We start from the raw sequence: 144,179 nt of genomic DNA on the forward strand, positions 1-144,179 counted from the left end.
AATTGACACAATTGCAATAAGTTTAGAACTTTTTTTGATAATTTTCTTGGTATAGATGTGATCCTTGTGTCAATAAAGCAATGAGAATTATTTTATGCATAGAAAAGTCATCCTCCATCTTGTGATTTCTTTTCATAGATTTATGTATCTTGCTTGAAATATTTTGCATAGTATAATATGTATGCCCATCACACTAAATATTAAATTTTAGATATTTTATCTAATCTTACGATTTGATTTGCACTCTCAATTCGTGGTACATGAGTTCATTGTTTTAATTCACAATACATACATCCATTTCACAGTTATCCCTATCTCTTCCCGGCCACCATCTCCCCCGGGGGGAGCGCGCCCCACCCCCAACTCGATCTCACTCGGAGCCTCTGTCACTTCACGCGCAGTACCTGCTTGAGCTTCTGCCTCACTTCCCGCCCCTCGTCGATCTCTTGCTTGATCGCGTCCGTTCCCTCACCTGTTCGATCTAGTGCCTCAGTGACCTCATCGACTGCTTTCGTCGCCTCGAGCTCGTCCCTCTTCTTGGCGTGGATCGAGGCCTCTGTGGACTCAAGCTGGAACTGTAGCTCCGAGATGAGGTCACTCGACACCAAGGCTCTGCTCGGGCGCTCTCGATATGCCCTGTAGTTTATGGAGCTCGTCGAGGATAGGGCGAGAGTCTAGCCACAACTGCATTGCTCTGTCTCTGGCTTTCCTGATCTCATCCTTCATTCTGGTGAGTTGGGCGAGTGACATCCATGTCTCTCCGTGTTTGCGGCTTTAGCTGTGATAATCCTTTGGATATGTGTTGATTTATGTCCCGGACTGTGATAGCTCATCCTTCGATAAGTTGGGAGCTCTGACACAGATTGGGTTTTGCCTCCAGGGCTGCTACTTCATCTGGATAAGGCTTCTTACAGGAAGATAATGGAGAGATCGTGTAGCCCCGTAATATTTTGATTTAAACAATGTTCTATCAATTCTCAGCAATGTCTGTGTTCCTCGTACATCAATCACCTCCCCAGACCCTGCACTGCGGGTGGACACCCATGAACTACTAGGTGAACATGAAAGGTTGGGTCAGTTAAGGGCCCGCTTGGTAACGTGCCAAACAGTGAAAATTTCTGTTCTTTTGTTATCTGGTTATTGTTGTCCTCTTCTTTGTTCCCGCATTTTTCATCAACTTGTTTAAATTGCTGAATATCATGTTCATGCCTTGAAATCTTAATGACAGAACACTTAGCTTTAAGTCAATAACTTCGACTTGTAGCTTAAATCATCTGGTCTGACTGAATAACTCTTATTTGCCGGCATTAGCCAGCAACAACAATGTTCTAGATATGACGTGAATGGAAAGAGATGTTATTGAAGGTCGCACAGATTTGAGGATCTCAACTTTGGCAGGTCTAGATGTGGAGATGGACAGGTTCCGTATCCTTACATGTTGGAAAAAAGCTTGCAACTGAAGGCATGCACGAGTACTCGCCTTCCCTCTGTAAGTCCTCAACTCCTATGCATCTTCGAAGCCCTTCATGTTCTGTCCAAGAGCCTGGTTTGGCAAATCAATAACGGCTCTTGAATCATGTGAGAGCAACGTGTAAGGCTGGTGAGTGGTGGTGACTTGAGAAATCTTGATGACGTCCTGTTTTTGTTCGAGAGGATGAGCAAGATAAAGCCTCTGCCTTCCGCCATTAATCAACAAAGATGTTGGGATACACGTTATTTAGAACAAATGAATAAGCCAATTAAGGGGAAAAAAGATGATACACTAATTTGTTAACATCGTGTCTGAATTAGGGGTGAGCAGTTCCACGTTCCTCACAGTTTCCACCTGGAACCTAGAACCTACCATCGGGTACAGGTTCTTCATTTTTTTGAATCTGAAACCTACCCATCGGAACGTGGAACGTGGAACCTACCCTATTGCAGGTTCCACGATCGGTTCCAGATTCTCAGAGGTTCTTTTTTTTTAATTTCATTTTTAGTTAAACAAAACGAAAATAAACGCAATAATGACTTGTTATTGGAAAGCAACATTTCACTTAATAGAAAGGGGATAGAACGTACAAATAGTAATTATGTGTTCTTCATAAGTTGCAAACTACAAGAATTTCTGGGCAAGTGGGTGATCATCAAATCACAGAGACTGGTGGCACATAACATATAATCACGTGAAGAAACAACATGAAGAAACAGCTTCATTCTGCTATAGCAGTCAAGGACTTTAACTTGATCAATAGCCTCACGAGCAGTCAGCTTCTGCAGAAGCAAAACTGGAAGGTTGAGACTCAAAGCTGAACCCATGCAGACTGGAATTTATGCAGCTGCAATAGGCTAGGGACGAACTGAAATATCTTTAATTGACACACTGATGCATGCAGTGCCATCGCCACTAGTTAAGAGATGATAAATAACTTAAACAACAATTCTCACCATGAAGCTATTGAAATTCTAGCCACACACAGATGCATGCAGTGCCATCACCACTGGTTAAGAGATGATAAATAACGAAACCAACAATTCTCACCACATGAAGCTATTGACATTCTAGCCACACACAAGTCAATTTTGTCCAATCCAAGCTAGAAAGTAATTTTCGAGGAGCAAAGAACTTCTAATATGTTTTCCATATGTGGCTTCCCACAAAATATAGTTTTTTTAAACAGGGAAGCTCAATGAATGAAGAGAATTCACTGATATTCAAAGAGATGAGAGCAGAAGACATACCAGGCCTTCAAACATAACATCCCTGAGCTTTCCCGGTTTTACATTTGTAATGAGCACGACACGCCGGTTCTACAAGTAAAGAAGAGAGAAAATTGGTCTGCTTCCAAAAAGCTTATTAAATTGCTCCTTACTTTAGTGAGGCAATGAGGTAATTGCAATACCATCAACTAATCTGGACTGCAAAATTTGGCCAAGCCACTAACAACCTGCGTCAATTTAGCCTCTCCAACATCAATTTCTTCAAAAAGTAAACTGAACCACCAAACCAAGAAAGGAACTTTAGAAATCAACCTCTGCACTTTGCACTTCCGAAGAGAGACGGTGGGAGCCCGCTGGAACCTTAGCGGAGCACGAGAATGGCAAAAATGCAGAAATGCTCGCGGGTGGAAGTGAAACTGAAGGGAAAGAAAAGATCAAAATATAATTGTAATCTGTTTTAGGGATCCCGGTTTCAATTCCGCTTCGGTTCCTATAGGAACCGGGAACCGGAATCGGAACCGGAACCGGAACCGGGAACCGGACCCTCTCTTCATGGAACCGGGAACCGAACCGGACCCGCCAGTTTGGTTTTGTGGTTCCCAGTTCTACTCGGAAACCGTGCTCACCCCTAGTTTGAATTGATTTTGGTTTTACTTTATCTAAATGTTGCAGCGCAATCATTTTGATTTTTTTAAACGCGAAACACCTAAAAATTTCCGAATGTATGCGTTGACATGTAAATTAGGATATAATATATAGTTTCATTTAAAATTTGGCAATATTTGAATATTTGATGGAAAAATGCGGTACTGAAGTGTAATTTGCCCTGCAAAGCATATCTTTTTTTTTTTTTTTGGTCCAACCCTGGAAAGCATAGCTTGAGTGGTCACTTTTTTTTCTTGTCTCATATAAAAACTCGACCTTACTTACGACTTGGCTTCAAGAAGACTTTTTGAGATGTGCTAATTGTCACATCTTTCGCATAACGGATGATGAGATTGGAAAAATAGGAAGTCAAGATTTTCAAATAAGATATGTGAAATCTATACATAACTTTTTTCATCACCAATATAAGAAGATAACTAGAAGTCCACTAGACTAGATATTCGCTAGAAATGCATCCCCCTCTTTTCAACCTCGAATTTAACCGGAACAAATCATACTGCAATCGAATCTGAATGGGTTCCGATAGGTAAGTTAAAAGACAAAGAAGTTGAAAGGTCAACGTCCTCAAGACATGTCGGTGGGAGCTTAGGCAAAATTTCGAAAAATCACAAAAGCGAGGCAATTCTTGCTAAGTAAACCCAAAATGGTGTTTGTCTCGAAGGAATCCTTATAGTTGATGACTTCGTCTCAATTTCTTTCTTCTTCTTTTCCTTTGTTTTCTTGCTTCTCTTCCCTTTTTTTTTTTTTACCTTGTACATTATTTTTTTTTTTTAAAAGAAAGATATAGAGCAGAATCTTCTTTCTCATCGAACTCAAGCTGAATCCTTTCTAATGGATCAACATCCAATAGATCATTAGCGTAATCTGGAGGAGGTTTCCCATATCAAAAGGTGTAAGCCACATCTTCTTGAAATGTCGTCTGCCCCTCTTCTCCCTTCCCATCACGGTCTACGCTGTACCCCACTGAAAATTAGTCCACAAAATTCATAAGAAATTGCATGACGAAGATTTTACACAAAATAAAATTGACATTAAAAATCGGAGAGAGGAGCCAAATGCCAATGTTCCCTCAAATATGAGAGCTCACCATTAGGGATGGGCATGGGGGCAAGTCCAATCCCCAGCCCAGCAACTAGGAACCTGCGCCGTCCCTGCCCTGTTCCGCGTTCCCCATGCGGGGCGGGGCAGTTCGCCGGCAGTTCGTTGAAAGGGTGGCGGAGAGTAAGGTAGAGAGAGAGACGGTGTATTAACACAGTGCGAAAAATTTTGCGTTAATTGCAACTTGTATCCGTGTATTAACACAGAGCGGGAGGTGACATGTGTGAAACACCAGAACTTTATCAAGGCTCCCCAGCGAGCCAAACCAACAAGAACCAACGCCCAGAGCTTAACGGATATTTAGCGTAATACACTCCAGTCAACGCTCTAAAGTCAAACCTGAAACTACATACCCCGTGAAAAACTAAAGAGCCGTTTGAGGAGCTAAAGAATCGACTAATCAGGATGAGTCCAAAGAAAGTAGCCTGGTCGACTTGGACGAACTCAGCGACCCAGGCCTTGAGGTCGTCCTCGATGGTGATATCGCCGGACTTGGCCCGGACTCAAGCTTGCTTCTTGCAGTACTTGATCGACATTGAAGTACGATCGCAATCTGAGGAACCACCATCACCACTGCGAATCCACACTGACAAGAGAGGCAAGGACACAATGCGGTCGACGAGGAAGATGACCCTCGGGAGCTCGGGCGGCAAGTCATTCTAGGTCAACGAGGCTGTGGCCGTCGAGTCGCAGACGATCAAGCACATATGCTCACCCTCTTCATTCACAATAGCGGCGGATGTTTTATCCCATATGCTCGCCAATGCTGTAGGAGGGTTAGCTTCAGGGAATTAAGCTAAAAAAGGAGTGCCCTGAGCCCACCTTCTCTTTACATATGACTCCCTATTCTTTCTTGTTGCTAACCCTGTTTGAACCGCAGATGTTTGAAAAAGATTCTTGACTGTATTGCACTGCTCGGGCCAGAATCTTGCAAAAATCGAGTATATGCTTCAGTCCTAACACGGGTGCAGAGTTGAGAACGGAGGTAAGCACAGTCCAGCGAACCCTGGTAACTATTTGGGTCTATCTATTATATGGGGTAGATCTAAACGTGAAGCTCTTGGCTTTGTTAGGGATAGTGTCTTCAAAAGAATGCCTAGCTGGAAATCAAATTGTTGTCACAAGCTGGTAGGGAGATTATGGAAAAAACAGTGGCTTATGTGGTACCAACTTATTCCGTGTCTTGTTTCAAGTTTCAAAAGAAGTGGCATAGAGAATCGGATGCAGCTATTACCATTTTTTGGTGGGGTGAGCAGAATAATGAAGGGAAAGTGCATTGGAAGAATTGGGAAAGCTTGACTGAAGCAAAGTTAGAATGAGGCTTGGGTTTTAGAAGTTTATCACAGTTTAACATAACCCTCCCTGCTAAGCTTGCATGGAGAATCCGAAGCAACCCCTCAGATTTCTGGGTGCAAATACTTCAAGCGCTCTACTTTCTTCTTTGTAACTTCATGGATGTTAGAAGAGGTGGCAGAATGTCTTGGGCATGGAGTAGAGTTTTGGAAGGCGAGATCTAATTAAGGAAGGTGGGTTATGGCAAATTGCTAATGGGAAATCAATCAAAGTCCGGGAGGATAGGTTGGTGAAGGAGAGTAGAGACTTGATGCTGCATCCTCTAATCTGACTCAGGTGCAAAAGGAATCAAGAATGGAGTCTCTAATTGATGCAGATACTAGCACTTGGAAATTAACCCCCATTAAAGACAGCATGCGGCAGGAGGAGCAGCAATTGGTGTTGAGAAATCACGTAAGGTGGAGAAGTTCTGATGACCAAATGACTTGACCGTGGAACAAGAGTGGTTGTTCTTGTTCTTCAGTAAAGTACACCATTTTACCATGCAGAAAAGAAGGAAACATCTACTAAAGCCTAGACCCTCAAGCTCTCATACATTGATGGTATAGTTTGGAAGTTAGTATGGGGTGTTGTTGACTCTCCTCCCAAGATAAGACACTTCCTCTAGCAACTTTGCTCGAATGTTGTGCCCGCTGCTGCTAATCTGTGGAAAAGAAAAGAAATAAAGTTTCTCGTGCTTGTGTGTTCTGTTTTGAGATTGAATCTGTCTAACATTTGATAATCAATTGCTTAAATTTGAAAATCCAAAAAACGAAATGGTTCAGATAGTCAAACAACTCATCATTTGTTTAAATTTGAAAAAAAATATTCAAACTTTTACACGAAAGTCAGCGCAGCTGATCATTTGAGCTACAAAATTGTGTGGCTCTACAAAGTTGTCTCCAAGTAAATTTAGAGAAAGATAAATATATTTATATTAGAAGAGTGGATAATTAGCAAGATGAAAACTTTTAGGAGTTTTCACTCTTAAAGCAATAATCAGATCGTTGACGCCTCTCTCCTTCTTGGATGGGCTCGCTTTACAATTTGAAGGTGCTTGTTTTTCGCGCCAATAGATTTCATGGAGCCATAAGAGAACTTGAAACTCGTTACCAATTTCCTAACCAACGGATTGTTGATCTATCCATGAACAACTTCTCTATTTGCCTTTCATCTGAATACTTTGATCGCTATAGCGCCAACGAAAGACGCTATAGCAAATGATGCCAACTAGTATGGGAATTATGTGCCGCCTTACCGCCCATTTCCCTGAGTTTGAGGGAAAGTATGACTACTCAATGTCAAATAATCAACAAAGGTATTGTAACAGAGTGCGACAAGATACGGGATAACTCTCGAGCAACAACTTTGCAGGGGAAATTCCAAATTCTATAGGAAGTTTAACCGAACTTCATCTACTTAATTTGACTGAATTGGAAGCTCTTGATGTTTTAAGCAATAAGCTCTCGGGAAGGATCCCTCCAGAACAAACACAGCTGACTTCCCTTGCTTTTACCAATGTGTCAGACAACCATCTTTCCGGGCACATACCTCAGGCGAGGCAATTCGACACGCTTGAGGATGACTCCTATGGAAAAATCTCAAGACTGCGGAGTTGCTCCGACAAAGAAACGCGGAAATCCTGTTGAAGCGCCCTTGTGACTACCATTTGGTGCGTTCCCCTGAAGAGGACTCGGACGTGGTTCGAACAAGTTTCCTCCCCCTCATTTCTCCAATCTCGATCAAACAAGACAATGAGGAAGTTTAGTTTCCGCATTTTAATACAAAAAGATGAATTTTAATACCCAGCATCGCCGAGCATGCCGTGTCATCAATTTACTATTCACCATCCAATCATCTTAGTATGTATGGATTCAAGTAAGTACGAGGAAGTTTACTTTCCACATTTTATTTGAAAACAAGTGCAGTTGTTGTCGAGACTCATCTTTTAATGAAACCGCTGATCCTTGAACTTTTATTTAAACGTGTCGATGTCATATTTAATCGAACAATTGATTCAATTAGATCTCCAAAAATCTATCTAAAGTGTGACGTGATTCTATATCTTAATTGATTTTGTTCCAGAATTATTTTAAAATGTTCAATATTGTCTTCGTAGTTACTATAAGGATGGAATCTGTGTAATGTCACTTTCTCATCTTTTGCTCCTTAAGAACAATTGGTTGTTCTTTACTTTCTCTAAGCTTTAGCTACTAATGTTGATCTGATTCCTGACACATTTATCCTATGTGAGGAATGGTGGTTATACATAATTTGGTAGGTCACATTTCCATTTCCGACGACGAAGCTTTGGATAGTTATCTAGAGGAACAGTAGATTGGTCCATACACTAGAATGCTTTCATCCAACTCTCTTTTTCTTTTTTTCTTTTTTTGGTATGGAAAAGAAACAAAGTAATTATACAAAATCAGTATGATTAGTAACTCCTTTTATACTGAAAAAGTATCCACCTATCGGTAACTAGTAATTTTTCCATGCGATAAATAATTATGGAATAAAAAAAAAAGAAATTTTCTGCCTATCTGTTGTTGGTAAATCTCAATGTTCATAGAAATTTCTCTAGACTTTGCGATACACATCAACTAATGTTTGTTATCTTGTCGGCGAGAGTATCTAAGATTTTAAGCCGTGGACATATTACATCTGGTGTGAGTGTTAGATATGCTATGCCACTATTGAATTAGTTTGTGCCAGTTGACATCTAAATTTTCATTCAAAGACTTCTCATTCATTTAATAAGAAAATTAGAGATCGAATTCGACAGAGTTTGACTCCTAAACAAAAATATCGATCATGCAATAGTCTTGCATTTGTAGTTCTCACTGCATTTCTTTGTGTTTAGATATTAGGGACATTTAAATTGTGGGCATAAAGCATTCGCATCGAACAAAGCATGGATTCGACTATGAGTTTCTTTGGGATTGGCCCAATATGCGCTCACTTGAGGTTCTAAAACCGAGCCTGCGCAAGCCCATCCCTAAACTAATTCAAATCGGCCGACACCCATTTTCGAAGCCAATTCCAGTCTGAACACATAAAGATGGAAGAGGTCTTGTTCAGCTGCACGCGTCGAAATTGGAAAAAAAGGCAAAGGAGAATCAAAGAAGGAAAGGGGCGTGCAGTTTCCATCTTGACAAGGGAGCAATCTCGGCATTCATGGACCAAAAGAAAACAAGAAAATCTGGGGCATACAAAAACCGAGGATTCTCGGTCAAGTAGGGCGGGAGATTTTTCTGCATATAATCATTGCCAAAGAGAGCGCTCGAAAAAGAAAAAGCATGGGAGCTTTTCTTCACGGCCAAGAAAGAGAAATACAGACAGAGGGTTATGGTCGGCAAAAAGAGAGAAAACTTTAATAAACAAATAAAAGAAAACAGAGAAGTTTGTCAGCAAAAGAAAGAGAAAGCAAAAGAAAAACAGAGGACGCAGATTCACGTGGAGGACGCGAAAAGATAAAAGAGAGAGAAAGATATGTCGGGGTGCGCGTGAGGAAGTAATAGAGAGCAAAAGATGTGATTTCACCGTAAATCTGTTTAATTTACTTTCGTAGCATCTACATTTCCTCAAAGTTACACTTTTCTTTTGCACTTTGATGTCCAAGAATTTTACTTCTTAGAGCTTAATTTCTCCATCATTTCATTTCAAAGCACCTTGCGCCCGGAAAAAGCCAAATACGAAGTCAAGTTTAGCACTGCTTTGAAGTTGAACATCTTTCGCTCATTTTATCTTAAGAAAAGAGCGTGTAAAAGTGACTTGCAGTGGGGACTTCACAAAGGTCATTATTGACGGTGACGGATTATTCTCACGGGTCACTCTCTTTGGAGGAAACTCACTTTTCAACTGGCGTGATACTCCCACATATGATAGACAAGAATCACTCGCCATATAACTGTCATTTCCAGAATTAGTATCTACTCGTAAACAGCATTCTACTTTATGGTGTATGACATATGGACAAGAATTTCCTGAACAATTTCGTAATCGCTTGTCATTGTTTATTCGACTCTTCTTTGTCTCCACACTTAACCATCAAATCCAAGTACCTAGCAATACTGTGGAAGACGATGATCATATTTTCTCATTTTCACACATACAACAACCAAAGTTATTTACCATCTCATTTTCTTGCTACGAATCAAATTAAAACACCATCTTTGAATTTCCCTCTCTTAGTTTTAAAAACTTGAGATGTTTGAATCAAACCTGATTTCAAACTCTGAAAAGTTGAAAAAGAGAAAGCCTAAAGTTAGAGTAAAGAGACATTAATTTATCTGACAAAATTACAAGCCCAAAACCTCCCTTCAAATTAACACATGATATCTGTTTTATGTCCTTTTGACTTATGACCTTCTAACAGTAAATGCACATCATCCACAAATTACCAAATCTTTCACACATGCAAAATACCGCGTGTACATTGTATATGATCAGATTATGTCTAGAATCATGATATCGTGTATCTACTCTATATTAGTTTTTTTTGGTCGAAAACTCACTATTAGTTGAGGTTCTATATAAATGATCGCAATTACTTGTGTTAATGCATTGCGGTGATGAACAAAAGGCCTTCGGTTTATTTGTCTCTCGCCAACATAATCGTTCAATCGAAACTTACCACTACCCACTCATATGGTCTCCGCCATGATCCACTTTGAAAGACTTTGAATCCTAGAATCATTTTGTTAAATCAACGCCAATTGTGACTCAACTCTGCCATGAACAAAAACCTCACGTGACGGACGAGACAACTCATCGAAATTCTTTGCCTTCATAGCCCACCGCCCTTCGGTGCTTATTACTCAGCAAACCACCCATCAAACAAATACTGTCCTCCGGTTGAACTGTGGAAACGACGACTTGAATCCCCGCCACATGCGGTGGGTCAGACCACAAATTTTGACCTAGTTCATGTGTTACTAGTCTTTTTGGATCCGTGCCAGCTTCGTGCCATTGTCTGGCCTTGCTTCATCCTCAGGAAGACAACGTCAGCATCAAGTAACCACCATATTATTAGTGCCACTCACTCCTCCACATCATCGCAACATCCTCGCTATTAGAGCTGGCAATTTATGTTCACGTGTTATAATTGGGTTTTGTAATTGTGTCAAGCAATTTTCCAAACATGGATCTGTCAAAGAACTAATTGGGTTTTGGTTTACCGGTCAACGGGTTGAACCATCCAATTGAACTTCTAGGTCGACGAAGTTGGCAAATCTACGAAGGAATTTATGATATATGTTAAGTACGCCAATTAGTACCAAAAGGAGCGCTCATGTGTTTAGATGCATGTTGATTGTAAATGATATGTAGGGAAGTTCCGTAAATTTCTTTCTATTTTTCTTCACTTTTGGAAGGAAATAAAAAAAGTTCCTGCTTAAGCGTGGTATGTCTCCCCTGTTTAAAATCATTTCCATCCCCTTCCTTTCCAATTTAGACGGCCAAATAAGGGAAAAGTTTCCGTAGGTTATTATTTCTACCCATAACCTTTCACTTGCCTCGGTCCAAACACATTCCACGTGAATCGAATCTGTTACTTCGTTGAAGACTGTTGACCTTGTAAATACCTATTTTTTTTTTAGTGAGGTTCGACAAGATATTGATCGAAAGTTAACCTTATTAAGATTATGATCAAAGGGTACAATTGGATCGTGCATTGCACGAGCTTTCCAATGACACCTTTTTTGTCCAAATCAGACAATCGGATTGCTGGATTTATTGCCGCAAGGGATGCTTGATCCTTTGGATGTTCACTTGTTTGATTTCCCCGATATTGTTCTTAAAGGAATTGAGATGCAACAACCATTCGAAGTATGATTGAAGATAGAAAATTTTAGTGATCTGATCTAGAAGGCAGTAGAGCCTTCAATAATTTTGTTTGACATATATGATAAATGGCTGAAGAGTATGTCATGGTACACTTCTTTCTCTCATTTCATTATAATTCTCGGTACTTTTTATGTGAACAATGAAGGTTGAAATGTCACAATTGCCTCATAAGACGGTTGTCGCCGAATCTCATGATATCGGGCTGTCTCTCATAGATGATTAGTGGATGAAGGTAACGTGATCCTTTGAAATTTTGAATTTCTTCGTTAGCTTACAACTCTCCAATTTGATGATACCACGCTCTTCATGATATGGTGGCAAATTTTGCCAAATGAGATTGTTATTTTAATGTAAGATGTTGCAATCGTATGACTACAGTTTTTTTTTTATATTATTGAAGACAATTTTTCACCTCTTTCTGTTAAATGGCACGCATACCATTTTCCGGATGTTATATGCTCGTGATGAATAATCGGTTTTGTAAATGTTTTCTTATGGATTTCTTCCCTGAATTGCTGTTGACCTTGCAATCTTTTGGCTTGTAAAAATAAACAATCTTCTTTATTCTCTTCATGTGCTTGATCAGTTGATCGTTTGCCTTTGTTTATTGCTCAGCAGACCCAAGATTTTCAACCTCGTTTCAAAGTCTTAAATTCGGTGGTACTAAGATGATGGGTGTGAATGAATTTGTTACCTTTTTTTCTTCTCCATTTTGGGCCACTGATGTCTCATCTCAGTCAACGGATCAAAGAGGGAAGAGTCAAAGATCCAATGGTATTCCATTTATCTTACTATTGCTCTGCAAGACACTTAGAGAGCACCAAGATACTTTTGATTCGTGCGGTTTATAAACAACAGAAGCCAGCAAAATCAGATTTTTCAGATCAATCTAACGGTCCATTATATGTCAAACCAGAAAATGACAAGGTTGATCCTCAGCAGAAGGCAAAAATCTTACTAGTTTTCCTGTTACTTCCTCTTTTTTGGGGGTGGGGTGTTATTTCCTTGTTACTTCTTTTAATAGCACTCCCGTAATACGGGCAGAATTATTCCATAAATCTAATATATGTGGGGAATTCAATTTGGACTATAAAAATAATGGATATAATGTAAACCTCAAAAAACTCATGATCAACATAAGCAGAGCAAGTAGGGGAGAAGAAAACGCATTTTATGACTTGGGATAAATAAGAAAATTTGACGGCCAATCTGGGCTATGCTGATGTATATTCCAAGCTACATATCTTTCCACATATCAATTTCAACTAGCCTCAAACCTTTGATGAGACTAGCGTTAGGATTACATACATCTCGTATTCGTGTGTTCACATTTATGGATAGTGACCTGTATCGGCTCACTGTTTTAAATTTAAAGGAAAGAAAGTATAATTAAAGAAAAATGACATTACCACATAGGCTATCGGATCAATATGAGTCATTTAGAGTCAATAGACAATTTGATGTATACCAAATTTATGTAGCATTGTCGAACAGTTAGATTTCTTAAAATACCTAAGAGAAATTTTGCGGACCCCATACTCAGTCCCACCGTAAAACACAAGTTTCAATACGATTATTATACTGAAATTGATTTTTTCCATCGCATGACTTATAATTTAAGTTTACACAATTTTTTCACGCTAAACGACGGTCTCTCGTCTCGCTCTGTAACTAAGCAAGCATGTGATGGAGGACTTTGACTTGCTTTCCCTCCCCAATCTTTTCTTCTTTTTTTTCCTATCTTTTGAGTAGGTTATGTCGGCTTTTGCCTTATTCCTTTCTCTGCAAGCAACTAGCAAGCAAGATGATAGAAGACTTTTTGATTTGCTTTCCCTCGTCAATCTTTTTTTTTTTTTTCCTGAGTAGGTTTTGTAGGCTTTTGCCTCATCCCTTTCTTTGGTTGGAGGAAACAAATTGGAAAATGCAGCGAAGCAAGCAAGATGGTGGAAGACTTTGACTTCCTTTGCATTGCGAGTTGTGTGCTTACTAGACAACTAACCAACTAGAATTGATTTAAATTTGAGTATTCATGACTTCCTATCATTGCCTTCCTTTAAAATTTTAATTCAGAATTTAAGATAAGCAAGTTGCAATTTTAAAAATTTGAAATAAAATATCTCAAGCTGCTCACGGTTAGATCACAATTAAATATAATAGTTTCTATTGAGAATTTTGCAAATCAATTCACTATTGGGAGTTAGTGGGGGTGAAATTCGAAAACTATTTGTTAAACTATTTGAAGAGAGTTCTACATAATAGGTAGAATCTCATCCATCCATAGAGTTACAATTAGATATTTGACACTTTTATTATTTGTCTTTTGTTTGGAGGAAATTATAAAGCACAACAACAATATGTACGCAAGTCTAAACAAATTTAGCTAATATATCTTATGTAGCAGGAGCTTTAATCACCTATACACTCAACAAGTTATAAAGACGTAATAATGCAACCAAAGAATTCTTTTTAGTTAAGTTTAACCGTTTCATCAAATTATTGGCACATGTCATCTGAATGATAGTCTAAATTATCAACATTTACGTGCTTCCAAAAATTGAGGCGAATATGTAAATGTCATCCAAACCACATATGCTTCTAAACTGTGCAGAAAGAGATGATCTTTGGCCCTAGAATTGGACACTTTAAAAAGTAAGGTGAATGATATGAAACTCGACTTACTAAAAACAAGGAAAGAGAAAAAAGAGCCATTTATCATTATTGAAATATTTAAATATTAAATCATGTCTTTATCTAATAACTTAAACTTTTAGAATAATTAGCAGTAATTCCTGAAAATCTCACATGATATCAGAGCAGGAGGTCATGAGTTCAAATCTTTCATCCCCCCTATTTGCCTTCTCAAATAAATATTTTCACACTTTTGGCTCAGGCCAAAGTTCAACATATGCGTAAGAGGAACAATTTAAGTTTTGGAATAGTTAGCGATGGGTCTCACAAAATCTCATAAACATAGAAGAAACATTTTCGTTGAGTCCAAACCTAACATGCAGAACATAACTTACATGTGTTTGGTTATATGTTGTTCTCCCTCGTTGCAAAATGTAGGTACTAGCATGAGCATGATGCTTAAGGATAACTATCCCACGAACTCAATTTCGCGTTGCACTTCGCTGCTATAACAACATATTTGTTGTTGACTTTATGAGTCCTTGAGAATTGTAGGACAATAATATTACCACATACGCTATCAAATCAATATGAGTTATTTAGACAAGAGTTTGATATATATTGAGTTTAGACAGCATTATCGAACATCAAGATTTCTTAGAACACGTAAATAAAGCTGTGCATATCCCATACTGAGTTTCACTGCAAAACACAAATTTAGATACAATTATTATATTGTGATTGATTTTTTCAGTCACATCACTTATAAATTAAGTATTTATAATATTTTCACGATATATAACGGTGCCTGTCTCGCAATGCAACTAAGGATGCGCATGGCAATGATTCTGTGCCCGGGAACTGATTCTGCTCAGAAATGATTCTTTTTTATTCAGTACTCGAGAACTGATTCTGAGCATTTGAAGGTGTTTAATAACGACCCAAAATTTCCATTTCTGGAATAAAAAAGAACAGAAATACGTTTGGTAACGACACATAATTTCTTTTTATTAATAATATTTTAATATTTCTTTTTTTTCTTTTCGTTTTTTCTTCTCCTCCTTCTTGGCCATGGCCGGTAAAATATTTTTATTAAAAATATTTTTTTCTTCTTTTTGGCCATTGCCGGTAAAATATTTTTTTATTAATAATATTTTTTTTTGTTCATGGCCCGGTCTTTGGCCATGACCGATAATATATATTTTCAGTAATAATATTTTTTATTTATTAAAATATTTTAACCTCGCCACATCCAGCGAGGCCGGCCCTCGCCTGTGTTGCCGGTCACCGATGGCCGGCCAAACAAAAAGAATTGAAGAAGAAGAAAAACAATAAAGAACGGGAAAGAAGAAGAAGGAAAAAAAATAATTTCTTTTCCAATTCTAATTCTTTTTCCCAGAATCAAGAAGCTTGTTTTTTTTGCTTCTTGATTCTATTCCAAAATTGATTATGGGAATAATTTTTTGTAAATTTGTGCCCAGGAACAAAAAGTTTACTAAACGGATTTCTGTTTCAAAACTGATTCTGAAAATAAAAAAATAGAAATTTTCACTATTTAGCAAGTTGCCAGACAAAGCCTAAGCCAGCAAGATTGTGGAAGACTTTGACTTGCTTTTCCTCCCCGCTATTTTCTTCTTTTTCCCCCCTTTCCTTTTGAGTAGGTCTTGTCGGCTTTTGCTTTATCACTTTCTTTGCAATTTAGCTAGGAAGATGGTGGAAGAATTTTTTGGACTCGCTTTCTCTCGTTATTGAGCGGTCCCCATATGCCTTTTCTTCTCGTCCTCTTTTCTGGGCCCCGCTGATTGTGTGACGAGGTTTGACTTGGAGGCAGGTATTCGGATCGGAGGGCTGAGGATGAGTCAAATTTCCATCAGGAGCGGGAGAAATTAGAGTGGGCCATCGGCGAGATTAAGGCCCGTATCGAGGCATGCCTAGACGCTAACACGTGTAATGATTAACACTTGTAATAATATTTTTTTGGTGTGCAATGCTGAGATCGTGTCAATGATAAGTCAATTGGTCATATAAAACAAATAGTTAATACTATGAAAAATTATGAACTGATATATTTGTAATAAATTTATTCTAAATTAATATTATGACTATAAAAAAATCTCAAACTGATACACCTGTGATAAATTTACCCCAAAATAATTTTTTGATCACCAAAAACCCAAAATTGATAAATTTGTGACAATTTACCCTCTATTAATTTTCGTTAAATTGGATTAATAATACAAAAAATTACAAACAGGTATACCTGTGACAAACGAAATGTAAAACTCCAAATTGGTACGCCCGACAATTGCCACGTGTAATTTAACTTAGTAATTTTATGATAAAATTCAGCGAAAACTAACTAAGGGTAAATTTGTTATAGGTGTACAAGTTTGGGGGCTTTGGTGGTCAAAAAATTAGTTTTGGGTAAATTTATTACAGGTGTAGCAGTTTGAGATTTTTCGCGGTATTAACCCTAAGATAAAAGCAGTATGATTTTATGGTGTAGTAGAATGACTTGAGGAGCAATTGCTTGGGCATTTCACAAAAAAAAGAGGGTCTTGCGTGCTCTCCTGGTAATTAATCAATCGGGATTAATTTAAATTTGAGTATTCATTGCCTCCTCTCATTAGCTTCTTTTAAAATTTTAATTAAAAATTCGAGTTAAGCGAGTTTGAATTTTAAATTTTGGAATATAATATATCAAGCTGCTCTTGCGGTTAGAGCACAATTAAATAAAGTCACAATCAAGTATTTGACACTTTTATGATTTGTTCTTTTGTTTGGAGGCAATTATAAAATACGACAACAAGATGAACCTAAGTCTAAACAATTTAGCTACTATATTGGCAATCTTGTTACATGATGTAGCAGGAACTTTAATCATCCACACACTCAACATGTAATAAAGACGTATTAATCTACAAATGACTCTTGCTAGTCAACTTTAACCGTTTTCTCAAATTATTAGCACATTTCATCTTAACGTTGGAATCAGCATTTACGTGCTTCTCAAAATTGGGGTAAATACGTAAATGTGATCCAAACCACACATGCTTCTAGACTGTGTAGAAAGAGATGGTCTCTAGCCCTACCAATGGAACCCTTTTAAAGGTAAAGGTGAATGAGGAAAATGTACCAAAAAAATCATAAACCTATTGTAATTGTGCTAAATCAGTCTTAAACCTTTCAATTGTGCCAATTTAGTCTTAAATCTTTTCACTTTTTGCCAATTGAGTCAATCCGATCAATTTTGTCAGGACTTTGCTAACGTGGATGTCGACCATCTTACGTGGCACGGTAAGCACCAACATAGACATTATTTTTTGAATATTTATATATTTTTCTTTTCTTAGGTTTTTTTCTTTTTGTTTTTTTCCTTTTTTCCTTTCATTTTGGCCGGCGAGGACTACCAAGCCCTTGTAGGCGAATGGCGAGGCGGCGACCCTCACCGGTAAAAATGAAAGGAAAAGAAAAAGAAAAAAAGAAAATATTCAATTTTTTTAATTGTAAATATTGTCCATGTTAGCGCAGGCTATGCTCGTAAAACGACTGGCGTCCACATTGACACTTTTCAGAAAAAAAAAAAATTGGCCAAAAGGACTCAATAAGGTTTAGAACTAAATTGTCACGGTTTAAAAGTTTATAATTAAATTGGTAAAAGTGTAATAGATTTATGATTTTTTTTTTTTGTTCTTTTCTTGTGAATGAAATGAAACTTGACTTACTAAAAGAAGATAATAGGCCTGACAAAAAAAGAAAAGAGAGAAGATAATAGGAAATAGAGTCATCCATCATTTGAGTTCGAACCTGACATGCACAACGTGACTCGCATGTTTTAGCTACGTTCTTCTCCCTCCCCTGCTTTTCCTTGGGTTCATCATGATCGATGTCATCATTTTCGTTCTGCAAAAAGCAGATACTGTCATGAGCATCCCACATGAAGGAGAAATTTCCCATCGATCTCAATTTGGTGTCGTGCTCAACCACTGCAATAACCTTATGAACGCAAAGAAAAAGAGGAGCGAATCGCACTAGATCTACATGACAGAAGGTTGGATTCAGGAGACTTGTTAAATATTATGCGGTCAACAAAAAAAACAATTGACCATCAGCACGGAGCCGCATATTTGACCTTTGACATTCAATTGATTTTTGTTGCGCTTCCCCAACTATTGACGTGACGTAAAATAGTTAATATATTATAATCAGCTTATAATTTATTGATTTAAATTTTGAAGTGAATGTGAGTCTAATTACATATGTTGATGGATTCGGATTTGGGCTCTTTCTTAACAATTTCCTTAGTAAAGGGATTAGGGGTATAAAAAATATTCAGACCCGAACCAAACCGAATCGAAATTTTCGGATCTTTTTAGGTTGGTTTCGTTCCGGTTCGAGTAATAAATAATAAAGAAAACGAGTACATAAACATTTTGTCTTCCTCCTAAGGAACGCCCTCCAAGAAAAACTCCTTCAACGTGTCTTTTGCACCTTGAACCGAACCGAACTACATTTTATGGTTTAGGTGCTTTACAGTTCGGGCCGCAAACGCACTTGTAGCAAACAAGTTCGGGTAAGTTAAGTATCCCAGAAATCTGAGCCGTTGACACCCCTAATATCGATCTTCTGCTGCAATCCCCAACAAATAGATTGAACGAATTAAATATCGATACTGGTTTTTTTCTCCATCTCTCTAATTCATGCCAACGCGTCTTTTATTCTTCTATTGCGCTCTACAGGTCTAAAACATAACCATATTAACTTTTAATTCTTACGATTACTTATGCCACAAGCTGGTAATTCACATTTTCCCATCAAGAAAATTCAAGTGTTGCCTTGAATTACATTAAATTTGGACAAGTGTGGTCAATCCTCAACCGTGTTTTTTCCTCACATCAACGGCGGATGACAGAACAGGATGGTTGAAAATGTCTCAACCATGTCATGTGATGTCTCTCTTTTGAAAAGAGGCGACTTACAGCTCGAGAGATACATCCAGCTTGTTCAGAATTGGACTTTTGCCGATGCTTGAGAAGAAAAAGGAATCCATCAAATTGAAAGCTTGCTGAAAGTTGTTCTCTTGTGAGAAATAATTTCTAGTTGTTTACGTCTAAAAGGAAAAAAAATTCAATATGATAAAGTGGAAAACCATTCGATAAAAAAAAAAAGTGGAAAACCAGGTTAATTTTAATTGAATCAATAGCACAAAAACCCAAAACTGGTACACATGTGACAAATTTACCCTTCGTTAGTTTCTGTTAAATTTTATAGTTAAATTGTTAAGTTAGATAATACGTGGCAGTTGACAGGTGTATCAATATGGGGTTTTACCCTCCGTTTGTCTCGGATATACTAGTTTGTGATTTTTCGTTGTATTAATTCAATTTAACGGAGGGTATATTTGTCACAAGTTACCAATTTGGAGTTTTTTATAACCACAAAATTAGTTTGAGGTAAATTTATCACAAGTATACCAATTTAGGATTTTTGGTGATTAAAGAATTAGTTTGGGATAAATTTATCACAAATATATCAGTTTGAGGTCTTTCGTGGTATTAATCCATTTTAATTTTATGAATTCTATTACCTTTATGTTCCAAAGCCACCTTCGGTCAAATGTGAATGTCTAGTTTGTCAAGAGATTCTTGTTCATGGCACCCATTTGAGTCCCATCAATGACTATTCAATTTGACTAACTAGTGGATTATAAATTTTGATCAGTACAACTTTTCTCCTAACCAATTTGAAAAAATCGTCCACTGAGATGCGAGGAAGGGTTTTGAGGACCATTATTATTTTACTAGCAATTTTATCCAATTTAGTGGCAACTCGACGTTTAGCAAAAGAAGAAAAGAAAATAATAGAAAACGTATAACAACACAAAACATAAAATCCGGCAAAATTACGCCAACAGTGCTCATATTCGAATCTGTCCCTCTTTTCTCTTTTTCTTTTTGATTTAGAGTATTTGAATCTCTCTAGAATACATATATTAAGTCAACTTTGAATCTAAGTAAGTAAAAAAAATATATATATATTAAAATCATATCATCAAAATTTTCATGAACTCGGCGTATTAAACAGATTACAGTAATATCCACTACAAAAAAACATAAATTTTGCCACGGAAATTTGCGACGGAGAATTTTTCGTCTCTAATTTGTGACGAAATTTGCGATCGATTTTTTTTTCCGTCGCAAATTAGCGATGAATAATTTTCGTTGCTAATTTGTAACGGAATTTGCCACGAAATAAAAATTTACGACGGATTTTTTTGTCCGTCGCAAATTTGCGACGCAGTCCGTACGCTCTCCCGCCCTCATCCCAGTTTCTCTCTCTCTCTCTCTGCTATTCCTTATAAACCCCCCCTTCGCCAATCACCTCTCCGTCGCTCCATCCTCCCCTCCGCCAGCCATGATGGCCACCCTCACCTCCGTCGCCATACGCCCGTTCTGCGCCCACCAGCCCTCCCTCGCCTCGCCCCAGATCTGGGCGAGGTTGAGCGGCCTCGCCCGTGGCCGCCGCTCGACCTCGCCCATGGCTGCTCGACCTCGCCGTCGCCCAGTGGGCGACGGCGGGGGACTGGTTGATTGCGTGGTGGTCGGGGGCAGGATCGGCGGGCTCTGCATCGCCGCGCGGAGCCCGTTCTTCGGGACCGCGTTCGCGAAGAGCGAGAGCGGGGCGAGGCTCGAATCGGCGTGACTTCTTTCTTGGGTGTTCTTCCCCTTTTTTTTTTCTGGGGAAAAGGAAGAAAATGGAGAGGAGCACGCCGGTGAGGAAGCCTCACACTTCGACTTCAGATCTGCTCACGTGGTCGGAGACTCCGCCTCCCCACGATTCGGTCGCGCCGGGTTCGGCTTCCTCTCGCTCCAATGCTCGCTCTCACCAGGTGCGGCGTTCGCTATCACCTTCTGCCTTTTTTCTTTTTTTTTTATCTTCTTGGGCTTTCCCTTTTTAACGGGTTGTTCTGGGGGGATGATGCTATTAGCCTTCGGATGGGATCAGCAAGGTGGTGTTTGGAGGTCAAGTGACTGCAGAGAAATCTGAGAATTTGAACAAAAGATTAGATCTGCTCTTCTTGGTTTTTTTCCCCTCTCCCTGTTTGTAAATGCAATGTTTCATTTGGCGGAATGGGTCGCCACCGTTTTACCTATTTGTCCGCATTCTCTCCATGTTCTCCAATGCTTTGGATTTTCTTTCTTTCGAAATTGTGGTTGGATTGTGTAATATAGGTTCAATGTGGATGTGCAGTGATCGATCTGCGAGGAATGAGGGCAGAAACTTTGAATCCAACATGATAATCTTTACCACCTTCATTTAAATTACAAAAGAAGGGAAATCTTTTTGGGGGTGGCTGTTGATGGAGTAATCTTGGTCAATTGGGTGGATCTTAGAACTTCAGATGCCTTGGTAGGTCGAGCTTGCTCATCTTCCTTGGCTTTAGAAGTCTGGTTGGCCTCTTGAGCTTGATTCTATTGCAAGCCCTCATGTCTAATTGAGATAGCCCAGTCATTCCCCTTCCATTCAATGGCTCTTCAATTAATAGTAATTAGATGGACAGCGTAAGTTCCTTAGATGTCCAGATTCGAGAAGTAAACATTTCTTTGGCGACTATCATATGGGGCTCCTTCAATGTCTGCTGAACTTCTGCGGTCATGAAAATGCCGATTTGATCATCCCATTGACAATCTACCGAACTCTGATGTAGATACAATTGTAATAGGTGCTTAGCTGATGTGAACTTATTTTTGATGTCTTTTCAATTTGCGTATGTGAAATATGTTATTGACATGTGAAAGCTCTAGTCCATGTAAGAGTAGGTTGTTCTTAGTCCATTCATGGAAAGGAGATGGCATTTTGCTGAGGATTGGTAAGTCACAAATAGTGCATCGTCAACATCCTTCTAAAAAGTGCTGCAATAGAAACAATTGTTTGTTGCTAGATTAGGAAAAGGTTTAATCCATGGATAACATGTACATACAGAAAAGTATGTACATACAGAAAAGTCATTACATATACAATTACAAATACATGCACTCACAAACATGTCCATCTAAAAAGCCAGTTACTTGGCTATCTATCTATCTTTTTTCGTACACATATAGAATGGGGATGAATATTTGGCAGAAATGCACATGCACCCACACAAAGGCGCACAAGCATGCATGTTTGGTTGTGGGCACGCTCTCATACACACGCTCTCATACACGTGACCTTTTTATATCCTCCTTGTCAAGAGAGTTACATAAGCTTTCATAATGCCTTTGCACTTGGACTCGGCTTATTGTGGCTTTTTCCTCGTCTTCTTCTTCATAGAATAGTGCTTTTGTAATCTTCTAGGAAGTCTTGTTCTGCCTACAAGTTGAAAGAAATCACCGGAAGCACCGCGACAGGGCCCCCGATGTGGTCGTCACGGAGGCCAGGGACCGCGTCAAAGAGTTTTATATGTTTGAGATTATAGGTATAGACGGAGGAGCATCAAAGAGTTGCAGAAGATGCTTCACAGATGCAACGAGCAGCTCCGACAATTTAATCATGTAAACAAGAAAGCACTTAATCAGTACATGAACTTCACAGAGCAAAGGAAGTGAGCATCTCACATGGATCGTGTCTTTAGTTTTGTTCAGTATTTATATGATGGAGATTGTCGCTAAAAGCCGGATATTCTTTTTTGATTCATTTCTGTCGTCATTGTTTATTGTGCAAGATTATTTATTATCTCATTATGTGTACTATAAAGAAAAATATTTATGTCATTCTTGTGGAAAATGTAGATGAATGTATTTCATTTTCATATTATTATAATATTTTGATGTTATTAAGTGCTTATTCAATGTTAAATATAAATTTCAGAAATTAATTTTGCTTTTAATTAAGTTTAAAATCAAAAAATAAAATAAATGATTATATCGTACGATCACAAATTATAAAAGTTCGTTACAAAAATAAAATTTCGTCGCTAATTTCGTCCCTAAATGATATTCGTCGCAGGGTTCGTCGTTAAAGAATTAATAAAAAATCGTTGCTAAATTTGTTCATGAATAATGTTCATGGCAAAAGTCAAAATTTTTCGTGACAAATTTGCGACGAATTTTGTCACGAGTAAGTTCGTCGCAAATTACAAACAAAAAAAAATTCGTGCCAAATTAGCGATGAATTTTACGACGGAAAAATAAATCCGTCGCAATTTTTGTAACGGAAAATTTTTGCGACGAATTATTTGCGACGAATTTTGCGACGGATAAAATTCGTGGCTAATTTGCGACGAATTTTGCGACGAATAAAGTTCGTGGCTAATTTGCAACGAATTTTACGATGAATTTTTTTCCGTCGCAAAAATTTGCGACGACCTATTAGCGACGGAATTTTTTCCGTCGCTAATTTCATCGCAAATTCGATTTGCGACAGATTTTGCCAAATTTTTCGTCGCAAAATTCGTCGCTAATCCCTTGTTTTTTTGTAGTGATCATTTAGTAGGGGTTACGTGGTTAAAAGGCATTTCACGATCATGAGTGCCTATTGATGAAGAGTTAACTATTTCAGATAAATTTTCTCATCACAAAAAAGAAATGCAAGATATTCCTTTTAGTAGGAATTTATATGAAACAGATAACATCCGAAACAAATTTCGAAGTACAATTTCCAAGTCAAACTGATTATCGAAAAATATACCGAAAGTAGGAAATCATTCCGCATGTGGGAGCAATGCAGAGGAAGCTAAACCAGAGGATTGTATAGAAGAGGTAGTGAATGTAGACGCTTAGGCGCTGCTGGTCATGGTGTTATGGGAGGAAACAATTGATGCTACAGAGAATGAAGATAGAGGCTCCAGATATGTAGGGACTGGCAACTTCAATGGGAGAATAGGCAGCGGGGCGTTAAAGTTGAGAACGTTTATAGATTCTCTTATGGAAGGACGGGCAGTGTGGTCTGGATGAGCGCACCACAGCCCTACAACCATCAGGCACTCCAATTGCTTTTCAACGAAATCGGTACCGAGTTTCGAGTCTGCTGCATCAAGAAGCCTTCCAGTCCCATAAAGCTCCCAAACCCAATCCACCAGCCGAACTTGGCCTTCATTGGCCCTTGACTCAATAACTTTTCTTCCACATGCTATTTCTATTAGGACGATGCCAAAGCTATAAACATCTGATTCCTTACTCGCCTTGCCCGTGTAAATGCATTCAGGAGCCATATAGCCCATGGTTCCGGCCAACACCGTCGTTTGTAACCCTTTGGCATGGTCAACTAGCCTAGCCAAACCAAAGTCTCCTAATTTAGCATTGAAATCAGAATCGAGCATGATATTACTACACTTTATATCCCGGTGCACGACACATTGTTCCCATTCTTCGTGGAGGTAAAGCAACGCCGAGGCTATGCCTTGCGTGATTTTGAACCGCTTCTCCCAAGGCAAGAAGGTCTGTTCTTTGAATAGATGAGAATCGAGACTACCATTAGACATGAACTCATAGATAAGGAGGAGTTGCTTTTTCTCGTGACACCATCCGATGAGTTGCACTAAGTTTCTGTGCCGGAGCCGGCTTATGGTCTTCACTTCGGTGGCGTACTCCTTCATCCCTTGTCTTGACTCTGGACTAATCTTCTTGATTGCGACATTAGCATTCAAACTAGTCAAGTAACCTTCGTACACTCTCCCAAAGCCCCCTTCCCCAAGCAATCGTTCGATTGTGAAATTATCAGTTGCTGTAACCAAGTCCTTGTAGGAGAATTTCTTGGGCCCCGACACTTGCTCGAATTCTTCTTCGATCGCTGCATCATCTTCTTCTCCACTTGTGTGAGTTCTCTTTCTCTTCGAACGGTGACGAAACCAAATGAAAGCTAGCGCAAGAATGAGCAAAATTAAAGAACCGGAGCCTAAGATAGACCATAGCCATAGCTTGCTCTTTTTAGCATCACCATTTGTTGGAGTCGGAGATGGAATTGGAATATCTGGTTCAGCCACTTGCACAGTATATCTGAATTCCCATGCCTCAATAGTGTGCAACTCGACAGACCAACCCGTGGCAGCCGAGAAACCAAAAGTCACCCACTCCGGCAAATAGTCAATCAAGTTGACTCTGTAATCGATAGTGGAGGAATTTATGTCGGTACCCGTGGCATCGGCGTCTATCATGAGAACACTCAAGTATTGTGTGCTAGAATTGTACGTTATCGTTGCGTTGATCTGCTCACCGCTCATGATTTTATCCCTGAACCAATCGACGCAGTTAAACTTCACGGAATTGAGATCATTCAAGTCTATACCGATATGCGTAGCTTGTGGACAATTCGGGTCCACGACCTTGCCAAAGCTGCTGCTGATGAAAGTGTCAAACTCGACGGCTACAAACGAAGTAGAAGAGTTGGAAGGATCGCGGTTCAGATCTACAAGACCAAGTTGTCTTCCCGACGAGTTGGCCGGGAGTTCATACCCTGCGGGCACAAGAAAGAAGGTCATTCCATCGCCGAAATCTGTGTTTCCTTGAGAATTGATGACGAAGGTGAATTGGGTGGTGAAATCCGCCACGTTCCCCGTCGCCTTATCCCAAAGGCGCATCGGCTGGTAGTACGTGGCCCACCCCACGCCTTGACGGAGGTCCTGGCCTAGATTGGTGTTCGTAAGTTGGATGAAGCCGCTCGAGTTATATATCGCATCGCCTTGGCGTCGAATGAAACTATCGTTGAAAGGCGGGAAGCTGAAGTTCATCCCCTGTGACGATGCCGAAGCCGTTAAGGCAATGGCCAGAGAGAGAACCGAGACTAGTAACAGGGATCGAAGCGCTCTGGTCTTGAAACTCATGATATCTGCTAAGCCGTGAAGTTTCATTCTCGTTGAGGTTTCTACGCTTCCCTTGAAATCTGGGACTGAGCACAGCTCTTTGGTGTCCGTAGCGTGTTCCAATGGACTTTTCTTTCGTGGAAGAAATTGCAAATTCCTTCAACCACCATAGTCCAGACGCGCTTCCACGACGACTAGTCTCTTGACTTGAGAAAAAGAAAAAAAAAGAAAAGAAAAGGAAAACAATTGAAATGATGGTCCGCTGCCGGCATAGACGAGGAAATATTAAAGTGCCGTGCGTCAGTCCCACTCCACGCATTGCTTCGTTACTCTCTCTCTCTGTCTCCTCTCACCGCCCCTTCGTTTTCTTCGTTACTCCAGACGTAGAATAAATGAACTGATTTGACGTGATTTTGCAATTCTTTTTATTAAAATTTTCTTACCCTTTTCTTTTCCGTTTCTTTTCTTTCCCACACCACTATTCATCTCCTTCCTTATGTCTCATCTCCTTCTTCCACTTCATTGCCAAGAAGACATCACTGTTCATCTTCGTTTTTTTATGTGGCCACAGGTCGCGGCCCTCGCCCATACCTGCAATCTCTGTCTCTCCTCTCTAATCGGTTCCATTTCTCCGCAAGCAAAGTAATAAAATCTCGCTCGTCTCACATCGTCGAATCGCAGATAAAATTGCCGCAACAATCTGCAGAGAACAATCCGATTCTTCTGCCAACCCCTCGAATCATGCAGCTTCACTGATACTCCTTCACTTCAATCGTCACGATTCGTACACGTTAGAGAAGCTGAACAGAGAGATGACCCCTTCCCACTTCCTCACTCCTCGGTGACAAGAAACGGTCTCCAAAAACGGAGTTCGAAGAAGCCATAATGAAGCTGACCACCCAAAGAAGAGGTGGCCCCAAGCTCAACAGGTGGCACTATCATCTCCTTTCGCAGGTCGCCCAAACCCAACTAGCCGAAAACCGACCATCACAGTCGAGAAGCCATGCCCGATGAGTTCCTGTGCCCTGTTTCGTGGTCTCTCATGGCCAACCCACATCTGGGCAACGGTCACCGGCCGTCACCGAAATTCCGGTGAAGCCCCACCGATCGTCTCCGGCGATGATGGGGCGGCATAAAAATGGAGCAGTAAGGAAAATGAATAAAAGAAAAAACATCAAAACAACAAAAGTTTGAAAAAAAAGGAACGAAGATCGAGATCATTAACAGTAAAAATAAAAAATTCAAGGTTAATATCACGAAAAACTCTAAATCGGTACATTTACGATCAATTTGCCCCAAATTAATTTTTTTACCATCAGAAACCCAAAATTGATATATATGTGATAAATTTACCATAAATTATTTTTTTGACCATCAAAAACCCCAAATTGGTACATTTGTGACGAATTTACCTTCCGTTAGCTTCCGTCGAATTTTACCGTTAAATGGACGTGGCAAGTCCACGTGGAAATCCATAGGGTAAATACCATGAAAAACCTCAAACTGGTACACCTGTGACAAATTGACTGTATTAGTTTGGGGTTTTTCGTGATATTAGCCCTATGGATTTTCACGTTGACTTGCCACGTCACCATACTACGTCACCATGTGTCATCCACATTAGCAAATTTAACGGTAAAATTTGACGGAGAGTAAATTTATCACATGTGTACCAATTTGGGATTTTTGGTAGTCAAAAAATTATTTTGGAGTAAATTTGTCACAGGTATACTAATTTTAGATTTTTCGTGGTCAAAAAAATAGTTTGGGGTAAATTTATCATAAGTGTATCAGTTTGAATTTTTCATGATATTAACCCAAAAATCAAACAACTTATAGAAGATCGTTCTCTTTATTCTCAAAATGACGTGGTTTTAAGAAATTCTATAAGTTCTTACAAAAATTAGAGAAATATCAGTTTAGGTTTTTGGTAAGACAAAAATTAATTTGAAAAAAATGTATTTTTGAGATGTCAGTTTGGAATTTTTAGTGGTATTAGCATGATCTTAACAATGACGGAATAACAAATGTTTACCGAATTGATTGAATCTGAATGCAATCACGAAATTAACCCTAAAATTTGTTTCGAAATTGCATATAAAAGATATACGAAAAATGATGGTTGTTTTCAGCTATGAGAGAGAGCAATTCAACCCTAAACCATAACTTCTTAGACTTTTCTCCTTTTTTTCACCTAAAAGCTTTTATAGGCGAACATTTGACAACTCAAAGTCGCTATTAATTTCATGATCTTCATAAAATTCACCGTGTACATCGCATCTTTTGTCTCCCAAAGTTCATAAATTATCTCACAGTGTCAATTATTCTCATCCACCCTTATGAAGTATATCGCTCGCATTCCTGAGCCTAGCTAGCCCAAGGCATTCTTCACATTGCCACCAACTCTTCACGTTCATCAAGCATTGAGTAGTTACTAAGATTGTTCAATCATAACCATATGGTATTCATCGATTTCGAGTCTCGAGGCCAAGCATCGAATGCGTCTTAATAGCCAAAATGGCTATATTAGGTGCAAGTAGATGCGGCCAATGCTCGATGTATAGCATTATCATGAAACCGAGCAGATCTAAACGTTCCAACCAAATCAAGTCATGTCAATGATGACAATTAGACGACTATTGTCGAGAAATGTTTGTACTCGCCTCAGGCGTCTCTTTTCTTCATAAAGGAAGAGGTCAACTCGAATCTTTGATCGATGTATATGGATGGAAAACAAATGGGGAGACACTTAACCTGTCTTTTTTCTTTCTTACCTCTCGTGTGAGCCTTCCGCTTTTTTGGCGATTACGATCTAATTAATCTGTTATTCTGTACTAGATTTAGCTCTAATAGATTCCGGTCTTGAGCTATTAGTGCTTTGTCAATTTGCCCGAGGATGAGAAACCGTTTGATACAATATCCCGTAACAACTTCATCACAACTGTAGAATCTTTAAAGTCGCAGCAGCTTCTAATAACTTTTTAGGAAACTACCTCACTCAAATTAGAGATGCTGACCCACCCATGGGTAGCTTAGTTGGTTAGGGCGTACTTAGGATTGTGTGGTTAGGCGCACTGGTCCCAGGTTCGATTCCCCAACTGAGCACTTGTGATTTAAGTGGGGGGCCATGGTGGTGGGTTGCTGTGCTAGTCTCCCCCGAGGAATAGTCGAGGTACGCGCAAGCTGGCCCGGACACCTCGGTTACCAAAAAAAAAAAAAAAATTAGAGATGCTGTAACTTTAAAAGATGCACTACAAAACATAAAAATTGTAACGCTTCAATGCACAATTATAATTTAGCTACAATTATACGAAACAGGCTTGAAGTCATTGTTCGTTCCAATGAAGCTCCAAGGGTTCCAAACTAAATTTCTTTTTCTGCCGGCCTGGATGATCCAAATAATTGGATTTAGTCATATTATGTGTTGCAACTAGTTTTAATCATTAATGGACAAAAGGATTGGTCTAAATTGGAACCAACATTGGATCTTTGGCACGGGTTCTGTTCGTACACAGATCCTGCCAATGTTTTGACTCCTCAAGTCACGAAAAAAAATTTCAGATTGACAGAGTATATACATGAAAGGCCAATCTATCACCTTTCAAATCCACCTGACAAAATATTTCATGTGTACTTATGGTTGGCCGTTTCGTATTGACTTGTTCTGAGTCTAACCTTTCAGGATGAGGAGAAAAATATTTTTCTCTCATTAACAAACTTAGTAATATGTTTTTCTCAAGTCTCTTTGACCAACTTAGCAGTCTATTGTTTCATCATAGTTAAGTAGATTCCGATAATGATCTCATTAAGTATCAGGGCTTATAATCTTGTGTTACTATATAAAACTTCAATTTACATCGATTCAATACACGTTTGTCGTTCTTGACGTGGGTCTATGTACCAACTTTTCCATGTTAGTCCATGGTAGTGCACCTTGGCGCTTACAAATTACATACCATGTAGGCAATGTCTAATACAAGTATTAAGGTATAAAATCTAAAAAGAATTATACTCATAATCTAACTCTACGAGAATATAAATGTAGACATTTTAATTTGATATTGGAATTAGAGGCATCAAGTTTGATTTCTGAAGTCTCATTTACTCAATTTACGGGTTTCCCTTTCATTACACGCAAAGGGACTTCAACAAGTGTCATATTCTCCTTCATCAGTGATTAGAGAAAAATTTTCTCCTCCCGACATTGTATAAGTGGACTCTCTCTGTCTCTCTCTTCATATTATATAGCATTGTGCATGAATTATTAAGATGTGAATGATAATCACAAATCTGTCCCGTGTGTCGAAAATCTTCGTCTCTAATGAAGTTGACCTGACAAAGAAAAAGCAAGACCAAATTTAAAAGGGAAAAAATCACTAAAAATCCCAAACTTTGCCATCTGTGACACATTTACCCCGAACTTTTTTTTGTGACACCAAAAATCCCGAACTTTGCTTTTTGTGACACATTTACTCCAATGTATTTAGTTCATGGGCATTTTCGTCTTTTTGCTTTTTCTTTTTCTTTTTCTATTTTTTCCTTTCCGTGAGGTGCGCCATCGCCGGATCCGGCGAGGGGCCCTCGCCGGCGTCGAGCGAGGCGGCCCTCGCCGGATCCGGCGAGGCGGCCCTCGCCGGCGTCGAGCGAGGTTCGCCTCGCCGGGCGAGTGAGCGGCCCTCGCCCGGCTCGGGCGAGGTCGACCCTCGCCGGCGTCGGGTGAAGGTCGACCTCGCTGAGTCGGGCGAGGGCCGCCCTCGCTCACCCGGGCGAGGCGACCCTCGCCGGCGCCGGCGAGGTCCGCCCTCGCACAGGCGAGCGAGGCGGCCCTCGCCCGATCCGGCGAGGTCGACCCTCGCTGCGTCGAGCGAGGGCGGCCCTCGCCGGATCCGGCGAGGGCCGCCCTCGCCCGGCGTCGGGCGAGGGTCGCCCTCGCTGGGCGAGCGAGGGCGGCCCTCCTTCGACGCCGGCGAGGGCGGCCCTCGCTAGATCGGGCGAGGGCGACCCTCGCTCGACGCCGACGAGGGTCGCCCTCGCCGTCTGGCGAGGGCCGCCTCGCCGGCGTCGGGCGAGGGTCGCCCTCGCCGTCGTCAGCGAGGACCGCCCTCGCTCGCCCAGCGAGGGCGACCCTCGCCCGACGCCGGCGAGGGTCGACCTCGCCAGATCGGGCGAGGCCGCCCTCGCTCGCCCGAGCGAGGCGGACCTCGCCCGACGCCGGCGAGGGTCGCCTCGCCGGGCGAGCGAGGGCGGCCCTCGCCAGCTCAGCGGAGTCGACCCTCGCCCGACGCCGGCGAGGGTCGACCTCGCCTGAGTCGGGCGAGGGCCGCCCTCGCCGGAAAGGAAAAAAAAAAGAAAAAAAAAGAAAAAGCAAAAAAGACGAAAATGCCCATGGACTAAATACATTGGGGTAAATGTGTCACAAAAAGCAAAGTTCGGGGTTTTTGGTGTCACAAAAAAAAGTTTGGGGTAAATGTGTCACAAATGGCAAAGTTTGGGGTTTTTGGTGGTTTTTTCCCAATTTAAAAAGAAAAAGTGAGCTAACACGTTTTACATGGAGCACTAATGCTATCCTGTGTGCCTCGGTCCGACATTTCCCAATCTTACGAAGGTTTGGAACATAACTCAATGACATCGAGAGAAGCACGAGAGATGCGAAATGAAAGATGCAACTAAATTGTTAAGGTGGTGTTAGAAAGTTTATGTTAGGAATCTACTTATAAAAGGAATACGGGCATTGGCCATTCATATAGAATCTAGGGGAGAGATGGTGACGATTAGGGAATGCAAGGCAGCAAAAGAATAGCCGCAACCTGATTAAGTGGGGAAGAATGTCACAGACTGACATTTCCTAATTCCATGAATGCATGGAGCTGAACTTTGTAATACTAGGAGAAGCATGCGAGATGCAATACGAACGATTCAATTGGATCGTGAGAGTGGCGTCGGAGAGTTTGCACTAGGAATCTACTGAAGAAAGAAATATCATGTGAAAGATGTCTAGAGGCGAGGTTGAACACTTGTGTATAAACTGGTCGGGAGCTAATGTCGTTTCTTAAATAATGGCTACGACATGGCGAAACCAGTTGTTATGTTGTATCGAGACGCATGCTCCGCTCGAGATGATAAGATGCCCAAGTTGATGTGAGAGATGGAACAATCGGTCATGATGAGGCATTGTACGATGCAAGCCATGGAACTGATCCTTAGAAAGGAAGCCTGGCTAGGTGCCACACGGTGATCGAGGCCAATTGGCCCCGACCGTGACACCATGTGACCATTGTGGTAATTCCTTCACATGAAAGATAATTGTGTAATCATTTTAACATAAACGATAAATTAGTGACACATCTAAAATGATGTTATTCGACCACTTGCGATTGCGATCAATCTCGGAACGGTTCAATGTAAAGGGAAATGAGAAATCAATACCCAAAAAAAAAAAAAGGAAATGAGAAAGTCCACAGGAGCTTCCACCACTAGTCTCTAGACTCGAAAAAAAATAAAAAAGGACAAAGGAAAAAAGAAAAGAAGACGGTGTATAAAAAGAGAAAGAATCATCGCAAGAGTTAATATAATCTAAGGGGTCATATTATTATATGTCGAGGAGGCACTTCATAACTAATTAATTATAAAGTTGGTTTTCAAGAGTGATATGCCAAACTATTATCAATTCTGGAATATAAGTCACTTGTGTGACAAGACCAATGCTTGTTGTAGCTGTACATCGTTTTCCAACGAATGGGTCCTTTCGTGAACCATTTGTTTTGTAATTGGCGATATATTGCAAGATAAATCATTCTCCTGTTTCAGTCAGTTTAGCGTGGACCTTTGGGAATAATGAGTAAGTGGTAAAGAATGATGAGACTCGATGTTAGTTATTTTGGTATCAAGACAGGCTTGCTTAACTTACTTTTCCGAGTCTTCATTGAAATTGACATGTCAAGCAAATAGGTGGAAAATGGTGGATTTGAGTGTCGGTATTCGTGAATCACTAGTTATTCAGGTCGATTTGTGAGTCCTCCCATCTTGCTCAGGTTTTTTAGTCGACGCGAGCCCATTTATGAAGTTTTATAGATGGACTTTCGTTCCAAGTAATTTGATCCGTGAAATTGGATTCTCTTTCAATTATTTGAGAAGTAATAAATTTCAGATTTTTATAAGAATTTTCAAAATTCCTCATCGATCCATTGGCTTGTTCGAACTGTGGCTATCACCATCTGGCTTTCAGATGGTGATGGGGCAAAAAATTCTTTGGCTTCACTTTTTCTGCCGGCTTTGTAAAGAAATCTTCAATTTGACAGTAGTTAAAATCAAGTGAAGAGACCCGAACCCTTTCCGAAATAGGTCCCGGCTTGCAGATCATTTCTATTCAGTTGCTTTTTTTGAGAGACGGTAAAAACCAATCCCATTCGACTTCCTTCGTTGCTCATTAAACATGTGCTCTTGAGGATAGTCTCTAATTACATGAAAATGCCAGACTTTATAAAATCTGATTTATAAAATCGATTTACAAGAGCGATGTGTCAAGTTGCTATTGATGCCCGAATATAACTCACTCATGTAAAGAGCCATCCGATGTTCGAAACATCACGTAATAAATTAATTTAGTAAACTAGTTTTAAAAAGGCAAGCATTGAGCGACGTTTTTCCTTTTTCGTTTTCCTTCTTCGTGTTTTTTGGGTCCGAAGGGTTTAGGAGACTTTGTCAATATTGGGCTTCTAATATTCTGTCAGAAATGACAATTGACTATCAGCGACCGAGCCATATATTTGACCATTACCGTCAATAGATTTTTTATTGCCATGTAATCAGGGAATAGATTGGACGAATTAAGTATCAATCGATCATTTTGCCTCACCGCTTCCTTGTATAATACTGATTCCCCCCGCCCGCCCACCCACCCACCCATTTCTTTAATACATGCAGTCCACTGAGAGCCGAATACATATATTTTATATTTCTATTGTGTTCTACAGTTCTAAAGCATAATCATATTATTTTTCAATTTTTACAATTAGTTATGCCAAATGCTGGTAATTTAAATTTTCTCATTAAGGAAATTCAAGTATCGAAGCAAATAGAAAATCTCCACTGCTCTCCAGTTGCCTCCAATTCCCTCCAGTAAATTTGGTAAAGGATGAAATGAATATTCTCCTAGTAGCAGAAATGACTCTAGGGGAAGTGAAAGATGCACTATTCCAGGTTGGTGCTTCTAAAGCCTTTGGGCCATATGGTTTAAGTGGACTTTTCCATCAACACCGTTGGGATGATATAAAATCTGATGTGTTCAAAGTGGTGAGAGATTTCTTTATGTCTGGGATCCTGAAGCTTGATTCTAACAGAACTCGCATCTCCCTAATTCCTAAAATCCCCAACCTCGAGAAACTGGAGCTTTTTTGCTCTATTAGTCTATGCAATTTTGTGTCCAAAATCATATCTAAGGTTATGGCCAATAGGCTTAAACCATGGTTACCTAATCTAATTACAGTGGAGCAAAGTGCTTTGTGAGTGTGATCAAGACAACATCTTAGTGGTGCAAGAGGTGCTACACCAGCACAGAATTAGAAGAACAAGGAAAAAATTACATGCAATATCAAATCTCGAAATGCAAAATGCCTATGACCGAGTTGAGTGTGATTTCTTGGAGGCTTATTTGAAAAAAAAAAATGGGCCTTCACGAAAGATGGGTGGAATGAGTAATACAATGTGTCACGACTATTTTGTTCAGCATGAAATTCCATGGGGAATCTCTACGGTATTTTAAACCGTCTAGGGGTATCAGACAGGGAAATCTTTTATCCCAATACTTGTTCATTCTGGTGGCAAATATTCTCTCCTCCCTTACCAAGAATGCAATGGATAATGGCAGCATCAAATCCATTAAATTAAACAGGTGGTGTCCTACTTTGTCTAATTTATTTTTTAGATAATATAATCTTCTTTTTAAATGGGAAGTTACAGAAATGTCAGACTTTGGCTATAATTTTGAATCAAACTTGTGTAGCTTCGGTACAAGCCATAAACTTGAATAAGTGAGGAATCTATTTCAATAGAGATTGTCCTTAGAACTTAAAGAAAAATATGGCTAGAGAATTTTGGGTCCTGCAATTGAAAAATTCGGTAAATATCTGGGAATTCCATTAGATTAGGGAATATCCAAGAAAGAGATGTTTGCTTGGATTTTGGGCAGAGTGAATGCTAAACTAGAGTAGTTTAAGGAAAAATTGATATCTAAAGCTGGGAAAGAAATTCTAATAAAGGTGGTAGTGCAAGTCTTACCACAATATGCTATGTCCATTAAATTGGGAGAAGAATAGCAGAAGTGCCAAAAATTGTGTACGGAGCTCACTTTGGTGCCAAAAGTTTCATTTGGATCATTTAAGTGCCAAAATTTTTGAAAAACGATCATTTAAATGCCAACTCCGGTCAGTTTGGCCAGAAATCCGACGTGGCATTTTTTTATTAATTTCTGAAGCCGATGTGGCTCGCCGGAGATACAGTCAGCACGTACAGTCGGCATTTTTTATTTTAAATAAATTTTTTTCTTTTTTCTTTTTTTTCTTTTCTTTCTTTTTTCCTTCTTTTCTTTTTTTCTTTTCGGGCCTCGCCTGTGGCGGGCGGCGGAGGCCTCGTCCGGGCGAGGCCAGGCGGCCGGTGGCCGGCCTCCGGTCACCGGCAGTGACCAAAGGGAGAAGAAAGAAAAGAAAAAAAGAAAAAAAATTCAGAAAAGTATTTAAAAAATCGAAATATAGACGTGGAAATGCCACGTCGACTAATTTTTTTTTAAAAAAATCCAACTAAGATTAAAAATTTAATTATAAATACCACGTATTAATTTGGCGGGAATCTCTCGCCGTTGGCACCAAAGTGATCATTTTTCCTCCGATTTGGCACTTAAGTGATCCAAATGGAACTTTTGGCACCAAAGTGAGCTCCGTACATAACTTTTGGCACTTCTGCTGTTCTTTCCCCCCATTAAATTATATCCTTCTGGTGGAAGACTAGTGAAAAGAAACCTGGGTTGCACGGGAAGAGATAGAAAATCCTAAATACCAGGAACGATATGGAAGGATTAGGCTTTAGGGATTTGATTGCCTTTAATAAGGCAATGCTGGAAAAGTAAGCTTGGAGACTCACCCAGAATCCATCATCACTGTGGAGCAAACTGTTAAAAGGAATTCATTTTCCTCGAAGAGACATGTAGACAGAGGGACCCGCCCTTCTTGGGGTTGGCAGAGCCTGTTAATGGGGAGAAATCTACTTCTCACCGAGTATGATGGTCAATAGGAGACGGGGAACAAACTGGAATCAGAGAAGACAAATGGCTGAAATGAGGAGTACTAAGAGGCCTTGCTCTAAGAGATGAACCACGATTTATAGCTGACTTAATCCTCAGGGAGGACAATGCATGGAATTACAATCTTTAAAGTAAAAATTTCGATGAGCAAATTGTCAAAGAAATCCTTTCACTCCCAATAACGCCTCAAGCAACAAAAGATCGGTTAGTCTGGACAGGTACTCAATCAGACAAATACTCGGTCAAAAGTGGCTACAACTATATTAAAGAGGCAGAGTATACACCCAGCCAATATCAGGCATCATCATCATTTTCAAACCCCTCGAAGGTTAAGGATGGAGATTTGGAATATCCAAACGGTCCCAAAAGTCAACCTCTTTATGTGAAATTTTTGCTAGAATACGTTACCAACGAACGAGAACTTATACATATGAAGAATCAAACCTGACCCGAGATGCTCTTTATGCAAGACAGCAGAGCACATATTCAATGTGCTGTTGGTAAATATTCAGTGTGGTCCTTCATTTTGCTCAAAAGACAAATCAGACATTATTTAATGACATAGATTATTTTATGCAAAGTTCAATGTTTAAAAATGATGAGTGAATATGTCAATCTTTCTATTCACCTACTTTAGAAAAGGAAAAATAAAATTAGGACGCTAACATTTTCATTGTTATTTGATGACATACATTATTATATTCTTATTTGAGATGAATATTTTATGTGGATCGTTCAAACTTAATGGATTGAAAGCCACATCTGCAAATTTCGTTGACTTTAATTACCGAAATGACGACATTGAATATTTTCATATAGTTTATGGACTAGATTAAATATTTTTGAATACTTCAAGAACCACATTAAACAAATTGAAAGTCTAGAGACGACATTACACACCGGACCAAAGTTTGTCGATCATTTGTATCATTTTTCCTAAATGAAAATGTCATTTAAAGAATATGACGCTGTGGAAATATATCCATATATTGTAAAATAAAATAAAATTTGAATTTGTGAAAAGCGAATAGTATTCAAACTCTTCTTTTCTATTCAAATATATGTCATCTGGCCATAATTATATGTCTATTTTAGCTCAATTTTAGGTTTAAACTTGCAGGTTGTATCTTGTAAGTCCGATTGACAAATGTTCTTACTTACAACTCCAAATAACATACATACAAAACCATCGACAGTGATTAAAAAAAAAAAAGGAGAATAAACACGCGTGAAAATAAGTTTGTCAATATATGCTGGCCACGTAACTAGTTGCTCTTGGCTACGAAGGAATATGATAAGCACAAATTCTCATTTTGTTCTTAGTTGCAATGGATTCCAAACCTTGTTATGTTAATGCTTATTTAATCAAGAGAAGAAGAATCACTATAAGTCGGATTTGGCAACCAGTTGACCGGAAAAAACGAACAGAAGAGGTAGCTCTTGCCAACCACACAATTGTAACCCCACACTCTCCTTTTCCATCAGTAACTTGAATCGCGAGCGAATCGATTAATTCACTAGCAGATGAACAATTCGACACATATCTATCTTTTCAACCGATTCATAATTTCTTGCATGTTTATTTCCCATCAAATGATGTAACTTCTGTCGTATTTTTCCACTTGATTCTATATTTTGGAAGTTACGGAAGGAACAAATGTAAATTTTTATTCTTTGCAATATACTTATAAATGAAACAACAAATAAAGAATTATTTCTTTAGATATAGATGAGGAAAATTATCATAAAGTCCTAAAACTATTGCAATTGTGCCAATTTAGTCATAAACTTTTTTTTACCAATTAAATCCTAAACCTTTTACAATTGTGCCAATTGAATCCGTCCGGCCAAATTGGCCGGAAATCATTAACGTGGACGCCGGCCGTCTTACGTGGCACGGCAGATTGAAACTGACGTGAAAAATTTTTACAATATTTTAATATTTTTTAAAATTTATTATTTTTCTTGTCTTTTCCTTCTTTACTTTTTTCTTTTTATCTTTTTTTCCCCTTCTCTTCTTTTCTTTTTTTTCTTTTTCCCTTTTTCCCTCCGCCAGCCATCATCGGGCCTCATTGATTCTGCTAGCCTCAGGTGAGGGCTGCCCGATCTAGCCCTCGCTGGCCCCTGGCATGGGTGACCCTCGCCTTAGGTCGATGGAGGGAAAAAAAAATTAAAAAAAAGAAAGAAAACAAGAGAAATAGAAAAAGTAAGGGAAAAAGCCACAAAAAATTTCGAACTATACCCATTGTGACACATTTACCCCAAACTTTTTTTGTGATACCAAAAACCCTAAAATATGCCCATTGTGACACATTACCCCAAACTTTCTTTTATGACACCAAAAACTCTAAACTATGCTCAATGTGACATGTCGGAGCCTCGTCATATTTTAACGATGATTTTTAACGGAACCCATACGGAGGGTAAAATTGTCACATTGAGCATAGTTTAGGGTTTTTTGTGTCACAAAAAAAGTTTTGCGTAAATATGTCTCATTGCGCATAGTTTGGGATTTTTGGTATCACAAAAAGAAGTTTGGGGTAAATGTATCACAATGGGCATAGTTCAGGATTTTTGGTGGCTTTTTCCCAAAAAGTAAATAAGAAAAAGAGAAAAAAATGAAAAAATAACGGAAACATAAAAAAATCAATTAAAATTCAAAAAAAAATATTAAAATATTATTTAAAATTGTTCACGTTAGCACCGGCCGCACCACGTAAAACGGCTAGCGTCCACGCCAGCAATTTTTTATCAAAATGGCCCAAATTGACTCAATTGGCACAAATGCAAGGTTTAGCACTCAATTGACAAAAAAAAATGTTTATGACTGAATTGACACAATTGCAATAGGTTTAGAACTTTTTTGGTAATTTTCTTGATATAGATGTGATCCTTGTGTCGACAAAGCAATGAGAATTATTTTATGCATAGAAAAGCCATCCTCGATTTTGTGATTTCTTTTCATAGATTATGGATCTTGCTTAAAATATTTGGCATAGTATAATATATATGCCCATCACACAAAAAATTAATTTTAGATATTTTATCGAATCTTACTATATGATTTGCACTCTCGATTCATGAATCCATGAGTTCATTATTTTAAGGGTTAATACCACGAAAAACCCTAAACTGGTACACTTGTGACACATTTACCCCAAACTATTTTTTTGACCACAAAAAACCCCAAACTGGTACACCTGTGACAATTTTACCCCGAACTTACAACAAAAAGCCCCAAACTGATACACACGTGACAATTTTACCCCGAACTAATTTTTAATATTTTTTTGAATTTTTTCTTTTTTTTTTTCTTCATCTTCAACCTCTGGCCGGTCGCCAAACCGGCGACCGGCTAGAGGCTGATGCCGGCAAGGTTGGCCTCGCCGTCCGCTGGTGAGGCTCGACCTTGCCGGCCGCTGGCGAGGCTCGACCTCGCCGGCCGCTGGCGAGGCTCGACCTTGCCGGCGTGGGCGAGGACAGCCCTCGCCTGCCCAGGCGAGGGCTGTCCTCGTCCGACGCCGGTGAGGGCAGCCCTTGCCCAACGTAGGCGAGGGTCGCCCAACGCAGGCGAGGGTCACGCTCGCCAGATCCGATGAGGGCAGCCCTCGCCCGATGCCGGCGAGGCTCGACCTTGCCGGCGTGGGCGAGGGCTGACCTCGCTCGACTCAGGCGAGGGTTGCCCTCGCCCGCCCAAGCGAGGGCTGTTCTCGTCCGACGCTGGCGAGGGTAGCCCTCCCCCGACGCAGGCAAGGGTCGCCCTCGCTAGATCCGGCGAGGGCTGACCTCGCCTGATCTGGCGAGGGTGACCCTTGCCTACGTCGGGCGAGAGCTACCCTCGCCGGCGTCGGGCGAGGACAGCCCTCGCTCGACTCAGGCGAGGGTTGCCCTCGCCCGCCCAGGCGAGGGCTGTCCTCGCCCGCCCAGGCGAGGGCTGCCTCGCCCGACGCCGGCGAGGGCGGCCCTCGCCAGCGGCCGGCGGGGCCGACATCGCCGGCTTCCGCCTCTGGCCGGTCGCCGGTCCGGCTACCGGCCAGAGGTTGAAGATGAAGAAAAAAAAGAAAAAAATTAATAAAAATTCGAAAAAATAAAATAAAATATTAAAAATTTAATTCAGGGTAAAATTGTCACATATGTACCAGTTTGGGGTTTTCTGTGGTAAGTTCAGGGTAAAATTGTCACAGGTGTACCAGTTTGGGGTTTTTGATGGTCAAAAAAATAGTTTGGGGTAAAATTGTCACAGGTGTACCAGTTTGGGGTTTTTTGTGATCAAAAAAATAGTTTGGGGTAAATGTGTCACAAGTGTACCAGTTTAGGGTTTTTCGTGGTATTAACCCTTATTTTAATTCACAATACATATATCCATTTGCGGATGTGTAATTGGTAGTGCTGTCAAAATGGGTCTATGAATTTTCCACGCCAAATTCATATGTTCGTTCTAGTGCCTCAGTGAGCTCGTCTATGGCCTTCGTCGCCTCAAGCTCGTCCCTCTTATGGGTCTGGATCGAGGCCTCTGTGGACTCAAGCTGGAACTGTAGCTCCGAGACGAGGTCACTCAACACCGAGGCTCTGCTCCGGGCGCTCTCGATATGCCCTGTAGTTTCTCGAGCTCGTCGAGGATAGGGCGAGAGTCTAGCCACGACTGCATTGCTCTGTCTCTGGCTTTCCTGATCTCATCCTTCATTCTGGTAAGTTGGGTGAGTGACATCCATGTCTCTTCGTGTTTGCGACTTAGCTGTGATAATCCTTTGGATATGTGTCGGTTAATGTCCCGGATTGTGATAGCTCATCCTTCGATAAGTTGGGACCTCTGACACAGATTGGGTTTTGTCTCCCGGGCTGCTACTTCATCTGGATAAGGCTTCTTACAGGAAGATAGATAATGGAGAGATCGTATAGCCCCGTAGTATTTTGATTTAAACAATGTTCTATCAATTCTGAGTAATGTCTTTGTTCCTCGTACATCGAACACCTCCCTGTGCGGGGGACACCCATGAACCACTAGGTGAACATGAAAGGCTGGGTCAGTTGAATATCTGGTTATTATTGTCCTCTTCTTTCTTCCTTCAACTTGTTTAAATTGCTTAATATCCTGTTCATTTCTTGAAATCTTGAAGACAGAGCACTTGGCTTTAAGTCATTAACTGCAACTTCTAGCTCAAATCATCTGGCCTGACTGAATATGACGTGACTGGAAAGAGATGTTATTGAAGGTCGCACAGATTTGAGGATCTCAACTTTGGCAGGTCAAGATATGGAGATGGACAGGTTCCGTATCCCTACATGTTGGAAAAAAGCTTGCAGCTGAAGGCATGCACGAGTGCTCGCCTTCCCTCTGTAAGTCCTCAACTCCTATGCATCTGCGAAGCCCTTGATGTTCTGTCCAAGAGTCTGGTTTGGCAAATCAATAACGGCTCTCGAATCATGTGAGAGCAACGTGCAAGGCTGGTGAGTGGGTGACCTGAAACAACGATGCAGTTTGGTGTTGACACTAGTTTTCGGGTTTGGAGAGTTGGTTATCCTAGTTTTATCTAGGAAACTCTAACTAGCAAATGATAACAAATAATAAACCATCAAAGAAGATACATACTACCTTACTTAATCATGGAGATCAAATGGAAGTCTAAACATGAAGGGTTAATTCCGAGGTACATATGAAGAAATTTATATGAAGTGGATAATACCCAAAATCAAATCTCAAATTACGATCTACAATTTACAATTCAAACTGATTATTGAATAAAGTGGACTATATTGTATTTGGGAGCAATGCTGAGGAATCTGAATGAGAGGATTGTATAGAAGAGGTTGTAAATGTGGATACTTCGGTGCCGCTGGTCGAGGTGGCATGGGACGAAACAATTGATGCTTGAGAGAATGGAACTGGCAATTTCGATGGGAGAACGGGCGGTGGAGCATTATAGTTGAGAACGCTAAATGCTTCTTTTATGGAAGGACGGGCAATGTGGTCTGGATGAGCACACCACAACCCTACAACCATCAAGTATTCCAGTTGCTTTTCATCGAAATCAGTACCAAGTTTCGACTCTGCCGCATCAAGTATCCTCCCAGTTCCATACAGCTCCCAAACCCAATCTACTAGCCGAACTTGGCCTTCCTCGGCCCTTGGTTCGATAACTTTTCTTCCACAAGCTATTTCCAAGAGGACAACTCCAAAGCTATAGACATCTGATTCCCTACTTGCCTTGCCCGTATAAACGCATTTAGGAGCTATATAGCCCATGGTTCCGGCCAACACCGTCGTTTGTAACCCTTTGGCATGATCAACTAGCCTAGCCAAACCGAAGTCCCCTAATTTAGCATTGAAATCGGAATCGAGCATGATATTGCTAGACTTTATATCCCGGTGCACGACGCATTGTTCCCATTCTTCATGGAGGTAGAGTAATGCCGAGGCTATGCCTTGCGCGATTTTGTACTGCTTCTCCCATGGCAAGAAGGTTCGTTCTTTGAATAGATGAGAATCGAGACTACTATTAGACATGAACTCATAGATAAGGAGGAGTTCTTTTTTCTCATGACACCATCCGATGAGTTGAACTAAATTTCTATGTCGGAGCCGGCTTATGGTCTTCACTTCGGTGGCGTACTCTTTTATCCCTTGTCTTGACCCTGAGCTAATCTTCTTGATTGCAACACTAGCATTCATGCTGGTCAAGTAACCTTCGTACACTCTCCCAAAGCCACCTTCCCCAAGCAATCGCTCGATTGCGAAGTTATCGGTTGCAGCGACCAAGTCCTTGTAGGAGAATTTCTTGGGCCCCGACACTTGCTCGAATTCTTCTTCGATCGCCGGATCATCTTCTTCTCCACTCGTGTAAGTTCTCTTTCTCTTCGAACGGTGACGAAACCAAATAAAGGCTACAATGAGAATGAGCAAAATGAAAGAACCTAAGCCTAAGACAGCCCATAGCCATAACTTGCTCTTTTTTCCAGCCACTTGCACATTAGAGCTGAATTCCCATGCGGCAAGAGTGTGCAACTCGAAAAGTGTACCCGTTGTAGCCGAGAAACCAAAAGTCACCCACTCCGGCAAATACTTTGTCATGTCAACTATATCATAAATAACGGAGGAATTTATGTCGGCACCCATAGCATCAGCATCTATCATGAGAACACTCAAATTTTGCGTGCTAGAATTGTATGTTATCGTAGCGTTGATCCGCCCACCACTCATGATTTTATCCCTGAACCAGTCGACGCAGCAGGAGACCGTGGAAGTTAGATTATTCAAGTCTATACCAACATGTGAACAATTCGGGTCCATAACACCATCGGAGTTGTTGATGTGAGGGTCGAACTCGACGGCTACAAACGAAGTAGAAGAGTTGGCAGGGCTGCAGTTCGGACTTACAAGAGCAAGGTAGAGTCCCGACGAGTTAACTGGGAGTTGAGCTCCTTCGGGGACAAGAAAGAAGGTCATTCCGTCAGCAAATATTGACTTTCCTAACGAATCGATGACGAAGGTGAATTGGGTGCTGAAATCCGCCACGTTCCCGGTGGCTTTATCCCAAAGGCGCATCGGCTTGTGGTATGTGGCCCATCCCTCGCTCCAGTCGTGGTTCTCTCCTAGATTGGCTACCGTCAGTTGGATGGCGCCATTCCGATTGGGCGTCGCATCACCTTGGCGTCGAATGACACTATCGTCGAAAGTCTGGAAGCTGAAATCGATGCCCTGAGACGATGCTGAAGCCGTGAAGGAAATGGCTAGGGAGAGAACCAAGACTAAGAGTGATCGAAGCTCTCTGGTCATGAAACTTTTGATATCTGAGTTGCGAAGTTCCATCCTCGTTGAAGATTCAAGATTGCTCTTGATATCAGGAACTTAGCACAGATTTTTGGTGCTTTGACATTGTTACATGCACATACATATATGTACGTGGCGTGGCTCCCCTATAGACTTAGCCTTTCGGTTCTCGAACAACTTGCGATCGATCTTGGAACGGTTCAACGGAAGCCCAAAATGAGAGTGCATCACATGAGCTTCCACGACGACTAGTCTCTAAGGCTTTGAAAAAATAAAACAAAAATAGAACACGTCGTGTCAGAAGAAAAAGGATCGTCGCAAGGAAAATACAATGGAACTTTCTCGACTTCCGTATGAACGCAAAGAAAAAGAGGAGTGAATCGCACTAGATCTAGGTGACAGAAGGTTCGGTTAAGGAGACTTTGTCAATATTATGCGGTCAACAAAAAACAACTGACCATCAGCACGGAGCCGCATATTTGACCTTTACATTCAATTGATTTTTATTGCCCTTCCCATATCTGATAATTGATGTGAAACAAAATAATTAATATATTTTAATTAACTTACAATTTATTAATTTAAGCTTTTAAATAAATATGAGTCTAACACAACATATATTGATAGGTTTAGATTTGGGCTCCCTCTTAACGATTTCCTTAATAAAGGTATTAGGGGTATCAAAAATATTCGGATCCAAACCAAACCGGAACGAAATTTTCGGATCTTTTTAGGTTGGTTTCCTTCCGGTTCTGTTATTAAATATTAAAGAGAACAGGTACATAAACATTTGGTCTTCCTCCTAAAGAAAGCCCTCCAAGAAAAACTCCTTCAAGGTGTCTTTTGCACCTTGAACCGACCCGAACTGCATTTATGGTTCAGGTCCTCTACAATACGGGCTGCAAACACACATGTGGCAAACACATTCGAGTCAGTTAAGTATCATAGAAATCCAAACCGTTGACACCCCTAATATCGATCTTCTGTTGCAAATCCCCAACAAATAGAGTGAACGAATTAAATATTGATACTGGTTTTTTCTCCCCATTTCTTTAATTCATTCAGTTCATAAACAGCTGAACGCTTATCTTTTATTCTTCTATTACGCCCTACAGGTCTAAAACACAAACACTATTAACTTTTAATTCTTACGATTAGTTATGCCACAAGCTGGTAATTCACATTTTCCCATCAAGTAAATTCAAGTTCCTAAGCGAAAGAGAAAATCTCTCCTGCCTTCCGGTTGCCTTGAATTCCATTAAATTTGGACAAGTGTGGTCAATCCTCAACCGTGTTTTTTTAACTCAAATCCACGTCGGATGACAGCACACGATGGTTGAAAAGTCTCAACCATGTCATGTGATGTCTCTCTCTTTTGAAAAGAGGCGACTTCCAGCTAGAGAGACACGTCCAGCTTGTTCAGAATTGGACTTTTGCCGATGCTTGAGAAGAAAAAAAATCCATCAAATTGGAAGCTTGCTGGAAGTTGTTCTCTTGTGAGAAATAATTTCCAGTAGTTTACGTCTATACGGAAAAAAATTAATCAATATTATAAAGTGGAAAACCAAGTTAATTTTAATTGGGTTAATACTCTGAAAAATCTTAAACCGGTACACCTGTGACAAATTTACCCACAATTAGTTTCCGTTAAATTTTATGGTCAAATTGCTAAGTTGAATGACATGTGGCAATTGACAGATGTACCAATTTGGGGTTTTACTCTCCGTTTGTCTCAGATATACTAGTTTATGATTTTTCGTGGTATTAATTCAATTTAACAGATAGTATATTCGTCACAAGTGTACCAATTTAGAGTTTTTGGTGGTCAAAAAAATAGTTCAGGATAAATTAATCACAGGTGTATCAATTTAGGGTTTTTAGTGATGAAAGAATTAGTTTTGAGTAAATTTGTAATAATTATACCAGCTTGATATTAACCTATTTTAATTTCATGAATTCTATTACCTTTATGTTCCAAACCACCTTCCGTCAAATGCGAATGTCTAGTTTGTCAAGAGATTCATGGTCATGGCACCCATTTGAGTCACATCAATGACTATTCAATTTTGACTTACTAGTGGATTATAAATTTTGATTAGCACAACATTTTTCCCTACCAATTTAAAAAAGCGCCCACTGAGATGCTAGGTAGGGTTTTGGGGACCATTTTGTTTATCATATTATTTTTCGAGCAATTTTATCCAATTTAGTGCCAACTCGACGTTTAGCAAAAAAAAGAAAAGAAAAGAGAAAAATTCGTATAACAAAACAAAACATAAAATCCGGCACAATTACTCCAACAGTGTTCATATTCGAATCTGTCCCTTTTTTCTTTTTTTTTTCTTTTTTATTTAGAGCATTTGAATCTCTCTATGATCCGTACATTAAGTCAACTTTGAATCTAAGTAAGTAAAAAAAAAAACATTAGAATCATATCATCAAAATTTTCATGAACTTCGCGTATTAAACAGATTACGGCAATATCAGTTAGTAGGTTACGTGGTTAAAAAGCATTTCGCGACAGTGAGTGCCTATTAACGGAGAATTAACCATTTGAGATAAATTTTCTCATCACAAAAAATAAATGCCAGACATTCGTTTTAGTAGGAATTTAAATAAAACAGATAATATCCAAAACAAATTTTGAAGTCGAATTTCCAAGTCGAATTGATTATCGATAAATGTACAGAAAGTAGGAAATCATCCGGTATTTGGGAGCAATGCAGAGGAAGCTGAACAAGAGGATTGCATAGAAGAGGTAGTGAATGTGGACACTTCGGTGCTGCTGGTAGCGGTGTTATGGGAGGAAACAATGGATGCTGTAGAGAATGTGGATAGAGGCGCCAGATATGTAGGGATTGGCAACTTCAATGGGAGAATAGGCAGCGGAGCGTTAAAGTTGAGAACATTTAACACTTCTCTTATGGAAGGACGGGCAGTGGGGTCCGGATGACTACACCAGAGCCCTACAGCCATCAAGCACTCCAGTTGCTTTTCAACGAAATCGATACCAAGTTTTGAGTCTACCGCATCAAGTAGCCTCCCGGTCCCATAAAGCTCCCAAACCCAATCCACCAGCCGGACTTGGCCTTCATTGGCTCTTGGCTCGATAACTTTTCTTCCACAAGCTATTTCTAATAGGACGACTCCAAAGCTATAAACATCTGATTCCTTACTCACTTGACCCGTGTAAACGCATTCAGGAGCCATATAGCCCATGGTTCCGGCCAACACCGTCGTTTGTAACCCTTTATCATGGTCAACTAGCCTAGCCAAACCAAAGTCTCCTAATTTAGCATTGAAATCGGAATCAAGCATGATATTGCTAGCCTTTATATCCCGGTGCAAGACGCATTGTTCCCATTCTTCATGAAGGTAAAGCAATGCCGAGGCTATGCCTTGCGCGATTATGTACCGCTTCTCCCATGGCAAGAAGGTTCGTTCTTTGAATAGATGAGAGTCAAGGCTACCATTAAACATGAACTCATAGATAAGGAGGAGCTCCTTTTTCTCATGACACCACCCGATGAGTTGGACTAAGTTTCTGTGCCGGAGCCGGCTTATGGTCTTCACTTCGGTGGCGTACTCCTTTATCCCTTGTCTAGACCATGGGCTAATCTTCTTGATTGTAACATTAGCATTCATGCTTGTCAAGTAACCTTCGTACACTCTCCCAAAGCCCCCTTCCCCAAGCAACCGTTCAATTGCGAAATTATTAGTCGCCGTGACCAAGTCCTTGTAGAAGAATTTCTTGGGCCCCGACACTTGCTCGAATTCTTCTTCAATCGCTAGATCATCTTCTTCTCCACTCATGTAAGTTCTCTTTCTCTTCGAATGGTGCCGAAACCAAATAAACGCTAGAACAAGAATGAGAAAAATGAAAGAACCTGAGCCTAAGATGGACCATAGCCATAGCTTGCTCTTTTTTCCAGCCACTTGCACATTAGAGCTGAATTCCCATGCCTCAATAGTGTGCAACTCAAAAAGCAAACCAGTGGTAGCCGAGAAACCAAAAGTCACCCACTCCGGCAAATACTTTGTCAGGTTGACTATATCATAGATGGCAGAGGAACTTATGTTGGTACCCGTGGCATCGCCGTTTGTCGTGAGAACACTCAAGTTCTGTGTGCTAGAATTGTATGCTATCGTAACGTTGATACGCCCACCAGTCATGATTTTATTCTTGAACCAATCGATGCAGCTATGGACTGTGGAAGTGAGATTATTCAAGTCTATACCGACATGTGCAACTTGTGAACAATTCGGGTCCACGACATTGAGATTGGGAGCGTTATTGCGGAACGTGTCGAACTCGACGGCTACAAATGAAGTAGAAGAATTGGAAGGATTGCGGTTCGGATCTACAAGAGCAAGGTAGCGTCCCGACGAGTTGGCCGGGAGTTGAGACCCTTCGGGGACAAGAAAGAAGGTCAATCCATCGGCGAAACTCGACTCTCCTAGAGAATTGATGACGAAGGTGAATTGGGTGGTGAAATCCGCCACGTTCCCGGTCGCCTTATCCCAAAGGCGCATCGGCTTGTGGTACGTGGCCCAGCCCACGCTCGAAGAGAGGATCTTGTCTCGATTGGCCTCTGTAATTTGGATGAAGCTGCTCGTATCATACGTCGCATCGCCTTGACGTTGAATGATACTATCGTTGAAAGTCTGGAAGCTGAAATCGATGCCCTGCGAGGACGCCGAAGCAGTGAAGGCAATGGCTAGAGAGACAACCAAGACTAAGAGTGATCGAAGCTCTCTGGCCTTGAAACTCTGGATATCTGATTTGCGAAGTTCCATACTCGTTGAAGTTTCAAGATTGCTCTTGAAATCAGGGACTCAGCAGTAAAAACAGCCTTTTTGTGTTTTGACCGAGGTTTTTGGTTCTTGAACAACTTGCGATCAATCTCGGAACGGTTTAATGTTAACGAAACGGAGAGAGTCTGCGCCAGCACGGTCTTCCAAGACGACTAGCCCCTAGACTTGAAATACAAAAAAGGAACACTGTGTATCAAGAGAAACAATCATCGCGAGTATTAATATAATCTAAAAGAGTCATGTCAACAAATGTGGAGGTGGCCTTTCATAATTAATGAATTAGGAAAACTTTCGATTGCGAAGCAATGACGACACCAACGAGAAAAACCAATCCCATTGAAAATTGTCGATTTCCTTTGTTGGTCATTAAACATGAATTCTCGAGCATGTGTTGAGCTACTTTTCATTCTTGAATATGATTGAATTGTGTAAAGAGCCGCTCATAATCAGACGCATCATTTATAAGTTCATTTCGTGAACCATATTCAAGAAGTCTAGCACTGCTCTAATATCAAACAGTCATTGATTATGCATGTGTTAAACATAAGATGATTGAGAATTTCGGAAAGGGGGATCGAAAACTGCTTGTTACCGTTCATATTATGTGATGCAAGGAAAAACACGAGTTCATTGTACCGGGACAACATGACAAAAGGTTAGGTTGAGGAGATTTCTCAGTTTTTTGTTATTCGGTCAAAAACAACGGCCCTTGCAAGACCGCTAATGTCAAAAACAACATGACTTACATTTGATGCAACAAGTCGGTAGATCGTGTTCCTCCATTTTTTAAGGGAAGATGTGGAAATTTTGGCAAAAGAAAGAAAACCTCATTTACGTAGAAGACAAAAGGCCGCAAACATGATTTTCAATGAAAATCTCGAAGAGAAACCCCCCACGGAAATGCCTCTTTCCTTCTCTCAAAAGAAATGAATCTTCAACAAGAATCGTATGATAGCAAAGAAAAAGTGATGCACCTAGGGGATCGGCAGACCCGTTATGCGACTGGACGAACCGGCGGGCTTGAAGTCAATAATGTCGGATTGAGCTCAGATTTGGTCGGCTGAAGCGAAACGGTGTGCTGATCAATACACGTAGCCTATGGCTACGATTAACGATGGATTTTCACGATTCAGGGTCGTTTAGATGGTTTTTTTTAATTATTTTAGTAATTTTCGAATTAAGGGTATTTTTGTATTTTTTGCGTTTTTTTTGTCATTAGGGTTAACACCCTTTATAAACTCGTTTTTAGGGTTTTGAGAGGCAGTAGTTTTTGGATGTTTTGAAAACTTATCGATTGTTAATCGATTGAGAGAACAGTTTGTTTCTCGTTATCATTTCGATTCTTCTGTTTAGCCTAATTTTTATCGCGCTTCGGCATCAATTGGTATCAGAGCACAGGTTGCTTGAATCAATGGCTGAATAGAATCGCAGTCGTGGACGGCGGGCTCGTGGTGGCCGGGGGCGTGGAGGCGTTCCTGAAGCAGACGACCAACCGCGTCTAAGAGATCTGCGAGACGTAGAAATTGAAGAACAGAGAAGACGAATCCAGGATTTGGAGCGACAACTTGCGGAGGCGAGGTTGGGCGTTCAATCCGAAGAAGAAGCAGAATCTGAGGATCCATCCGATGATGAAGAGGAGGACGTAAACCCTTTCGGGGTTCTGAACCAGGGGCGGAATCGAGGAGTACGACCTGAAAATCAGCGTTCTTCGCAAATTTTCGGGATGAAGATCGAGATTCCCTAGTTTAATGGTAAGGCTCATCCTGATGAGTTTATTGATTGGTTGCATACGGTATAACGGATTTTTGATCTTAAAGACCTAACTGAGGGGCAAAAAGTGAAGTTAGTGGCTATTAGGCTACGAAAACATGCTTCGATTTGGTGGGAACACGTGAAAAAGCAACGCGCTAGAGAGGGGAAGCCGAAGGTGGATCGCTGGGAGAAGATGAAAAAGTTATTGCAGAAAAATTTTTTGCCTACCCATTATAGGCAAGAGGCATTTATCGAGTATCATAACGTCAAGCAAGGTGATAAAATAGTTGAAGAATTTACAGAAGAATTTGATCGCTTGCGGATACGTTGTGATGTGGTGGAGGAAGACGAGCAGACGATTGCACGATATCTTACAGGGCTGCGATATGAGATCTCTGATGTTGTCCAATTACAGCAGTATTGGACATATGAGGATGTGTGCAGACTAGCCCTAAAGGTGGAGGGGCAGTTTAAAAGAAAGAGCAGTAATTCTAAGTGGTCAGGCAGCAGTTCCAAGTGGTCAGATAAAGAATCCCAAGGAAAAGCGGGAACATCTGCAGTAAATTCGACACCGGTCACAGTTAAGGATGTGAGTTCTAAACCTGCATCCAACGAGGGGCAGAATAGTGCCGGAACTAGCAGGGGAGGAACTGCAGCCAAGCAGTGTTTCAAATGTCAGGAATTCAGGCATTTTGCTGCTGATTGTCCGAACCAACAGATTGTGACGCTTGTTGATAATCCAGTTTTTTATGAAGGCCCAGTTTATGATGAATCTGAAGGCGAAGAAGAGGATGCGGATGCGGATGCGGATGCGGAACAGGAAGAGATTATCTATGTTGATTCTGGTGAGTCCCTAGTCGTTAGAAGAATATTAAATGTTGCTGTAGCGGATGATGAATCATGGCTTAAACATAATATTTTTCATACTAAGTGCACTAGTAGAGGAAAAGTATGCAGCATGATAATAGATGGTGGGAGTTGCGAGAATGTGGTGTCCACGACTTTGGTGGAAAAGTTGGGGTTGAAAATAGAAAATCATCCTCAACCATACAAGCTGTCGTGGCTTAGAAAAGGGAACGAGGTGAAGGTGAGCAAAAGGTGTCTTGTGCAATTTTCGATTGGAAAAAATTACATCAATGAGGTGTGGTGTGATGTAATCCCAATGGATGCTTGCCATATTTTATTAGGGAGGCCGTGGCAGTTTGACAAAAAGACACAGCATGATGGTTTCAGAAATACCTATACCTTCAAGAAGGATGGCCGAACCATTACCCTAGGTCCTTCAGATTTGAGAAAGGAAGTGAAGAATAATCTGCTGTCCAGGTCAGAATTTCAAGAAGAGGCAGTGAACGCACCTGAGCTTTTTGCCATTGTGGTGATGGAGCAGAATTCTGACAGTCCCGAAATTCCTACCCAAGTTCTGCCCTTGCTTGAGGAGTCTGCTGATGTCGTACCGGAAGAGTTACCACCTGGGTTGCCGGGTGAGCACAATGTTTCTGGAACTTTTAATGTAGCAGATTTGTCACCTTACTACACTGAAGAGGAAGAAGACCCTAAAGAGATTGATGACAATGAAGACGAAGCAGATTCAAGGACGAATCTTTCTCTAGCAGGGGAGGATGATGCACCTAGGGGACCGGCAGACCCGTTATGCGACTGGACGAACCGGCGGGCTTGAAGTCAATGATGTCGGATTGAGCTCAGATTTGGTCGGCTGAAGCAAAACGGCGTGCTGATCAATACTCATAGCCTATGGCTATGACTAACGATGGATTTTCACGATTCGGGGTCGTTTAGATGGTTTTTTTAATTATTTTAGTAATTTTCGAAATAAGGGTATTTTTGTATTTTTTGCGTTTTTTTTTGTCATTAGGGTTAACACCCTTTATAAACTCGTTTTTAGGGTTTTGAGAGGCAGTAGTTTTTGGATGTTTTGAAAACTTATCGATTGTTAATCGATTGAGAGAAGAGTTTGTTCCTCGTTATCATTTCGATTCTTCTGTTTAGCCTAATTTCTATCGCGCTTCGACATCAAAAAGGCTTTTCTATAACTATGACTACCGTTCAACATTTTCATACCTTACATCAAGAAGACAAGTCCTCCCGAAAGAAAATGAAACCAAGAAATTATAATAATTGAAAGTGATCGAAAAGAGAAGTTGCATACCTTATAGATCCAACACCAATCTAAATCATTAATTATGATAGTCTCGTCGTAAGGTTCACATGATCAATTATCTATCGGTTTTTATCAACATAAGTCCATAGATCATCAAACATCTTTTCGAAAAGGTGGCCAAAGGAGACAAATTGCACATGAAAGGCAGGGCCATAGTCTTCAGTGTTTTATTTTTTTTTTGATAATCGAGGTGTCCGCGCGGCTGGCGAGCTAGGGCTTAAACCAGCGGTGATGCCCGACCAGTCCTCGAGGGGGGCTAGCGCAGCATCCCACCCCCACGACCCCCCCACTTAAATCACCGATGGGCGAGTTTTGAACCCAGGACCTCTCGTGAAAGGAACTGAGCGCAAACCAACGCGGCCATCGATGGGTGGGTAGTCTTCAGTGTTTTATTGCACTACCCTAAAGTAAAAAAAAGAATAGCTCCCCACAAACCAGCCCAATAAATTCAAGAAATCTATCAGGTGATCTTTTTCATCTGCTTAGGGTTGAACGAAAAAAGGGAGCTTTGTGTCCTAGCAGATTAAATTCTTTGGTAAGTAACAAATTGCATGAAAAATGGGTAAAAGTAAGGGAGTTTACCAAGATGTTAAATTTACCAATTCTTTTTATAAATTGTAAAGGAAAAATTGTCCAAAAAGTCATAAACCTATTGTACAGCGACCAATTCAGTCCTAAACCTTTCAATTTTGCCAATTCAGTCCTAAACCTTTTAAAAAGTTACCAATTCAGTCATAAACCTTTCAATCGTGCCAATTTAATCCTAAACCTATTAACTATTTATCAATTTAGTCATAAACCTTTTAATGAATTGCTAATTTTGTCATTCCGACTAATTTTGTCCGGAAATCGCTGACGTGGTGGTCCAGTCGGCGCTGGTCGTCCTACGTGGCGCTGACATGAATAACTTTATATATTTTTTTTTAAAAAATAGAATCTTTTATTGATTTTTATTGATTATTTTTTTTTATTCTTTTCTTTTCTTTTTTATTTTTCCTTTCTTCTTCGTTGAGCCAACAAGTCGCCGACCGAGGGCTGGCGGAGGTGGCCGGCCACTGGGCGAGGGCCGGCGACCCCCGTCGGCTCGTGGACGAGAGCGTCGCGACCCTTGCCCAGGCCCTTGCGAGCGCCAGATCTGGCGAAGGTGTCACGGCCCTCGCCCAGGCCGTCGCCGGATTTGGTGAGGGCTCGCGAGTCCTTGCTACTACTAGCAAAAGCGTCGCGAGCCGTCGCCCGCCCTCGTTGTGGCCGGCGAGGGCGGGCAAGGGCAGCGATGCCCTCGCCCACGGCCGGCGAGGGCTTCGCGACCCTCGCCCCCGGGCCGATGGGGGTTGCCGGCTCAACGAAGAAGAAGAAAGGAAAAAAAAAAAGAAGAAAGAAATAAAAGAAAAGAAAAGAATAACTGTAAAATAATCAATAAAAATCAATAAAAAAATTTGAAATTTTCTTTTAAAAATAGAAAATTATCCACGTCAGCGTCACGTAGGACGGTCGACACCGACTGGATTACCACGTCAGTGATTTCCGGCCAAAATTAGCCGAAAGGACTAAATTGGTAATTCGTTACAAGGTTTAGGACTAAATTGACACGATTGAAAGATTTAAGACTGAATTGGCAACTTTTTAAAGGATTTAGGACTGAATTGGCAACATTGAAAGATTTAGGACTAAATTTGCCGCCGTACAATAGGTTTAGGACTTTTTGGACAATTTTCCCAATTGTAAATCATAATCAGACTGATTATCGACTAATTTTGCGTTACTAACTTTTATTTGAGTTAGTTATCAACATTTATCGAGAGATTTTTACATTAATAACTTCTCCTATCTCCAACAAGAAAAATATCTTATCTTTCACCAACTTTTCTTTACCTTTCTTACCAACTTATTAAATTCACTAACTATTATAGGGCATAATAAACTTTTCTCTAATCAAGTTTCTAACTAATTTTAGGTTACCACAGCTCATTTGAATTACTTATCAACGTTTATTTTTTTTAATTTACCAACTTTTTTAATCCTCTATGACCTTTGATTTATCTTGTTTACCAACACATTAATTTACTAGCTCTCTTCTACGTTACCATCCTTAATTAAGTGATTACCAACAATTCTCCTATATAGTTATTCACTAGCCTTGCATTACCAATTTTTATTTGAGTTAGTTAACAACATTTATTTAATTTTTAAACTTATCAACTTCTCTTATCTCTGAAATGAAAACTTCCATAATCTTTTGTCGACTTTTATTTGCCTTCTCGTTCTTACCAACACCATAAATTTATTGACTTTTAATGAATTTACCAATCTTTATTTGAGTGACTTAGCAACTTTTTAAATTACCAATACTTAATTTGAATTATTTACATTAAATTTATCTGAATTCTTTTAGCTTAGAATTTTTTTATCATTTACCAACTTTATTTGTCTTACTTACCGACCCATTAAATTTACAGCTCTTTTTAGAAATTATTAATCTTAATTAGAGTGATTACCTCCCGCTGATTAAGTTACCATGCACTACTAACTCTAATTTGAGTTAATTACCAACGTTTGTTTGGTTTTTTTCTTAAAGTTTACGCATTTCTCTAGTCTTTGGCAAAAAATAAGCTACTCTAATCTATTACTAAATTTTATTTACCTTTCTCACTAAGCCTTATATTTACCAACTATCATATAAAATTACAAAGATTTATTTGAGGGACTCATCGACTTTTCTCTAATTAAGTTACGTGCCAATCTTAATTTACCAACTTTGATTTAAGTTATGTATCAATATTTATACAAATTTTCTCTAAATGTACCCACTACTCTCATCATCTTCCAACTTTTATTTGACTTGCTTACCAACCCGCTAAATTTACCAACTTTTTAGTAATTATCAATCTTAATTAGAAAAATTTACCACTTTTCACCAATACCAATTAGTTTTTCATTATTGACTCTTATTTGAGTTAGTTACCAACATTTATTTGGTTTTTCCTAAATTACCAACTTCTCTTATTTCTATTAAAAAAAACCATCTTTTATCTTTTACGAACTTTTATTTTACATTTCCTATTCATGCTCAAAATTTACCAATTATTATATGAAACTACAGACCTTTATTTAAAGACTTATCATCTTTTTTTAATTAAGTTACCAACTAATTTTGGATGTTTCTTTAAACAACAACTTTTCTTATCTTTAACCAACGTTTATATGTCTTTCTTAGGAATGTCTTAACTATACCAACTATTATAAGGAATTACCAACTTTTATTGAAGTGGCTTACAAACTTTTTACTCGATGAATTCACCAACTAGTTGTGGATGGTGGCTCTCGTTTGAGTTATCTACTGAGGCTTATTCGATTTTTTTGTTTAATAATTTACTTATGTCTTACCAAGTTTTTATGCCTTCCTAATCAACGCCACCTTAAAATTACGAACTCCTGTATGAACTTACCATCATTTATTTGTTTAAAACCTATCAGCTTTTCTCCATGTAGGTTACCAATTAGTTTTGGTTTACCAATTTTAACGTTCTTTTTTGTAATCTAATAAATTGAAATTATTAGTAATCTACCCACAGTACTACGTTATTACTATGTCTCTTACTTGGACACAACTACTGTGGTTATAATCTCATCTAAGATTAACTTCAACATGAAAGCAAGTTACAATAAAACTCGGTGACTTGTTTACAAAAGCTTAATATTTGCAACAATCAATTGGAATTAAAGGTGATTAGGGAGGGGAAAGGCTGGGCCGGGCCTTGAGGTCGGGCCTAAAAATTTTGCCCAAGCCTGCCCATCATAAAATTTTGCGGTATACAAATCTTTGGGGAGGGCTGGGTTTTTTCACTAGATTTTCTTGCCCAAGCCCCCCTAAAAAGTCTCATGGCCCTTTTTGGTCGGGTCAGGCTTGGGCAAGTCCGTGATTCGCCAAACCCACGATCATGTATTGGTTACTAAATCGCTTCACTTTGCTAACCTAAAACTAGTTGGATCCTTCAAACAACAAATTTTGGTAAGTCATCCAAATTAAAATCGGTAACCTGTTGTGGGTATATAAGTTTGTAAGTCATGATAAAAAAACATGTGACCAGTTTTAATTCGGTCAAAGTTGGTTCATGACTCAAATATTGATTGATAATTTCAAGAGAAGTCAATGAAAGTATATTCTAAATGTCAAAAAGAGAAAATCATTTTCCCCATTTTTGTTGGTGTTTTTTCTATTGACGGAAAATTTTTTCCTTCACTCAGTTAGTATCCATGAACCAAACGCTGAAAAATCCGGATGGAAGTTGTTTTCCACGAAATGAACGGAGCATTAAATTATCAAACCGCCTAACTTCATTATGAAAATCAATTTCAAAACATTCGTGCCTTTCTGTGCTTTTGAACAAAATTAGTTTTCTTGGTCAGCTTCTGAAATACAACCTTTTTTGGGTAAATTTCACAGCAGCCCCAACACGGCGAAGGAAAGTCAGATGAAAGCGGTGCCAATGGAAGGGAAAAGGTCCATTAATCTACCCTGCGGAAAGTGGAGGCGGCATGCGACACCGGCGGCGATGGAGGCACAAAATGGCCAGCGGCAGTAGAACAGAGGAGGAGGAGAGATGAGAATTATGTTATGATATTTGTTTTGGATTGGGTCTTAGATTGAAACGGAGAGAAAATCCGCCGACGTATTAGACGATAACGGAAAAAGTATATAATAAACTGACAAAATGGATAGAATGATACATAAAAGAATAAGAAGATTTTAATTTTTTTCCAAATCTGAAGATTTTATAAAAGAAAATTAAGAATATAAAAATGATATATAATAACTTTTTGCCTTGTTGTTAGTATTTTTTTATCAATTTTTTTCGTAAATGAAATGTTAACTAACCAACACGAAATTAGTTTCTCCAAAATTCAATGACATACACTATTATTAATTAGTTGGGGCAGTCATTGAAATGTCTATTCTAAATCCAAAATAGGAATTGGTAACAGCTCATGTCGATGGAACTTCACGGCTCAAAGCACATGATTTTTCAAACATGGAGAGCTTATGGCATTCCTATTATTAGAAATAATTAGGATATTTCACTCGATTGTTCATAACATCTCTCAAGATCATGCATTAATCTCCTTTTGACCGTGCATATTCTTGATTGATCCGAATTGATATATCTACCTTAGATAGTCATTAATAAAGCCTATAAGTAGACTCGTACCCATAGAGAAATATACAGAAATTACCGAAAAAACAAAAACATCAGGATATACAGAAATATCCTAATTATCTCTAACATCTATTGTTCTTCGTTATCTTGTCTCAAGCCATTCCTCTCACTGCTTTGGCGTCTTCTGAAGGAATCTCGCTCATTTTACAGACTTTAGATGACAGACGACGTATTCCTATTGGCTTCCTGTGTCCAACTCACCAAAAGTGATAGAGATTCATTACTAGCGCCAGCAAAGTCATGTACTACCAACCCTTGCAACTAGGGGGTAAGGCCACTGAAAATCCTAAAACTTGCATAACAAATGCAATGGGGGCAAAGCAAGTCTTTCGATTTGTAATGAGGGAACAATAATTTTACAAAAGTTCGATTAAGACCCATGAGTTCAGGCAATGAGCGGGCACAATCTCTAAGTAGCAATTGATTTCAGATACTAAACCATCTAAGAACCTTACTTATTCCTGGAGATCAAATGGAAGTTTAAACATGAAGAGTTAATACTGAGGTACACATGAAATTATATGAAACAGATAATTATTCGAAATCAAATTTCGAAGTATGATTTATAAGTCAAACTGATTATTGAAAAATATACCGAAAGTAGGAATTCATCCTACATTTGGGAGCAATGCAGCAGAAGCTGAATATTGTACCGAAGAGGTAGTAAATGTGGACATTTCAGTGCCGCTGGTTGAGGTGGCATGGATTGAAACCGACGATGATGTAGCGAATGCGGATAGAGGCACCAGGTGTGCAAGGACCGGAAATTCCGATGGAAGAACAGGTAGCGGATTGATGAAGTTAAGAACGTTTAATGCTTCCCTCATGGAAGGACGGGCGGTATGATCTGGATGAGCACACCACAACCCTACAACCAGCAAGCACTCCAGTTGCTTTTTATCATAATTGGTACCAAGTTTCGAGTCTACTGCGTCAAGTAGCCTCCCAGTCCCATACAGCTCCCAAACCCAGTTCACCAGTCGAACTTGACCTTCCTCAGCCCTTGGCTCAATAGCTTTTCTTCCACAAGCTATTTCTGATAAGACGACTCCGAAACTATAGACATCTGATTTCTTACTCGCCTTACTATTGTAAACATATTCAGGAGCCAAATAGCCCATGGTTCCGGCCAACACCGTCGTTTGTAACTCTTTGTCATGATCAACAAGCCTAGCCAGACCAAAATCCCCTAATTTAGCATTGAAATTGTAATCGAGCATGATATTGCTAGACTTTATATCCCGGTGCACGACACATTGTTCCCATTCTTCATGGAGGTAAAGCAATGCCGAGGCTATGCCTTGTGCGATTTTGTACCGCATCTCCCACGGCAAGAAGGTATGTTCTTTGAATAGATGACAATCAAGGCTACTATTAGGCATGAACACATAGACAAGGAGGAGTTCCTTTTTCTCATGACACCACCCAATGAGTTGGACCAAGTTTTTGTGCCTGAGCCGGCTTATGGTCTTCACTTCGGTAGCGAACTCCTTTATCCCTTGATTTGACCCTGGGTTAATATTTTTGATCGCGACATTAGCATTCGTGCTGGTCAAGTAACCTTTATACACTCTCCCAAAGCCCCCTTCTCCAAGCAATCGTTCGATTGCGAAGTTATCGGTCGCTGCAACCAAATCTTTGTAGGAGAATTTCTTGGGCCCCGACACTTGCTTGAATTCTTCTTCAATCGCTGGATCATCTTCTCCCCTCATGGAACGGTGACGAAACCAAATAAAGGCTAGTACGAGAATGAGCAAAATGAAAGAAACTATACCTAAGATAGACCATAGCCACGACTTGCTCTTTTTTCCGGCCATCAGGCCCATCACTTGCAAATTAGAGCTGAATACCCATGCCTTAAGAGTGTGTAACTCGAAATCCCTACCCGTGGCAGCCGAGAAACCCAGAGTCACCCACTCGGGCAAATACTCTGTCAGGTTAACTATGCTATAGATAGCGGAGGAATTTATGTCAGTACCCGTGGCATCGGCGTCTATCATGAGAACACTCAAGTTCTGTGTGCTAGAATTGTATGTTATCGTGGCGTTGATCCACCCACCGCTCATGATTTTATCTTTGAACCAATCGACGCAGCTATATGCCGTGGAATTGAGATTATTCAAGTCTATACCGATATGTGCAACTTGTGAACAGTTCGGGTCCCATGACGTTCTATCATTGTTGAAGAAAGTGTCGAACTTGACGGCTACAAACCATGCGGAAGAGTTGGAAGGGTCGCGGTCTCGATCTATAAGAGCCAGGCAGCCTCCCAACGAGTTGGCCGAGAGTTGAGACCCTACGGGGACAAGAAAGAAGGCCAATCCGTCGGCAAAGTTTGACTTTCCTAGCGAATTGATGACGAAGGTGAAATGGGTGATGAAATCCACCACGTTCCCAGTTGCCTTATCCCAAAGGTGCATCGGCTCGTGGTACATGGCCCAACCCCCGCTCCCATCGAGGTGCTGGTCTAGATTGGCCCTGGTAAGTTGGATGAAGTCAGTCGAAACCGACGCATCGCCTTAGAATTGAATGCTACTACCTTCGAAAGTCTGGAAGCTGAAATCGATGCCCTGAGACGACGCCGAAGCTGTGAAGGCATTGGCTAGAGAGAGAACCAAGACTAAGAGGGATTGAAGCCCTCTGATCTTGAAACATATGATATCTGAGCCGTGAAGTTCCATTCCGGTTGAGCTTTCTAGATCGCTTTTGCAATCAGGAATAGCACAGCTTGTTGGGGCTTTGACATTGTTCCAATGACTTTTGGTTGCTGAAGAACTTGCGAGCAACCTCGTAACGGGTTAATATAAACAAAAATAACAAGAGTCCTTACGGTGTATAAAAGGAAAAAGAAATATGGTAAGAATTGATATAACCCAAAGGGATGGTGTTAAGAAATGTCGAGGGGGCACTTCATAATAAATTAGTTAGTGATTAATCTTCCCAGCAACGCTGACGATGACAGCTTCCACCATTTTTGTTCTCTCTACCTCTCTGTCTCTGTCTGTTCCAAGGCTAGATGAAGCCTAACACAAGATTAAGCCTAAATCAATATCAAGTTTCCGAAATCGATGTTTGAACTTGTCCTTGGATTGCCAACCAATTGAAGTTTCTCTTCGTCTTTTGCACTTGTTCGAATGCGGCGAACTTAAATAGAATGAATTCTTTGCCGCACTCGCTGTCTTGTCTTCTAAGAGAAAGAGAAGACTTCAACTCTTAAACAAGCTCGACATTGTAACAACCATCGCAAATTCAAGCGAATTTCGAAAACGAGACGCTTCAAACATACATATAATGGCTTCTACTTGTAATTTCTTCTACGATGGAAATATGTAACACATTTTTTTAAAACTTTTAAACTTGCTTTCATAATCCAACCTCTATTTTCTCTAGCCTCTCCTAATTAACTATAAATCAATTTTGTAAATTAGTTATAAAAAGTCTAGCACTGCTCTAATAGCAAACCGAGTCATTGGTTATGCCGTGTGTTAAACGACGACTGCGAACTTTGGAATGTCGGATCGATAATTGCTTGTTATAGTAATATAGTATGATGCTAAGAAAAACAACAGAGACTTCAATATTAGGCTTTTGTGATTCTGTCAAAAACAACTGCCATTGCAAGAGTCAAAACATGTCCCATGTTTCACTTTAAATATATTTTTATTGACGTAACCGCAATTGTTAAAATATGTTTATTTCGAGCTAAGCCTATAATCGGGTGTACAGACGTCAACGCAAGTGTAAGGAGGGACTTGTAAGATTATTATTAGGGAATAGATTGAACGAATTAAATACCAACCGATCATTCTGCCATATTGCTTTGTCGTATAAACAGGTTTTTCTTCCCCCATTTCTTTAATACATGCAGTTCATTAAGAGCTGAACACGTATACAGCTCTAAAGCATAACCATTCAAAGTCATAATTTTTACGATTCTCCTTATGTAGATTTCAAGTTTTTAAGCGAAGATCAATTCTCAGCTGCTTTCCTTTTGATAGATAGTTGCCTTAAATTCCCTCCAGTAATTTGCGCAAGTGTTGTCGTGGTTTGTTTTTCTCTTTGACCGATGATGAAACCAAAGCGAAGCCCGACAACGCAAATGAACCTAAACCCGAGAGACACCATAGCCCAGACTTTGCTCTTCTTTCCTCTAACCTTGTAACTAGGATTTGTGACTGTTGGCAAAGAAACTTGCAGGTTAGAGAAAATTTCCAAGTATGGAGAGTATGGAGCTCGAAATCCAACCCAGTTATGGCTGAGAAACCAAAGGTTACCCACTCCGGAAACTAGCTTCTCGAGTCAACGAAGTAAGAGAGAGTGAAAGCGTGTCTTTTGGGACTGGAGCGCCGAGGCCCATCATGAGGACACTTAGTTTTCGCTTGCTCAAGTCGTATATTATCGACCCATACATGTGTCCACCACTCCTGATTTCGTCCTTCAACCAATTTGCACACAAATAACTCGCAGATGAGATGTTTTTCAATTCTAAACCGACATGTCTGCATCGCAGATCCCAAAAGGTTAGTAGAAGAAAGTATCAAATTCCACAGCAACAAATGCGATAAAAGAGTTGAAAGGGTCTCGGTTCGCCCTCATGAGAACCAAATAGCCTCTCGATGAAGGATTTTTTGGTGACCATTTTATTTGTGTATTATTTTTTTGTCAGAATTTATATGTCATTTTACTAGCAGTAGTATCCAATTTAGTGGCAACTCGACGTTTAGCCAAAAAAATAGGATAGAAAAAAGTATACCAAAACAAAACATAAAATCCAAAGGGTCCCATTTTATTTTAAAAGAGCTCCTGCATTTAGATAGAAAGAGAAAAAGTAGTGATGCTCTTTTTCGTATCTAAGTAGGATAAAAAGAAAAGGTATACCTTAAAATCATCTCATCAAAATTGTCATGAACTTGGCATTTAAACATATCACGACAGTATCTATTAATAGGTTATGTTGTAAAAGAACACATCCTGATAGTGATTTTTCTATTGCTCGAGACTTACCTAATTGAGATATCTTCTCTACCTATTTGGACATTTCGGCGCAGTCGGTCGAGGTGGCATGGGATGAAACAAACAATGCTGTAGCGAATGTGGATAGAGGCGCCGGGTATGTAGGGACACGCAATTTCGCTGGAAGAATAGGTGGCGGAGCGTTAAAGTTAAGAACATTTAACGCTTCTTTCATGGAAGGACGAGCAGTGCGGTCCAAATGAGTGCACCACAATCCTACAACCATTAAGCAATCCAGTTGCTTTTCATTGAAATCGGTAAGCTTCGAGTCTGTCGCATCAAGTAGCCTCCCAGTCCCGTACAGCTCCCAAACCCAGTCCACTAGTTGGACCTGGTCTTCCTCGGCCATTGGCTCGAGGACTTTTCTTCCGCAAGCTATTTCTAATAGGACGACTCCGAAGCTATAGACATCTGATTCCTTACTTGCCTTGCCATTGTAAAAGCATTCAGGAGCCAAATAGCCCCTAGTTCCGGCCAACACCGTCGTTTGTAACTCTTTGGCATGGTCAACTAGCCTAGCCAGACCAAAGTCCCCTAATTTAGCATTGAAATTGTAATCAAGCATAATATTGCTGGACTTTATATCCCGATGCACGACGCATTGTTCCCATTCTTCATGGAGGTAAAGCAATGCTGAGGCTATGCCTTGCGCAATTTTGTACCGCTTCTCCCACAGCAAGAAGGTTTGTTCTTTGAATAAATGATAATCGAGGCTGCCATTAGACATGAACTCATAGATAAGAAGGAGTTCCTTTTTCTCATGACACCACCCGATAAGTTGGACCAAGTTTCTATGCCGAAGCCGGCTTATGGTCTTTACTTCGGTAGCAAACTCCTTTATCCCTTGTCTTGACCCCGGGTTAATCTTCTTGATTGCGACATTAGCATTCATGCTGGTCAAGTAACCTTTGTACACTCTTCCAAAGCCCCCTTCCCCTAGCAACTGATTGATTGCGAAGTTATTGGTGGCTGCGACCAATTCCATGTAGGAGAATTTCTTGGGCCCCAACACTTGCTCGAATTCTTTTTCAATCGCTGTATCATCTTCTTCTCCACTCGTGTAAGTTCTCTTTCTATTGGAACGGTGATGAAACCAAATAAAGGCTAGAACAAGAGTGCACAAAATGAAAGAACCTGAACCTAAGACAAACCATAGCCACAACTCACTTTTTTTTCCAGCCATCACTTGCACATTAGAGCTGAGTTCCCATGCCTTAAGAGTGTGCAACTCGAAATACGAACCTGTGGCAGCCGAGAAACCGAAAGTCACCCACTCCGGCAAATACTTTGTCATGTCGACTATATCATAGATAGCGGAGGAATTTATGTCAGTACCCATGGCATCGCCATCTAACATGAGAACACTCAAATTCTGTGTACTAGAATTGTACCTTATCGTAGCATTGATCCACCCACCACTCATGATTTTATCCTTGAACCAATCGACACAGCTATATGCCGTGGAATTGAGATTATTCAGGTCTATACCAACATGTGCAACTTGTGAACAATTCGGGTCCACGGCAACAGTGCTATTGGTGTTGTGGTAAGTGTCGAACTCGACGGCTACAAACCATGTGGAAGAGTTGGAAGGGTCGCGGCCTGGATCTACAATAGCCAGGGCGCCTCCCAACGAGTGGACCGGGAGTTGAGACCCCTCGGGGACAAGAAAGAAGGCCAGTCCGTCGGCAAAGTCTGACTCTCTTAGCGAATTGATGACGAAGGTGAAATGGGTGGTGAAATCCGCTACGTTCCCGGTTTCCTTATCCCAAAGATGCATCGGCTCACGGTACGTGGCCCACCCCCCACTCCCAACGAGGTTCTGGTCTTGATTGGCCCTGGTAAGTTGGATGAAGTCAGTCGAAACCGACGCATCGCCTTGGAATTGAATGCTATCACCGTCGAAAGTCTGGAAGTTGAAATGGATGCCCTGAGACGTCGCCAAAGCCGTGAAGGCATTGGCTAGAGAGAGAACCAAGACTAAGAGGGATTGAAGCCCTATGATCTTGAAACTTACGATTTCTGAGCTGTGAAGTTCCATTCTGGTTGAGCTCTCTAGATTGCTTTTGAAATCTAGCACAGCTTCTTGGTGCTTTGACATTGTTCCAATGACTTTTGGTTGCTGAAGAACTTGCGAGCAACCGCGGAACGGTTTAATGTAAACGAAAATAACAAGAGTCCACACGGTTTATAAACGGAAAAAGAACCATGGCAGGAATTGATATAACCTAAGGGGATGGTGTTAAGAAATGTCGAGGGCCCACTTCATAATAAATTAGTTAATAATTAATCTTCCCAGCAATTTCCGCCTTTTTTGTTCTCTCTAGCTCTCTTTCTCCGCCTGTTCCAAGGCTAGATTAAAGCCTTAATCAAGTTTGAACTTGTTCTTCGATTGCCAACCGATTGAAGTTCTCTTCGTCTTTTTGCACTTGTTCCAATGTGGCAAACTTAAATTGAATGAATTCTTTGCTGCATGCACTGTCTTATCTTCCGACGTGAGAATCGCTCATCCGGACCATGCTCACCCCTAATTTCTATTGTGTTCTACAATTCTATAATATAACCATATAAAGTCATAATTTTTATGATTAGTTATAACACAAGCTGGTAATTTACGTTCTCCTTATTATGTAAATTCAAGTACCTAAGCGAATATGAATCCTTAGCTGCTTTCCTTTTAATAGATTGTTGCCTTGAATTCCTTTCAGTAAATTTGTACAAGTGTTGTCGTAGTTTGTTTTCTCTTAGGCCGATGATGAAACCAAAGTGAAGCCCGACAACCCAAATGAACCTAAATCCGAGAGAGAACATAGCCCAGACTTGCTCTTCTTTCCTCTAACATTGTAACTAGCATTGGGACTGTTGGCAAAGAAACTTGCAAGTTAAGAGAAATTCCCAAGCATGGAGAGTATGGAGCTCGAAATCCAACCCGGTCATGGCTGAGAAACCGAAGGTTACCCACTTCAGAAACTAGCTTCTCGAGTCAACCGAGCAAGAGAGAGTGGAAGCGTGTCTTTCCGGACCGGTGCGCTAAGGTTCATCATGAGGACACTCAGATTTGGCGTGCTCCAGCTGTATGTCACATAGATGCGTCCACCACTCCTGATTTCGTCCTTGAACCAATCAGCACACAAATAACTCACAGATGAGCTGTTATTCAAGTCTAAGCCAACTTGTCCGCATTGCATATCCCAAAAAGTTAGTAGACTTGTCATAGAAAGTATCAAATTCCACAGCAACAAATACAATCAAAGAGTTATGTTAAATAATATCTCGAGTTTAATCCTGAATAGGAAATTATCCTAATTCAAGTAGGTTTTCTATTTTGAATAGGTTTCCTAATTGAATAGTTTCCTAGTTGGAAAAGATTTCCTAATTGGAGAAGGTTTCCTAAAGAGAGGTTTATCCAATTTTTGCTTATAAATAAGAAGGGAATGTTATTTGTGAAAATTATCAAAGAAAAGCTTCTGCTAGTGAATTACACCCTAAAGAGATATTTATCCAATTTTTGCCTATAAATAAGAAGGGAATGTTATTTGTGAAAATTATCAAAGAAAAGCTTCTGCTAGTGAATTACACCCTGAAGATATCCGAATGTGTTTGAGTGATTAAATCTTGTAGTAAGATTTGTGTAATTTCTTCACGAGATAATGAGATTATTTCATAAGGAATTGTGGGCTAAACACTACGTGAGTTATTGGGTGTAATTGGGGTTTGGGAACACCGAGAGTGTTTGAGTGACTGTTGTAATCTCCTTTGTATCGTTTGATCTATAATAGAATTTCGTGCTGCTCTCTCCGTAGACGTAGGTCACTATAACCGAACCACGTATATCAAGTATCCAATTTATTTTCTTTATTATGTCAAATTCATTGTTCGATCGTTTGGCTTCTGCAACAAATTACAAGGGTCTCAGTTCGCCCTCAAGAGAGCCAAATAGCCTCTCGACGAGTTGTCCGGGACTAGAAATCCGTTCGGAGTGAGGAAAAAGGCCAACCTGTCGGCACATTCTTCAAACTCTTCAGAATCAATAACAAGGTGAATTGGGTGGTGAAATCGGCCACATTTCCATCGTTTCATCCCAGCGTTGCAAGGGCTTGTGGTGAGCGGCTTGGCCGGCGCTGGTAGTGAATTTCTATCGCTTTTGGTGAGTTGGACGCAGGAAGTGGATAAGGATGCGTCGCCTCCGAGATGGACTCTTTTGTCGAGAGTCCAAGAGCAAGATTCTTTCAGAAGATGCCGAAGCAATGAGAGAAATGTTCGGAGACAAGACAACCGAAAATTAAAGGAATGCCATAAGCTCTCCATGTTCGAAAATCATGTGCTTCGAGCTGTGAAGTTCCATCGTCACGAGGAGTTTAGGAATTCTTCATTTCAAAGATTACCCAACTGCTGCCGGAGCATCAAATTCGTTGGAACAATTCTCAAGCCCCACTACGAATTCATCTGTTGATCCCGCTCAAACATTACTCATGCAAGCAAAAACAAATTTCCGCCACGGCGTGATACAATTAATCCAAGTTTGAAGATGTCAATTGTACGTGCTAGTTGTCGACTCACAAGACTATTGTCGATTTCATGGTTGTCGATCGACTTCCAAGAGTCATTCTCTTTTGTTTAGCAGAATCCCTCTATAAAAAGAGGTGCAATCTCATTTCTATGCAAACCAAACTTGAATTTGAATCTACCTAAGATTTTCCTTAAGGGAGCGAATTTCTTATTTCGGTTCTTAATCCAAATTTCTTATTTCGGTTCTTAACCCAAAAGTCCTTTATCATTGCTTAGTGGTTTTCCTTTAGGTATTGACACTGAACTTTTTTCGATCATGAAGTCCTTTATCCTTGGTTGATGGTGTTCCTTTAATCCTCAGTGGAGAACTTCATCCATCCTGCTCTTTATCATTGGCCGGTGGCGTGTCCGTTATGTTTTGGTGGTGATCATCTTCTATCAAAATTCCTATTGTTATTCAAAACACATCCCCATCACGCATCACCAACTAATAAATAATAGTCTGTTATTAAATTATGGAGAAACTTAAGAATCTTAAGAGGCATACCGAACCTTGACAGCTTTTTTGGAATTAGGATCGACGATGCTTAGAAGAAGATGATGGTTATTCATAGTCAATCAAGACTTTGAGCAAGTGAAGGGACCCAAGAAGTTTTCCTACAGCAAGTCGGTCGCGGCGAGCAATAGTTTTGCAGGTGCGCGGTTGGTCGGGGAAAGGGTATTTGGAAGAGTATATAAAGGCTACAAGAGCAGCACGAATCCTAACGTTGCTATCAAGAAGATTACTCCAGAAACTCAACAGGGGGACGAAGAAGTACGTGATGGAAGTGAACATCGGAAATTTTGTACAGCTCACTGGGTGGTATCATGAGAAAAAGGAAGTCCTTGTCTACCAGTTCGTGTCCTGTAGCTTAGACTCTCATCTATTCATGGAGAGATCAAGCTCTTTGAGATAGGAAAATAGGTACTGAATTGCACGAGGGATAGCCGCGGCATTGCTATACCTGCATGAAGAATGGGGACCGCGCTTTGTTCATACGGACATAAAGTCTCCAAACATCATGCCCGATTCAGGGTTTCGATGTGAAACTGGAGGACTTTGGCTTGACCAGGCTATCGCCAAAGGGTTGCAAACGATTACTAGCCGGAACATTTGGCAATGCGGCACCCGAATGCATTAAACTCTCAATTTTTTGATCAAAAAATGTGAGTTCTTATACTCGAATTGTGAAATGTATTTTCAGTTTATCATTACAAGAATTTTTTATCCGTTAGACGTTATATATCATGATCATCTCCTCCATCGATCATCTTCTTTGCTAGCCGCGATTGCTGTCTCTACGCTCTTTGTGGAATAGCGACCAGAAAAATAGTTCGACTTCTTAGATAGCTAGCCCATTTACATGTTAGTCCCTAATTTGGGCTCATTACTGGCCCATTAATATTTTATTTTAAGAGAGACATTTATGTAATTGTTAACTTTTCGTATCTTCAGAAAAGATTAGACTCCATAATATATATGTAGCTACCCTACTAACCAAAAACAAAAAACACCTTTTTATTATTTTACTTTTATAGTGATTTATTATGGCACGCTATTTTTTTATATTTAGGCTACATTTGTTTTGTGGAAAATGAATAATTTTAAAAATATTTTCCTAAAACTGATTGCTTGTATCACTTAAATTAATTAGTCAATGAAAAATATTTTCATTACCGACAACAATTTATATCTAAATATTTTCTTGAATGGTGAAAATATTTTTCCTTTATTCATTCGTTCATTCATTCTTGCAAGCGATGAAAGAGATCATTTTTAGAAAAACATTTTCAAAATCCTTCATTTTTCACAATACAAATAGAGCTTTAATAATAATGAAAGAATGACCATGATCAGCCGATTCTTATTAAGTCCATTAACAGTATACAAAATAATTTATACTTTTGACATGTAGATGAGCTCGGCTCACATAATCAACTCTAAATATAAATGTCACCCATTTAATAGAGCCTGATATCTTTAAAAATCCCAAACTTTTGGTCTAATCTCAATATGACCCTAAACTTTTTTTGTCCCATGAAAAACCCCAACTTTAGGGCTTGTCCCAATTCTACTGTACAGTCCTAATTCTACCCTAAAATTTTGCAGTCGTATAAATCTGTACCCATTAATCCTCTATCCAAGATTTCTCATTGAGCGCAACAATTGTTAATCGAGAGATGGCAAATTTCCAAGCACAAGGTGTTCGAGCATTAGGAGCTGAATGTCCCGAGCACGAGCTTTCCGACGACGAGGGATGGAACACTCTTGAGCACGGGAGATTAAAGACTGAGTGCAAAATTGAAGATCTCTGAGTGAGGTGGAAGTAAGACCCTAATAAGAGTAAGAGTAATTGAAGAAAGCCAACCATAATTGCTCTTGTTTTTACCCAAATTTCATATCCAAGAAGACGTTAATTGGGCTAATATAAAATTCAACTCCAAAGTACATCTTCTTGAATCTGAAATTTGGGGAAAAACATTAGTTTTGATTGGCATGCGAACGATCAATATAGGTGACTATTCAATGATTTGTGCACCTTTTCATGGATCCATGCTCATGATGCTAATTTAAATTAATGAGTATAAGCAGCAGCCCCCAAAAAAAAGTGAAGAAAAGAAGAAGATGAAAATAAGCAAATATCAGATAAAGATTGAAAACAAAAAGATACTAGCTATTACTTATTGGGGTCCACGGCAGATAAAAGAATATTTTCCACCGGTGACATTAACACTAATAGCTCGCAGAATTCATCGAATTTGAATGCTAACCTTGTAATTAATCCTAACTTAGGCTCCGTTTGTTTGGCGTAAAATAAATAATTTGAAAAATATTTTCCTAAAAAATGATTATTTGTATCACTCGAAATAATTAATTCCATGAAATATATTTTCGTTATCGACAAAATTTTATATTTAAATATTTTCGTGGATGATAAATATATTTTTCGTTCATTCACTTTTATAAGCGTTATAAGGGATCATTTTTAGGAAATTTATTTTCCAAATCATTCATTTTTTGCAAAATAAATGTATCCTTAATTTTCGCTTAGCGGTTGCTTACGAAAAGAATTATGCATAAATATAGTAGTTCTCAGCTCCTAGAGAGAGCAATTTAACCCTAAACCATGCCTCATTAAGGCTTAATCTTCTTTTTCACCTAGAAGCTTTTAGTAGGCGCACATTTGACAACCTCAAAAGTGGCTATTAACTTCGCGATCATCATGAAATTCACCGCTCGCACCGCCACTTCTGTGTCTTAAATTTTCCACAAATTGTCTCACAGTTTCAGTTATTCTCAACCACACTGGTCAAGTATTTTATTGCTCACATTCATGAGCCTTAGCTGGCTCAGGGGCATTCTTCACATTGCCACCAATTCTTCACGTGCATCAGGCGTCCTCGAGGTTGTAGTGTCGTTCGATCATAGCCACGTGCCATTCATGATCCAGATCGACTTCAAGTCTCGAGTTCGTTCAAGCATCGAAAGTGCATCTTAAGAGCGGAAAACGGCTAGAGCTAATGGAAGTAGATGTGGTCGATGCTCGATGTCTGGTATTATCATGAGACCGAGCAAATCTTTAACATTGCTACTTCATCAAGACATGTCAATGACGACTAATAAACGACGATTGTCGAGAAATGTTTTTTTTATCTCCTTAACAGGCATCTATCTTGGTTAGAAAGGGGGAGAGGTCAATTCGAATCTCGGATTGATGTACATGGATGACAAACAAAACTGTTGTCAAGGGAGACAATTAACCCATCTCTTTTTCTTCTTACCCCTTGTGGGAGCCTTCCACCGTGTGTCACGGTCGCGATATAATTAATCTATTATTTTCTATTGGATTGGTTCAACTTTTGGGTCTCGAGTCATTTATTTATGTGTCAAATCGGTCATGGACGAGAAGCCGCTTGATATAACTTCCTCACAATGACATTAATTGTGATAACGGATGTTGCGACTTTTATAAGGTGTTTGGCAAACACTTCACGGTTACAGCACCTTCAAAGTTACACCACCTTATAGTAAATTTAAAAAAACCGTCTCGCCCAATTTTAGAGGTGTTATAGCTTAACAATACATACTACCAAACACAAAAGTCACGGTACTTCATAACACTAGTACAATTTATATATGGTTATACCAAACGGGTTCGAAGCAGTCGCTCGTTCTAACGATGTTCCGAGGGTTTCGAGGATTCCAAACTAAATTTCTTTTTTTATGCTGGCCTAGACGATCCAAATAATTAAAATCATTAATGGATGAAAAGATTGGTTCAAATTGGACCCAACATTGGATCCTTGGGACAGGTTCTATTTGTACACAGTTTCCTGTCAATTTCTTCACTCCTCGAGCCAGGGAAAACGAAAAGAAAAAAGCAATTCAGATTGGCAGAGGATATACACGAAAGGCCAATCCGCCACCTGCCAAATCCACCCGACAGAATATTATGTGTGCGCTTTTCACGGTTGGCTCTTTGGTATCGACTCTGTTCTGAGTCTGACCTCTCAGCAAAGGGGAAGAAAATATTATTCCCTAATTCAGAAAGTTTGTAATTTCTTTCCCTCAAGTCGAATTGACCAACTTAGCAGCAGCAGTCTTGGAGAATCATATTGATCTAATTAAGATATTAGGGTTTATAGTCTTGTCTTAGTGTATAAATCTTTGATTCATGTCGATTAGATACAAGTATGTCGTTCTTGACGCGGGTTTACGTTCCAATATTCCCATGTCAGTCCGCGGTAGCGCATCTCAACATACATATCATCTAGGCAATGTTTAATCCGTGTATCAGAATATAAAATATATTAAGAATCGTGCTCATATTTCAAATTTTAGCAGAAATTTGAGTCACATCGATGATTATTCAGTTTGACTTACTAGTAGATTAAAAAAAAATTATTGGTGTAAGTTTAGTCTTGACCATGATTTGAAAAGGGTCCACCGAGATTCGATGAAGGGTTTTTTTGTGACCTTTTTATTTATATATTATTTTACTAGCAGTAAAATCCAATTAAGTGGTAACTGGATGTTTAGCTAAAAAAAGTTTGAAAAAAAGTATTACCAGAACAAAACACAAAACCCAAAGGGTCCCATTTTATTTTAATGAAGCTCCTGCATTTAGATAGAAAGAGAAAAAAAAAAAGTGATGCTTTTGAGAGCCCGTTTGGCAATGTGCCAAACAGTGAAAATTTCTGTTCTTTTGTTCCCAGAAATAGTTTGGGAACAGAAATGCGTTTGTAAACTTTTTGTTCCGAGCACATTTTGCAAAAATTTGTGCCGAGAAACAGTTTTGGAAGAGAAACAATAAGTAAAAAAAGTTGCTTCTTGTTTCTTAAGACAATTTTGAGAATCAGTTTTTTTCTTCTTTTTTTCTTTTCTTATTTTTGTGTTGTTCTTTCTGGGCAATGGGCTGCGGCGCGACCGGCCACAGCCCAGGGCCGGCGAGGGCAAGGGCTGGACCCTCGCCGCCTGGGCGAGGCGGCCTCACCCAGAGACGGCGAGGCTCGACTTCGTCGTGGGTCACGACGGCGAGGCTCGGCCTCGCCGAGATCCAGGCGAGGCCGACCTCGCCGTCTGCGGGCGAGGCCGCCTCGCCCGGGCGGCGGAGTTCGGCCTCGCTCCCGGCAGCGAGGGCGACCCTCGCCTCCGCCGGCGGCCGGCGAGGGCCGTGACGCCCTCGCCCCACGGCGTGCGGTCGCGGCGACCGGCCATGGCCAAAGAAGAAAATGGGTAGAAAGAAAAAAAAATTAAACAATTCAAAATATTATTAAAAAATTATTTGGGAACAGAAATTTTGTGTAGTTACCAAATGCATTTATGTTCTTTTCTACTCTAGGAATAGAAATTTTGGTCAGTTTATCAAACGCCTTCAAATACTCAGAAATTGTTTCCGGGCACAGAATAAAAAAAAAATCATTTCTGTTCAGAAATAGTTCCCGGGCACAGAATGGTATTCATGCGCATCCTGAGTCAACTTTCGAATCTAAAGTAAGTGAATAAGAAAAGGTATGCCTTAAAATCATCTCATCAAACTTATCATGAACTTGGCATTTAAACATATCGCGACGATATCTATCAATAGGTTACGTGGTAAAAGAACGCATCGCGATAATGATTTTTTATTGCTCGAGAATCATGCACCTATTTGAGATATATTTCTTTATCATGAAAAAGAAATGCTTGGCGTGTCTTTTCGTAAGGCGCGAAAGTAAATATAGGGTCGCCGTAAACATGAATTCATTAGAACTCGATGAAGTTTGAAACTTGCAGCTTACACATACATTTGCACCTGTGTTATTTGTTTGCTAAGAGCTAAGTCGATCTCGAGGATTTGTCAGAATACATGGTTTACTTAGAGGTTTTTCGGGATAATAGGAGACGTTATAACTTTCAAATTGACTATACTCATGTACGCACAAATCGATTTGTCCATAAATCGGTTTGCTTAGAAAGTTATTTTGTTATCGAATTCCTGAAACGCAATTATCGCACATGCCAATCGATAAAACTCTATAGTTTTCAATACATCGACCGTCGATTTGTCCTCGACGCACGCAAAATCAATGCTATAAAATCAAATACACTTAACAAACCATCTTCGAAACGCTCGTTAACAAAGAAATATACAATTTCCAAAGCACCTATAGAAAAAAAGGGTTAAACATAACGAAAAACTCCAAAATTGTACACTTACGATAAATTTAACCTAAACTAAACCCCAAACTGGTACACTTGTAACAAATTTATCCTTCGTTACTTTTCGTTAAATTTTATTGTCAAATTACTAAGTTAGATGACACGTGGCAGTTTGGGGTTTTACCCTCTATTTGTCACTAGTGTACCAGTTCATGATTTTTCGTGGTATTTATCCAATTTAATGGAAACTGATAGAAGGTAAATTTACCGTAAATGTACTAGTTTGGAAAATTTTTGTTGGTAAAAAAATTGGTCGGTATAGAATTTTCCGTGATCTTAATCCTAGAAAAAAAAAACGGCGTTTGTATTATCTCGGGGGAACTAATTAATAGACAAAATAAAATTCTATCAAAAAATAGAGAGAGGGTGTAGATCCTCGCGGTGGGCCGAGAAGCAGGCGATCGGCGCCGGTGGAGAATCTTTCGACGTCAAGGAAATGATTCGGACGACCTTCGAAGGGGGAGGGAGGGGGGGCGCGCGCACGTGACTCGACATCGATAGTCGGGTCCGATGGTTCTGCTCACGTGGGACCCAGCAGACCCTTCCTTAATTAATTTATATTCGAAAATAAGCCACAAATGTTTTTTTCCCCCAATTAAAAATGGTAACTACTGGGGTTTATCTAGATTTTCTGTGATTTTCGTCGATTAATGCGACGGAATAAGAAAAATCGCGAATTAATTCTATTGGAAAGTGCGAGCTCTCTTTTAAAGATTTGGTCTGCTTAGGGAAAGACGAAGATAGACTTTCGTGAAATTAGAACGGTTTTTTACTTACCAAAAATAAGATGTAAAGATAAGTTTGGCAAGTGCTAATAATTTCGCGGGATAATTGCATAACCCGATGTGGAATGTCATCGCCGCACTTTTAATTTGTGCAGTGTGATCCGTGAACTTTAACCCAATGTGCAATGCGGTCCATAAATTTTTGATTTGTTCAATGTGGTTTAATGTTCAATCTCGTCCCTAAACTATATGAAAAATATCCAATGACATTCTTCTTCTATTAGTTCATGTTTGAGAACAACATTGACCATTTACATATAGTCCATAAACTAAATGAAATAAGTACCAAAAGTTCATGGACCATTGAATAAATCAAAAATTCAGGGACGACATTGCACATTGGACTAAAGTTCAGGGATTATATTAACAATTCAAGAACCGCATTGCATATTGCAATTGCAGTGCCGAGATTCGTTTGGATTGCAGTGCATTTTCTTCTATGGCACACTCGTGTGAATAGATTTTTACACCAAAGATATTTGTTAGGCAATGCCTCATTAAACATAATCAATGAAATCACATGTTGGGAGATTAGTCAACGCTTATGGAACGATAAGCTTCTTCGAGCATTGAGGGAGATCATGGGGATCGCCATCAACATCGAGGACATTTCCCAATCTCGACATTAATAGGTAACAACTAGGCTTGCAAGTTTTGATGTTTTAATGGAAGATCAATGCGATGTTTGGAGCAATTGGTGATACTAGCAATCTTAATCTTCAATGGGGTTAATTTTTTTTTTTCTATTGGCTAGGTAAGCATCCTGTAATAAGAGAAGTGGTGACTTTGGCACTAGACGTTCCCAAAATGGGTACTATCGCGTCGGGTGATTTTTTGCGAATATTGTTGTACAAACATCATATGCTGGGGCCCTTACCAAAAAAAAAAGGGGAAAAAATCACCAAAAACCCCAAACTTTTTATGGCATTTGCGACTTTTTTGTGGCCAAAACCCCAACTTTGTTATTTGTGACACATTTACCCGATATACATTGTCCATGGGCATTTTCGTCTTTTTAACTTTTTCTTTTTCTTTTTACTTTTTTTTTTTCTTTCCGGCGAGGGCCCCTCGCCGGATCCGGCGTGGGGGGGCCCTCGCCGGCGTCGGGCGAGGGGCCCTCGCCGGAAAGAAAAAAAAAGTAAAAAGAAAAAGAAAAAGCTAAAAAGACGAAAATGCCCATGGACAATGTATATCGGGGTAAATGTGTCACAAATAACAAAGTTTGGGGTTTTTGGTGTCACAAAAAAAAGTTCGGGGTAAATGTGTCACAAGTGGGAAAGTTTGGGGTTTTTGGTGGTTTTTTCCCAAAAAAAAAAACATCATATGCTGGGTATTTTACGCGCATATTTGTTGGCATTTTTTCAAAGTTTGCATGGGTGATACATGTTTTTAAAACCTACATATTGGTCGGGAGCCCCTCCAGTTTCTTAAATTATTTTCCAAATCAGTTGGACCTCCAACACCTTCCATCAACGGTCACATTTGCTCCTATAATGATCTTTTGTAGCCGTACTCAAGACCCCAGTAACCGAATCCAAGTCCCCGTTATGGACCCAAGACTCCAAGGGGCTTGAACCTGGGCGATGTGACACTAAATTGGAAATCCCGACCATTAGAACTATCGCTTAGCCGAGGTTGCTAGCTATTGAACGTGGACCTTGGCTTGCCTTTGTCAGAAAACTCTTCGTAGCTTCACACATGGCCTAGGGGCTAGAGTACGGACTCTAACGGTCAGACTCGGGTCCGCTTTGCTTGCACCCAGACCCGCTACTACCGTGGCGCTCGACCTCAGGACCCCTAGTGGGTAGCGACCGGACCGTTTTTTTCGATAATCAACTCCCCTGAAAATTGATTTCCAACTTCATTCGCAAAAAGGATTATCCAAAAAGAAAAAAAAAAAAAGAGAAAACCCTTTTCTGAAATCCAATTCAAACCCCAAATTTTTTAAACCAACTACACTAAAATAAAAGTGAATGGTCTTGATTGGCTCTTGGGGGTAACAACATGACATCCTAGTGAATTAAGGAGATGAGTCCAAGATTTTCAAACTAGCAAAACGAGGGTAAAACCCAATGGACCAGCATGTATCCAATCAAAACCGACCAAGAAAAAACGGGCGACTTTTATTTCAATTTTTTCTTTTTCTCTCTTTTTTATTTTATTTTATTTTCTTGTAAGAAGAAGAACACCTAGTGCAAACTGGAAAAAGAGCACGCCTTTTTTGGTCCCCCCCCCCCCCCCACCCATTCTGACATCATCATCGACTTTCAAATCTTTGCTCTTTTTACTAAAAGACTCCGGACGAACGAAAAGTCAAGCTTTTTTTCAAGGGTTAATACCACGGAAAACCCTGAACTGATACACTTGTGACAGATTTACCTCAAATTATTTTTTTGACCATAAAAAATCTCAAACTGGTACATCTGTGACAATTTTACCCCGAACTATTTTTTTGATCACCAAAAACCCCAAACTGGTACACCTGTGACAATTTTACCCCGAACTATTTTTTTGACCACCAAAAACCCCAAATTAGTACACCTGTGACAATTTTACCCCGAACTAATTTTTTAATATTATTTTTTTTTATTTTTCGAATTTTTTTAGTTTTTCTTTTCTTTTCTTTTTCCTTTCCTTTTCTTTTTTTTCCTTCATCTTCATTGGACCAACAATGGATTGTTATATTGTAATTGATACCACAATAACGTGACACGTAACATAAATGCTACATTTTGATCCAAAAAAAAAAACATAAACGCTAAATGAAAGACTTTCTTTTATATGCATGAATTTTCATGAGAACCACTTTTTTCTACATTTAAATGTCTCACGTTTTATTTATTATATATTTCAAGTGATCATATTGATTTATGAATCGCCATGCACATATAATATCTCTCATCTTACATATAAAATATACTAATTTTGTAAATTAATCTGTTAAATTAAATTGGCAAGCAAGACGTATAGAAATTGTTGATTAGCTGTACTCCAAGCTTAGGTAACAAGCCTACGTTGGACCCCAACAGTTTGCCTATCCACTTGCACCCAAAAATAAGAAAGACACGACAACAATATAATGCCTTTTTCGCGAGACATTTAAATGTAGAAAAAAGTGGTTGGCATGAAAATTCATGCATATAAAAGAAAGTCTTTCATTTAGCGTTTATGTTTTTTTTTTGGGTCAAAATGTAGCATTTATGTTGCGTGTCACGTTATTGTGGTATCAATTACAATATAACAATCCATTGTTGGTCCAATGAAGATGAAGGAAAGAAAAAAAGAAAAGGAAAGGAAAAAGAAAAGAAAAGAAAAACTAAAAAAATTCGAAAAATAAAAAAAATAATATTAAAAAATTAGTTCGGGGTAAAATTGTCCAGGTGTCTGGGTTTGGGGTTTTTGGTAGTCAAAAAAATAGTTCGGGGTAAAATTGTCCGGGTGTCTGGGTTTGGGGTTTTTAGTGGTCAAAAAATAGTTCGGGGTAAAATGTCACGGATGTACTGGGTTTGGGGTTTTTATGGTCAAAAAAAAATAGTTTGGGGTAAATCTGTCACAAGTGTACCAGTTCAGGGTTTTTCGTGGTATTAACCCTTTTTTCAAATTTTGTCGAGGAGATGGAAAGAAAAAACAAAACACCCAAAAAAATCCAAATCGCCGCCGATTTATCGATTTATGATTTTTCATGATATTAATTAAATTTAATAAAAATTAACAGAGAGTAAATTCGTAAAAAATTTACTAATTTGAGGTAATTCATCACATGTGTACTTAGATTAATATTTCGTAATATTAATATAAGTACGAAACAAGTACTCATATCGAATTTACTAATTGTCGAGAAAAATAACGAAAATATAGAAAGAGAAAAAGAAGAAGAGCACGTTTGTGCGGAACACGAAACGAAAACGGACAAAAGACCGCCTGAAAATTGCAGTTCGCGCATTGCAACGGATCTCACTACCACTCCACTCCAGTCCACCTCAGGTTCAAACCCCATCTCTCTCTCTCTCTCTCTCTCTCTCTCTAGCACAGAGGTTGTCGCTCTCCCCCCCTCTCTCTCTCTCTCTCTTAATAACTCTCGGACCATACTTCGTTGTTGGGTGGGTCTGAGAGGGTCCGAGCTTCGTCCATTCGTTTCGGGGAGGGGGGTTGGCGACAGCGGAGCCCCGTGAAAGTTTTCTTGTGAAGTTTCGCAATTGGGTCGGTCTGGTTTCGCCTTTTCGTGATCCAGTTCAGGTGATTGGAGTGCGTTCGGTCTCTTTCCCCGTCCTTTTCCACCCCCAGACAGCCCCCTTTTGCGCTGTCAGCGGTCGCTGCATTGCATTCCTCCTCCTCCTCCTTTCTTGCGCCGTTCTTGGGTTTCCCTTCCTCCGGCGCGGATGTGGTGGGATCTCTTCTAGGGCTTTCGGGAGGCGGAGGAGGGTTGGAGAGATTCGTGGTTTCGAATCCGGGGTGTTCGCCGTTTTGCATGTGGGAGGAGAAGCTCATGTACCCTGAAAGCGAAGCGGTCTAAGAAGCATTAAAGCTCCTGTCTTTTTTGGGATCGAATTGAAATCAAGGGACTGTGCATCTCATTTATGTGTTTTCGTCTGCGACTTCGAGAAGGGAGCCGTTATCCACGCGAAGTACTCGGCGAATTTAAACGGAATCTGGAAGAAGTTGGGGGCTCTGACTAGGAAAAAGAGAGACTTCATGGAAATGAGAGTCTCGTTTATGATGGGCAGATGGTGAGTCGACGAATTTCGGCTTTGTGTGGGGGGGGTTGTGTGATGGTCTGAACAATCTTTCGACGTTCTGCAGGATCTACCACATAATTTGAACTTCAGAGAATGCGATATCCTGTGATTTGTTTCCTTATCAACCGAGATACTCTGCCTTGGGGGCGTTAATGTTCTTAAGATGACTAGGGCCGTCCGAAACAGGGTCCTTAAGGATGTGAATGGTGATATAAGCGACCATCTTCGGAACCGCATCCACTTGACTAATTGCATTCATCTGAAGAACCATATGCACAAGCACAGCCCCATGTTGGCTGACAGGTCTTTGATGAGAGATCTCATCGTCGTTCAGAGGTCGCGATCTCTCAGGGACCCATCTGCTAGTCCTCCCTCATGGCATTCTCCTTCCGTGGCCGACCTTCTCACCAAGCATGGTGGGAAGGATATCATTCAGGAAGGAAGAAGGTCAGTTGGCATTGAGCGGCCGAGGCAAGGAAGGAGGTTATCAGGAAGCTCGCCGCAGTTTGTTGGTTTAATAGCATCAAGAGTTGATCCGGGAGAGGACGATGAACGTGATGATGTGGCACCGGTAGTTAGTGAGCAGAGTAGCAAGAGTGAATTGCGTGATTCTAGAAGAATTAGGAGAGAACACGTTCGGAAAAGCAGTAAAGAGGATTTTGTCGGTGGGAATGAGGATCCTATACTAGGTATGGATGGAAATGAATCTCTTCGTGACATTTTTTCCGGAAAATCTGACTCTAGAGAAAGAAAGTACAGAGAAAAGGGAAAACGTGTTCAAGATTCTCAAGTCAAGACCCTATCTGAGCAGTTGAATGATGTTCGGATAGATAGTGATGATTTGGCATCTTCTAACATTCATCCTCAAGGAAGAAGTTCGAGAATGGAGAAATTTAGCAGGGAACCTGAAAATGCTGCTTGCAAATACTGTAGCACTTCTAATAGGGTAAAAAGGCGCAAGTTCCGTGGGGCTAAAAGAAGTCGTGCTGCAGTAGCTTCCAGAGATACTGTAGCTCATAGTGAAATGTCTGTGGCTTCAAATTCTCTAGCTCACGATTCTGTGCGCCCAACGCATCACATGGAGGAGGAAGAAGAAGAAGATTACGGGGGGCAAAATGTCACTAGAGCTCCTAGGAATGGGTGTGGGATCCCGTGGAACTGGTCAAGAATACATAACAGAGGCAGAAAATTTCTTGACATGGCAGGAAGGAGCTTGTCTTGTGGCTTGTCAGATAAGAAAGGGAGTCCAGTTTCTCGGAGGAGAGGTTTAGCTAACATTCCGGTGGATTTGGACAGTGCAAGCTCTTCCATGAAATCCGATACAGAAGCATTGCCTCTACTCATTATGTCACAGGACAGCACTGAAAATGTTGATAGGGGACATGATTATTCTGGAGAGTTAGGCATTTTTGCTGATCATCTGCTGAAGCATGATGTGGATACTGACCTTGCTTCTGAAGCTAGATCAGGCAACCGAAGCAGGCCGAGACGGCAGCAGCTTCGACACCAAAATCTGACCCAAAAGTACATGCCTAAAGCTTTCAGAGATCTTGTTGGACAGAATCTGGTGGTGCAAGCTCTCTCTAATGCTGTTAGTAGACGAAAGATTGGGTTACTGTATGTGTTTTATGGACCCCATGGCACTGGAAAAACCTCTTGTGCTCGCATATTTACTTGAGCTTTGAATTGCCAATCCTCAGAGCATCAAAAACCTTGTGGGTATTGCGGTTCCTGTATTGGTCATGATATGGGAAAAAGTCGAAATATAAGGGAAGTTGGTCCTGTTAGTAATTTTGATTTTGAGAGCATTATGGATCTCCTTGACAGCATGATTGTATCAAAGCTGCCTTCAGCATACAGAGTGTTCATTTTTTATGACTGTGATACACTTTCTTCTGATTGATGGAGTGCTATAATAAAGGTCATTGATCGGGCACCCAGGTGGCTGGTGTTAATTTTTGTCTGTTCAAGTCTTGATGTTTTACCTCATGTGATAATATCTAGGTGCCAGAAGTCCTTTTTCCCAAAGATTAAAGACGCTGATATCATATATACTCTACAATGGATCTCATCAAAAGAGAACTTAGAAATTGATGCTGATGCTCTGAAGCTTATTGCATCACGATCAGATGGTTCACTAAGGGATGCGCTCATGACTCTAGAGCAATTCAGTTTGCTTGGGCGGCGAATCTCTGTCATGCTCGTTCAGGAACTGGTGAGCTACTTTTTTTTTCTGCAAATGATAAATAATATTGTTGAAACTCCATACCATTCACTGCTTAACATAAATTAACTCTGTAGCTCTCTGTATCAACATTCTCTCTTCCTCTATGTGATGCCTTAATTGGTGATAAATGTGAGCATTATGATTCGCTAAGGTTTATGGAGGTTTTGATGGTCCGGCCTTCATAGATAAGGGATTGTACATGAACTCATAGATAAGAAGGAGTTGCTTTTTCTCGTGACACCACCCGATGAGTTGCACTAAGTTTCTGTGCCGGAGCCGACTTATGGTCTTCGCTTCGGTGGCATACTCCTTTATCCTTTATCTTGACCCTGAGTTAATCTTCTTGATTGTGACACTAGCATTCACGCTGGTCAAGTAACCTTCGTACGCTCTTCCAAAGCCCTCTTTCCCAAGCAACCGTTCCACTGCGAAATTATCGGTTGCTACGATCAAGTCCTTGTAGAAGAATTTCTTGGGCCCTGACATTTGCCCGAATTCTTCTTCGATCGCTACATCTTCTTCTTCTCCACCCGTGTAAGTTCTCTTTCTCTTCGAACGTTGACGAAACCAAATGAAGGCTAGAGTAAGAATGAGCAAAATTAAAGAACCCGAGCCTAAGATTGACCATAGCCATAACTTGCTCTTTTTAGCATCACAATTGAACAGTATATTTGAATTCCCATGCCTCAAGAGTGTGCAACTCGAAATGTGCACTCGTGGCAGCTGAGAAACCGAAAGTCACCCACTCTGGCAAATACTCAGTCGAGTTGACTATGTAATCGATAGGAGAGGAATTTATGTCAATACCCGTGCCTTCGGCATCTATCATGAGAACGCTCAAGTTCTGCGTGCTAGATTTGTACGTAATCGTAGCATTGATCCACCCACCGCTCATGATTTTATCCTTGAATCAATCAAAGCAGCTATCGTTCAAGGAATTTAGACCATTCAAGTCTATACCGACATGTGCAACCTGTGAACAATTCGGGTCAAACGGGTTGTAGAAAGTGTCGAACTCGACGGCTACAAACCATGCAGAAGAGTTGGAAGGGTCATGATATCGATCCACAACAGCCAGGTTGCCTCCGCTTGAGTTGAGCGAGAGTCGAGACCCATTGGGGACAAGAAAGAAGGTCAATCCATCGGCGTACATCGACCTGTTTTGTGAATTGATGACGAAGGTGAATTGGGTGGTGAAATCCGCCACGTTCCCTGTCGCCTTATCCCAAAGGCGCATCGGCTCGTGGTACGTGGCCCAGCCCACGCTTGAAGAGAGGATCTTGTGTCGATTGGCCTCCGTAATTTGGATGGAGCTGCTCGTATCATACGTCGCATCGCCTTGGCGTTGAATGATACTATCGTTGAAAGTCTGGAAGCTGAAATCGATGCCCTGTGACAATGCCGAAGCAGTGAAGGCAATGGCTAGAGAGAGAACCAAGACTAGTAAGAGTGATAGAAGTTCTCTGGTCTCGAAACTCATGATATCTGCGGAGCCGTGAAGTGCCGTGCTCGTTGAGGTTTTCTACGCTGCCCTTTGAAATCTGGGACTGAGCACAGCTCTTTGGTGTCCATGGCGTGTTCCAAGGACTTTTCTTTCGTTGAAGAACTTGCCATCAATGTGTACCCGAAATTGACGGAGTCCCGCACGCGCTTCCACCACGACAAGTCTCTCGACTTTGAAAAAAGAAAAAAAAGAAAGAAAAGAAGAACGATTGAAGTGATGGCCCGCGCTATCGACATAGACGAGAAAATATTAGGCGCCGTGCGTCACTCCCACTTCACGCATTGATTGTGCCATTGCCACGTGTCCGAGTAGGGACCGCTATTTTTTCAGATTTTTTTCTCTCTCCTTCCTTCGTTACTCTCTCCCACTCTTCTCTCAGCGTTTCTTCGTTTTCGTCGTCACTCATACGTAAAATAAATGATTAATATAAAAAAAATTTCAAATTAATATATTTATAATAATTTTACCTTAAATTAAATTTTTTAATCACTAAAAAATTTATATTGATATATTTATAATAAATTTATTCTCATTTTATTTCCGTTAAATTTTTCTTTCAAATTACTTTATTAAATGACACGTGGCAGTTAATTAATGTATTAATTTTTATTTTTTACCCTTCGTTTGTCACGTGTGTATCAATTTGTGATTTTTTATGATATAAATTTAATTTAACGGAAACTAACGGAGGGTAAATTTGTCACAAATGTATCAATTTAGAATTTTTAATGATTAGGATAAATTTGTGTATACCAATTTAAAATTTTTTGTAATCAAAAACTTAATTTATGGTAAAATGATCACAAACATAATAGTTTGGAATTTTTCGTGATGTTAATTTTATAAATAAATTGATTTGACGTGATTTTGTAATTTTTTTTTAATTTTCTGACCCTTTTTCTTTTTCGTTTCTTTTCTTTACCCTTATGTCTCCTTCTTCCACTTCATTGCCAAGAAGAGATCACTGTTCATCTTCCTTTTCTTCACTCGCCTCGCGTCATCAAATCGCCTCCTCTCACCATCACCTTCCCTCTCTCCATCGAGACTCGGTCTTCTTCTCTGTTTCAGTACTCAGTAACAGTCTCGCGCCGTACTAAATCTCGGCAGCAGACCCACCTGAACCCCGATTATCAGCAAAACAATCCCATTCTTCTCCCAACCCTCCAATCGTTTGAATAATACAAAATTGATTGTTGGATTTGAGCACCTTCATGGCTGGGTTCTAGTTTTGGTTGGATGTCTTGATTCATGGTAGGCGTCAGAAGAAGAACAAAGACAAAGGGAAATATGCATGATTTATGATGGGCTATCTCTGGGTAGACCCTCCCCCGTTAAATGCTTTCATAAGGAAAAGAGGAGCTCTTGTTTGGTTTTCTGTGAAAGAGCGTGAAGTTTTAACATTGTGAGAAGGAGCGAAGACTTCATAGTCGTTGGCTCATTTAATGTCTGTTTTTTGGTTGTTGCCATTTTGTCCTTAGAAATGGTGGCCCGAAGCTCAGCAGGTGGCACTATCATCATCTCCTTTCGCAGGTTACCCAAACCCAACTAGCCGAAAACCGACCATCACAGTCAAGAAGCCATGCCCGATGAGCTCCTGTGTCCTGTTTCGGGGTCTCTCATGGCCAATCCCAATCTGGGCAAGGGTCGGTGGGCATCGCCGAGGTCCCAGTGAAGCCCCGTCAATCCTGTGCGGCAATAGTGGGGGCGGCATAAAAATTAGATGAATGGTAAGGAAAAAGAATAAAAGAAAAATATCAAAACAGGAAAAAGTTTTAAGATAAAAAAATAAGAAGATTGAGACCATTGACAATAAAAAGAAAATATCAAAAAGCTTATAAAATTTCTTAAAACAACATCGTTTTTAATCATACACTTCATATTACTAGCTTTATCACGTAGAACGGCTTGCGCTAACCGGTGAACCAGCCTAAATTGACCGAACGAACTACATTGAAAAATCGTCAAAAGATTTAGGATTACGTTGGTTGAATTGAAAAGTTAATGACTGAATTAGCATCCGTACATTAAATTTAAGACTTTTTAGATTCCCTGACAAAATTCAATCCCATTCTACTTCCTTAGTTGGTCATTAAACATGTGCTCTAGAGGATAGTCTCTAATTACATAAAAATGCTAGACGTTAACAAGAGCGATGTGTCAAGTTATTATTTATGCTTGAACATAACTCACTCGTGCAAAGAGCCATCCAAGGTCCAAAGCGTCACGTATAAACCAATTTAGTGAATTAGTTTTAATAAGTCAAGCACTGATCTCATATCAGACGAGGTCATTGATTATGTCATGTGTTCGACGTATGATGATTACATCGATAATTGCTTTGTTATAGTAACACCGTGTGATGCAAAGAAAAACACTAGTGCAAATCGTACCAAAACACCGATGACCAAAGGTTAGGTCTACCGGATCCCCTTCTTTTTTCTTTTTCTTTTGTTTTCCTTTTTTTGGTCCGAAGGGTTTAGGAGACTTTGTCAATATTAGGCTTTCTTTATTCGCTCAAAAATGACAATTCAACATCAGTGACTGAGCCATATATTTGGGAAAAATTGTCAAAAAAGTTCTAAACCTATTGTACGGCGGCCAATTCAGTCCTAAACCTTTTAAGTTTGCCAATTCAGTCCTAAACCTTTTTAATTCTAGCCAATTCAGTCCTTCCAGCCAATTTTGGCCGGCCGGCGCTGACGTGGCCGCCGTCCGGCCAACGCTGACGTGACAATTTTTTTTAATTTTTTTTTTTCAATTTTTTAATCTTTTTTTTCTTTTTTTTTTTTCTGATTTCTTCCTCTGACCGGTCCCGCGACCGGCGGCCGGCAAGGTCGACCTCGTCGGCCTCGCCGCTGCTGAGGTGAGGCCGACCTCGCCGCTGCTAGGCGAGGCGAGGCCCAGTAGCAGCGAGGCCGGTGAGGTCGACCTTGCCGGCCCTCCCCTTTGGCCGGCCGCCGATCGCAGGACCGGCCAGAGGAAGAAATAAAAAAAAAGATTAAAAAATTGAAAAAATAATAAAAAATTGCCACGTCAGCGTTGGCCGGACGGCCGGTGGCCACGTCAGCGCCGGCCGGCCAAAATTGGCCGGAAGGACTGAATTGGCAAGAATTAAAAAGGTTTAGGACTGAATTGGCAAACTTAAAAGGTTTATGACTGAATTGGCCGCCGTACAATAGGTTTAGGACTTTTTTGACAATTTTCTCCATATATTTGACCTTTGACCTTCAATAGATTTTTTAATTGCCGTATTATTACGGACTAGATTGAACAAATTGAATACCAATCAATCATTTTGTCCTACTAATTGCTTATATGAAAGAGAAAATGACAAAATAGCCCATGAAGTTTGATCCAATGTACAATGTGGTCCATAAACTTTTAATTTATTCATTGTGGTCCCTAAAATTTTAATTTGTGTCATCTCTGAATTTTTTGTACTTGTTTAATGTAGTCCCTGAATTATATGAAAATATTTAATATAGTCCTTCAATTAATTCAAATTGAATGACTATATTAAATATTTTCATATAATTCAGGGACTACATTGAATATGTATTAAAAGTTCAGGAACCACATTAAACAAGTTAAAAGTTCAGAGACCACATTGAACCTTAGGCTAAAGTTTAGGGATTATATTAAACAAATTAAAAGTTCATGGATCATATTGCACATTTGACAAAAGTTCAAGGACTATTTATGTCACTATCCCTATATAATTTCGGTCCCCCCCTCCCCCCACATTGAACGAATTGAATACCAATCAATAATTTTGTCCTACGGAATCCCTCCCCCGCCCCCCCCCAATTGAATACCAATCAATAATTTTGTCCTACTGTTTGACTTCAGTTAACTCAGTGAATAGTTCATAGCATAGAGTTTGGGAAGTGAATACACTTATCTTAGAAGTCAGGTGGGTCATGGGCCAGTTCAAGAATCACTCTAGCCCACTACACTAGAGAGTCTAATAGAGTATTGACTGGATTAGTAAAGCCCAAAAAATTGAATGTTGTACCTTCTAATTGTGTAGCCCAACCCCCTTGACCCCTTTGGAATTTACTTTGTTTTGATGCCCCAGTAGTGGGCCATGGAAGTTGAGACTTTCGAATTCAATAAAATTTTGTTTTGACCAAAAAAAAATTGACATTTTAGTAACCAATTATTAATATATTGACTTTTGGTCAACACTTGTCCAAAAAATTGAAAAAATTCAAAACTCCTAAATCAAATTATTTGCTCTTCAATTTGACTTTGGCATCATCAATTTTACAAAAATCGGTTTAAAACCAACTTTTCCTCAATTCGTGGATCTTGGTTTGAAATCGGCAACAAATAAAATTACTTTGCTTCTAGTCCATTTTTTGGATAGTTTCCTTCACGATTTTTTATTTAGAGGTCGTCTCACATTCAATTTGCAAGCTAATTTCAGAATTCCAAGCGAAGGATAAGAACCCTCAATTTGAGCCCTAATTAGGGGTTCCGGTTGATTTTTCATAATTTGCGCAATTTAAACCGCCGATGGGTTCGATTTCTTATATGCAACTCAAATCCAATATCAATTTTGACAAATTCACATGGATTCGAGTAAATTTGATCAATTTGGTTAACCAAAGACTTGCAAAATCAAGTTAGCTTGGTCCAGCTGACGCAATTCAACTTGACCCATTCTAATCAAGGGTTTAATTTGATAGATTGAGCTTTAATTTGATGATTAAGTTCCAATTTCTTTTTGGGGCTTAGTTCGAATCATTATATGAAAGACAATTCAGGCGCATTAGAGTGTTTTAAACTCATTCAATTGAATCAATTGAGTGCTTTTCAAGTCAATTGGGTTCAATTGAAATCAATTTTGTCAATTGAGAACAAGAAATAAAAATCCCCAATTAGTGTAAGGCAAATCAATTGAGATGAAATTGGCACTATCCATGATGTAATTAGAACAAATTAATTCAATTGGGATGTTAATAATGAGTTTGATTGAGTTTAATCGATTGGATTTGAGTTATTTTATTCAAATTTGATCCATTCCTTTGATAATTAGTCAGAAATTCTTTGCAATTAGGACCTCCAGAGAGCAAATTTGACTAAATTGCATAAAATCTTTATTAGAGAACTAATTGAACCGAACCAAGCTAGACCGAACTGGTCCGATTGGTCCAATTGGCAAACTCTCCAATCCGGTGAGAATGGCCAGATTCCGGCCATTTTCAAGCCAAATTCTAGCCACCTCCGGCCACCCCAAGCCTTGGCCAATCAAGCCCTCTCTCATGTGCATAGAATTACCAAATTGCCCTTATGTGAAATTACAAAATTACCCCTAATGCCAAAAATTTGAAAAATATTAAAATATTATTAAAAGTTATCCACTTCAGCAATATCCGGCCAAAATTAGCTGAAAGAACTTAATTGGTACAAAAACAAAAGGTTTTTAATTGAATTGACACTAAGAAAGAGTTTATGTCTAAATTGGTACAAATGCAATAAGTTTATGACTTTTCTGACACTTTTCCCCACATATAGGTTTACGTTATCAACTCTGATTTGAGTTACTTCCCAAATTTTATTTGATTTTTTTTAGTTTATCAACTTTTATTATGGTTTACCAAATTTTATTTTTCTTCCTTACAAGCTTCATAAATTTATCGACTTTGATATGAAATTACCAACATTTAGCTTTGTGACTTACCAGCTTTTCTCCAATGGGTTACCAATTAGTTTTGGTTACCAGTGCAAGGGTTCGAAATCCACTTCATGATTTGTCGCTCGTCTTGAAGAGGATTCATGCCGTGTGGCCCCAGTTGGTCTTCGTCGAGTCGTATGTACCTGGCTCATACTATCTCAGGTATACACTTGTGAAATGTAAAGCGGAAAATAAAGTTGTGGAATTTTTTTGTGTATTTCATTGAACTATACATGAGTCTATTATAGGCTTTACAGAATGACTAACTACGGTAACATTATATTACAATAGGAATTATAATCAATCAGAATAACGGGATTATGATTCTGATATATACTTATAATCATAATAATGAGATTATGATCCGAGAGAAACTCATAATCAGAATAACGATATTACGATCCAAGAGATATTTAGAATCGGACAATATTTTTCTAACATTCCCCCTCAAACTCAAGGTGACATGGAAGAGGTCAATTGGAGTTTGGAGAAAAGATCTTGAAAATGTCCTTGTGGATGTGCCTTAGTGAATACATCGGCAAGTTGATAAATCGATGAAGTAGAGACAAGATGAACAGTGCCTTGAAGCATGTGAGAGCGAATAAAATGGCAATCTATCTCAATATACTTGGTGCGCTCATGGAAAACATCGTTATGTGCTATTTGGATAGTACTCCGATTGTCGCAATATAGTACCGTTCCACCGTTTTGATGAACGCCCATGTCCGCTAATAGCCATCGCAACCATAATAATTCTAATGTCGTATCAGTAAGAGCACGATATTCAGCTTCTATACTAGATCGAGCGACGATAGTCTATTTCTTGCTACACAACGAAATAAGTGAGTTACCTAAAAAGAAACAGTAACCGGTGATAGAGCGACGATCAAGAGGGTCTCCAGCCTAGTCAGCATCAGAGTAAGCCATCAACTCCAAAGTAGATTGAGCAGAAAAGTGAAGACCGTGAAATAAGGTGCCCTTGACATAGTGAAGAATGCGAAGAACATCAGCAAAATGAGTGGTTCGCGGTGATTCATGAACTGACTAACAATATGGACTGCGTAGGCTATATGAGGACGAGTCACGGTGAGATATACAAGACTGCCAACTAGCTGTCGATAGAGAGTAGGATTCGGAAGAAGAGTCCCATCTTTATCATTAAATTTAGCATTAGTCTCGATGGGAGTTGAAGTAGTCTTGTTATCATTAAGTCCTGCTCGAGAAAGAAGATCAGTGGCATACTTAGCTTGGGAAAGATAATAACCAGAGGAATCTGAAGTAACCTCCAAGCCTAAAAAATAACTGAGTTTGCCAAGATCTTTCATTTCAAACTGTTGATTGAGATATTGCTGGAGTTTTGTAATGCCTGTGTAATCATCCCAGTGATAACCATATCATTCACATATAAAAGTAGTAGAATATACCCACGAGATGTCTGTTGAACAAATAGAGCATGGTCATAGGGGCTGGATTTAAATCCAAGGCATTCCATGGTAAAGCCGAATTTTGAGTACCACGCATGAGGAGCTTGCTTTAGTCCATATAATGCTCGACGTAATCAACACACTTTATCAGAAGTAGTATATCCAGGAGGAGGTTCCATATATACTTCCTCAATAAGATCGCCATTGAGAAAGGCATTTTTAACATCCATCTGGAACAAAGGCCATCGCTTGACAGAGGCAACAGCAAGAAGGCTTCAAACAGATGTAAGACGTGCAACCGGAGCAAACGTCTCATCATAATCAATTCCATACTCCTGAGTGTCGCGACCTACCCCTCGAGGGCCGAACTCGATGGGGCGGGTTCAGAGGTAAGTGTTCATGAAACGGTCTATACAATACATCATAAAAGATGGTTCATCCGTACAGTCCATTATTCATGAACGTGAATCTTCCCTAATTCATACCTCGCGCGACAGAGGATCAATTTTATCTTTTAAGGAGTCGCCACTAGCCTAGGTCGGAGATCGGCTAGAATACCTAACCAATACGTGGGAATTTCGTATTGGTTTCTACGAAAACCAGAGATCAAAGGTTCGGGGACTAGCTTACGTTAATATTTCTATTAACGCCCTTTCGGTACCGCTAAACTTAACATGGTTGTTATCTAAGTTGTCATGCATTTGTTCTTTACCATTTTCATGTCAAAGTTTTGGTCCATAATGTGATCATGCATCTTGTTTTTGTTGTTTTCATTTAAGATTCTAAACTAATCCTATTTTAGTCTAGAAAAGAAAGAAAGAAACGATTGTATTGAAAGGCATTACATAAAATAAACACTCAAAGTATTAAAAAGACGAGCTAATTCTAAGTGCGACAAAAGTACAAACCCGCAACTCGTCGGGTGTTTATTACAACACAAATTGAAAACCCGAGACATGATCGGGGATGAATGAATTGAATACGAATTGAAACCGGATTGGACATCGGTTTATCGCTATCATTAAATGAATACAAATTGAGACCGGATTGGACATCGGTCAATCGCCTTTGGTCTTTCACCATTTTGGATTATCTCCCATGGACCGCCTCTCAGGTGTCGGCGTTTACATTCACAACATACATTCACGACAAACAATGTACAAAGGAATAACCAAAGAAAAGCAATGGTGTAAACAATTCACTAATCAAACACGGGCCTCGGGATTGGCCTTTGTTTTTCATGCATTTTGATTCACCACCCACCTAATCATCTAATATTATTTGACCAATGGTTAATGATAACGGGCTACCATTTGTATTCACAAAACGGCAACTCATATCAATTAACCCCTAAAGTCGGGTTCTAAGTGACCACAATGGACTACCCGCCGAACATGCACCGGGCCTAACATTCATCTAACAAACACATGCATAGCAATGAAATAAGCATGCATTCAGGCCCATGGGCCTTATTTCGAAGCCAATCAAACAATGAGAAGTGGGCTTCATAAGGAGACCACTTATTCAGTTATTATCTAATTCGGATTACTTATGTTCAGATGTGATTAACTACCCTAATGACGTCCAAATTAAATGATTCAGGTGTCATTAGAAAGCTTATGACATGAGGATCGAAAGTCAAGAAGACCATTTTTTCTAAATCCTAGTCAATTTTCCCGAAAATATCAAATTTGATCTCAGTGACAGGCTGGACTCGGTTCTGTTAGGGATTTCAAAATAATGGCGGGAAAAATAACAAACCTTATCAAAACCGCGTGAAAATTTTTAGGCAGTTAGGATTCTTCGTGTGCAACAACTTTCATGTTTTGAGTTTTTGCTAAAAAAAAAAGACTCTAACTTCATCAAATTCGGAGAAACATCTTTTGAACTCCAAAGGAATGAAAATCAGATCTGGACACAGATACTGATCAGATTGTGAAAATTTCTTTTGAAAATTCAAATGACCCTCGATTTTGATGAAATAAGTATCAATAGAAAGATCTCGATCTCAGCGTGAACTTTCGTGAAGAAAACTTTTTCATATTTCGAACACACGAATTTATGAAAATCGAAGAACACACGAAGGTCAGTCTGAAACTAATCTGTCACCAGATTCATGCACATGACGTTGCACATCGTACAAGGCAAACATGCTTGGAATTTTATGAAAATTTTATGATGAACAGATCAAGATGTGTTCTACAACTTTCATGAGGAACGTTTTTTCAAAAAATGATCGTAGAAAATCATAAAAAATCATCAAGCAGCACAACGTCAGTCAGGAGAATATCAGAACAGACTTGAACATTATGATTCTGATTCTGATCCTAACTTCTAACAGTGTTTTGACAAATCAAGTCCGATCGAGGCATGCAATATGTCAAATCGAAGCTTAAAACGCGTTCTATGATTCTCTAGTTCATCGTTTTGCGAGATTTCGACGTTAACGAGCTCAAATCAGCATCTCAAACGTGCAGGTTTTCCAGAACACGAATTTGCAGAATCACGTTCAAGTGCACTTACCTTGTTTAACGATGCTTCGACGCACGATCGAGCGATCCGGCCTCCGTATTCAGATCAAGGACAGCACGGAGAAGCCTCAGAAAGCTCGGCAAACCTATGATAATAGATCGCACAAAATATAGTGAGAATCGATCCGTTATAGCACGAATGAACTAGTAATGGAAGATTGAATCAAGGAACGCGATCCGGTGGCTGTTCAACGATCAAATGGACACCACAGCCGCACGGAAACGTCGAGGAATGTCGCTGGAGGATCGGGACCGCCGTGAGGGACGCCGATCAGCCGGTTCAGCCACTTGAACCGGCTGATCGCATCACCGGCAGCACCGCCGGTGATGTTGCCGAGAGGATGAAGCCGCTGGAAATGGATGCTCCGGCCACCAGCGAAGGAGGCTAGACTTGCGACCAGCCTTGGACCACCATGGGGGACAACGGTGGGGCAGCAGCTCGCCGGAAATTGGCCGGCGATGAGGCGGAATGCCGGCTGGCCGAGAGAGAGAACACGAGAGAGAGAGAGAGGCGTGAGCTAGAGAGAGAGAGAGAGAGAGAGAGAGAGAGAGAGAGAGAGAGAGAGAGAGAGAGAGAGAGAGAGAGAGAGAATTCAGATCTGAAAATGAGTGTCCCCCCAAATTTTGGAGGGAAAAAAACACTATATACCCCCCTCAACTTTGAATCTTAGCCCTTAGATTAATCAAATGGCCAAAAATGCATTTTTAATGATTAAAAATATTCTTTAAGGGTTAAGAATTGGTGACATGGCATCATGGATGGACATGATCGATTCTAAATAAATGGCCACGATTGATTTGCTTATCCCCTAATTAATTTGTTTAATTCTTGAAGAAGGGCATTTTAGTAATTTCTCTTAGGGGCATTTTCGTAATTTTCAATTAAGGGCATTTTTGTCATTTTTGGGCTCAAAAGATGTGGCCGGCCTAGATTAGTCATAATGGACAGTCGATTGCCAGATTTTCGATCGTAAAATGGCCAGTCCAATCAGACCGGTTCAATTTGAAACAAAACCGGGTTGAGCCGATTAGTCTCGAATTTGGCCTGATTGAATCAGTTCAATCCTTGATTCCAATTTTGCACAATTTGATCTCTATCATGATTAATTGACTCCATTAATATTGAATTGGATCAAATTGGATTGAATCGATTTATAATTCATGCACAAATTGATTCAATTTGACTTGTTTGTCTCAATTGATCTTGAATTTGGGTAATTGCATGGCCAAGCTAGACTAACAAATTTAATTGAAGTCCAATTAACCAAATTGAGTCTCAATTCATCAAATTGAATATTAGTCTAGAGTGGGTCAAGTTGAATTGCATTAATTGGACCAATTACTCCTAGACTTCCTAATCATTGAATCACTAAATTGATCAAATTGACTCAAATTCATGTGAATCTTCCAAAATTGATTTTGAATTTGGACTTCATATAAGAAATTAGGTTCATTCATACCTCATTTGCGCAAATCATGAAGAATCGATCAAATCACTGATTAGGGCCAAAATTGGGGGTTTTTGTGTTTGGCTTGGAATCAAAAAATTGGTTCAAAAATTGACTATAAGATGACTTCTAGATCAAATGTCGTGAAGAAAACTAACCTAAAAAATGACTAGAAATGAAGTAATTTCATTTTTGGCCGATTTGAATCAAATTCCGCAAATTGGGAAAAAGTTGATTCTAAATCGATTTTTGTAAAATTTCAAATGCCAAAGGTAAATTGAATGTAAAATAAGATGATTTTTGGATTTTTGTATTTTTCAATTTTTTGGTCAAAGGTTTGACCAAAAGCCAAACCCTAGTTGACTTTTCACTAGGAGCTTGATTTTATGATCAAATCTTTGAATTTTTCTGAAATTTTCACTTCTAAAGTGAAATTGGACTTGAAAGGAATCTTTTTATGCGAAAAGCCCCAATTTGACCCAGGGTTGACTTTTGGTCAAAGGGGTGACCAAAAAGTCAACTCGAAAGTCAACTGTTTGACTTTTCGGGTTTTTGCATGAAATGAATAGAAAATCGTTTACAGAGGCTAAGCCAATAGACAGAATTAAAAAACGATACTTTTTGTTCAAGAAACGGGCTCCGTCGCGATCAGAAACCATAATCTCGAATTTTCTATTTTTAATGACGCGTCGGCTAAAAATTAGGTGTCAACATTGAGTAAATCCTTTTGCTACTAGTTGAGCTTTGTAGCGTTCCACTGTACCATCAGCCTTTATTTTTATCTTATAGACCCATTTGCATCATATAGCAACTTTCCAGGAGGCAAATCAATCAAATCCTAAGTATGAGATTTATCTAACGCTTGTAACTCATCTACCATTGCTTGCTGCCAAAGAGGATTAGTACGAGCTTCTCTATATGTACGAGGCTTGTGGAAAGAAGCAATGGTAGAGTAATAATGAAAATCATGAAGTCGAACAGAAGGTTGACTTACACGAGTGGAACGACAAATAGGAGAAGAAGTTATCACTAAGTGGTGAGGGATCCTCGAATGGCACAGACATGTCGAGAGCTGCTGAAATGGGGTCGCCAGATGTACTTGCATCAAGATTAGGGGAGGACAACTCCGACGAGGAAGATGCAAGTGTGTCATCTTCAGGAAATAGTTCTACCGAAGGATTGGTAAAGAAACAAAAGGTTGGAGATGTCTCAAAAGGATGGAGAGATGAGAACATCTTGTGTTCCCAAAAAGTAACATGACAAGACACACGTAGACGTTTAGATATTGGATCCCAACATCTATACCCTTTGTGCTCAATGTCATATCCAAGGAAGCAACATAAGCGAACACGAGGTTCTAACTTCTTGCGTTCATTAAGGAGTAGATGTACAAAATAGGCATTGCCAAAAAAAATCAAAGAAGATTGTAATTTGGAACGCTGTTATACAGACGCTCGTAAGGAGATATGTTACCTATAGTAGGTGACGGAATACGATTGATGGTGTATATGGCAGTATGACAGGCTTCTCCCCAAAAATGTTATGGACAAGATGCTGAAATGAGAAGAGTGCGTACAATATCTAAGATGTGTCTATGTTTCCATTCTACTCGACCATTTTGTTGTGAAGTTTATGGACAAGAACGATGAATGAAGTACCATTTTGAGAAATAATTTTAAGAAACTCTGTATCTCTATATTCCATAGCATTATTAGTACGAAAAGCCTTGATATTTTGAGAAAATTATGTTTTGATCATGGCAACAAAATCACGATAGATGTGAGTAAGTTCAAAGCGATTTTTCATAAGGTAAAGCCATGTATAATGAGAATAATCCTTAACAAAAATCACAAAATAACGAGATCCTCCCATAGTTGGAGTAGGAGATGGCCCCCAAATATCAGAGTGAGTAAGATCAAAAGGTGCATGAGAGACAGTCACTAAGATCAAATGGTAAGGCATGATGTTTTCCCAACTTCGAGATAAACAATCAAAATGTTTAGTTTCAATAGAACCTAGATGACCACTAGAAATCAAAGAACCTAATTTAGAGAAAGAAGCAAGACTCAAGCAAGAATGCCAAGTTTCAGATGAAACTATAGCAGCACAACCAGTGAAAGAGCTCGGAAGTTGCAAGGACACAAGTTCACATAGAGGCCCCACTTTACGGCCTGTCCCAATTGTTTGTCCTGTCCGTGGATCCTGCACATGACAACCATTTGAAGAGAAATGAATGTCAAAACCAAGTTCACATAATTGTCCCACAGATATCAAGTTTAAAGAAAGTTTGGGAACTAAGAAGGTGTTAGGTAAGGACAATTTTAATGTCGAAATGTTCCCTATATGACTATCATTTACGAGTTATCGCCTATATGAATAGCAGGTACTTGTGAAGCGAGTGATTTTGACTTGAATAAAGTGGAATTGGAAGTCATATGATTGCAACAAGCAAAATCAAAGAACCATGAATCGGGAATACCTGGAGTGACTAACAGAGCAGAAGTGCTAGGGACAGAAGAGTGAGAATTACCAGATTCTCGAAGAATGGAACGAAGATCCTCTAATGATAAAGTAACGGATGAGTCTTTGGTGGAACCCTCAATGATAGCGGCAGTGGATTGACGTGCAAGTTAAGGTGTCCCTTTGTACCGGGATCGGTTGTTTGTCCTTGTAGGTTGCTTGGGTTGTCATCTATAACAATTGGATGCAAGATGACCATATCGATGACAATTAGTACAATAGTGTCTGTGTGAGGAGGAATAACCAGGGGTTGCAAGCACTGTGTCTATAGGCAAGGATACAGAGCGTTGCGCCTTTAAGGTAGCAAGTCTAGTCTCTTCAGTTAAGAGCTCTAAGATGACAACCTCAAGACTAGGTAGTGTATCTCGATATAGAAGTGAGGCTCGAACAGATTCAAATTGATTATCAAGCGCCATAAAAAATTGCATAACTTGCATACGATCACGATATTCAGCGAACTTGCGAGCATCAGAATCTGCGTCCCATTGTGGTTCAAATAATGCTAGTTGATCCCAAATAGCATGCATGAGGATACAAAATTATTAATAGACTGACTTGCCTCCTGATGCATTCGATGCAGATTGCCCAATAGCTGATCCTGATGGGCAATATCCGAAGTGGAATACTGGCTGGCAAGATAGATCCCATGCTTCCTTGACCGTATTAGGATGACCAAATTGAAGTCAAATAGAAGGAATCGAAGTGTTGCGGAACCAAGTAAGGATTTGATGGTTCTTGCTATGCCAGTCCTCTAATCGTTCACTAAATTTGTCATCAATTTCACCAGTAATCTGAGTAGGTTCATTAATAGTACCAGTAACGTAACGCCAGAGTCGGCATCCTTTTAAAAAACTGGATATTTCTTGAGCCCATAAGATATAATTGGAACCATTGAAAATGGTTTGAATGGGTATTGCAACTTCCAATTTCTCCATAATATGCAAAGTACTAGTCGAAACTGAATAGATTATGTAATGGGTTTAAAGAAAATCGGTACTTCCAGAGCTGATATGCAGAAAATAAGGCGACAAATGGATTCGGGACATCAAAATACCTCAGGAACCGGTCGAAAAACACAAAGAACAGGTCGGAAACGGGTCGAACCAGTCTGGAAGATAGGCGAACCGGTCTGATCAACGCCAGTCAACGAACAGTCAACGACGATCAACGATCAATCAACAAAATTCAACGTGTGTTGATGCTGACACGTGTCGATGACATGGTGGACACGTGTCGATGACTTGTCAACAGATGGTGATGACGTGAAATACACGTGGTTGATGATGCGACGGACACATGGCTGATGACGTGAAATACACGTGGTTGATGATGCGACGGACACATGGCTGATGATGTCACTTCTTCGGTAGGGCGACGGATCACGTGAGAAGCACGTGGCGCTTGAAGACCACTCACAGAGACTTCTGGTGGCACGTGGGGGCGCGTGCGGTGTCGAACGGCGACGATCTTCCCAGATCCTAATTCTCCGGGAGATTTAGAGGCGGATGGTGGTGGTGAGTTTCCGAAATATGAAACTTAAAATTTCAAAATAGATCCGAAAAGTTTCGGCGTTGGTGGGTCCGAGAGGTGACGGCGCGTGAAGGCTTGCACAGCAACCAATGGCGATGAAATTTCAGCATCTGGCAGTCTTGAGGTTGGTGAGTCTACGGGTGGTGTCAGTTTTGCGAAATAAGCAGCAGAAAGTGGTGATATAGCACTCAACAGCAATGGATTTTGCCAAAAAATGGACATTGGGCGGCTGATCGACCAATATTGTGCGACTACCACCTTGTAATAGACTTCACCTAGAGTGGCTCTGATACCATATGAAATGTAAAGAGTAAAATAAAGTTGTGAAATTTTCTATGTATTTCATTGAACTATACATGAGCCTATTTATAGGCTTTACAGAATGACTAACTATAGTAACATAATATTACAATATGAATTACAATCAATCAGAATAACGGAATTATGATTCTAAGAGATACTCATAATCAGAATAATGAGATTATGATCTGAGAGATACTCAGAATTAGAATAACGATATTATGATCCAAAAGATACTCAGAATTAGACAATATATTGCTAACAACACTCATGCTTCAATCGTCCATGTAATTTGTTCTCTTTTTACACACCTCGAATTACCCATATCAGTTAAGAGTGTGTCCTTATGTAGATTTTAGTTCCATGATGATCAAATTTCGCTGTTTAGCCTATAAAAACTCGGATTAACCTTCATTAATTTATTGCCCCATGAGTTAGAATACATATTTTCCTTGTCCATATTCGGTGCAGGGATTTAGTGATCGGTGACGAGCCAACTCGGGATTGTAGCTCGTGGCCGACTAAAGGGCTGATCATCCACTGTGCAGACCACGTTCGACTCTGTACAGAGGGCAGGCAGCCCTTTCTCGGGTCTCCTCGACCCTCGTCGAGTTGGTTCCAATGGTTCCTTGGCCCTCGAGTTGATTCTGATGCTTGAATGTATTGTTTGCATGTGTCTACATATAACGCACCGCCTTTGCAGCTATATCTTTGCGATGAAAACCGGAGTGTGATGCGACTCGTGCTCGAAACAGGGGCTGTTTGGTTGATTGATTTTGTTGTTTGGCAAATTAATTAGTGTGTTTCATAGGCCAGCTGAATTTCATTGTCCCAACACTCATTCGTAAAGTACAAAGAAAATCAGTCACTGCGTCTCATGATAGGAACGTTGGCATTTACATTGCCGCTTTTGCCAGTTCTAGCTAGTTATTTTTTTAATTGACTTTATAGGTTTCTTTAATTTTGTTGCATCATTCAGGTTCAGAAGCATCATTATAGATGAATAATAGAATAAATTATCAAATTCATTTAGGCATCTTTTGCATTTCATGATAGGATTACTTTAGTCTACTTTCACTAGTTTTATCACAACGTTGGTTAAGCAAGTTGAAGGATTCTCTTTTAATTTAGTGCTTGTTTACTCTCTATGCATAGCGGGGTCTCTAACAAGGTCTTACGATAACTTTTCCGTATATGACTCGGGTTGTTTTTTGTTGCGAAACATCCTTATGGAATTTTGATCATTCCAAAACTATTCTTTGTACTAATATCTTTGTAATAATTGCAAATGGTCGTGGTAGCCTTTGTGACAATATCAACAATCTCAAAGAGTGTCGCAACCCTCTTTTCGAGTTTCCTTTCAGAGGAAACGGGAAGAGAAGAGTTTAGGATGGTCGCCCAAAGGCAGGCCAACTTAACTCGATTAGGCGAGGGTTCTCCCAAGCCATACCTCGCGCGATGTTAGATTTTGTTTTTAAGTTTTGATTAATATTTGGGATTCTAAGAGTCGCCACTAGCCTTTTGGGGTCAGCTAGAGACCAAATGAGACAAGTGAGTTTTGTCTTGTTTTCTACATAATTAGAGATTTTCTACAAGGACTTGATTATGTTAATCGTCTAATTAGCGCCCTTTTGATACATATAACTTGGTTGGATTGTTTATCTAAGTGATTGATCATGGTTTTTACCATTTATGATCCTAAAAGTCTTTTAATCGCTATGTGTTCATACAAATGCTCTTTGGGGTTTATTATGTTCCTAAGGGTTGTCCTAACCGTTCTAGAAAGGGAAAGAAATAATAATGTATTGAAAGTGCAGGAAGCAAACACCCAAGTATTGAAAATGCCTAAAGTAAGGTACGAGTAATAAAACCTAATACTCATTGAGTAAAGAATATACATTGTTTTGTTATAAGCCTCAGGACAGCTGTTAACACCTAATTTTTAGCCGACGCGTTATTAAAAGTAGAAAATTCAAGATTATGGTTTCCGATCGGACAGAACCTGTTTCTTGAACAAAAAGTATCATTTTTTAATTCTGTTTGTTGGCCTAGCTTCTGTAAACAATTTTCTATTCATTTCATGCAAAAACCCGAAAAATCAAATGGTTGACTTTCGAGTTGACTTTTTAGTCAACTCTTTGACCAAAAGTCAACCCTGGGTCAAATTGGGGCTTTTCACATAAAAAGATTTATTTCAAGTTTAATTTCACTTTAGAAGTGGAAATTCCAGAAAAATTCAAAGATTTGATCATAAAATCAAGCTCCTAGTGAAAAGTCAACTAGGGTTTGACTTTTGGTCAAACCGTTGACCAAAAAATTGAAAAATAAAAAAATTTAAAAATCATCTTATTTTACATTCAATTTGACTTTGGCATTTGAAATTTTACAAAAATCGGTTTAGAATCAACTTTTTCCTAATTTGCGGAATTTGGTTCAAATTGGCCAAAAATGAAATTACTTCATTTCTAGTCATTTTTTAGGTTAGTTTCCTTCATGACATTTGATCTAGAGGTTGTATTACTATCAATTTTGGAACCAATTTTGTGATTCCAAGCCAAATGCAAAAATCCCCAATTTAGGCCATAATCAGTGATTTTGATCAATTTTTCACGATTTGTGCAATTGAGACACGAATGAGCCTAATTTATTATATGAAATCCAAATTCGAAATCAAATTTGGAAGATTCACATGAATTTGAGCCAATTTGATCAATTTAGTGATCCAACGATTGAGAAGTCTAAGAGTAATTGGTCCAATTAGTGCAATTCAACTTGATCCATTCTAAACTAATATTCAATTTGATGAATTGAGACTCAATTTGGCTAATTGGACTTCAATTAAATTCGTTAGTCTAGTTTGGCCATGCAATTAACTCAAATTCAAGAGCAATTGAGCTAAACAGATTAAATTGGATCAATTTGTGCATGAATTTCAAATCGATTCAATCCAATTTAATTGAATTCAATATTAATGGGGTCAATTAATCATGATAGAGATCAAATTGTACAAAATTGGAACAAATGGAACCAAGGATCGAACCGGTTCAACCCGGCCAAACTCGAGACAAACCGGTTCAACCCGGTTTGATTCAAATTGAACTGGTCTGATCGGATTGGCTATTTTTCGGTCAAAAATCCGGCGATCGGTGGTCTATTCCAACCAGCCAAGGCTGGTCACATCCCTTTGAGCCCAAAAATGACAAAAATGCCCTTAATTGAAAATTACGAAAATGCCCCTAAGTGAAATTACTAAAATGCCCTTCCTTAAGGATTAAGCAAATTAATTAGGGGCAAGCAATTTAATCATGGACATTCATTCAGAATTGATCATGTCCATCCATAATGCCATGTCACCTATCCTTAATTCTTAAGGAATATTCTTAATCCCTAAGGATGCATTCTAGGCCATTAGATCAATCTAAGGGCTAGGATGCAAGGTTTAGGGGAGTATATAGGCTTTTTTCTCTCCAAAATTTTGGAAGCTCTCACATTTTAAGATCTGAATTCTCTCTCCTCTCTTCCCCCTCTCTCTCTCTCTCTCTCTCTCTCTCTCTCTCTCTCTCTCTCTCTCTCTCTCTCTCTCTCTCTCACGCTTCTCTCTCCCTCTTGATCTCTCTCGGCCGCTAGCCTTTCCACCTCCCGCCGGCTGTTTTCCGGCGAGCCACCGCCTCACCGCCGTCCTCCACGGCGGCACAAGGCTGGTCACAAGACCAGCTGTCCCTGCTGGTGGCCGAAACTGCTCTGTCCGGCATGATCTCCTCCACGGCAACATCACCGGCATAGTCGCCGGTGATTGAATCAGTTGGTTCAAGCGGCTGAATCATCTAGCCGGCGGTCCCTCCGGCAATCCCGAACCTCCAGCAGTCTTCCTTGGTGTCTTCACGTGGCTATGGTGGCCAGCTTCCCGCTGAACAGCCACCATATCGCTTCTTTCTACTTGATTTTTCGTTATTAGTTCATTAGCGCGAAATCGAGTCGGTTCTCACTATAGCTTGTGCACTCGAGTCTCATAGGTTTGTCAAGCTTTCCGCAACTTCTCCATGCTGCTCTTGATCTGAATACGGAGACCGGATCGCTCGATTGCGCGTCGAAGCATCATTATACAAGGTGAGTTCAAATCTGTCATTCTCGGATCCTGATGATCAATCTGCTCGTGATGGTGATTTCAGCTTGTAAACGTCGAAATCTTGCAAAGTGATGAACTAGAGAATCGTAAAAATCATCTCAAACTTCGATTTGATATGTCTCATGCCTTAATCGGACTTCGTTTGCTGGGTGAAAATCACTTCGTAAGCTAGGATCAGAATCTGGAATGTGATGTTCTATTCTGTTTTGATGATTTCCTGATTGACATCATGCTGTTCTACGATTTTTATAATTTTCTAAGATCGTTTTTTGAAGAAAATTTCTCATGAAATTCGTAGAACACATCCTAATCTGTTCATCATAAAATTTTCATAAAATTCCAAGCATTTTAGGACAGGACGATTTACAACGCCATTTAGGTATAGATCTGATGATAGATGAGTTTCTGACTGACCTTCATGTATTTTTTGATTTTTAAAAATTCGTGTGTTCAAAATATGAAAAAATGTTCTTCATGAAAGTTCACATTGAGATCAAGGGATTTCCAGTGATACTAACTTTATCAAGATCAGAGTTCATTTGGATCTTCAAAAGGAATTTTCACGATTCAATCAGTATTTGTGTTCAGATCTGATTTTCATTCCTCTGAAATCCAAAGTATGTTTCTCCGAATTTGATAAAGTTAGAGTCCTCCTTTGCAAAAACTCAAAACTACAAAGTTGTTCCTTGGGGTCTCATTATGTTGACTGGAAATTTTGAAGGCCTAATAACAATTTTAGAGGGTCAATTTGTTAAAAATTTCATATAAGGTCTTCTCGGGTTAAAATTTGATTTGCAAATGAGTCCTTGGTGAAAAATGAATTTTAAAAAAATTTGGAGGACTTTGTAGCAAAAAATCAAAACATGAAAGTTGTCACACACAGAGAATTCTAATTACATAAAAATTTTCACGCTGTTTTGATAAGGTTTGTTATTTTTCCCGCCATTATTTTGAAATCCCTAACAGAGCCAGGTCCATATTGTCACCGAATGTAAATTTGTCATTTTCGTGAAAATCGGCGGGGAATCAGAAAAAATGGCCTTCTTGACTTTTGATCCTCATGACATAAGCTTTCTAATGACACCTAAATCACTTCATTTATACATCATTAGATGGATTAATCACATCTGAACAGAAGTAATCCGAATTAGAAAATAACTGAATAAGTGGTCTCCTTATGAAGCCCACTTCCCATTGCTTGATTGGTTGAGAAATAAGGCCCATGGACCTGAATTCATGTTTATTTCATTGCTATGCATGTGCTTGCTAGATGTATGTTAGGCCCGATGTATGTTCGGCGGGTCGCCCATTATGTTCACTTCAAACCCGACTTTAGGGGTTAATCGATATGAATTACCGTTTTGTGAATGTAAATAGTAGCCCGTTATCATTAACCATTAATCAAATAATATTAAATGATTAGGAGGGTGGGTGAATCGAAATGCATGTAAAGCAAAGGTCCACCCCGAAGCCGGTATTTGATTAGTGAATTATTTGCGCCATTGCTTTTCTTTGGTTGTTCCTTTGTGCATTGTTTGTCGTGAATGTATGTTGTGAATCTAAACGCCGACACTCGAGAGGCAGTCTATGGAGGGGATAATTCAAAATTGTAAAAGACCAAGGTGATAGACCGATGTCCAATCCGGTCTCAATTTGTATTCACTTGACGGTGGCGATAGACCGATGTCTGATCCGGTTTCAATTTGTATTCAATTCATTCGTCCTCGATCATGTCTCGGGTTTTCAATTTGTGTTGTAATAAACACCCGACGAGTTGCTAGTTTTACTTTCTCGCACTTAGAATTAGTTTGTCTTTTCAATACTTTGAGTATTTACCTTACGAAATGTCTTTCAATACAATTGATTGTTTCTTTCTTTTTCTAGACTAAGATGGGATTAGTTTAGAATCTTAAATGAAAATATAAAAATAAGATGCATGATCACTTAGTGGACTAAGGCTTTGACAAGAAAATGGTAAAAAATAAATGCATAACGACTTAGATAACAACCATGATAAGTTTAGCAGTACCGAAAGGGCATTAATAGAAATATTAACGTAAGCTAGTCCCCGAACTCATGATCTCTGGTTTTCGGAGAAACCGAAATGAAACTCCGACGTTTCGGTTCGGTATTCTAGCCGACCCCCAACCTAGGCTAGTGGCGACTCCTAAAAAAGATAAAATCGATCCGCTGTCACCCGAGGTATGGATTTAGGGAAAAGCCACATTCATGATTAATGGACCATACGGATGACCAAAAGATCGATGCTTCGGTAAGTCGTCTTTTATGATATGCCAAATGGACCGTATGGATGACTAAAAGATTGACGCTTTGGTAAGTCGTCTTTTATGATGTGCCATGCGGACCGTATGGATGACTAAAAGGTCGATGCTTTGGTAAAGCTATCTTTTATGATGTGCCATGTGAACCGTTTCATGAACACTTTTCTCTAAACCTGCCTTATTGAGTTCGGCCCTCGAGAGGTAGGTCGCGACAACAGCGATCCCCATGAGTTACGTTCAAATTGAGCCCAATTTCTTGCTAAAAACATTAATCGACCACGAACTAAGCTATAATCAAAGGTGTTCGCTAAAAACCCTAATCTAAAACTATGTTAACTAAATAAAACTAAGCTACATCTAGCACTAAAATAAAACAACCTATTTAAGACCTGCTTCTAAGCTATTTTCTGATTTTTTTTAAAAAAATTGAATTTTTTTTATTTCCCGAAAATAGGGACTCGGACCCCTTGTGCCGGATCCGAACATGGGCCAACTCTAGTCTCACGGGTCTCGGATCTGGGCTTAAGACACCACAGGATTCCTACATCGAGCCCACAAAACGGGAAAACGCAGACATGAGAAAGTCTGTTTCCTAGGAAATGAGCTTTAATGCGAACGATGAACGGATTTATATAGTTTACACAATCAGAGCAACGAATCAATAGAGAACGCAAGGTGATTTAGGCCAGATCCGATACCACACACGTGCTTATGTGGTTCAGACATTTTATCAAACACGTGGTAGGCAGCTCGGTCACAGAGACTACGTGCAAAGTTGAAGCCACGACTCTTTTCAAATCTCCACAATCGGCAATATTATGAGCTTGGATAATCATAATAGATCACATAATAATCGATTTCCAAATGAACGCCGGTGCGGATTTCGGACTCTCTCATTTCATCATCATTTTTTGCAACCACAACCGAGGATAGAGCATGTTAGAATCGACCAATCGAAGGATGCTTACCTGCAGTGACTTACGTTCGGACCTGAGCAAAATGTCAACAGAAGCCGTTTCGCAGAATAGAACCAGCGAAAAAGACAGAGATCCGGTGCGCAAAGGTGAAGACAACCAACAACGGCCACAGGTAGCGGCGAAAGGCGGTCTTCGTGATGACCTCTTAGGGAGACAAGGAACTCTGAAGCCTGACTATGAGACAGTGCCTCCAGTGCGATGCGAGACGAATGAGTATGTCCATAGCTCGATTCAGGGCTATCCTTGAAAACGAAGCACAAGAATCAGCGTAGAAAATCTGCATACGTAAGCAGTTCAAAAACTCACTCGGAAATGAAACAACCCGATCATGATGAAGTAGATGATTAGAAACACCACGCCAGAGAGTTACAGAATCCAACGACAGAATCACGCCATGCAGGTATTCTAGCCATGATCGACTCCGGCTTGAACGAGATGGGGAAGCTCCGGCTCCAAAGGCTGGAGGAGCTGGCTGGTACGAATCAGTGGAGATGGAAGATCATAGAATCAACAATGAATATCCTCCCGCAAATCGCGGAATAAGAGCTTCGGGCATGTGAGAAGACATGTGAGCCATGAAATACAGTACCAAGAACCAGAAAAGCCTCCGCATTTTAACACAAATTATTCTACTACTGCTACTACTATTATTATTATTCTCTATTTCGTATTTTTATATTTTTATAAAACCTAGTGCTTCAACGGTTAACAAAATCAGGTGTTGACGGAGAGTTCGGTGAAGACTGATGAAGATCTTGATAAGAGGAAAACAAGTCACATATGACACAAAAATTATTAGGACTCGGATGGTACCATGGTCGATCTGTCATCAACATTGAATCTTTGAAAGCTGATATTGAGGTCATTGGATGATCGATCGCAAATCATTTCTCATGGTTTAACCGTGGACAACATCAACAGAATAATAATTACGTGCACGTGTTGATATCGAGTAATAAAGAGCCCTAGATTGTGCAGATATGGAGTCTTGGAGCCCTGAGCTTATGCAAGGCTGAGGAAACCACTGCAGAAAGAACTAAGAATGTGTCACAGAATAATTGGCAATTTTTCAGAGGAACAACGGATGTAACAGCCCCAACAGAATCCATTTTAAGAAAACCTTGCTATTGCTGCTGGAACGGATTGTGTGGGCAATTCTGACCTCAGCAACTACTCCAATCAACTCACAGCGGCTCCTTGCTTCACAAAAGAATTTCCAACGGATAGATTGGGGATGTCCGTAGAAAGAGGATCAAAGAACTTGATAAGGGTAGAGAGGAAAATAGAGAAATACTAGGGCTATGTAGTGTTCTTACTGTTTTGTAATCTTGTTAAAGGCAAGTGGAGAAGAGTGATTGTAGTACTCGTGTCCCGATTGTAACTTGGCTAGAAAATTAATATTGAAATCTTGCTAGTGTAGAGGCTGTTACCTTAGAAAGAGAACGTGGGCTTGGGCATAAAACTGAATCTCTATAAATTCTTATGCAATCATCTCTATCTCCTCACTATTGTCATCATTAGTTCAATATTAGCCATATCTGCTTCCTAGCAACACTTGCACCTATCACCCTTGATTTGCCACTGATCATTGTCAAAGTGCTATTCATTATCTTCCCTGATAAAATTTGTTTAAAATTTGAAAAAAACCTATTCACCTCCATCTATGTTTAAAATTTGTTAGCCCCGACGGTTTTTTTTTTTAAATTTCTTTATCTTCATTGTGTTTTTATATTTTATTGTTTCATTTTGTTATTTGGGAATTTATGCATGGCCATACGAATTCGCATGTTTAGGAATAAAAATCGAAAAGTATTGCATGAAACAACTTTTATTAAAAGAGAAAAGGAACTGATAACAAGCATTAGGTCAAACTAGTATAACTAAGTCCTTGAATCATAAATCTCTTGTTCGCAAAAGTAAGGCAACTTCCATTGGCTTACTCAACTCCCAACCAACCTAGAATAAGCTAGTGACAACTCTAGTCTCATTCGATTAATAATAAACAAGAGACTAAGTTATGATCATTAGGGCTCAGGAGAGCTCTTGCAAAGCATAAGCGCCACCTTGTAAAAGGGTTATACATGCCAATTTAACAATCTGTTAAACTCCTTAGTGGTCACCTCGAGAAAGTCGCAACATGAGTTCAGGTGATGAGCGCGCACAATATGTTTTCAACCCTGAATTTGTTTGGAGTCCTTCGATTATGAATTGTTTTTAATTTTAACTTCGATGGAGCATGAAAGGACAACGAAAGGATGGTAGATTTTGCTTGGAATCAATTGATAACAGATAACAAACCATCAAAGAAGATGCATATACCTTACTAAATCCTGGGGATCAAATGGAAGTTTAAACATGAAGAGATGAAGAAATTTATATGAAGCAGATAATATCTGAAACCAAATCTCGAAGTAACACTTACAATTCAAACTTATTATCAAAACATATACCGAAAGTAGAAATTCATATTGCATTTTGGAGCAATGCAGAGGAAGCTTAATGAGAGGATTGTATAGAAGAGGCAGTAAACGATTAATGCTGAGAGTCTTCGGTGCCTCTAGTTGAGGTGGCATGGGACGAAACGATTGATGCGATAGAGAATGCTGACAGAGGCGCCAGGTATGTAGGGACCGGCAATTTTGATGGGAGAACGGGTGGCGGAGCGTTAAAGTTGAGAACGCTAAACGCTTCTCTTATGGAAGGACGGGTAGTGTAGTCCGGATGAGCACACCACAGCCCTACAACCATCAAGCACTCCAGTTGCTTTCCATCAAAATCAGTGCCAAGTTTTGAATCCGCCGCATCAAGTAGCCTTGCGATTCCATATAGCTCCCAAACCCAGTCCACAAGCCGAACTTGGCCTTCCACGGCCCATGGCTGGATGACTTTTCTTCCACAAGCTATTTCTAATAAAACGACTCCAAAGCTGTAGACATCCGATTCCTTGCTGGCCTTACCCGTATAAACGCATTCAGGAGCCATATAGCCCATGGTTCCAGCCAGAATAGTCGTTTGTAACCCTTTGGCATGGTCAACCAACCTAGCCAAACCGAAGTCCCCTATTTTAGCATTAAAATCAGAATCGAGCATGATATTGCTGGACTTTATATCCCTGTGTACAACGCATTGTTCCCATTCTTCATGGAGGTAAAGCAATGCCGAGGCTATGCCTTGTGCGATTTTGTATCGCTTCTCCCATGGCAAGAAAGATCGTTCTTTGAATAGATGAGAATCAAGGCTACCATTGCGCATGAACTCATATATAAGGAGGAGTTGCTTTTTTTCACGACACCACCCAATGAGTTGGACTAAGTTTCTGTGTCGGAGCCGGCTTATGGTCTTCACTTCGGTGGCATACTCCTTTATCCCTTGTCTTGACCCTGGGCTAATTTTCTTGATTGCGACACTAGCATTCATGCTGGTTAAGTAACCTTCGTACACTCTTCCAAAGCCCCCTTCCCCAAGCAACCGTTCCACTGCGAAATTATCGGTTGCTGCGACCAAGTCCTTGTAGGAAAATTTCTTGGGCCCCGACAAGTGCCCGAATTCGTCTTCGACTGCTGCATCATCTTCTTCTCCACTCGTGTAAGTTCTCTTTTTCTTCGAATTCGAACGGTGACGAAACCAAATGAAAGCTAGAGCAAGAATGAGCAAAATTAAAGAACCTGAGCCTAAGATAGACCATAGCCATATCTTGCTCTTTTTAGCATCACCATTTGTTGGAGTCGGAGATGGAATTGGAATATCCGTACCATTTGTTGGAATCGGAATATTTGTTTCAGCCACTTGCACAGTAGAGCTGAATTCCCATGCCTCAATAGTCTGCAACACGAAAAGTCCACCCGTGGCAGCCGAGAAACCGAAAGTCACCCACTCTGGCAAATACTCAATCAAGTTGACTCCGTAATCGATAGCAGAGGAATTTATGTCAGTACCGGTGGCTTCGGCATCTATCATTAGAACGCTCAAGTTCTGCGTGCTAGAATTGTACGTAATCGTAGCTTTGATCCGCCCACCGCTCATGATTTTATCATTGAACCAATCGACGCAGCTATAGTTCACGGAATTTAGATTATTCACGTCTATACCGACATGTGCAACTTGTGCACAATTCGGGTCAAACTCGTTGTAGAAAGTGTCGAACTCAACGGCTACAAACCATGTAGAAGAGTTGGAAAGGTCACGATCTGGATCCATAATAGCCAGGCCGCCTCCGATTGAGTTGGGCGAGAGTTGAGACCCACTGGGGACAAGAAAGAAGGTCATTCCATCGGCGAATCTCGTGTGTCCTTGAGAATTGATGACGAAGGTGAATTGGGTGGTGAAATCCGCCACGTTCCCGGTCGCCTTATCCCAAAGGCGCATCGGCTCGCGGTACGTGGCCCAACCCACGCTCTGATGAGTGTTGCTGGCTCGATACTGCGCAATATGGATGGAGTCTTTTGAAACCGACGCATCGCCTTGGCGTCGAATGATACTATCATTGAAAGGCGGGAAGCTGAAGTCGATCCTCTCTGACGATGCCAAAGCCGTGAAGGCAATGGCTAAAGAGAGAATCAAGACTAGTAAGAGTGATCGAAGTTCTCTGGTCTCGAAACTCATGATATCTGCGGAACCGTGAAGTGCCGTGCTCGTTGAGGTTTTCTACGCTGCCCTTGAAATCTGGGATTGAGCACAGCTCTTTGGTGTCCGTAGCGTGTTCCAATGACTTTTCTTTGGTTGAAGAAATTGCAAATCCCTTTAACCACCATAGTCCACACGCGCTTCCACGACGACTAGTCTCTTGACTTGAAAAAACAAAAAAGAAGAAAAGAAAAGGAAAACGATTGAAATGATGGCCCGCGCTGCCCCACTCCACTCATTTTTTCAGATTTTTTTCTCTCTCCTCTCACCGCCTGTTCGTTTTCTTCGTTACTCACACGTAAAATAAATGAACTGATTTGACGTGATTTTGCAAATTTTCTTTAAAAATTTTCTGACCCTTTTTCTTTTATTCCCCCTTTTCTTTTTCTTTTTCTTTTTCGTTTCTTTTCTTTTGCACGCCATTATTCATCTCCTTCCCTATGTCTCATCTCCTTCTTCCACTTCATTGCCAAGAAGACATCACTGTTCATCTTCCCTTTTTTTATGTGGCCACAGGTCGCGGCCCTCGCCGATACCCGCAATCTCCGTCTCTCCTCTATAATCGGTTCCATTTTTCCCGCGAGCAAAGTAATAAAATCTCACTCGTCTCATATCGTCAAATCGCAGATAACATTGCCGCAACAATCTGCAAAGAACAATCCGATTCTTCTGCCAACCCCTCGAATCGTGCAGTTTCACTGATACTCCTTCACTTCAATTATCACGATTCGTATACGTTAGAGAAGCTGAAGAGAGAGATGACCCCTTCCCACTTCCTCACTCCTCGGTGACAAGAAACGGTCTCCAAAAACGGAGTTCAAAGAAGCCATAATGAAGCTGACCCCCCAAAGAAGAGGTGGCCCCAAGCTCAACAGGTGGCACGATCATCTCCTTTCGCAGGTCGCCCAAACGCAACTAGCCGAAAACCGACCATCACAGTCGAGAAGCCATGACCGATGAGTTCCTGTGCCCTGTTTCGTGGTCTCTCATGGCCAACCCAAATCTGGGCAAGGGTCACCGGCCGTCACCGAAATTCCGGTGAAGCCCCACCGATCGTCTCCGGCGATGATGGGGCGGCATAAAAATGGAGCAGTAAGGAAAATGAATAAAAGAAAAAACATCAAAACAACAAAAGTTTGAAAAAAAAGGAACGAAGATCGAGACCATTAACAGTAAAAATAAAAAAAAATCAAGAGTTAATATCATAAAAAATTACAAACTGTTATATTTGTGACTAATTTACTCAAAATTAATTTTTTTACCATAAAAAATCTCAAACTGATATACCTGTAACAAATTTATCATAAATTAATTTTTAACCACCAAAAACTCTAAGTTAATACACCTGTGATAAATTTACCTTTCGTTAGTTTCCATCAAATTTACCATTAAATTTACTGAACTAGATGACACATGGTGACATGGCAAGTCCACGTGGAAATCCATAGAGTAAATACCATGAAAAACCTCAAACTTGTATACCTGTGACAAATTGAAAGTATTAACTTTATGGATTTTCATGTGGACTTGCCACATCACCGTACAACGTCACCATGTGTCATCCACGTCATCAAATTTAACGGATACTAACGGAGGATAAATTTGTCACAGGTATAACAGCTTGGGGTTTTTTATGGTCAAAAAATTAGTTTAAAGTAAATTTATCACAAGTGTACCAATTTGGAGTTTTTGGTGGTCAAAAAATTATTTTGAAGTAAATATGTCATAGGAGTACCAGTTTTGGATTTTTCTTGGTCAAAAAAATAGTTCTGGATAAATTTATCACAAGTATACCAGTTTTTATTTTTCATGGTATTAACTCAAAAATCAAACAACTTATAGAAGATCGCTCTCTTTATTCTCAAAACGACGTCGTTTTAAGAAATTCTATAAGTTCTTACAAAAAATAGAGAGATACCAATTTAGGTTTTTTTGTAAGATAAAAATTAGTTTGGAAAAAATATATTTTAGAGATGTCAGTTTGGAATTTTTAGTGGTATTAGCATGATCTTAACAATGAAGGAATAACAAATGTTAGCCGAATTGATTCAATCTGAATGCATTCATGAAATTAACCCTAAATTTTTGTTTGGAAATTGCATATAAAAGATATACGAAAAATGATGGTTGTTTTCAGCTCTGAGAGAGAGCAATTCAACCCTAAACCATAACTCCTTAGACTTTTCTCCTTTTTTCACCTAAAAGCTTTTATAGGCGAACATTTGACAACTCAAAGCCGCTATTAATTTCATGATCTTCATAAAATTCACCACTTACATCGCATCTTTTGTCTCCCAAAGTTCATAAATTATCTCACAGTGTCAATTATTCTCATCCACCCTTATGAAGTATATTGCTCGCATTCCTGAGCCTAGCTAGCCCAAGGCATTCTTCACATTGCCACCAACTCTTCACGTTCATCAAGCATTGAGTAGTTATTAGGATTGTTCAATCATAGCCATATGGTATTCATCGATTTTGAGTCTTCAGGCCAAGCATTGCAAGTGTGTCTTAATAGCAAAAATGACCATATCAGGTGCAAGTAGATGCGGCCGATGCTCGATGTACAGCATTATCATGAAACTGAGCAAATCTAAACGTTCCAACCAAATCAAGTCATGTCGATGATGACAATTATACGACTATTGTCGAGAAATGTTTTTACTTGCCTTAGGTGTCTCTTTTCTTCCTAAAGGAAGAGGTAAACTCGAATCTTGGATCGATGTATATGGATGGAAAACAAATGGGGAGACACTTAACCTGCCTTTTTTCCTTCTTACCTCTTGTGTGAGCCTTCCACCTTTTTTTGCGATTACGATCTAATTAATCTATTATTCTGTATTGGATTTAGCTCTAATAGATTCTGGTCTTGAGTTATTAGTGCTTTGTCAATTTGCCCGAGGATGAGAAACCGTTTGATACAATATCCCGTAACAACTTCAACTGTGATTATATAGTTTAAATGAGGTATATGTCAAACACTTCACAATTGTAAAATCTTTAAAGTCGCAGCAGCTTCTAATAACTTTTTAGGAAACTACCTCACTCAATTTAGAGATGCTGTAACTTTCAAACATGCACTACAAAACATAAAAATTGTAGCACTTCACAGCACAATTATAATTTAGCTACAATTATATGAAACAGGCTTGAAGTCATTGTTCGTTCCAATGAAGGTCCAAGGGTTCCAAACTAAATTTCTTTTTCTGCTGGCCTGGATGATCCAAATAATCGGATTTAGTCATATTAAGGACCTGTTTGGTTTGGCTTTTGGGAAATGCATTTGGCAAAATGCAAAGGCCTTTGAGCTAAAAGAGTTTTTCGAAATGCAAGTAGTGTTTGGTAATGTGTATTTTAAAAACACATTTAAAAGCAACTTTAACCTAAATACCATTTGATAAAAATTATTTGTAAAAGTTTTTTGCCGATATTTAAAAAAAAAAAAGGCTGACCAACCGACCACCACCGCCGGCCAGATCTGGTCGTCGGCCAACCAACACCAGCCAAATCTGGTCGCCGGCCAGCCTCGCCTGACCTTAGGCGAGGCAGCCTAAGGTTGTGCGACCTCAGGCGAGTCGGCTTGAGGTCGCGCGACCTCGACAACCACCTCCTGGGGTCGCGCAACCTCAGGCGTCGCCTGGGTTGCGCGACCCAGGCGACGCCTGAGGTCCAGTGACCCCAGGCGGCGGTCGCTGGGGCGCTAGCCCTCAGGCGGCGGTAGCTGGGGCGCTAGCCCTCAGGCGGCAGTCACCGGCCACCGGACCAGCTACTTGGGAAGAGAATGAACAATGGCAATGAACAGTACTCGATTGCATTCCGAAAATGCAACTTCTCAAGACTCCTCATGGACTCCGTTCAGCCAAAAGGCCCTTTCCAAGCTTTGGAGATGCAATTGCATCTCCTCAAATCTTGTGAAAAAATTTGTTGAACAACTTTGCATTTGCTCAAGGTACTTTAAACCCCTAAAGCAGCATTCAAATGCTGAATCAAACGGGCCCTAAGTGTTGCAACTAGTTTTAATCATTAATGGACAAAAGGATTGATCTAAATTGGACCCAACATTGGATCTTTGGCATAGGTTCTGTTCGTACACAGTTCCTGCCAATGTTTTGACTCCTCGAGTCAGGAAAAAAAATTTCAGATTGACGGAGTATATACATGAAAGGCCAACCCATCGCCTTTCAATTCCACCTGACAGAATATCTCATGTGTACTTATGGTTGGCTATTTCATATCGATTTGTTCTGAGTCTGACCTATTAGGATGAGGAGAAAAACATCATTCTCTCATTCACAAAATTAGTAAGGTTAATATTATGAAAAATTCTAAACTGATACATTTGTGATAAATTTATCCCAAATTAATTTTTGGACCACGAAAAACTCCAAATCGATATATCCGTGACAAATTTACCAAAAACTAATTTTTTAATGACAAAAAACCCAAACTGTTACACCTATGACAAATTTACCCCAAACTGGTACATTTATGATAAATTTACCATCCGTTAACTTCCATCAAATTTTATCGTTAAATTTGTTGATGTGGATGACACATGGTGACGTGGCAAGTCCACGTGGAAATCCATAAGGTAAATACCACGAAAAACCTCAAATCGGTCTGCTAACGGAGGAAGCGTAAATTTGTCATAAGATTACCAATTTGGGGTAAATTTGTCACATGTGTACCAGTTTGGAGTTTTTTGTGGTCAAAATATTGGTTTTTGGTAAATTTGTCACGATTGTACCAGTTTGGATTTTTCGTTGTTAAAAAATTAGTTTTTGGTAAATTTGTTGCAGATGTACCAGTTTTGGGTTTTTTGTGGTAAAAAATTAGTTTTGGGTAAATTTATCATAAGTATACCAGTTTGGGGTAAATTTGTCACAAGTGTACCAGTTTAGGGTTTTTCGTGATATTAACCCAAATTAGTAATATGTTTTTCTCAAGTCTCTTTGACCAACTTAGTAGTCTATTGTTTCATCATAGTTAAGCAGATTCCGATAATGATCTCATTAAGATATCAGGGCTTATAAGCTTGTGTTAGTATATAAAACTACAATTTACATCGATTCAATACACGTTTGTCGTTCTTGACGTGGGTCTATGTACCAACTTTTCCATGTTAGTCCATGGTAGTGCACCTTGGCGCTTACAAATTGCATACCATGTAGGCAATGTCTAATACAAGTAGGTATAAAATCTATAAAGAATTATACTCATAATCTAACTCTACGAGAATATAAATACAGACATATTTTAATTTGATATTGGAATTAGAGGCATCAAGTTTGATTTCTGAAATCTCATTTACTCATTTTAGGGGTTTCCCTTTCATTCCACGCAAAGGGACTTCAACAAGTGTCATATTCTCCTTCATCAGTGATTAGTGAAAATTTTCTCCTCCCGACATTGTATAAGTGCACTCTCTCTCTCTCTCTCTCTCTCTCTCTCTCTCTCTCTCTCTCTCTCTCTCTCTCTCTCTCTCTCTCTCTCCATATTATATAGCATTGTGCATGAATTATTAGGGTGCGAATTATAATCATTCTGTTTTCAAGAATAATTTATGGCCATAAATTGATTTTTTCATTTCTATTCTCTGGACGAGTTTCTAAGCAGACAAACGTGTTTGATAATGACACATAATTCATGTTCGTGGAACAGAAATTCATTTTATAGGCCTTAAAATTTCTGGCGGTGGGCGACAACTGGCGGGCGGCCGAGGGTGGCGAGTGGCAAGGGCGAGCAGAGGGCGGCCGGCAGCGAAGGCAAGCGATGAGAAAAGCTTTAATTTTTGTTTCTATTATAAAAATACTATATGATGCAGAGAAAAACACTAGTTCATCGTACTAGAACACCATGACGAAAGTTTAGGTTTACCAGACCCCCTTCTTTTTTCATTTTTCATTTTTTTTCCTTTTTTTTTTTGGTTTGAAGGGTTTAGGAGACTTTGTTAATATTAGGCTTTCGTTATTAGGTCAAAAATGGCAATTGACTATCACCGATTGAGCCATAAATTTGACCTTTAACCTTCAATAGATTTTTTTATAGCCATGTAATTAGGGAATAGATTGAACGAATTAAGGACTAGGTGGGCTGGTTCCCATATCCACAAATTGGGAAACGACCCTTCTAATCCAGTTTCAGGATGGGAACTGGCCCACCCTAGAACCTATCACCCTACTCCTCATGTACACATTCGATAACTATATTGATCCCCTCATTCAACGCCAACCTCCACCTCTCTTACCATTTTTATTCCATCTTCAAAGTTTCTCTCGCTGAGTCCGCTGATGATGCCCCCAACAAATCTTTCTTTCTTTGATCCCTTCATGCACGGCCAGACATTCTCTTGCTTTTGGTTCCCTTAAGGGCCTGTTTGGTTCGGCATTTGGGGAAAGTCTTTGGCCAAATGCAAAGCCATTTAACACAAAGGGCTTTGGAGAAATGCATGACTGTTTGGCAAACATCCATTGAAAAGTGTTTTGGGGAAATGCAAGCTGTTTGGTAAACATATATTTGGAAAGTCCTTTGGTGTAACCAATTTATGTTTTTTAAATTTAATTGTTTAAAATTGAAGTAAAAAAAATAATGACGGTAACTTTTATATTTTCGCGACGAGAATAACATAATAGAAATATATTCACAAATTTTAAAAAAAGGAATCATTTCATTATAATACACGTCACATGTCCCTAAGAATGAAATACATTATCCTTAAATATTACATCATAAGGACCAAAAAAACTATAACCTAAAGAGGAAAAACCCAATCGTATGCAGCACATTTTTCAGTTCACGAAAACAGGAACTAGCATTACTTCACAAGGGCCAAGAGTTGCCTCTCTACTTGGAGAGAAGCAACACCGACAGAGTTCGCAAGCCTCGCAAAATCTAAATCCAACCCAAAAAAAAAAGTTATGCAAAGCGACGCATCAACCCAAAAAAACCCAAACAAATTCATGACTCTAACACGAATCTCGCAAACCCACAAACAAAACCAGGAGCTAAACAATCATCGCCCACCGAAATGCCCACACAAGCTAGCGGACTGCAGACACGACAACATTTCAACCCACACATCAGACAAAACAAGGCCGAAGCAGCTAAAAAAACCCTCAAAACACACACCAAAAGGGCGACCAAGAAACGGACTCAGCCTCATCACATCGACCCCCGACCATGCACACCCACTTCGCCAAACGAAGCAACGAACCGACCCACGACAAACCCGAAGGCAAACGACCCACCCCCACTTCACGACCACCAGTAAGCAAGCCAAATACAGCCTCAACAACCGCGGAACAGGACCAAATCCGCCGGAACAAGCGAGGAAACGATGCGCCGATCGGCTTCGCCGCGGTATTCCCGAGTAAAGGAATGATCTTTAGCTTCGATTTACTTGGAAAGAAGGCAGCGATTCGCGATTCCGAGCAACCTCGCTGGCTCGCACGCAGCTGAGAAGCAAAAAGGAAGAACTGTTCCTGAGTCGCGGCAAGCCGAGCGAGGGAGGTCGACGAGCGAGGAGGCGACGCGAGGCCGGCGAGCAAGGCGACGCGAGGCCGGAGAGTGAGGCGAGGTCGGCGAGCGAGGCGTCGCGAGTCGAGTGAGGGAGATCGATGAGCGAGGTGAGCAAGGTGAGGTGAGCGTGACTGAGCGTGAAGACTGGGCTTCTCTTTTTTAAAGGGCAAAAGTGGATTTTTGGACAAATTTTGAGGGCAAAAAAGGCAACTAACATATTTTCATTAAATGGGGTACTAGCATTCCGAGAATGCTGAAAGCTCAAGGCACCCCCAGCCTTGAGAAGGCCAACATTTGGCCAAAAAGCTCCAAAAATAATTTGCCAAACACAAAATAATTCCCCCAAAAGGCTTTAGAGGCTCAAAGCTCCTTGGCAAAGCCCAACCAAACACCCCCTAAATCCACTCACCAACTCACCCTTTTGGCATGTACCAAAATCTCCTTTGCCAAACATTCAGCCATCTCTTTGTCATGTTCCTTTAATAAGTTTCCCCAACTTTGAGTTCCCTATAATCCTTTCCAATTTGAAGATAGCACTTGGTTGTGAGAAGGACTAGGTTCATGCTAGACTAGATGAGGGAAATATTAAGGCGATTGAGAACGAGAATGGCAAGGGGACTGAGAATGAGAATGGCTTCGGGATAATGTTAATAATTGTTAGGAAAATATCCTATGTTGTTTTGAAGATAACAAAATAATCAAAGGATTCTAAAGTTGAATTTTTTTAGTACAACCAGGTGATAAATATACAAGTCAATATGCAAATGGTGTCCTAAGCAAGTGAACTGATATGAGGAGTGTTTTGCCTCTATCAAGGTGAACAAGTCTTAGGGGCCAAGGTGTCTACAAGATAGATGGACCTGATAAAAGGTGAATGAGCCTACAACGAGGAGTTCTGTAAAGTTAGGATGAACTTGAGTAGAAGATAAACAAGCCTAAAACGAGTAATTCGGTAAAGATTGGAATGACCATGGAAAGGTGAACGGTTGGGTAGAGCCATGATTGTCAATATGCTTGGAAGGACAAGAAGATAGAAAATTGAAAGTCAAATTCTAGGGAGTAGCGTGGCTAGACTCATTGGATCGTTGGAAAAAGTAGCTTCTTCTATCAGACGAGGCGGAAGACATTGACGTGCCTCATCCACGTGAAGAAGAGTATCCAAAACTTTTTCTAATTTGATTTACATTCATATTAGTGACTGACAGCTTTACATCGTTTTCCGGCGAATGGGCCCTTTCGTGAACCATTTGTTTTGTAATTGGTGATATATTGCAAGATAAAATATTCTCCTGTTTCAGTCAGTTTAGCGTGCGGCTTTAGGGATAATGAGTAAGTGGTAAAGAACGATGAGACTCGATGTTATCATTTTGGTATCGAGACAGGCTTGCTTGACTTACTTTTACGAGTCTTGATTGAAATTGACATGTCAAGCAAATAGGTGAAAAATTGTGGATTTGAGTGTCGGTATTCGTGAACCACTAGTTATTCAGGTCGATTCGTAAGTCTTCCTATCTTGTTTAGGTCTTTTAGTCAACATGAGTCCATTTATGAAGATTCATAAATGGATTTTCGTTCCAAGTAATTTAATTTGTGGAATTGGATTCTCTTTTAATTATTTGAGAAATAATAAATTTCAGATTTTTATAAGAATTTTCAAAATTCCTCATCGATCCATTGGCTTGTTCAAACTGTGGCTTTCAGACAGCGATGGGGCAAAAAATTCTTTGGCTTCACTTTTTCTGCAGGCTTTGTAAAGAAATCTTCAATTTGACAGTATTAAAATCAAGTGAAGAGACCCGAACCCTTTCCGCAATAGGTCTCGGCTTGCAGATTATTTCTATTCAGTTGCTTTTTTTGAGAAATGATAAAAACCAATCCCATTCGATTTCCTTCGTGGCTCATTAAACATGTGCTCATGAGGATAGTCTCTAATTACATGAAAATGCCGGACTTTATAAAATCTGATTTATAAAATCGGTTTACAAGAGCGATGCGTCAAGTTGCTATTGATGCCCGAATATAACTCACTCGTGTAATGAGCCATCCGCTGTTCGAAACATCACGTAATAAATTAATTTAGTAAACTAGTTTTAAAAATTCAAGCACTGATTGATTACGTCCCGTGTTAAACGTAAGACGATTGCAAACTTTTAAGAGTGGGATTGATTATTGCTTCGCTATAAAAATACTATATGATGCGGAGAAAAACACTAGTCCATCGTCCTAGGACACCACGACGAAAGTTTAGGTTTATTGGACCCCGTTCCTTTTCGTTTTTCTTTTTTTGTTTTCCTTCTTCTTTTTTTTGGGTCCGAAGGGTTTAGGAGACTTTGTCAATATTAGGCTTTCATTATTCGGTCAGAAATGACAATTGACTATCAGCGACTGAGCCATATATTCGACCATTGACCTTCAATAGATTTTTTATTGCCATGTAATTAGGGAATAGATTGAACAAATTAAGTATCACTCGATCATTTTGCCTTACTGCTTCCTTGTATAATACTCGGTAAAGTTTGGAATGACCATGGAAAGGTGAACGGTTGGGTAGAGCCATGATTGCCAATATGGTTGGAAGGACAAGAAGATAGAAAATTGAAAGTCAAATTCTAGCGAGTAGCGTGGGTAGACTCATTGGATCGTTGGAAAAAGTAGCTTCTTCTATCAGACGAGGCGGAAGACATTGACGTGCCTCATCCACGTGAAGAAGAGTATCCAAAACTCTTTCTAATTTGATTTACATTCATATTAGTGACTGACAGCTTTACATCGTTTTCCGGCGAATGGGCCCTTTCGTGAAACATTTGTTTTGTAATTGGTGATATATTGCAAGATAAAATATTCTCCTGTTTCAGTCAATTAAGCGTGCGCCTTTGGGGATAATGAGTAAGTGCTAAAGAACGATGAGACTCGATGTTATCATTTTGGTATGGAGACAGGCTTGCTTGACTTACTTTTACGAGTCTTGATTGAAGTTGACATGTCAAGCAAATAGGTGGAAAATTGTGGATTTGAGTGTCTGTATTCGTGAACCACTAGTTATTCAGGTCGATTCGTAAGTCTTCCTATCTTGTTTAGGTCTTTTAGTCGACATGAGTCCATTTATGAAGATTCATAAATGGATTTTCGTTCCAAGTAATTTAATTTGTGGAATTGGATTCTCTTTTAATTATTTGAGAAATAATAAATTTCAGATTTTTATAAGAATTTTCAAAATTCCTCATCGATCCATTGGCTTGTTCAAACTGTGGCTTTCAGACAGCGATGGGGCAAAAAATTCTTTGGCTTCACTTTTTCTGCAGGCTTTGTAAAGAAATCTTCAATTTGACAGTATTAAAATCAAGTGAAGAGACCCGAACCCTTTCCGCAATAGGTCTCGACTTGCAGATTATTTCTATTCAGTTGCTTTTTTTGAGAGATGATAAAAACCAATCCCATTCGATTTCCTTCGTTGCTCATTAAACATGTGCTCACGAGGATAGTCTCTAATTACATGAAAATGCTGGACTTTATAAAATCTGATTTATAAAATCGGTTTACAAGAGCGATGCGTCAAATTGCTATTGATGCCCGAATATAACTCACTCGTGTAATGAGCCATCCGCTGTTCGAAACATCACGTAATAAATTAATTTAGTAAACTAGTTTTAAAAATTCAAGCACTAATTGATTACGTCCCGTGTTAAACGTAAGACGATTGCAAACTTTTAAGAGTGGGATTGATTATTGCTTCGCTATAAAAATACTATATGATGCGGAGAAAAACACTAGTCCGTCGTCCTAGGACACCACGACGAAAGTTTAGGTTTATTGGACCCCTTTCTTTTTCGGTTTTCTTTTTTTGTTTTCCTTCTTCTTTTTTTTTGGGTCGGAAGGGTTTAGGAGACTCTGTCAATATTAGGCTTTCACTATTCGGTCAGAAATGACAATTGACTATCAGCGACTGAGCCATATATTTGACCATTGACCTTCAATAGATTTTTTATTGCCATGTAATTAGGGAATAGATTGAACAAATTAAGTATCAATCGATCATTTTGCCTTACTGCTTCCTTGTATAATACTGATTCCCCCCCACCCACCCACCCACCCACGCACCCACCCATTTCTTTAATACATGCAGTCCATTGAGAGCCGAATACATATATTTTATATTTCTATTGTGTTCTACTGTTCTAAAGCATAACCATATTATTTTTCAATTTTTACAATTAGTTATGGCAAATGCTGGTAATTTAAATTTTCTCGTTAAGGAAATTCAAGTATCTAAGCAAATAGAAATTCTCCACTGCTCTCCAGTTGCCTCCGATTCCCTCCAGTAATTTTGGTAAAGGATGAAATGAATAATCTCCTAGTAGCAGAAATGACTCTAGAGGAAGTGAAAGATGCACTATTCCAGGTTGGTGCTTCTAAAGCCTTTAGGCCATATGGTTTAAGTGGACTTTTCTATCAACACCGTTGGGATGATATAAAATCTGATGTGTTCGAAGTGGTAAGAGATTTCTTTATGCCTGGGATCTTGAAGCTTGATTCTAACAGAACTCGCATCTCCCTAATTCCTAAAATTCCCAACCTCGAGAAACTGGAGGCTTTTTGCTCTATTAGTCTATGCAATTTTGCGTCCAAAATCATATCTAAGGTTATGGCCAATAGGCTTAAACCATGGTTACCTAATCTAATTTCAGAGGAGCAAAGTGCTTTGTGAGTGTGATCAAGACAACATCTTAGTGGTGCAAGAGGTGCTACACCAGCACACAATTAGAAGAACAAGGAAAAAATTCCATGCAATATCAAATCTCGAAATGCAAAATGCCTATGACCGAGTTGAGTGGGATTTCTTGGAGGCTTATTTTAAAAAAAAAAATGGGCCTTCACGAAACATGGGTGGAATCAGTAATGCAATGTGTCACAACTAGTTTGTTCAGTGTGAAATTCCATGGGGAACCTCTACGGTATTTTTAACCATCTAGGGGTATCAAACAAGGAAATCCTTTATCCCGATACTTATTCATTCGGGTGGCAAATGTTCTCTCCTCCCTTACCAAGAATGCAATGGATAATGGCAGCATCAAATCCATTAAATTAAACAGGTGGTGTCCTACTTTGTCTCATTTATTTTTTAGATAATATAACCTTCTTTTTAAATGGGAAGTTACAGAAATGTCAGACTTTGGCTATAATTTTGAATCAAACTTGTGTAGCTTCGGGACAAGCCATAAACTTGAATAAGTGAGGAATCTATTTCAACAGAGATTGTCCTTAGAACTTAAAGAAAAATATGGTTAGAGAATTTTGGGTCCTGTAATTGAAAAATTCGGTAAATATCTAGGAACACCATTAGATTAGGGAATATCCAAGAAAGAGATGTTTGCTTGGATTTTGGGCAGAGTGAATACTAAATTAGAGTAGTGTAAGGAAAATTTGATATCTAAAGCTGGGAAAGAAATTCTAATAAAGGCGGTAGTGCAAGTCTTACCACAATATGCTATGTCCATTTTTAAAACAATCGAGCAGAAAATTATATCCTTCTGGTGGAAGACTAGTGAAAAGAAACCTGGGTTGCACGGGAAGAGATGGAAAATCCTAAATACCAGGAAGGATATGGGAGGATTAGGCTTCAGGGATTTGATTGCCTTTAATAAGGCAATACTGGAAAAACAAGCTTGGAGACTCACCTAGAATCCATCATCACTGTGGAGCAAACCGTTAAAAGGAATTCATTTTCCTCGAAGAGACAAGTAGACAGAGGATTACACCCTTCTTGGAGTTGGCAGAGCCTCTTAATGGAGAGGAATCTATTTCTCATCGAGTATGGTGGTTAATAGGAGATGGGGAACAAATCAGAATCAGAGAAGACATATGGCTGAAATGAGGAGTAATAAGTGGCCTTGCTCTAAGAGATGCACCCCGATTTATAGCTGACTTAATCATCAGGGAGGAAAATGCACGGAATTACAATCTTTAAAGAAAAAGTTTCGATGAGCAAATTGTCAAAGAAATCCTTACAATCCCAATAACGCTTCAAGCAACAAAAGATCGGTTAGTCTGGACAGGGACTCAATCAGACAAATACTCAGTCAAAAGAAGCTACAGCTGTATTAAAGAGGCAGAGTATCCACCCAGCCAAAATGAGGCATCATCATCATTTCAACACCCTCGAAGGTTGATGGAGATTTGGAATATGCAAAGGGTCGCAAAAGTCAACCTCTTTATGTGAAATTTGTGCTAGAATGCGTTACCAACGAAGTAGAACTTATACATATGAAGAATCCTACCTAACCCGAGATGCTCCTTGTGCAAGACAATAGAGGGTGCGTTCAATGTACTATTGATAAATATTCAATGTGGTCCTTCATTTTGCTTAAATGACAAATCATGCATTATTTAATGACGTCAATTATTTTATGCTAAGTTCGATGTTTAAAAATGATGAGTCAATATGTCCATTTTTCTATTCACCTACTTTAGAAAAGGAAAAATAAAATTAGGATGTTAACATTTCCATCGATATTTGATGACGTACATTATTATATCCTTATTTGAGATGAATATTTTACGTGGATCATTTAAACTTAACAAATTGAAAGCCACATCTACAAATTTTTGTTGACTTGAATTACCGGAAAGACAATATTGAACATTTTCATATAGTTTAAGGACTAGATTAAATATTTTTGAATAGTTAAAGGACCACATTGAATAAATTGAAAGTCTAGGGACGACATTGCACATTGGACCAAAGTTTATCTACCATTTGTATCATTTTCCATAAATGAAAATGTCATTTAAAGAATATGACGCTGTATAAAGATATCCATATACTGTAAAATAAAAATAAAATTGAATTTGCAAAAAGTGAATAGTATTCAAACTCTTCTTTTCTATTCAAATATATGTCATCCGGCCATAATTATATGTCTATTTTAGCTCAATTTTAGGTTTAAACTTTCAGGTTGTATTTTATAAGTCCGATTGACAAATGTTCTTACTTACAACTCCAAATAACATACACAAAAAAATTATTGACAGTGACAACGAAAAGGGGAATAAACACGTGAAAATAAGTTTGTTAATATATGATGGCCACGTAACTAGTTACTCTTGTTTACGAAGGACTGTGATAAAGCACAAATTCTTATTTTATTCGCAGTTGCAACGGATTCCAAACCTTGTTATGTTAATGCTTATTAATCAAGAGAACAAGAATCCCTATAAGTCGTATTTGGCAACCAGATGACCGGAAAAAAACGAACAGAAGAGGTAGCTCTTGCCATACCATGCAACTGTAAGCCACGCTCCTCCTTTTCCATTAGTAACCTGAATCGCGAGTGAATCGATCAATTCACTAATAAATTAACAATTCGATACATATCTATCTTTTCAACCAATTCATAATTTCTTGCATGTTTATTTCCTATCAAATGATGTAACTTCCGTCGTATTTTTCCCCTTGATTCTATATTTTGGAAGTTACGGAATGAACAAATGTAAATTTTTATTCTTCGCAATATACTTATGAATGAAACGACAAATAAATATTTGTTTAATTAGATATAGACGGGAAAAATTTCAAAAAGGTCCTAAATCTATTGCAAATGTGTCAATTCAATCATAAACCTTTTTTTTTCAATTGAGTCCTAAACCTTTTGCAATTGTGCCAATTAAATCCATCCAGCCAATTTTGGCCGGCAATTGTTGACATGGACACTAGCTGTCTTACGTGACACGGCCGGCGCTGACGTGGACAATTTGTACTAATATTTTAATTTTTTTTTAATTTTTATTAATTTCTTTTGTTTTCTTCTATTTTCCTTCTTTACTTTTTTCTTTTTATCTTTTTTTTTCTTTTTCTCTTCTTTTCTTTTCTTTTTTTGTTTTTCACTTTTTCTCTCTGCCGGCCGTGCCACGTAAGACGATTGGCGCCCACACAAGCGATTTTCAGCCAAAATTGGCCAGATTGACTTAATTGGCACAATTACAAAAGGTTTAGGACTCAAATTAACCGAAAAAAAGGGTTTAGCACTAAATTGACACAATTGCAATAAGTTTATGTCTTTTTTGGTAATTTTCTTGATATAGATGTGATCCTTGTGTCAATAAAGCAATAAGAATTATTTTATGCATAGAAAAGTCATCCTCGATCTTGTGATTTCTTTTCATAGATTATGGATCCTCTGGAAATATTTTGCATAGTATAATATGTATGCCCACCTAGTCATGGCCACGGTTCGGAACTGGCGGTTCCAGTTCATGGCCATGCGTGAATCGGAACCGGCCAATTCGATTCCGGTTCGTAATTTAAAAATTAAAAATATAAATTATGAAATAAAAAATAATAAATTATAAAAATATGAAAATTCAATATAAATTATAATCAAAATGAAAATTGTAGGGGTGATCGGTTCCCGATCGGAATCGGGAACCGAACCGATAAGACCGGTTCTTTAATTTTAGAACTAGGAATCGAACCGACAAACCATAGAACCGGGAACCGGACCATTGGTCCAGTCTAGTTCTAGGCGGTCCAATGGAACCTTTTGCTCTTAACTAGCAAAAGATCGTAGCCACAAAAGGCATACAACTTCACAAAATCATGGTTTGGCTTGGGTTTTATAAACAACCCCCTTGATAATCTCTTCATTCCCATTCGATGTGGGACTCTTGGCATTTGCAAGACAAGCCAAGAGTCTCACATTGAAGGTGTTCAAGGCAAGCCGAGAGTCCCACATCGAATGGGAATGAAGAGACTATCAAAGGAGTTGTTTATAAAACCCAAGCAAGTCTTGTAATTAGAGTTCAATACACCCAAGCCAAGCATTGTAATTGGAAATCAATGTTTTTACAATGCATGGCAATTAGAGTTCAATTTGTTTTATAAAAAAAATTAAATAATGACTTTTTTTTTAAAATTTCATTATTATTTAAAAAAAATTTGGAACCGGAACCGCCGGTTCTGGTCCGGTTCCAAAATTGTTGGAACCGGGCCCGTAGGCCACGGGCCGGTTCCGGATCCGAACCGCGGGCCCGATCAACGGGCCGGTTCCTGGCCAAAACCGCCCCGTGGCCATGACTATGCCCACCACACAAAACATTAATTTTAGATATTTTATCGAATCTTACAATTTGATTTGCACTCTCGATTCATGATCCATGAGTTCATTATTTTAATTCACAATACATATATCCATTTCACAGTTATCCCTATCTCTTCCCGACCACAATCTCCCGCAAGTTAGTAGAATTGGTTTTCTGCGGATGTGTAATTGGTAGTGTTGTCAAAATGAATCTTTGAATTTTCCACGCCAAATCTATTTTTAATCCACATATGATGGGCTGATCTTTATATGAAACAGTAACATTTGACAAATGGGTTATTAATGAATTTGGAGTAATATGGCCTACAAAAATATGGATTTTTATGGGTTTAGACTCTAACCCAAACCCAGCCTATCTCTCTACTTCACGCCTCACTCGGTCTCACTCGGAGCCTCTGTCGCTTCGCGCGCAGTACCTGCTCGAGCTTCTGCCTCACTTCCCGCCCCTCGTTGATCTCTTGCTTGAGCGCGTCCGTCCCCTCACCTGTTCGATCTAGTGACTCAGTGACCTCGTCCACTGCTTTCGTCGCCTCGAGCTCGTTCCTCTTCTTGGCGTGGATCGAGGCCTCTGTGGGCTCAAGCTGGAACTGTAGCTCCAAGATGAGGTCACTCGACACGAAGGCTCTGCTCCAGGCGCTCTCGATATTCCTTGTAGTTTCTCGAGCTCGTCGAGGATAGGGCGAGAGTCTACCCATGACTGCATTGCTCTGTCTCTGGCTTTCCTGATCTCATCCTTCGTTCTGGTGAGTTGGGTGAGTAACATCCATGTCTCTCTGTGTTTGCGACGTTAGCTGTGATAATCCTTTGGATATGTGTCGATTTATGTCCCGGACTGTGATAGCTCATCCTTCGATATGTTGGGAGCTCTGACACAGATTGGGTTTTTCCTCCCGGGCTGCTACTTCATCTGGATAAGGCTTCTTACAGGAAGATAGATAATGGAGAGATCGTATAGTCCCGTAGTATTTTGATTTAAACAATGCTCTATCAATTCTCAGTAATGTCTTTGTTCCTCTTACATCAAACACCTCCCCAGACCCTGCAATGCGGGGGGACACCCATGAACTACTAGGTGAACATGAAAGGCTGGGTCAGTTAAATATCTGGTTATTGATGTCCTCTTCTTTGTTCCTGCATTTTTCATCAACTTGTTTAAAATGCTTAATATCATGTTCATGTCTTGAAATCTTAATGACAGAACACTCGGCTATAAGTCATTTAACTTCAACTTCTAGCTTAAATCATCTGACCTGATTGAATAACTCTTATTTGCCCGCACAGATTTGAGGATCTCAACTTTGGCAGGTCAAAATGTGGAGATGGACAGGTTCCGTTTCCTTACATGTTGGAAAAAAGCTTGCAGCTGAAGGCATGCACGAGTGCTGGCCTTCCCTCTGTAAGTCCTCAACTCCTATGCATCTGCGAAGCCCTTCGTCATATGTCCAAGAGTTTGGTTTGGCAAATCAATAACGGTTCTTGAATCATGTGAGAGCAACGTGCAAGGCTGGTGAGTGGTGGAAACTTGAGAAATCTTGATGACGTCCTTTTTTGCTCGAGAGGATGAGCAAGATAAAGCCTTCGCCTTCCGCCAAGGATTTCGCCCGGCCATTAGGGGTCACGGCATGGATGAAACGTTTCTCGATTGCGATTTGTAGGGTCGAGCGGATTCATTTATTGAGAATTAAACATGACTTCTTTCTTCTAAGGGTCCTTTCAAGTTGTCTGTGCCGTTAGGGACTGGCTGATTTCCAGTTCTCCGTAAAATGTTGAAACTTTCAGCACTCCGAACAAACAATGGAGTGAATCAGCTCAAGCTATGAGACTGCTCGACCAGAGTGCAGCACGAAGGCATCCAATCCCATCTACACGCTTATAGCTCGTGGATTCTCGGCTTTTGTGAGAGTCTCCGACGGAGTGAGGTCTGGATTTGTTGGAGCATATGTTCACCAAAGGGATTCAGCCTGGTGCCGTTGCTTAGGCTTCGTTGTTTTATGTGGTGCACAACTATGGCGAATGGACCGAAGCTGTCCAAGCTGATGCAGCTAATGATTAGTGAAGGCTTTCAATTTGGTGTCGACACTTAAAGCCATCTCATTACAATTGTATGTTACTCTTTCCAACTTGAAGAGGCTCAAAGATGGTTTAACATTATGGAGCAAAGCGAAATAACCCCAAATTTTGCAACCTTCGATCTTAAAGTGCGTCCTATTTGCCTATTGGGAACAATGGCAAGTGTTGCTGAGGCAAGAAGAGCACTCAGAATGGATGGTTTGGAAAACGGATGAGCACAGACTCGAGGGTTTAAGGGATTGTTAGGTGGGTTCTTATAACCCTATTGCGAGATGGCGTTTACCTTTTGCACAGGCTCTCCCAATCCTTATCGACCACAATTTGATTTGTCGTTTCTTAGCAGCTGAATGAGACTAAAGTCGCCACTACCCTATTCTAGGCCGATTAGGAGCTAAGTAAACATGGTAAATCACCTTACTTCCACAAACTGTAGATTTCGGGTTTGGGAAGTTGGGTACACTAGTGGATAACAGATACTAAACCATCAAAAAAGATAGATACTACCTTACTTAATCATGGAGATCAAATGGAAGTCTAAACAAGAAGGGTTAATTCCAAGGTACATATGAAGAAATTTATATGAAGTGGATAATATCCAAAATCAAATCTCAAATTACGATCTAAAATTTACAATTCAAACTGATTATTGAATGAAGTGGACTATATTGTATTTGGGAGCAATGCCGAGGAATCTGAATGAGAGGATTGTATAGAAGAGGTTGTAAATGTGGATACTTCGGTGCCGCAGGTCGAGGTGACATGGGACGAAACATTTGATGCTTGAGAGAATGGGACTGGCAATTTCGATGGGAGAATTGGCAGTGGAGCATTATAGTTGAGAACGCTAAACGCTTCTCTTATGGAAGGACGGGCAATGTGGTCTGGATGAGCGCACCACAGCCCTACAACCATCAAGTACTCCAGTTGCTTTTCATCGAAATCGGTACCAAGTTTCGACTCTGCCGCATCAAGTATCCTCCCAATCCCATACAGCTCCCAAACCCAATCCACTAGCCGAACTTGGCCTTCCTCGGTCCTTGACTCGATAACTTTTCTTCCACAAGCTATTTCTAAGAGGACGACTCCAAAGCTATAAACATCTGATTCCCTACTTGCCTTGCCCGTATAAACGCATTCAGGAGCCATATAGCCCATGGTTCCGGCCAACACCGTCGTTTGTAACCCCTTTGGCATGATCAACTAGCCTAGCCAAACCGAAGTCCCCTAATTTAGCATTGAAATCGGAATCGAGCATGATATTGCTAGCCTTTATATCCCGATGCACGACGCATTGTTCCCATTCTTCATGGAGGTAGAGTAATGCCGAGGCTATGCCTTGCGCGATTTTGTACCGCTTCTCCCATGGCAAGAAGGTTCGTTCTTTGAATAGATGAGAATCGAGGCTCCCATTAGACATGAACTCATAGATAAGGAGGAGTTCCTTTTTCTCATGACACCATCCAATGAGTTGGACTAAATTTCTATGTCGGAGCCGGCTTATGGTCTTCACTTCGGTGGCATACTCCTTTATCCCTTGTCTTGACCCTGGGCTAATCTTCTTGATTGCAACACTAGCATTCACGCTGGTCAAGTAACCTTCATACACTCTCCCAAAGCCCCCCTCACCAAGCAACCGTTCGATTGCAAAATTATCGGTTGCAGCGACCAAATCCTTGTAGGAGAATTTCTTGGGTCCCGACACTTGCTCCAATTCTTGTTCGATCACTGGATCATCTTCTTCTCCACTCGTGTAAGTTCCCTTTCTCTTTGAATGGTGACGAAACCAAATAAAGGCTAGAACAAGAATGAGAAAAATGAAAGAACCTGAGCCTACGATGGACCATAGCCATAACTTGCTCTTTTTTCCAGCCACTTGCACATTAGATCTGAATTCCCATGCCTCAATAGTGTGCAACTCGAAAAGCCCACCTGTGGTAGCCGAGAAACCGAAAGTCACCCACTCCGGTAAATACTTTGTCATGTTGACTATATCAAAGATGGCAGAGGAACTTATGTTGGTACCCTTGGCATCGGCGTCTATCACGAGAACGCTCAAGTTCTGTGTGCTAGAATCGTACGATATCGTAGCATTGATACGCCCACCGCTCTTGATTTTATTGAAGAACCAATCGATGCATTTATCGACCGCGGAAGTGAGATTATTCAAGTCTATACCAACATGTGCTTTTAGTGAACAAAATGGGTCCACGACATTGGCATTGTTGTTGCCGTAAGTGTCGAACTCGACGGCTACAAATGAAGTAGAAGAGTTGGAAGGATCGTGCTTCAGATCTGAAAGAGCAAGTTGTTGTCCTTCCAAGTTGACTGGGAGTCGAGATCCTTCGGGCACAAGAAAGAAGGTCAATCCATCGGCAAACGTCGACCTGTTTTGTGAATTGATGACGAAGGTGAATTGGGTGATGAAATCCGCCACGTTCCCGGTCGCCTTATCCCAAAGGCGCATTGGCTTGCGGTACGTGGCCCAACCCACGTTCTGATCCAGGCTCTGGCCTAGACTGTCGATCGTAATTTGGATGAATCCTCTGGAGTAAAACGTCACATTGCCTTGGAGTTCAATGATACTATCGTTGAAAGTTTGGAAGCTGAAATCAATGCCCTGTGACGATGCCGAAGCAGTGAAGGCAATGGCTAGAGAGAGAACCAAGACTAGTAAGAGTGATCGAAGCTCTCTGGTCTTGAAACTCATGATATCTGAGCTGCAAAGTTCCATTCTCGTTGAGGTATCTAGATTGCTCTTGAAATCTGGGATTTAGCACAGCTTTTTTGTGCTTTGACCAAGGCTTTTGGTTCTTGAACATCTTGCGATCAATCTCGGAACGGTTTAATATTAACGAAACCGAGAGAGTCCACACGGGTCCAAGACGACTAGTCTCTAGACTTGAAATACAAAAAAGGAGCACTGTGTATAAAGAGAAAAACAACCATCGCGAGTATTAATATAATCTAAAAGAGTCATATGTCAACGAATGCCGAGAGGGCATTTCATAATTAATGAATTAGGAAAATTTTCGATTGCGAAGCAATGGCGCCACCAACGAGAAAAACCAATCCCATTGAAAATTGTCGACTTCCTTTGTTGGTCGTTAAACATGGGTTCTAGAGGATGTGTCGGGCTACTTTTCATTCTTAAATATGATTGAATTGTGTAAAGAGTCGCTCATAATCTGATGCGTCATTTATAAGATCATTTCATGAACCAAACTCAAGAAGTCTAGCACTGCTCTAATATCAAACAGAGTCATTGATTATGCAAGTGTTAAACGTAAGATGATTGAGAATTTCGGAAAGCGGGATCGAAAACTGCTTGTTACCGTCCATATTATGTGATGCAAAGAAAAACTCGAGTTTGTTGTACCAAGACAACATGACAAAAGGTTAGGTTGAGGAGACTTCTTAGCCTTTTGTTGTTCGGTCAAAAACGACGGCCCTTGCAAGACCGCTAATGTCAATCGACCATCTAAACATTACTTACATTTGGTGCAACAAGTCGGTAGATCGTGTTCCTCCATTTTTGAAAGGAAGATGTGGAATTTTTGGCAAAAGAAGAAAACCTCATTTGACGTAGAAGACAAAAGGCCACAAACATGATTTTCAATGAATATCGCGAAGAGAAACTACACACGGAATTGCCCCTCTCTCTCTCTCTCTCTCTCTCAAAAGAAACGAATCTTCAAAAAGAATCGTATGATAACGGAGGAAAAGACTTTTCTATAACTATGACTACCGTTCAACGTTTTCGATAATCGAGAAGACGAGCTCCATAAAGAAAATGAAAGCAAGAAATTATAATAATTGAAAGTGATCGAAAGGAGAAATTGCATACCTTATAGATGCACTACAAAAAAACACCGGATTAGCGACGAAATTTGCGACGGAAAATTCGGAAAAATCCGTCGCAAATCGAATTTGCGACGAATTTTTTCCGTTGCTAATAGGTCGTCGCAAAATTTTCCGACGGAAAATTTAAAAGTTTGTCGCAAAATTGCGACGAAAATAAATTCGTCGCAAAATTCGTCGCAAATTAGCCACGAATACAATCCGTCGCAAAATTCGTCGCAAATATTTCGTCGCAAATTTGCGACGAACTCTATCCGTGCAAAAATTCGTCGCAAATTCGTCGCAAAATTTCGTCGCAAATTTAGCGACGAAAATAAATTCGTCGCAAAATTCTTCGCAAATTTCGTCGCAAATATTTCGTCGCAAAATTCGTCGCAAAGTTCGTCGCAAAAATTTGTTGCAAAATGTATTCGTCGGAAATTAGCGACGAACTGTAATAATCGCAAAATTCGGCTTAAAATATTCGTCGCTATGTTTACATCATTTTGGCCATAAATTCTTGTCCATATCAAACAAAGGAGACAATGACATATAATTGAAACAGAAAAACGAACAAACCATAAATTCTGACAAACCAGCCACAATGACATATAATTGAAACAAATAACTGAAGGAAAGTTACAGAGTCTGACATGATGCTATTTGATATTCAATCTTACAATACATTCAAAACATGAACTAAGAGACGGGACAACCATAGAAGATGCAGAAAAACCATACACAAGAAGACGCAGCTTTGGTACGATGGCAGGATACCAAAAGTAGTCACTTTTGTCGAGACCTGAGGAAATATCGATACATAAATCAGTCCAAAATATAAAAGAAGCGTTTATGCATGGATGTGGAACTAGGTGTAAAATAACAAGAGGGTTAACAAAAATATGTTTCAGGACGAACATAAATGTTCTTACATATGAATATGAGTGAAATTATGAAAAACCAAAATTATGAAGCAAGCTTACCCCCGATTTTGAGAATTTTAACTAGAAAGACCGGAGAAAATCATCATCATCATCATTAGCATTCTCGGCATCAATGTGTTGGTCATCATTGTGCCCATCACCCATTGGATTGGCTGGAGGTACAGGAGGATCGTCATGGCGATTGAGATTAAGGTGTTGCATAACGAGTCTCATTTGTTGTTCCAAGTTATTTATTTGTTCGTCCTTCTGAACAAGTAAATTATTCAGACGATGCACTTCTTGGGTCAATTGCTCGTCTTGTCGTGGCCTCCTTCGACCAGTCGCAGTGGATGATGAACTTCCAGGATTATTCGGCATGTACATCCTTGACAACGATCCCATCCCAAATATTTTCCCTTTTTTCACCCCACCCGTTGCCTCCATCCATAATGCCATATTATCAACTAATGGCCTGGACTCAGGGCAATCATCACTACCACTAGCACTGCTCATTAAAAGTTCATCATATTTTTCCTACATTAACAATGTAGATGAAAATAAAATCACTATATATATATATATATACATATATCTACCATAAATATTGAAAGCATTTACGGTTTTCATTATAGTTTATATATAAGCCAAAGTATAACCTTACATACCTTAACAGCTTTTGCTCGATTGCCAGTCCATGTCTTATCTTTCTTTTGAAATGTGCGTTCAAATGTAGCTGCAAATGTGGGTTCCGTCCCCAATTCTTGTGCCTACAAAATGTAAACATGAGTAATTGAATTAAATTAACTTATAACTCATTTAACAGACTTATCAATCGTTTGCGATGCTCCGCAACGTTGATAGAGCCCCCAGCATATGTGGCTGACCCATCACTAGAGCTAGAAGATCGATTCTTCTTATTCTGCTCACAGAGCTGCCGACTCTGTTCAGATGCCCAAAATCTATTAATTGCCGCCCAATTGTCAACAGTAAAGAAAGACGGCTTCACTTGCTTGATCTTCGCTCTATTCATGACATTTCGCATAAAATCACCATTTTTCTTATCGAAAATTCTTCTCACTTCATTGTCTTCCGCTTCCTCCCACTTGAACTTCCGCTGCAATGAATAAAAACACAAATTGCAAGTTATTATGATGATCACATATCCATAATCATGCACCAGACAAATATAGACAGATTTTGTAAAGTTCATGTCGGGGAAAATATCTGGTCCTTTAGGTATCGAAAACTACAGAGTTTCTCTAGTCCCTTTACATCATTCTTGACCATCAAAATACTACACCAAACTTAATTGGTGAGAAAATAAAATATGTAAAACTTACCTTGAACTCATTCCACCACATTTCTTTCACTTCTTGTGGAACATTTCTGTAAGTAAGATACTCTCCCATCCAAAAGTTTCTTACTATTTTGTTCAATTCCCTCACAACAGACGAAGCATCTGTGAATCTGCAATCATACGGATATTGTGCAACATCGACAATTCAGTTGACATCAATATCTAAAGCCCTAAATAGTACATATACTAAAATAAAAATGAAGTACTTACGAATCTCCAAATGGACATATGAAGAATCAGTTATCTTCTTGACCTGTGTTTCCGTCAATATGCGATTGTTCCGCCGAATAATGGGGTGGAATGGAATGAGAGGTAGCTAAAGGAGATTGAACTGGAGGAGATTCAGTTCGCATGTGGCCAAGTCCCGTAACATGTTGTTGAGGGTTGGAGGAAGGGCCAACATGTCCATATTGTGATGGACCATATTGTGGTTGAGGGTTAGATGACGGGACAGGGGAAGAGGAAAGTTATGCGAGTATGTAAAGAACTATTGACACGTATTACGGACACATAATGAGGGAGCTTACCATTTTGATGGAAAGACTGAGAAAATGTTTCCTTAAAATAAGCCAATGTCGAGTGCGTATGACATGCAGTTTCCTACGAACAAATATACTATGAATCCCATTCATTTTGATATGAAACATCAATATATGAGCAAGATATGAGTGGCCACAGGTATCAAACTTCACTATATGAATTGCATTCATTTTGATTAAATTTTTTTTGACTACGTACAAAAATTTAAATTTCACTGAAAGTGGGTAACCACAGGTATTCTAAGTCATTCTATAAAGTTTTGTAAGAGAAAAATTGTTATTATTGTTAAATTTTTTTTGGGACCTAAAAAAATAAAATTTCACTAAAAGTTAGTGGCCACCGATATTCGAAGACATTCTGTAAAGTTTTGAAATTTAAAAATTTATAGAATTTTTAAATCATTATTTTTTAATATAAAATTTTTCCGGTGAAATAAAAAAAATTTTCCATACTAAAATTGGGTGGCCACAGGTAGTATAAGCTATTAGGTAAAGTTTCCAAAATTTTTGTCCTTCTTTATTTTAATAATTTTTAGGGCACGTTAAAAAAATTAAATATAACTAAAAGTGGGTGGCCACAGGTATTATAATCCATTCCGTGAAGTTTTGAAAAATTTTTTTTTGCCACCTAAAAAAATTTAAATTTCACTGCAAGTTGATGGCCACATGTTTTCTAGGCAATTCTATGCAGTTTTGAAATTTTATATTTTTTAAAAAAAATTTTCACCCAAAAAAATAAAAATTTCCCTCACAATGGGTGACCACATTTATTTTAAGCCATTTTATAAGGTTATGAAATTTTTTAATACTTTAATTTTTTTGTCCTGGAACGTTAAAAAATCAAAATTTCACTCAAAATGGGTGGTCACTATTAATTTTTGCCATTTTTGTGATATTATGAAATTTTAGTTTTTTAAAAATTTTAAAAAACTTTTACGATCAAATTTCATATTTGTTGTCAACATATACCGTATTTGTAATTTTCCGTAATTTTTCATGATTATTTATAGAATTGTTCAATTTTCAAGCATTTTCTGTGAAAACACTTAATCAATCACCCTATCGTCATTTAACGCTTAATTATCCACATAATAGACAAATTAACCAGTCGACCATCGATCAAAGCCACATGCAATCCTGAAATCGACCCATAACTTAGCCAACGAAAAGTGATCTTAAATAATCCTTAAACAAGTCCGACTAATTACCTAATTATAATAACTAGGGTTTATGGAGTTGCTTACTTGGTTCAAGGACAACAAAAATCGCCCGATCGAACAGTGGCGGTCCCGGCGCGGGCGTGTGCCCAAATGGTGACTAGTCGGCCAGGTGCTCGACCACGACCGGGCAAACGACGGCGGAGCTTGGTGGCGACGGTGTCGGGCGGTGGCTCGGCGGCGACGGCGTCGGCCGTCGACTAGGAGGCTGGTGGCCGGCTAGCCGGCGGCGGGGAGGCGGCGCCGGCGGCGGTGACGGTGATGACGGCTGTTAGCTGCGCTGGCCGGCGGCGACGGTGTGCTGTGAGCCCTGGCGAGTGGCGGCAACGAGCTGGGGTCAGCTCCTGGGCGAGAGCCTCGGCCGGCCGGATGGTGGGTGGCGACGGCGACGGCGGCGGGCTGGGCGGACGAAGTAGGGCGGCTTCGGGCTCAAGTGGGCGAGGCGACGAGGCCGGGCGGCGACGGCGTCGGCCTCGCGGGTCTGGCGGCAGCAGTGAGGCTTCGGGCCGCCGCCGACGCGGCGAGGGGCGGCGAGGGGGGGCGGCGGCGATGGGCGGGGGGCCGCGTGGGAGGCCGGCCCGCGACCGGCGACGGTAGGGGGCTCGCGGGGCGACCGGCGACCGGCGACCGGCTGGGGAGTCAGCGCGGCGGCTGCGAGGTTGGGCGGCGACAGCTGATTGCCGCACGGCTATGCGGCGCGACCGGAGGGGGCGGCGGCGGGCGGGGGGCGAGCTGCGGGCGGGCGGCCGCGACCACCGACGAGGCGGAGGAGCTGCGAGCGGCGACCGGCGACGGGCGGGGGAGCTGCGGGGCTGCTGAGAGGCTGGGCGGCGACGGCGACAACTGCGACGGCAACAGGGGCGGGGGAGCAGCGCAGATCCGGCTTGGGCGGCGTCGGGGAAGGGGGGAGGGGTAATAATGTCGCAAATTTGCGACGGACATTAGGTCCGTCGCCAATTTGCGACAGAAATTTTAAGGTCCGTCGCAAATTTGCGACGGACTTTCTATGTCCCGTCGCAAATTTTCCACTGATAAAAAATTTCCGACGGAAATAAACATCCGTCGCAAATTTGCAAAGAAAAAAAAATCCGTTCGAAATTTGCGACGGATAATTTTAATCCGTCGCAAATTTGCGATGGATTAAAATTATCCGTCGCAAATTTCGAGCGGTAAAAATTCCCTCGCAAAATTTGCGACGGATCAGTATAGTCCTTCGCACCTGTCCGTCGCAAAATTTGCGACGGAACGATTTGAGTCCGTCGCAAATTTTCGACGGATAAATTATGTCCGTCGCAAATTTAGCACCGACAAAAAATTTATGACGTAAAAAAAAATCCGTTGCAAATTTGCGACGGAAATAAAAATCCGTCGCAAATTTACGACAGATTAAATTATCGGTCGCAAATTTCGAACGGTAAAAATTCTCCTGCAAATTTGCGAAAATTTGCGACGGACATATATATCGTCCGTCGCAAATTTACGACGGACAGCTTGAGTCCGTCACAAATTTGCGACGGACTATACTGGTTCGTCGCAAATATGGACATACTACATATTGTTGTAAATTTGTGACGTCTTTTTTCGGTAAAAAATTTAGCATCTCATTTATTTGGGTTCTAAATTTGCCACATCTTTTTGTCAGTCCAAAATTTTGGCATCTCAAATTTTGCAATGGAAATTAGAATATCAGAAATGTTAGGCACGTTAATAATATTTGACTTGTCGGCATTTAGGGACAAAATTTCGGACGATCAATTAAAATAAAAAGAATAATCGACAATAACAATAATAAAACAGCACAATAACAATAATAACAAGAACAATAATGATAACAACTAAAATAGCACTTGTAGTATTAATAATTACACATCTATAGTGTTTCGTGACAAAAATTTTAATCTTCGTCTTCGTCATCTGTCTAAAAATCAGATTCTGAATATTCATGTACATTTAATTTGCAAATTTCAGTTGGATCCACATCTATCATTGCTCCACATGGATCTCGTAAAGTTGGTATGTTATATTCCTCAATTTCAACCGTGTTACACACTTTCTCTTGTTGGTAGGCTCTATCCTTCCAGTGTTCATCGATTTTCCTCCGTGCTTTGATTTTACATACAACCCACCAATCAGCTTTGTCACGTTTCAAACTAGGATATGATGCATAACATACTTGAATTGCTTGTTGTGCCAAGACAAATGGTTCATACTTCATATACATTTTCTTGTGATTTATTTCAACCAAATTGAACTTCGTATGCACCTTCATTCCTTTGACTAGGTCGAACCACGTGCACTTAAATAACACAACTCGCATCATTAATGGTCCAGGGTACTCTATCTCTATGATTTCATCCAACAAGCCATAAAAATCATCTTCTGAACTGCTACCATTGGATGACCGAACAGACACACCACTATTCATTGTGGATTTTCTCATTCCATATTCTTGAGTATGAAAATTACATCCATTTATGAAATATGCTGGCCAACTTTGAACTCTTAACTGTGAACCCCATGACAGATGATATAGCAATCCTTGCCCTCCAATTTCATCATAATTACTGTGAACCTAAGGTTACACATGCAAAGTCAATAATATATATTATACTAAATGATGTATATAATTTTAATAACTTAGTTTTGGTCCATAGGCAACTTACATATGTCTTGAACCATGCTGCAAATTGATCATCACACAAACGGTCAAACTCATTTGGTTGTAGTCTAAACATTTCAGTTTGGAAAATCCTAATATTAAAAACCATATAAATATTAGCAAATATTTGACACACAAAACATATATTTGCAAATTTACACTTACTTGAAGTATGGCTCGACTTCTGGGCAGTTCAGTAAAATATAAGTACGGGCTGCATGAAATTCTTCGCCTGATAAGTAACGAAACTGACATGCGCCGCTTGGTCGACCCAGATAATTGAAAATAGAGAACGCTGTGCAATTGGGATCAATGGGGCCCTCATCATTTCTGCCGCTCTCCGCCTCTTGCACTGAACGTGCGGCTCAAAATAGTATGATGCAAATGTTGTCACTTCTTCCACAATATATGCATTACAAATTGAAGCTTCAACACGTGCCTTATTCTTCACTTTTTTTCTTCAAATGATATAAGAATCTAGTTGAAATAGAAAGAAGCTTATCGGAACATATTATATGATAAACTAATTTGAACTGTATTTTAAAAAAAACATTACCTCTCAAATGGATACATCCATCGAAATTGGACGGGACCTGCAACTTTGGCCTCATAAGGCAAGTGAACTAAGAGATGCTCCATCGAATAAAAAAACACTGGAGGAAATATCCTTTCTAAGTTGCAAAGAATAATTGGAATATCTCTCTCTAGTTTTTCCATGTGCGATGCTTTTAACACTGTCGAACAAATATCATGGAGGAAATTGCTTAACTCTGTAATGGCGCCCCATACAAAGTTCGGTGGAACTTCCTTCAAAGCTATTGGAATTAGTCTTTCCATCAGGATGTGACAATCATGACTCTTCAAACCTGTGAACTTGCATTCATTCAAATCAATACATCTCCCAAGGTTCGAAGCATATCCATCACGAAACCGCACAGATTTCAACCATTGACAAACAACTCGCCTCTGCTCCTTATCCAATGTATAAACTGCTTTCGGTTTTGGTCCCCTGCTGCTTGCATCCACAGCTAGTATGGCCGATCGCAAATATCTCTCATATATTTTCTTGCGTTCAAGTTGTCTTTTGTTTTTCCGGCGACATCCATCACAGTATTTATGACATTGTCGAAAACATTCTTTTCTATGTGCATGACGTCAAGATTATGATGAATAAGATGAGCCTTCCAATATGGTAGATCCCAAAATATACTGCGTTTTGTCTACTTATGTGTACTTTTGTACGCAAAAGTCGTGCCGTGCGGGTTCTCAACAACAGTTGGAAAGTCCTGCACACGCTCTCAAATTTGATCGCTGGTCAACCTCAATGGTGGACGCGTTCTTTCAGTCCTATTCTTGGTGAACTCTTTCTTATTCCTTCCGAAAGGATGACTTGGCGGTAAAAATTGTCTGTGACAGTCAAAATAGCTGGGCTTCTTTCCATGTTTTAATCTAAATGACTTTGACCTCTCCAAACATATCGGACATCCTAAGATCCCAGCTGTACTCCATCCAGATAACATTCCGTAAGCTGGAAAGTCATTTATCGTCCAAAGAAGGGCAGCCTTCATTACAAATGTTTGATCGGTAGAAACGTCATACGTAGGGACACCTTCAACCCATAGCCGTTGTAACTCTGCAATCAATGGTTGCATATAAACATCTATCAACTTTTTCGGATTTTACGGCCCTGGCACGATCAATGTCAAAAACATATAAGGTGTCTTCATGCACATACCAGGTGAAAGATTGTACGGCGTTAAGATAACTGGCCAACATGAATAACTTTTTCCTGTTTTCCCAAATGGAGCAAATCCATCGGCACAGAGACCTAACCTGATGTTCCGAGGCTCCATCGCAAACTCAGGGTATGTTCTATCAAAATGTTGCCATGCCTCCGCATCTAAAGGATGACATATTAGACCCTCTTCTGTTTCATGATTTGCATGCCAAGTCATGTGTTCAGCAGTGGCTTTAGACGCATAAAGCCTTTGCAATCTGGGGATTAAGGGCAGATAAAACATTTGCTTGCATGGTCTACGCTTCTGATTACGACCCGGCCTCCTATTAATCTTGTACCTAGGTTGGCTACAGAATTTGCAAGATTCTGCATTTTCATCATCTCTCCAATATATCATACAACCCCTACTACATACATCAATCCTTACAACCAGAAGACCTAAGTTATCCACTAGCTTTTTCATGTCATAAAAATCACTTGGCATGATGTTATCACGAGGCAATGATTCCCGCATTACTTCAACAAAAGAGTTGAAGCAATCCGCAGACACATTATGCTCTGCCTTGATATTTAATAGTCGGGCTGTCACCGATAACTTAGTGTGGTCCTCACAACCTGCCCATAAAGGTTCATCTGCCGCTTTCAACACATCCCGGAACTGATTAGATTGAAAAGTTTCATTATAGACATTCTCATCAAAATCTGTTACTCCTATATCTTCCAATTGTGAAGCATGACTACTACCCACTTGTTCACGTATAGGAATAAAACTAGTACTTGCATGATTTGATTCTGTGACAAAATTATAACCAGCTGCATCAATCACCATCCTCTCGTATGGGTTCAATTGCTCATAATAGCCACATTCTTCCCTAACTGAAAATTGGTCACTTCTTCCATATCCTTCATCAGATATAAATGGTTCACCATGGGAAGTCCAATTATAATAGTTCGAACTAAACCCAAATCTAGTAAGGTATTCTCTAACTTGATCACACACAAGAAATTTACCATTACCGCACTTTTTACACTGACACCGTAACTTATTTCCATCCATGAACTCATATTTACTACTAACAAAGTCTAAAAATAGTTCCAACTCAGTACGAAACTCATCTGTCAATCCCTGACGTCCAGGTAAGTTCTTATTATACATCCAAGCCCTTTCTCTTTGCATTGTGTATGTATTAAAATAAAAAATTATGGTAAAATATTTAAAATATCATATCTATTGTTCTTAATTAAAACCATAAAATTTTGGAAATTATAATTTTTGTTATTCACGCAACAATTAATACGAAATTGCAAAAATAGAAAAAATTACCATGTAAAGAAGACTTAGCCAAATATTTGACTGAAATATTGGTAGGAGAAAGTGGTCAATTTGATGAGAATTGCAATGTCCACTTGGATTGCGAGACCTTCAATTAGACACATACCCAAAAAGAATAATCACTTAAGAATTATTTTTTAATAATTTTTAATGTGCGATGGAAATGGAATTCATCCCTCGCAAATTTGCGACGGAACTTGCGACGGATTTCCTTGATTCCGTCGCAAATTTGCGACGGAATTTTGATCCGTCGCAAATTTGTGACGGAATTTCACTTATTCGTCGCAAATTTGCGACGGAAACTATTTTCGTCGCAAAACGGAGTGGCCGTTCGCCCTCATCCAAAGGCCGGCGAGGTGTCGCCGGTCGATCACCTCGCCGGTCGTTCAACCGGTGATGCAGATACGAAAAAAAAACAAACATAAACATATATAAAATAAAAGAAATTACAATTCAACGATGAAAAGTCACGAAGCTAGCTAATGATACTTACCGGTACAAAAGCTTCACCGAGATTAATATGTGCGCGCGCGAATTTTGCTGATTTCAGACGTATGAAAGAGGGAGAAAAGCGAGAGAGAGCGAGAAAGAGCGAGAGAGAGAGATAGGGTTGGAATATCACGGGCTAATAAACTACAAATTTGCGACGGATGTGCGTTTTCGTCGCAAATTTGCGACGGATTTGGCGACGGTTTGTTTTTTCCGCCAGAAATTTGCGACGAAAATTTTGCGACGGAAATTTTGCGACGGATTTATTTTCCGTTGCAAATTTGCAACGAACTTATTTCCGTCGCAAATTTGCAACGGATTGTGCGACGGATTATATTTTCCATCGGAAATTTGCGACGAACTTTTTTAA

At 39.9% G+C, this 144,179-nt stretch overlaps 7 protein-coding genes, 1 long non-coding RNA gene and 2 pseudogenes across 8 annotated transcripts; 2 read left to right on the forward strand and 8 right to left on the reverse strand.

Annotated features, from left to right (window-relative positions):
- The first annotated feature begins 20,843 nt into the window (after nt 1-20,843).
- LOC130140416 (uncharacterized) lies at nt 20,844-21,332 on the forward strand. Its single transcript, XR_008818426.1, has 2 exons — nt 20,844-21,160; nt 21,260-21,332. It is a non-coding gene; the product is annotated as an uncharacterized LOC130140416 (long non-coding RNA).
- Nucleotides 21,333-23,808: 2,476 nt separating this feature from the next.
- Nucleotides 23,809-111,199, reverse strand: LOC115682050 (L-type lectin-domain containing receptor kinase IX.1-like). Its single transcript, XM_056319597.1, has 2 exons — nt 111,121-111,199; nt 23,809-26,180 (listed from the first exon to the last, which is right to left on the reverse strand). Exon 2 carries the CDS (start codon nt 26,099-26,101, stop codon nt 24,032-24,034), a length of 2,070 nt encoding a protein of 689 aa, XP_056175572.1. The 5' UTR covers nt 26,102-26,180; nt 111,121-111,199; the 3' UTR covers nt 23,809-24,031.
- Nucleotides 41,953-44,203, reverse strand: LOC130140386 (L-type lectin-domain containing receptor kinase IX.1-like). Its single transcript, XM_056319598.1, has one exon. The coding sequence runs from the start codon at nt 44,152-44,154 to the stop codon at nt 42,097-42,099; it is 2,058 nt and encodes a 685-aa protein (XP_056175573.1). The 5' UTR covers nt 44,155-44,203; the 3' UTR covers nt 41,953-42,096.
- Nucleotides 46,810-48,912, reverse strand: LOC115665673 (L-type lectin-domain containing receptor kinase IX.1-like). The gene has a single exon (XM_030587523.2). It carries the CDS (start codon nt 48,910-48,912, stop codon nt 46,816-46,818), a length of 2,097 nt encoding a protein of 698 aa, XP_030443383.2. The 3' UTR covers nt 46,810-46,815.
- Nucleotides 58,686-60,758, reverse strand: LOC130134635 (L-type lectin-domain containing receptor kinase IX.1-like; annotated as a pseudogene).
- Nucleotides 63,075-65,131, reverse strand: LOC130140387 (L-type lectin-domain containing receptor kinase IX.1-like). The gene has a single exon (XM_056319599.1). It carries the CDS (start codon nt 65,129-65,131, stop codon nt 63,104-63,106), a length of 2,028 nt encoding a protein of 675 aa, XP_056175574.1. The 3' UTR covers nt 63,075-63,103.
- On the forward strand, nt 79,104-82,121 carry LOC115664725 (protein STICHEL-like 3). The gene has a single exon (XM_030586616.2). It carries the CDS (start codon nt 80,026-80,028, stop codon nt 81,538-81,540), a length of 1,515 nt encoding a protein of 504 aa, XP_030442476.2. The 5' UTR covers nt 79,104-80,025; the 3' UTR covers nt 81,541-82,121.
- Nucleotides 82,408-83,569, reverse strand: LOC115664724 (lectin-related protein-like). Its single transcript, XM_056319806.1, has 2 exons — nt 83,050-83,569; nt 82,408-82,667 (listed from the first exon to the last, which is right to left on the reverse strand). The coding sequence occupies exons 1-2, from the start codon at nt 83,567-83,569 to the stop codon at nt 82,408-82,410; spliced, it is 780 nt and encodes a 259-aa protein (XP_056175781.1).
- Nucleotides 108,880-111,156, reverse strand: LOC115663061 (L-type lectin-domain containing receptor kinase IX.1-like). Its single transcript, XM_030585117.2, has one exon. It carries the CDS (start codon nt 111,011-111,013, stop codon nt 108,944-108,946), a length of 2,070 nt encoding a protein of 689 aa, XP_030440977.1. The 5' UTR covers nt 111,014-111,156; the 3' UTR covers nt 108,880-108,943.
- A 19,034-nt stretch (nt 111,200-130,233) lies between the features above and the next one.
- Nucleotides 130,234-132,640, reverse strand: LOC115682045 (L-type lectin-domain containing receptor kinase IX.1-like; annotated as a pseudogene).
- Nucleotides 132,641-144,179: the final 11,539 nt, after the last annotated feature.

Source organism: Syzygium oleosum, unplaced genomic scaffold (assembly GCF_021117445.2).
Source record: "Syzygium oleosum isolate NSW1041296 unplaced genomic scaffold, Sole_v2.1 Sole_v2.18, whole genome shotgun sequence".
Taxonomy (NCBI): domain Eukaryota; kingdom Viridiplantae; phylum Streptophyta; class Magnoliopsida; order Myrtales; family Myrtaceae; genus Syzygium; species Syzygium oleosum.

Bases quoted from the DNA above. Each gene is read 5' to 3' on its own strand.
- LOC115682050 (XM_056319597.1), bottom strand. From the start codon at position 26,101: ATGAAACTTCACGGCTTAGCAGATATCATGAGTTTCAAGACCAGAGCG.
- LOC115665673 (XM_030587523.2), bottom strand. From the start codon at position 48,912: ATGGAACTTCGCAAATCAGATATCCAGAGTTTCAAGGCCAGAGAGCTT.
- LOC115664724 (XM_056319806.1), bottom strand. From the start codon at position 83,569: ATGAGTTTCGAGACCAGAGAACTTCTATCACTCTTACTAGTCTTGGTT. The intron at 82,668-83,049 runs GTATAGACTTGA...TTCTTACTCTAG, and splicing joins TTCACAGGTTGCACATGTCG to CCTTCATTTGGTTTCGTCAA.
- LOC115663061 (XM_030585117.2), bottom strand. From the start codon at position 111,013: ATGAGTTTCGAGACCAGAGAACTTCGATCACTCTTACTAGTCTTGATT.
- LOC130140386 (XM_056319598.1), bottom strand. From the start codon at position 44,154: ATGGAACTTCGCAACTCAGATATCAAAAGTTTCATGACCAGAGAGCTT.
- LOC130140387 (XM_056319599.1), bottom strand. From the start codon at position 65,131: ATGGAACTTCACAGCTCAGAAATCGTAAGTTTCAAGATCATAGGGCTT.
- LOC115664725 (XM_030586616.2), top strand. From the start codon at position 80,026: ATGACTAGGGCCGTCCGAAACAGGGTCCTTAAGGATGTGAATGGTGAT.